Below are 144,179 nucleotides of genomic sequence, written 5' to 3'. Positions count from 1 at the left end.
CAGGTTTTCGTACCCTAACCTGTACCCTAAAGCATACCTGTTCCCTAATCCTAACCTGAACCCTAAACCTTACCCTAACCTGTACCCTAATCCAAACCCGTACACTAACACTAACCCATACCCTAACCCGTACCCTAACCCTAACCCTCTGTATACCCTAAAATGTACCCAAAACCATACCAGTTCCCTAACTCTAACCCTTACTCTAACCCTTACTGTCACCCTTACCCTAACCCATACCCTAATCCTAACCCGTACACTAACACTAACCCTAACCACTTGTACCCTAACCTATACCCTAAACTGTACCTGTTCCCTAACCCTAACCCTTACCCTAAGCCTTACCCTAATCGTAACCCGTACACTACCACTACCCCATACCCTAACACGTACCCTATTCCTAACACATTGTCGTACCATAACCTATACCCTAAACCGAGCCCTTTCCCGAACCCTAAACCTAACCCTAAGCCTTACCCTAAGTCTTGCCCTAAACCTTACCCTAATCCTAACCCTACACTATCACTAACCTGTAAACTAACACATAACCTAACCCTAACCTGTTGCCGTACCCTAACCTGTACCCTAAACCATAATGGTTCCCTAACCCTAAACCTAACACTTACCCTAACCCTTACCCTAACCCATACCCTAATCCTAACCCATATACTGACACTGACCCGTACCCTAACACATACCCTAACCCTAACCGGTTGTCGTTCCCTAACCTGTACCCTAAACCGTACCCGTTCCCTAACCCTAAACCTTATCCTAACCGTAACCCTTACCCTAAGCCTTATCCTAACCCGTACGCTAATCCTAATCAGTACGATAACACTAACCCATATACTAACACGTACCCTAACCCTAACCCGTTGTGGTTCCCTAAACTGTAACCTAAACCGTACCGGATGCCCAACCCCAACCCCAACACTAACCCTTACCCTAACCCATACCCTAATCCTAACTCGTACACTAACACTAACCCGTATCCTAACATGTACCTTAACCCTAAGGCGCTGTCGTACTCTAACCTGTACCCTAAACCGAACACGTTCCTTAACTCTAAACCTAAACCTAAGCGTTACCGGTAACCTTACCCTAACCCTAATCCTAACCCTTACATTAACAATAACCTGTACTGTAACACGTACCCTGACCCTAACATGTTGCTGTACATTAACCTGTACCCTAATCCGAACGCATTCCCTAACCCTAACACTTACCCTAAGCCTTACCCTAACTCGTATGCTAATCCTAACACGTACAGTAACCCTAACCCATACCCTAACACGTACCATAACCCTACCCCATTGTCGTACCCTACCATGTACCCTACACAATACTCGTTCCCTAACACTAACCCTAACCCTAACCCTAGCCATACACTAAAACTAACCCATACCCTAACACATACCCTAACCCTAACCCGTTGACATACCCTAACCAGTACCCTAAAAAATACTAGTTCCCTAACCCTAACACTTACCCTAAGCCTTACCCTAACCAGTACTGTAATCCTAACCTATACACTAACACAAACCCGTACCATAACATGTACCCTAACCCGTTGCTGTAACCTAACCTGTACCCTAAACCGTACCCGTTCCCTAACCCTAATCCTTACCCGAAGCCTTACCCTAACCCGTACCCTAATCCTAACCCGTACACTAATGCTAACCCCTACCCTAACACATACCCGAACCCTAACCCGTTGTCCAACCCTAAACTGTACCATAAACCGTACTAGTTCCCTAACCCTAACCTGTACCCTAACCGTACCTGTTTCCTAACCCTAACCCTAACCCTAACCCTAAACCATATCCTAAGCCTTACCCTAACCCATACCCTAACCCTAACCCGTACACTAACACTAACCTGTACCCTAACATGTACGCTAACCCTAAACCGTTGTCGTACCCTAACCTTTACACTAAACCGTACCCGTTCCCTAACCGTAATCCTTACCCGAAGACTTACCCTAACCCGTCCCTTAATCCTAACCCGTACACTAGCACCAACCTGTGCCCTAACACATACCCAAACCCTAACGCATTGTCATACACTAACCTGTACCCTAAACCCTACCCTTTCCCTAAACCTAAACCTAACCCATACACTAACCCTTTCCCTAACCTGTACCCTAAACTGTGCCCTAATCTGTACACTAAACCATAACCGTTACCTAACCCTAACCTTTACCCTAACTCTTACACTAACCTGTACCCTAATCCTAACTGGTACACTAACACTAACCCATACCCTAACATGTAACCTAACCCTAACCCATTTTCATACCCTAACCTGTACCCTAATCCATACCCCTTCCCTAACCTTAACCCTAACCCTAAATCTAACACTTACCCTAAGCCTTACCCTAACCCGTACCCTCATCCTAACCCGTACACTAACACTACCCCATACCCTAACACGTACCCTAACCCTAACCCATTGTCGTACCCTAACCTGTACCCTAAGCCATACCTGTTCCCTAATCCTAACCCTAACCCTAACTGTAACCCTAATCCTTACCCTAACCCGTACCCTAATCCTAACCCATACGCTAACACTAACACGTACCCTAACCCGTTGTCATACCCTAACCTGTACCCTAAAGCATACCCATTTCCTAACCCTAACCCTTACCCTAACTGTACCCTAATCCTAACCCATACACTAACACTAACCAGTACCGTAACACGTACCCTAATCTTAACGTGTTTTTGTACCCTAAACTGTACCCGTTCGCTAACCGTAACCCTAAGCCTAAACCTTAAGCTAATCCGTACCCTAATGCTAACCCGTACACTAACACTAACCCATACCCTAACACGTACACTAACCCTAACCCGTTTTCATACCCTAGCCTGTAGCCTAAACCGTACCCTTTCCCCAACCCTAACCCTAACCCTAACTCTTACCCTAACCCTTACTCTAAACCTAACCCGTACACTAACACTGACCCTAACCCTAAACCTTAAGCTAATCCTTACCCTAATACTAACCCATACACTAACACTAACCCATACCCTAACATGTACCCTAACACTAACCCGTTGTTGTACCCTAACCTGTACTCTAAACCGTACCCGTTCTCTAACCGTAACCCTAACCCTTACCCTAAGCCTTACCCTAACCCGTACCCTAATCCTAACCTGTACACTAACACTAACGTGTACCCTAGCCCATACCCTAACCTGTAACCTAACCCGTATCCTAAACCCTAATCCTTACCCCTAACTTAATTTCTTTTTTTTTGTATTTAAAAAATATTTTTATGTGGTTAAAAAAAATTAGCAGAACAACAAAATAAAACAGAAAATATCCTGAGTGTCCCTCAAAAAGCTAAGTCTGAAATACTTGCTACTTCTCTTCTATGGACTGTTATGTAGCCTACAAAAAGTGTGAGAGCTAAATCTGTTTTTCTACAGTGAGAAACATGATGTTCCAGATGTATAGAACACCTGGATAAAAATTTACACATTATGCTGGTCGTTTCAGTAAATGGGAAAGGATGGCAAGTGGTAAAATATTATCTTTTCCTTTAATCTTTTTAAATTTCACTTGTTAGTAAGAACTTGAATTATAATTGTACTTTAAAAGAGTAACAATGGAAATTTAAAAGAAAAAAATATATATTGTGTGTTCAATGACATTTCATAGAATTATGAAATGCTGCCGCGCTCTGGCCGTTACCTGAAAAAGCAGCTTTAAAACCTATGCTAATGGTCACTTCATATGAACAAGTACTGCAGGGCTGTAAAGGAAACCTGCCCTCATCATGTCTTGAGGGAGGTAAAGGCCAAAATACTTCAAAATGTGGCACATATTTCAAGAAAACCATTTGAAGAATTAATCTGTAATAACAGTTTGAAAAATAAAAGGACATGCCTGAAAGCTCAATTTCAAGGGATTATGAGACACATGCAAATCCAACCACACAGAGGTATCAGCTCACACTGTTCAGAATAACCATCAGGAAAGAAATTACAAACGATCAATGCTGAAGAGGTTGTGGAGAAATGCATCCCCTTAATTTGAAGTGGGACGTAACCTGGTAAGAGCCACTATATGATCCAGCATGCCCACTCCTGGGCCTATAACCTAAGAAGACAGAATTGGAAAGGCACAGGCAGGCAAATCCGCACTGCAGCAGTATTACAATAGCCAAGACATGGAAGCAACCAAAACGTCCATCAACAGATGGGTGGATAAAGAAGAACTGCTACATGTAGAGATGGAATATTAGCCAAGGAAAAAATGAAACAATGCCATTTGCAGCACCATATATGAGTCTAGAGGTAATCATGCAACTTGTAGTAAGTGAGAAAGCGAAAGACACCTATTGTATGATATCACTTATAGGTGTTACCTAAAAATTGATACCAATGAAGGTATTTCCACAGAGAAAGGCAATCACAGATTCATTAAACAAACTTATGGTTCCCCAAATGGAAATGTGTGAGGATTGGATACATTACGATATTGGGGTTAACAGAGATATACAAACACGTAGGAAATATATAATCACCAAAGACCTATGGAATACCAAGAGAAGACTACTCAACATTGTGTCATAACCTACATGGGAAAAGGATCCGAAGAAGAATAGATATATGTATATATGTGAAAGAACCACATCTTGCACACCTAGAACAAACAAAACATTGTAATCAAATTTGCTGTGACAAAACATAAAAATGAAATTAAAAAAACAAACAAGAAGTAGTGAGACATAATCTTAAGGGGTTTTTTCCTGGCACATTCCATTCTAATTTTCATCCTAGAACAGGACTTCCATTAAGGCTCTGTTGCCCTGGTAACCAGATTTGGTAAAGGAGAAATGCTGCCACCTTGTGGCTGTTTCACACAACAGCAGCTTTAAACCAAGTGCTAATGATCACTTAATACTCAAATTATGTGCAGGACTGTAAAGGACACCGGGCCTCAAAAAATTCCTGGGGTCGTAAATCGACTAGAAAATTCAAAAGACGTCAACATTTCAAAAAGACAATGTCAAGAGGCATATTTTGCACAGATTTTGTCTTTTCTTTCTTTTTCTTTTTGTTTAAAAAATGTATGAAATAATACTCAATATCAGAAGCTAATAAAGCCATGCAAACACAGTCTACAAAAACGTTCACCTTACCACCGTCAGAATGATTATCAGCAAAATAGTCTACAAAACATGAACGCTGAAAGGGTTTTAGAGAACTGTGTACCCTCAAGCAGCTGCTGGGACGTAAACTGTTAACAGCCAGTAGTGAGATGAGAATGGCGGTGCGTTTAAAGTTAAAAATTGAGCTCATCACTCTGTAATAACCTACACGGGAAAGGAACCAAAGATGAATAGATAGATACATAGATATAATGAACCAGATTCTGTACACCTAGAACAAACACATTTTTATCAAACTTGCTCAGATAATAAATAAAACTTAAATTTATAAAACAAACAAGAGGTAAGGAGATATAAGCTCTTGGGGGTGTGCCCTGGCACATTCCACTCTAATTTGCAGCCTACTAACACGATTTCCAGGAAGGTTCTGTTGCCCCAAACCCGAGTTGGAAATGTAGAAATGCTGCCACCTTGTGCCGGTTTCCCACAAGAGCGGCTTAAAACTAACAACTAATGGTCACTTAACATTCACAAGAACTCAGGGCTGTAAAGGACACCTGGCATCAAAAAATGTCCTGAGGTGAGGAATGGCCAAAAAATTTCAAAAAAGGCAAAATTTTCAAGAAGGTAGTATGAAGCGGTAAGTTTGACTTACTCTCTTGTTAAAAAAAGTAAAATGGATAGAAGCTCAACCTCAGGAATTATTAGACACATGCAAATCTAATCTACAAAAAGGTTTCAACTCACACAAGTCAACTACCATCAGCAAAAAGGCTACAAACAATAAATGCTGAAGTGGTTTGAGAGAACTGTGTACCCTCTAGCTGCTGGGGGGATGTAAACTGGTAACTGTCAGTAGTGAGAACATAATGGAGGTGCATTTAACGGTAAAAATTGAGGTACCATGTGATCTGGTAGGTCCTTTGATGCGCCTATCACCTGAGCAGACCAGAATGAAAAAGACACAGGCTGGCAATCCTGCAGTGCAGGATCATTTAACATAGCCAAGACTTGGAATAAACCAAAATGTCCATGAACAGAAAAATGCACAAATAGGAAGTGGTCCATGTACACAATGGAATATTAGCCATGGAAAACAATGAAACAGTGCTGTTTGCACCACCATATAAAGACCTAGAGATAATCACCCAACTTTAAGTAAGAAAGAAACTGAAAGACAGATATCCTATGACATCACTTCTAGGTGTTACCTAGAAATTGATACCCATGAAATTATTTCCAAGAGAAGGAAAAGCATGGACTAAGAAAATAAAATTATGTTTAACCAAATGGAAAGGTGTAAGGAATAAATGAATTACGATATGGGGGTTAACAGACATGTACTAACACATATGAAATATATAATCACAAAATACGTATGGAATACCAAGAGATGTCTACTCAACACTCTGTAATAACCTACACGGGAAAGGATCCAAAGATGAATAGACAGATACATTGATATGATGAACCAGATTCTGTACACCTAGGAGAAACAACATTTTTATCAAATTTGCTCTGATACCGAATAAAAATTAAATTTAAAAAACAAACAACAAGTAAGGAGATATAAGCTCTTGGGGGTTTGTGCTGGCACATTCCACTCTAATTTGAAGCCTACTAACACGATTTCCAGGAACGCTCTGTTGCCCAAAAACCCAGAGTTGGAAATGTAGAAATGCTGCCGCCTTGTGGCCGTTTCCTGCGAGAGCGGCCTTAAACCCACAGCTAATGGACACTTAACATTCACAAGGACTCAGGTCTGTAAAGGACACCTGCCCTAAAAAATTGTGCTGAGGTAGGGAATGGTCAACAAAATTCAAAACAGGCACATTTTTCAAGAAGATAGTACGAAGACGTAAGTTTTACTCACTGTCTTCAAAAAAAAAGGAAAATGGATAAAAGCTCAAACTCAGGAATTATTACACTTATGCAAATCTAATCTACAAAAAGGTTTCAACTCACACAGGTCGACTGACCATCAACAAAAAGTCTACAAATAATAAATGTTGAAGTGGTTTTTGAGAACTGTGTACCCTCTAGCTGCTGGTGAGATGTAAAGTGGTAACAGCCAATGATGAGAACAGAAAGGAGCTGTATTTAAAAGTAAAAATTGAGCTACCATTTGATGCAGCAGGCACACTGCTGTGCCTCTCACCTGAGAAGACCAGAATCCAGAAGACAGAGGCTGCAAAAAGCGGCACTGCAGCCTTATTCACAATAGCCAAGACATGGAAGCAACCTAAATGTCCATCAACAGATGAATGGATAAAGAAGAAGTGGTCCATGTACACAATGGAATATTAGCCATGGAAAACAATGAAACACTGCTCTTTGAGGTACCATAGATGAGCCTAGAGATAATCACAGAACATGAGGTAAGTTGGAAAGCAAAAGACTTATATCCTATGATATCACTTATAGGTGTTACATAACAACTGACAAAAATGGACATATTTCCACAGAGAAAGACACACACAGACTTAGAAAAAAAACTATGCTTATCTAAAAGGAAAGGTGGTGGCAATGGATAAATTAAGATTAGGTTTACCATACCTATACAAATACAGATTAAGTACATATATCAAAAAGCCCGAGCACATAGCAAGGGAGGTGGAACACTCTGTAATCCTTTACATGGGAAAAGGATCTGTACATGAATAGATATATATGATGTACGAATGAACCAGATTGTGTACACCCAGGACAAACTGTATTCTAATAATTACCCCGATTAAAACAATTAAAACAACGAACAAGAAGTAATGAGACATAAACTTCAGGGGCTTTTTCCTGGCACATTCCATTCTAATTTACAACCTAGTAACAGGACTTCCAGAAAGGCTCTGCTGCCCTAGTAACCAGATTTGCGAATGGAGAAATGCTGCCGTCTTGTGGCCGTTTCCCACAACACCAGCTTTAAACCCAGTGCTAATGGTCACTAAATATTCACAATCATTGCAGGCATGTAAATGACACCTGCTCTCAAAAAAAATCCTGGGGTCGAAAATCGACCACAAAATTCAAAAGAGGGCAACCTTCCAAGAAGACAATTTCAAGAGGTATATTGTACTCACACATTTTTTTCTAAATAAAAGAGAAAGGTGTGGGAAAATGCTGAATATTAGGAATTATTAAAGACATGCAAATCCAAATTACAAAAACCTATCAGCTCACACCAGTCAGAATGGCCATGAGCAAACATTCTGCAAACAATAAATGCTGAAGGGGTTGTGGAAAAATGCGTACCCTCGGTGTTAATTGGGACGTGGTGAGAGCCACTAATGAAAACACAGTGCAGGTTCCTTGAAAAGGTAAACATTGAGCTACCAGTCAATGAATCATACCCACTGTTGGGCCTAACACCTGAGAAAATGAGAATCAAAAGTCACAGGCTGGCAATACTGCACTCCAGCAATATTTACCATAGGCAACACTTGGAAGCAACAAAAATGTCCATCAACAGAGGAATGCACAAAGAAGAAGTGGTCCATGTACAGAATAGAATATTACTCCACTAAAAAATATAAATTAACTTTTAAAATCAAACATAAGTAAGGATACGTAAGCTTTTGGGGGTATATCAGGGCACATTGCACTCTAATTTATAACTGAGGAACACCACTGGCAGGAAAGTCTGTTTCTCTAGGTACCAGAGTGGAGAACGTAGAAATGCTGTCGTCCTCTGGCCGATACCTGCAACAGCAGCTTTGAAATCTGTGCTAATGGGCACTTCATATGCACAAGTACTTCAGGGCTGCAAATGAAACCTGCCCTTAAAATGTCTTGATGTAGGTAAAGGCCAAAAAATTTCAAAATGTGGCACATACTTCAAGAAAACAATTTGAAGAAGTCACCTGTAATAACAGTATGAGAAATAAAAGGACATGCCTGAAAGGTCAATTTCAAGGGAGTATGAGACACATGCAAATCCAACCACAAAGAGGTATCAGATCACACCACTCAGAATAACCATCAGCAAAAAAAAACTACAAACGATCAATGCTCAAGAGGTTTTGGAGAAATGCGTACCCTCCATTTGAAGTGGGACATAACCTGCTAAGAGCCACCAATGGGAACAGAATGGAGGTGCCTTTAAAAGGTAAACCTTGAGCTACTATATATTCCAGCAGGCCCACTTCTAGGGTTATATCCTAAGAAAACAGAATTGGAAGGACACAGGCAGGCAAATCTGCACTGTAGAAGTATTACAATAGCCAAGACATGGAAGCAACCAAAACGTCCATCAAGAGATGTGTGGACAAAGAAGAACTGGTACATGTACAGATGGAATATTAGCCAAGGAAAAAAATGAAACAATGCCATTTGCAGGACCACAGAGGAGTCTAGAGGTCATCATGCAACTAGTAGTGAGTGAGAAAGCGAAAGACACATATCCTATCATATCACTTATGGTGTTACCTAAAAATTGATACCTATGAAGATATTTCCAGAGAGAAAGGCAACGACAGATTCATTAAACAAACTTATGGTTCACCAAATGGAAAGGTGTGAGGATTGGATATATTACGATACTGGGGTTAACAGAGATATACAAACACATGTGAAATATATAATCACCAAAAACCTATGGCATACCAAGAAAAGACTACTCAACATTGTGTCATAACCTACATGGGAAAAGGATCTGAAGAAGAATAGATATATGTGTACATGTAAAAGAACCACATCTTGCACACCTAGAACAAACAAAACATTGTAATCTAATTTGCTGTGATAAAGAATAAAAATTAAAATAATGAACAAGAAGTAATGAGACATAATCTTAAGGGGCTTTTCCTGGCACATTCCATTCTAATTTACAACCTACACCACAACTTCCATTATGGCTCTGTTGCCCTATTAAGCAGATTTGGTAAGGAGAAGTGCTGCTGCCTTCTGGTCATTTCACACAACAGCACTAATGGTCACTTAATATTCAAAATAATTGCAGGCCTGTAAATGACACCTGGCATCAAAAAAAATCCTGGGGTCGTAAATCGATCAGAAAATTCAAAAGACGTCAACATTTCAAGAAGACAATTTCAAGAGGCATATTTTACGCATATTTTGTCTTTTCTTTTTCTTTCTTTAAAATAAAAGGGAATTGAAAAATGTGCAACATCAGCAATTAATAAAGCCATGCAAATCCAATTACAGAAATGTTCACCTCACAGCCGTCAGAATGTTCTTCTCAAAAAGTCTACAAAGAATAAATACTGAATGGGGTTTCAGAGAACTGTGTACCCTCTAGCTGCTGGGGAGATGTAAACTGGTAACAGAAAGTAGTGAGAACATAATGGAGGTGCGATTAAGGGTAAAAATTGATCTACCATGTGATCTGGTAGGTCCTTTGATGCTCCTATCACCTGAGCAGAGCAGAATGGAAAAGACACAGGCTGGCAGTCCTACACTGCAGGATCATTTAACATAGCCAAGACTTGGAAGAAGATAAATGTCCATCAACAGAAAAATGCACAAATAGGAAGTGGTCCATGTAAAAAATGGAATATTAGCTATGGAAAACAATGAAACAGTGCCGTTTGCACCACCATATAAAGACCTAGAGATAATCACCCAACTTGAAGTAAGAAAGTGAAAGACAGATATCCTATGACGTGACTTATAGGTGTTACCTAAAAATTGATACTCATGAACTTAAAGAGAAGGAAAAGCATGGATTAAGAAAAAAAATATGTTTAACCAAATGGAAAATTGTAAGGAATGTATGAATTAGGATATGGAGGTTAACAGACATGTACCAATACATATGAAATATATAATCACAAAATACCTATGGAATATCAAGAGAGGTCTACTCAACACTCTGTAATAACCTACACGGGAAAGGATCCAAAGATGAATAGACAGATACATTGATATGATGAACCAGATTCTGTACACCTAGGAGAATCTACATTTTTATCAGATTTGCTCTGATAATTAATAAAAATGAAATTAAAAAGCAAACAAGAAGTAAGGAGATATAATCTCTTGGGGATGTGCCCTGGCACATTCCACTCTAATTTGAAGCCTACTAACACGATTTCCAGAAAGGCTCTGCTGCCCAAAAACCCAGAGTTAGAAATGTAGAAATTCTGCCACCTTGTGGCCACTTCCCGCAAGAGTGGGGTTAAGCCCACAGCTAATGGTCTGTTAACATTCACAAGGACTCAGGGCTATAAAGCACACCTACCCTAAACAATTGTGCAGAGGTAAGAAATGGACAATAAAATTCAAAACTGGCAAATTTTTCAAGAAGTTAGTATGAAGAGGTAAGTTTGACTCACTCTTTTTTTAAAAAAAAAGAAAATGGGAAAATGCTCAGCCTCAGGAATTATTAGACTCATGCAAATCTAATCTACAAAAAGATTTCAACTCACACCAATCGACTGACCATCAGCAAAAAGTCTACAAACAATAAATTCTGAAGGGGTTTAGAGAACTGTGTACCCTCTAGCTCCTGGTGAAATGTAAAGTGGTAACAGCCAATAATGAAAACAGAAAGGAGCTGCGATTAAAAGTAAAATTTGAGGTGCCATTCAATCCAGCAGTCACACCACTGGGCCTCTCACCTGAGAAGACCAGAATCGAGAAGACCCGGACTGCAAAAGCTGCACTGCAGCCTTATTCACAATAGCCAAGACAGTGAAGCAACCAAAATGTCCATCAACAGATGAATGGATAAAGAAGAAGTGGTCAATGTACACAATAGAATATTAGCCATGGAAAACAATGAAACACTGCTATTTGAGGCACCATAGATGAGCTTGGAGATAATCACAGAACATGACGTAAGTCAGAAAGCAAAAGATCTATATCCTATGATATCACTTATAGGTGTTATCTAATAACTAACACAAATGTACATATTTCCACAGAGAAAGACACTCACAGCCTTAGAAATTAAGTATGCTTATCTAAAAGGAAAGGTGGGCGGAATGGATAAATTAAGATTAGCGTTACCATACGTATACAAATACATATTATAAACATAGCGTTACCATACGTATACAAATACATATTATAAACATATATCAAAAAGACCGACGATATAGCAAGGGAGGTCTATGGAATCCTCTTACATGGGAAGAGGATCTGAACATGAATAGACATATATATTGTACAAATGAACCAGATTCTGTACACCTGGACAAACAATATCTAATCATTATCCCAATTAAATACATTTTAAAAACTAAGAAGTACTGAGACATAAACTTATGGGCGTTTCTCCTGGCACATTCCATTCTAACTTACAACCCAGGAACACGACTTCCAGAAAGGCTCTGCTGCCCTAGTACCCAGATTTGAAAATGGAGAAATGCTGCCTCCTTGTGACCATTTCCCACAACAGCAGCTTTAAACCCAGTGCTAATGGTCACTAAATATTCACCAAACTTGCAGTTCTGTAATGACACCTGCCCTCCAAAAAGATCCTGGGGTCGAATATCGACCAAAAATTCAAAAGAGGGCAACCTTCCAAGAAGAAAATTTCAAGTGATATATTGTACTCACACTTTTTTTTTTTTACAGAAAAAGAAAGGCATGGGAAAATCATGAATTTTAGGAATTTTTAAAGACATGCAAACCCAAATTACAAAAACCTATCAGGTCACAGAAGTCAGAACTGGCATTAGTAAAAATGCTGCAAACAATAAATGCTGAAGGGATTGTGGAGAAATTCGTACCCTTGGTTCTAAGGGGGAGGTGGTAAGAGCCACTAATGAAAACATAATGGAGGTGCTTTGAAAATGTAAACATTGAGTTACTAGTCAGTCAGTCACACCCACTGCTGGGCCTGTCACCTGAGAAAATGAGAATCAAAAAGTCACAGGCTGGCAATCTTGCACTCCAGCAATATTTAGTATAGCCAACACGTGGAAGCAACAAAAATGTCCATCAACAGAGGAATGCAACAAGAAGTGGTCCATATACACAATGGAATATTACTCCGATAAAAATATAAATTAAATTTAAAAAACAAGCAAAATTAAAGAGACATCAGCTTTTCGGGGTTTATCCAGGCACATTCCACTCTAATATATAACCGAGGAAGACCACTGGCCAGAAGGTCTGTTTCCCTAGTACGAGCATGGGGAATGAAGAAAGACTGCCACACTCTGGCTGTTACCTGCAAAAGAAGCTTTAAAGCCTGTGCTAATGGTCACTTCATGTGAACAAGTACTGCAGGGCTGTAAGTGAAACCTTCCCTCAAAATGTCTTGAGGGACGTAATGGCCAATAAATTTCAAAATGTGACACATACTTTAAGAAAACACTTTGAAGAACTAAGCTGTAATCACAACTTGAAAAATAAAAAGGACATGCCTTCAAGCTCAATTTCAACGGATTATGAGTCACATGCAAATTCAACCACAAAGATGTATCAGCTCACACCAGTCAGAATATCCATCAGCAAGAAAACTACAAATAATAAATGCTGAAGGTGTTGTGGAGAAATGCATACCCTCAACTTTAAGTGGGATGTAACCTGGAAAGAGCCACTAATGAGAATAAAATCGTGGTGCTTTTAAAAGGTAAACCCCGAGATACGATATGATACAGGAGGCCCACTCCTGGGCCTATAATATAAGAAGACAGAACTGGAAAGACACAGGCAGGCAAATGTGCATTGCAGCAGTATTACAACAGCCAAGACATGGAGGCAACCAAAAAGTCCATCAAGAGGTGAGTGGACAAAGAAGAACTGGTACATGAACAGATGGAATATTAGCTAGGGAAAAAAATGAAACAAGGCCATTTGCAGCACCGTAGATGATTCTAGAGGTAATCAGGCAAATTGTACTAAGTCAGACAGCAAAAGGCACATATCCTATAATACCACATATAGGTGTTAGCTAAAAATTGACACCAATGAAGATATTTCCTCAGAGAAAGGCAATCACAGATTCATTAAACAAAGTTATGGTTCACCAAATGGAAAGGTGTGAGGACTGGATACATTAGGATCTTGGGGTTAACATAGATATACAAACACATGTGAAATATATAATCACCAGAGACCTACGGAATACCAAGATAAGACTACTCAACATTGTGTCATAACCTACATGACAAAACAATCTGAAGAAGTATAGATACGTGTATATGGGTAAAAGAACCACATCTTGCACACCTAGAACAAACAAAACATTTTAATCAAAGTTACTCTGATAAAAAATAAAAATTAAATTTAAAAAAGAAGAAGTAATGAGACATAAACTTAAGGGGCTTTTTGCTGGCACATTGCATTCTAATTTACAACCAGAACATGACTTCCATTAAAGCTGTGTCATCACTAATAAAGCAGCTTTATGAGCAATGTTGAATGTAGCTTAAAAGAAGTCTCACTAATTATTGATAGTAAAAAGAAAACAAACAAAAGTAAAAACCTCACTGCAAAAAGTATACACAGAGTAAGGATAGTAGATCAAACACTTATTAAACTTCTGTAAAGAATAAAAGACAACAGTAGTATGTTTTGTTAAAAAGAGAGGGCCCAAATAAATCAGAAATGAAAGAGATGATGTTACAAAAGCCAGCACAGAAATACAAAGTATCCTAAGATACACACAGGGTAACTCAGGGCTCAGACTGGACAAAGCCCACTCTCCATTCCCCTGTACATGACTTACAGGAGCCTCAGGAACTGAGGAGCGGGTCCCTGAGGAGAGGCACAAGATAGAATATATTAGGCATTAACATGACTGCATTCATCTTAAACGTGCCTGTGAATGTGAATTACATTCATACGAGATGATTTTGTCCTGTATTTACATCAGCACCTCTCGTCGGAACTGCAAATCTTTGGCTTCACCACCTCTACTGACAGCATTAGCTTCACCTGCTGTAGACCATCTCCTATAGGATTTCTAGAAACACAAAGCATTAAAGTTTCACAGGACCCAGAGTCTGTGTGACTCCACTATGAGTCTCAGAGTCTCAACTGCATTCAGAGACTCAGAGTCTCAACAGAGACTCCACTCTTGGAGGGCACACACAAAGTAGTGTCAACATCAGGACCCAGGGGAAGGAGAAGTCACCCCATAGGCGAATGACCATACCTAACTACTAGTGTTAGAGGGTCTCCTGCAGAGGTGGGGAGTGGTTGTGGATCACCATGGGGACAACGACACTGGCAGCAGAAGTTCTGGGAAATACTCCTTGGTGTGAGCCCTCCCAGAGTCCACCATTAGCCCCACCAAGAGCAAGGTAGGCTCCATTGCTGGGTCGCCTCAGGCCAAACAACCAACAGGGAGGGAACCAAGCCCCATGCATCAGCAGACAAGCAGATTAAACTTTTTATTAAACTTTTATTTAATCCACAGACAAGCAGATTAAAGCTCTGCCCACCAGAGCAACACCCAGCTCTACCCACCACCAGTCCCTCCCATAAGGAATCTTGCATAAGCCTCTAAGATAGACTCAATCACCGGAGAGCAGACAGCAGAAGAAGAACTACAATTCTGCAGCCTGTGGAAGGAAAACCACATTCACAGAAAGATAGAGAAAATGAAAAGGCAGAGGACTTTATACCAGATCAAGGAACAACATAAATCCCCAGAAAAACAATGAAATGAGGTGGGGATAGTCAACCTTCCAGTAAAAGAATTCGGAATAATGATAGTGAAGATGATCCAAGACCTTTGGAAAAGAATGGAGGCAAAGGTCGAGAACATGCAAGAAACTCTTAACAAAAACCTAGAAGAATTAAGGAACAAACACCTAGAAGAATTAAAGAACAAACAGAGATGAACAATACAATAATTGAAATGAAAAATACACTAAAAGGAATCAGTAGCAGAATAACTGTGGCAGAAGAACAGATAAGTGACCTGGAAGACAGAAAGGTGGAAATCACTCCCGTGGAACAGAATAAAGAAAAAGAATGAAAGTAAATGAAGACACCCTAAGAGACCTCTGGGACAACATTAAACGCAACAACATTCACATTATAGGGGTCCCAGATAGAGAAGAGAGAGAGAAAGGACCCGAGCAAATATTTGAAGAGATTATAGCCGAAAACTTCCCTAGCATGGGAAAAGAAATAGCCACCGAAGTCCACGAAGCACAGAGAGTCCCAGGCAGGATAAACCAAAGGAGAAAAATGCCGAGACACACAGTAATCAAATGGAAAAAATTAAAGACAAAGAAAAATTATTGAAAGCAACAAGGAAAAAATGACAAATAACATACAACGGAACTCCCATAAGGCTAACAGCTGATTTCTCAGCAGAAAATCTACCAGCCAGAAGGGAGTGGCATGATAAAGTTAAAGTGATGAAAGGGAAGAACCTACCACCAAGAGTACTCCACCCAGCAAGTATCTCACTCAGATTTGTTGGAGAAATCAAAAGCTTTACAGACAAGCAAAAGCTAAGAGAATTCAGCACCACAAAACCAGCTCTACAACAAATGCTAAAGGAACTTCTCTAAGTGGGAAACACCAGAGAAGAAAAGGACCCACCAAGACAAACCCATAACAATTAAGAAAATAGTAATAGGAACAGACATATCGATAATTACCTTAAACGTGAATGGATCAAATGCTCCAACCAAATGACACAGGCTCACTGAATGGATACAAAAACAAGACCCATATATATGCTGTCTACAAGAGACCCATTTCAGACCTAGGGACACATACAGACTGAAAGTGAGGGAATGGAAAAATATATTCCATGCAAATGAAAATCAAAAGAAAGCTGGAGTAGCACTACTCATATCAGATAAAATAGATTTTAAAATAAAGAATGTTACAAGAGACAAGGAAGGACACTACATAATTATGAAGGGATCAATCCAAGAAGATATAACAATCATAACTATATATGTACACAACATAGGAGCACCTCAATATATAAGGCAACTGCTAACAGCTATAAGAGAGGAAATCGACAGTAACACAATAATAGCAGGGCACTTTAACACCACACTTACACCAATGCAGATCATCCAGACAGAAAATTAATAAGGAAACACAAGCTTTAAATGACACAAGAGACCAGATAGATTTAATGGATATTTACAGGACATTCCATCCCAAAACAACAGATTACACGTTTCTTCTCAATGGCACACAGAACATTCTGTGGGATAGATCACATCCTGGGTCACAAATAAAGCCTCAGTAAATTTAAGAAAACTGAAATCATATCAAGCAGCTTTTCCGACCACAATGCTATGAGATTAGAAATCAATTACAGGGAAAAAAACCATAAAAAATACAAACACATGGAGGTTAAACAATACGTTACTAAATAACCAAAAGATCACTGAAGAAATAAAAGAGGAAATCAAAAACTACCTAAAGACAAATGACAACAAAAACATGATGATCCAAACCCTATGGGATGCAGCAAAAGCAGTTCTAAGAGGGAACTTTATAGCAATACAAGCCTACCTCAAGAAACAAGAAAAATCTCAAATAAACAATCTAACATTACACCTAAAAGAACTAGAGAAAGAAGAACAAAACCCAAAGTAAGTAGAAGGAAAGAAATCATAAAGATCAGAGCAGAAATAAATGAAATAAAAGCAATAGCAAAGATCAATAAAACTAAAAGCTGGTTCTTTGAGAAGATAAACAAAAATGATAAACCTTTAGCCAGACTCAAGAAAAAAGAGGGAGAGGACTCAAATCAATAAAATTAGAAATGAAAAAGGAGAAGTTGTAACAGAAACCAAAAAAATACGAAGCATCCTAAGAGACTACTACAAGCAACTCTATGCCTATAAAATGGACAACCTGGAAGAAATGGACAAATTCTTAGAAAGGTATAACCTTCCAAGACTGAACCAGAAAGAAACAGAAACTATGAACAGACCAATCACAGGTAATGAAATTGAAACTGTGATTAAAAATCTTCCAACAAAAGTCCAGAACCAGATGGCATCAGAAGTGAATTCTATCAAACATTTAGACAAGAGCTAACACCCAACCTTCTCAAACTCTTCAGAAATTTTCAGGGGAAGGAACACCCCCAAACTCATTCTGAGGCCACCATCACCCTGATACCAAAACCGGACAAAGATATTATGGAAAAATAAAATTAGAGACCAATATCACTGATGAATATAGATGTAAAAATCCTCAACAAAATACTAGAAAACAGGATTGAACAACACATTAAAAGGATCATACACCATGATCAGGTGGGGTTTATCTCAGGGATGCAAGGATTCTTCAATATACACAAATGAATCAATGTGATACACCGTATTAACAAATTGTAGAATAAAAATATGATCATCCCAATAGACGCAGGAAAAGCTTTTGACAAAATTCAACACCCATTTATGATAAAAAGTCTCCAAAAAGTGGGCATAGAGGGAATCTACCTCAACATAATAAAGGCCGTATAGGACAAACCCACAGCAAACATCATTCTCAATGGTGAAAAACTAAAAGCATTTCCTCTAAGATCAGGAACAAGACAAGGATGTCCACTCTCACCACTATTATTCAACATAATTTTGGAAGTCCTAGACACATCAATCAGAGAAGAAAAAGAAATAAAAGGAATACAAACTGGAAAAGAAGAAGTAAAGTTGTCACTGTTTGCAAATGACACGATACTACACATAGTGAATCCTAAAGATGCCACCAGAAAACTACTAGAGCTAATCAATGAATTTGGTAAAGTTACAGGATACAAAATTAATGCAGAGAAATCTCTTGCAATCCCCTACACTAACAATGAAAAATCAGAAAGAGAAATTAAGTAAACAATCCCATTCACCATTGCAACAAAATGAATACGTAGGAATGAACCTACCTAAGGAGGTAAAAGACCTGCACTCAGAAAACTATAAGACACTGCTGAAAGAAATCAAAGATGACATAAACAGATGGAGGTATAAACCATGCTCTCGGATTAGAAGAATCAATATTGTTAAAATGATTATACTACCCAAAGCAATCTACAGATTCAATGCAATCCCTATCAAATTCCCAGTGGCATTTTCTACATAACTAGAACAAAAAAAAATCTTAAAATTTGTATACAAACACAAAAGACCCCGAATAGCCAAAGCAGTCTTGAGGGAAATTAAAAGAGATGGAGGAATCAGACTTCCTGACTTCAGACTATATTACAAAGTTACAGTAATCAAGACTATATGGTACTGGCACAAAAACAGAAATATAGATCAATGGAAGAGGATAGAAAGTGCAGAGATAAACCTAAGTACCTATGGCTAACCCATCTATGACAAAGGAGGCAAGGATATACAATAGAGAAAAGATAGTCTCTTCAGTAAGTGGTGCTGGGAAATCTGGACAGCTACACATAAAAGAATGAAATTAGAACACTCCATAACACCATACACAAAAATAAACTCAAAAGGGATTAGGGATCTAAATGTAAGACCAGACACTATAAAACTCTTAGAGGAAAACATAGGCAGATCATTCTATGATACAAATCACAGCAAGATCCTTTTTGACCCACCTCCTAGATAAATGGAAATAAAAAGAAAAATAAACAAATGGGACCTAATGAAACTTCAAAGCTTTTGCACAGCAAAGGAAAACATAAACAAGAGGAAAAGACAACCCTCAGAATGGGAGAAAATATTTTCAAATGAAGCAAATGACAAAGGATTAATCTCCAAAATTCACAAGCAGCTCATTTAGCTCAATATCACAAAAACAAACAACCCCATCCAAAAATGGGCAGAAGACCTAAAAAGACATTTCTCCAAAGAAGATATACAGATTGCCAACAAACACAAGAAAGGATGCTGAACATCACTAATCATTAGAGAAATGCAAATCAAAACTACAGTGAGATATCATCTCAAACCAGTCAAAATGGCCATCATCAAAAAATCTAGAAACAATAAATGCTGGAGAGGGTGTGGAGAAAGGAGAACACTCCTGCACTGCTGGTGGGAATGTGAATTGGTACAGCCACTATGGAGAACAGTATGGAGGTTCCTTAAAAAACTACAAATAGAACTACCATATGACCCAGCAATCCCACTACTGGGCATATACCCTGAGGAAACCAAAATTCAAAAAGAGTCATGTACCAAAATGTTCATTGCAGCTCTATTTACAATAGCCTGGAGATGGAAACAACCTAAGTGCCCATCATCAGATGAATGGATAAAGAAGATGTGGCACATGTATACAATGGAATATTACTCAGCCATAAAAAGAAACGAAATTGAGCTATTTGTAATGAGGTGGATAGACCTAGAGTCTGTCATACAGAGTGAAGTAAGTCAGAAAGAAAAAGACAAATACCGTATGCTAACACATATATATGGAATTTAAAAAAAATGTCATGAAGAACCTAGGGGTAAGACAGGAATAAAGACGCAGACCTACTGGAGAACAGACTTGAGGATATGGGGAGGGGGAAGGGTGAGCTGTGACAGGGCGAGAGAGTCATGGACATATACACACTAACAAACGTAGTAAGGTACATAGCTAGTGGGAAGCAACCGCATGGCACAGGGATATTGGCTTGGTGCTTTGTGACAGCCTGGAGGGGTGGGATAGGGAGAGTGGGAGGGAGGGATATGCAAGACGGAAGACATATGGGAACATATGTATATGTATAACTGATTCACTTTGTTATAAAACAGAAACTAACACACCACTGTAAAGCAATTATACTCCAATAAAGATTTTTTTTTTTTAAAAAAAGAAACATTCACCACAATGTTCATTGCATCACTATTTACAACAGCCAGGTAATGGAAGCAACCTAAATGCCCACAGACAGACGAATGCATAAAGATGTGGTACATATATAAAATGGAATATTACTAAGCCATATAAAGGAATGAAATTGGGTCATTTGTAGAGACGTCGATGGATGTAGAGACTGTCATACAGAGTGAAGTATGTCAGAAAGAGAAAAACAAATATTGTATATTAATGCATATATGTGGAACCTAGAAAAATGGTACAGATGAACTGGATTGCAGGGCAGAAACGGAGACACAGATGTAGAGAACAAACGTATGGACACCAAGGGGAGAAACCCGTGTGGGGGTGGTGGTGGGATGAATTGGGAGATTGGGATTACCTGTATACATTTATATGTATAAAATAGATAACCAATAAGAACCTGCTGTATAAAAAATTAAATAAAATTTAAAAATTAAAAAAATAAATAAAATTTGAAAAAACAGGAAAAAAGTTCTTCCCTTCCGATAGATGTATTTATATGAATGAATTATTTCCATGTTTATATCTATAAATACACAAAAGAGGAATAAAATCTACCATGAACCAAAAAAGAAAGAAACAAACAAACCCAGAACCCACCAGTTATACAGAGCAAAACCGTATCAGGGCACTTGATAAATACACAAAAGAGGAATAAAATCTACCATGAACCAAAAAAGAAAGAAACAAACAAACCCAGAACCCACCAGTTATACAGAGCAAAACCGTATCAGGGCACTTGATAAATACACAAAAGAGGAATAAAATCTACCATGAACCAAAAAAGAAAAAAACAAACAAACCCAGAACCCACCAGTCACACAGAGAAAAACCCTATCAGGGCACTACAGTGGTAAACAATTCTGAAGTTGGTCAGAGGTGGGGAATCCTCTCCCATGCAGCCAGCAGCCCACCCGCAAGGAGCGTCCTCATTACAAAGCTGGCGGACCACGCCGAGGCGTCTGTGAGTAAACGTGAGCTGAACCCAGGCCAGCTGCTGCTGAACTGTTCCCACCCTTCCCAGGTAAAACACCTGAATATGAACAAGGACTTGAAAGCCTAGAGGAAGGGCCATGGAGCCACACGAGTGACAGCATGCCGGCCGACTTGGTGCCTGCAGGCCAGCCAGGATGGTCCTGGCCCTGGGTGCTCTTCTGGAAGATTTCCATTTCCCTGCCTGAGATACCCCTCCTGTCCCGGCCCCCACTGCTTTTTTCTTTCCTCACCTCTGCCTGGGGAGAAATTCCAGCGGCAGGTATGGGTGACACATCCTCTTCTTTAGCAGGTAGCAACTTGGCAACTCCTGCAGAAAGTCCAGCAGAGCCCCACTCACACCGGGCCACCCAAAAAGCCGTGGCCCTTCACTCCCTCCCACCAGCCCAGCCCTGAGACTGCTGACAGGGCAGAGAAAATGGCGTCAGGCACAGCTGCAGGGGCTCTTGCTTCCTGGAGTGGTATTTATATTGATCTCAACCCAGGCACACCTGGGGAGGGCTGGCCAGCACGGTAAGGCTGCCCAGGTCAGCCAATTCTCACCCCTCAGGGGCTCACATTGCATAAATTGGACCTTGAACAGGCCAGGTCCAAGGAACAGGTGTGGGCTCCTGAGAGTCAGGATAGACAAGGGACTGCAGCTCTGGCTTGTTTTCTAATCATTTTATCTGGCCCATGAGTGGGAGACAACTTCAAGAAGACCCTCTCCTAATGAGAGAAACCCAGGAATCAGGGGAGAGGAGGGGTGATGGGTGGAGAGAGACCTGGTGCCCTGGCTGCAGTGGAAGTCTCTGGAAGACCAGGCAGAGGAGGGCCGCACAGAGTGATGCCCAGAGTCACAGACCTGCTGGAGCTGCTGTTTGTTAGCTCAAGTCCTGCTCTGAGGTGCTCTGTGTCAGCTCTGAGCTACAGGTGAGCTGGGGATGCTCTTCAATGAGGGATATGTGCACGGTTCCTGTGTGCCCAGCCTGGCCAGGGTACCTGCCCAGGTGAGCTCCATAACCTGGGAGGGGCCTGACCATGAAAGCCCCGTGGGCTGCTGGGGACCTGCCCAGGTGAGCTCCATATCCTGGGAGGGGCATGACCTTGAGAGCCCCGGTGGCTGCTGGGTACCTGGTAATGGATGTCAGGACAGTCAGTGAAGCCACCGAGGATATACATTCAGTAGTTCCTAATTCCTACACACAGCTGGTCATTCTACCATCCACCAGGACATGGTATTCTGTATTAGACTTCAATGATGCCTTCTTCTGTATTCCATCGGTCCCATAGTCACAAGAAATTTTGGCTTGTGAGTGGCAGGACTCAACATACAAGAGAAACAATACTTCCGGGCCGTCTTGCCCCAAGGGTTCAAAAATTCCCACACCATCTTTGGGGAAACGTTAGCTAAAGACTTAAAAGTTCTACCTCTGGAAAAGGAAACCCTCCTTCAATATGCAGATGACATTCTGATCGCCAGCCCTACTAAGGAGGCCTCTGAACTACCAAGCCAATAAAGGATAGAAGTTGTCCAAGAAAAAGGCTCAAATATCACAGACTGCGGTGACCTGCCTGGGCTTCATTCTCACACAAGGTCGGAGAAGCCCATCCCAGGAAAGGGAAGAAACCATTTGCAGCCTTACCCCTTTCTAAAACTAGAAGACAGCTTAGGGGTTCCTAGGGAGGCCGGGGTTTGCTGCATCTGGATCCCTAACTACAGTCTACTAGCTGGGCCTCTATATGAAACACTGAAAGGAAAAGATGATGGTCCTTTTGAATAGAATCCAGAAGCGGCTTTTCAAGAATGGAAAGAGCAGTCAATTAAGACCCTTGCCCTGGAACTCCCTAACTTAGCTAAACCCTTTGACCTTTACATTCCCGGTCAAAGGTGAATCGCCCTTGGAGTATTAGTGCAAAAACTGGGACCACCTGAAATGGAACAACGCAAGAATGTCCTCCAGGTAGGATAAACTACGGTCACCAAGGGCTTGGCTCGCCGCCCCATCCGGCCAGGATACTGGGAGTATCTAAAAACCTGGAAATCAGCAGCCCAAAAGGCCACCTCCTTCCTAAGGGAAAAGGACCCCACGTGGTGATCCTAACAACACACCATGCCCTGAAGTTGCAGGGTTCGCTCCGTGGGCACACCGACCTCAAGTGAGGAGGCCCTCCAACTCCAAAATCCAGAGAGGTAACCGGGGGCAACAGGGCACCATGACGACTCGTGTGAACATCACTTGACCTGGAGCTTCTGTCAGAAAACAACAAGAGTGTGTCCCGAAGGAGTAGACTACTGCTTGCAGGACTTACTGCACCCAGAGGGGAGCTAATAAGCTTGTCGGGGGAACCGTATATCACGGTGTCTCCATAGAAAAGCCTACAGACACCGTGATGATGGTGACCAATAAGACCAGCTGGACTCCTGGCTATTTCAAAAGGCCGTTGACTCAGTGGCCGTCATGGTCCTGGATCACCACCGACCCTGGACTGTCTGGGAGTTGAGCGGGCAGGGCTCTGACACCTGGTGCTGTTTTTACGTTAATTCAGGGGCCTAATTGAAGAAAGAGCAGACTACTGGTCAGAGCATCTAGGCTGGCAGAAACGGTCAGCCTAAGGTGGCCGAACAAATGTTGGGCCGGGTAAAACAGGCCCCCCCAGCGTCTCTGCGCATCTCTTTCCTGGACCCTTAAAGGTCATTAGAATCTATAACGGTTCCAATGCTGGTGCTCAGGCGGACGAGCACTGAGGCAGGAGGCCTAGGGACAATCAACCTCACCTGGAGGCTGCTGGGGAGAAGTTCTGCCCCTCCCCACCCAGTATGAGGACTCCCAACTCAGCACGAAGCAGTTACAGAAGAGGGGTCTGCACCCTCAGCGCCCCAAGAATGAGGAACGGGACAAAAGGCAGAGGAGGGGTTTGTCACCGGCAAAGCCCATTAAAAATCCCTGGGAGATAAAAATAGAATCTGGGCAATAAAGTCAAGTCTGACCTTTTTTATCCTTTGTGCTTTGTCTAATTTCACGTGCTCCTAGGGTCCCGCATGCCAAGGTCCCACACCCTGCACTTCAGACCCGATTTCCTAGTGCAGAATGGCTGGGTCGGCACCTCAGCTCAAGGGGCCCCATGCAGACTCCGCGACATAGAGCCTGAGCTGCAGCCAACCCGGCCCTCAAGAGCTCCACCCCTTTCCTCCCACTGACGCTGCTGGGATCCCTACACAGCAGCTCCACCCACAGCCTGTGGGGAAGCGCTCGCTCTCACCACTCCATTCTCTCATCAAAATATAAAGTTTCCTTTGCTTCTGAACAGTCTCGATCTGTTGGCTCCAATGACACTGGGCAGGGAGACCCTTGTTGGGGCCCACTCTGGAGGATCAGTAACAGAAATTGAGAACATTGTAACTTCAATGAACAGATGTGTGAGCCAAACTGTAGTTAACATAGAACAGTGTATAAGGCTCGGGTAAAATAAGATGTTTCTAACACTTCCCTTGGATATTTCCATCACTTTATTATAAGCAAGTTCAGTGAAGAAGTTTGTCTTATTTGTCAGGTCAACATTAGAGAAATGAAGTGATTTCTTTCCAAGGATGTACCTCTAATAATCATGGCTGAAGCTTCAATCTTGTTTCAAATGCTTTTTCATTGAAAATGATACCTCTCTTTCAGCTCCCCCATTTCTGAGAAGTATAAAATCTTATAACTTATTATTACCAAAGGGGAAAGGTGGGAGGAGGGATAAATTAACAGTTTGGGATTAACACATACACACTGCTATGTATAAAATAGATCACCAACAAGGAACTACTGTATAGCACAGGGAACTACACTCAACATTTTGCAATAACCTATAAGGGGAAATAATCTGAAAAAGAATAGATATTTTTATCGACATCATCTATCAACGACAGATAAAATGTAACCTAAGGAAAGCCGATGGTGAGCGCTTCTGACCCTGAAGACTTCAATCATCTAAAGTTCGCACTCTGCCTACTTCCCAAGGCCCTTAATGAACATATGTGTAGCCGTATCTTAAAAATTCCCCAGTTTGGATTTCAGGGAGACACTGATTTGAAAAAATCCCTGGTGTTCTTCTTACATGCACGGGACCCTTCCTACTGCTAAAACATACCTGTCACACCCAGATGATAGTACACCATCTGATCGGGAAGAGTTTGGAAAAGGCATCTCATCTCCTCATCTCTTGGTGCTCGGGTTCACCCCTCCAGTGTCTTTCCTAACAATCTCCCAACTTGGAGATGTCAGCACCGTCAACATCCTGTTGCACACAGTTTGGAATTTGTCCAGAGGATGAAGCGGAAGGATGAGAAACAATGAGAGACAAGTCCTAGGTGTTCGGAAAGGCACATGTCACTCTAATTTCCAATCAGGAAGACGTATTGACCAAAGGCTAAGATTACCCACGGAAACAGAATAGGGCTTGAGGAAATCCCGCTGTTTTGTGGCCAGTTCCCAAAAACACAAGTTGAAAAATGGAACTCAGGGGCACTAAAGTTCACGAAACTGAAGAGCTGAAAATACCTATCGTCGAAAAATGTCTTGAGGTAAGTCACCGAAAAGGACTTGTAAGCAAGGGAGAATGGCAGGAAAGGGATTTGAAGAGGTAGAAAGGACTCGCCATTAAAGCACAAGAAAAGGAGCTGAACATTGCCAACGATGCAGTTGGCCAAAAAGGGCATATGCGTTTTTTCTGAATATATTCAAGAAAAGGGCATATGCCCTTTTTAGCCAACCAAACAGGTGGGCACTGGAAATCAATACTACAAGAGGTATCACTTCACATCAGTCAGAAGAGCCATCCTCATAAAGTGTAAACACCACAGAAGCAGGACAGGGCGAGGAGAAAAGGGAGCCCTGTGAGGCTGATAGTGGAAATGTAAATTGCCAACGGCCACTCTGCAGAAGTGTATTGTGTTTACTAAAACATCTAAAAAATGAGCTACAGAGCATAGGGCACTTGCACTCATGGGTGTATATCTTGGGAAAAACAAAAATCGAGAGGACACAGGCACCCCAACGTTTACCACCTCTCTGTTTAAAAGATCCTCGACTAGGATATAACTTAAATGTCTCTGGAGGGAAAAACTGGTTAGATATGTGGTACTTATGTAGAGTGGAATATTACTCAGCCTGGAAATCAATGAAATATGGCCAGTTGTAACAACTCCGGAGAAGTTACGTATGATTATTCTAAGTGACATAATTCAAAAACAAAAAGACACATATCATAAGATATCACTTAAAGGTGGAATCCAGAATGGCTACACATGAAATAAATTACAAAACAAAAACACAGTCAAATATGTAGAAAACACGTATAAGGCTGCTAAAGGGGAAAGGTAGGGAGGGGTGAGGCATCATCCAGGAGGTTGAAATTAGCAAAGATACCATTCCAAATACCAAATTGATAATCGAAAAGACCTACACGGTACCTCAAAGAGCTGCACTCAGCACACTCAAGTCACCGGAAAAGAATATATACGACTGGTAAGAATCCGAAGAAAAATTTATTGATGTCTCTCTATACGTGAATCAAGTGGATGTACAGCAGCAAGAAACAAGACCATTGAAAATCAGCTGTAACCAATATAATAAATTTAAAAAAAAGACAGTGAGACAGAAAAATTCTTACAACTTTTGCTCAGGGGCTGTTAATCAACATGGATTGAACATATACAGACCCACAGCAGGATGAGACATAAGGCTGGAAACTGTTCGTGGTAAGAGAATTAGTGAGGTTGGGTGAGGAAATGCAGACAATTGAAAGTAATACTGCCTGGTACCCATTCCATGGGTCCCAAATCTGCAGGTTCAAGGGGACTGCCTACAGGTAAAACATGCATGGGAAACCCAGAGGACTGTACACGGTGTGAACGGGAAAGGTGGCTAAAATGCACCTCATTTTTCACCTCCTGGTGTTCGGGTTCGCCATTCCAGCCACTTTACTAAAAATCTCCCCACTTGGAGAATCAGAGCCTTTAACCTGTTTCGCACAGCTGTAAATTTGTGCATAGGATGAACGGGAAGAAGGGGAACCAATGAGACACTAGCTGTGGGTGTTTCGACAGGCACATGTCAGACTCATTTCCCATCGGGAAGAAGAATTAACCAAAGGCTCAGCCTACTGGCCTAAAACCAGAATAGGGCCTGAACCAATCCTGCGGTTTTGCGACCAGCACACAAAAAAGCGAGTTGAAAAATGGAGCTCAAGGGCAGTGAAATTCAAAAAGCTGCAGAGTTATATATGACACCTAACGTCCAATAATATATTGAGGTAAGGCAACGAAGAGCCTCTGAATGCAAGGCAGAATTGCAGGAAACAGATTTCAATAGGTGGATTAGTCTAGCCTTTAAAGCACATGAAAAGTGTCAGAACTTCGACAATGATGCAGTTGGCCAAAAAGGGCGTATGCGTTTTTTCCTGAATATATTCAGGAAAAACCACATACGCCCTTTTTTGGCCAACCAAAGCAAGTGGGCAATGCAAATCGGCACAAGAAAGAAGTCTCACTTCCCACCACTCAAAAGGGCCATCCGAAAAATATGTAAAAACCAGAAATGCAGGACAGGCCATGGAGAAGAGGGAGCCTTATTACGAGGATGTGCGCGGTATAAATTGCCGAGAGCCACTCTGGAGAAGTGGATGGTGTTTCCAAAAACATTTAAAAAACAGAGTGAAAGAGCATAGGGCACTTCCAGTCACGGGCGAATATCTTGGGAAGACTAAAAATAAACAAGACACAGACACCCCAATGTATAGGGCTGCTCTGTTTACAAGAACCTAGATTTCGGTTCACCTTAAATATCCCAGGAAAGAGAACAATGGATAAAGCAGTTGTGGTACTTATGTACAATGGAATTTCACTCAGTCATGAAATCAGTGTCATAAGGCCAGCAGCAGCATAATGAGTGGATTTAGGTCCGATGACTCTAAGTGAAATAAGTCACACAGAAAAAGAAACTTATCATAAGATATCACTTTTAGAAGGAATGTAACCATTGCTACACATGAACTAAATTACAAAACAGAACAGAGTCACACATTTAGAAAACACGCTTATGCCTGCTTAAGGGGAAAGTTGAGGTGGGGTGATGCATAAAAAAAGAGATGGAAATTAGCACAAATACCGTTATATACATCAAATATGTAACAGACAAGACCTACTCCTCAATGAACTAGACTCAACACTCCCTCTTCACCAAAGAAGAATATATCTGACTAGTAAGAATCTTAAAACCTATGTATTGATATGTCACCGAAGGGAAATCAAGTGTGTGTAGAGCAGCATAAACACAGCAGTGAAACTCAGCTAAACCCCATTATAAAAATGAATTTCAAACACAAACACAAAGACCGTGAAAGAGAGAAATTCTTACAAAATTCCTTCATGGGCTGTGATGCAACACGGACTGAGCACATCTACAACCACAGCTGGATGAGACATAAGCCTGGACATTCTTGTGGCTGAGAGGATTGGTAGGGTTGGGTGAGAAAAGGCATACCATTTAAAGTAATTCTGCCTGCTACCCATTCCATGGGTCCCAACTCTCCAGGTTCACCGAATCTGCGTACGGTGAAAAGATGAGTGGGAAAACCAGAGGATGGTACACGGGGTGATCCAGAAAGATTTCTAAAACGCACCTCGTTTTTTAATCTCCTGGTGCTCGGGTTCACCATTCCAGCTGCTTTACTAACAATCTCTTCACCTGAATAATCAGCGCCTTTAACTTCCTATTTCCCACAATTTGCAATTTGTCCGGAGGATGAATGGGAAGAGGGGGAATCAATGAGAGACTAGCTATAGCTGTTTAGATGGGCACATGTCACTATAATTTCCCATCAGGAAGAATAATTAACGAAAGGCTCAGCCTGCCGCTTCAGAACCAGAATAGGGCCTGATGCAATCCTGCGGTTTTAAGGCCAGCTCACAAAAAAGCGAAATGAAAAATGGAGCTCAGGGGCACTGCAATTCACAAAACCTGCAGACTTACAAAGCACAACTATCGTCCAAAAATATATTGAGGTAATGCTACGAAGAGGACTTGAAAGCAAGGCACAATTGCAGGAAACAGATTTCAGGAGGTAGATTGGAATTGCATTTAAAGCATATGAAAAGTGGCAGAACTTCGACAATGATGCACTTGGCCAAAAAGGGCGTATGCGTTTTTTCCTGAATATATTGAGGAAAAAACGCATACGCACTTTTTGGCCAACCAAGCAAGCGGGCAATGCAAATCCGCACTACAAAGAAGTCTCACTTCCACAGATAAAAAGGGCCATCCGAAAAAAGTGTTAAAACCAGAAAGGCAGGACAGGCCATGTTGAAAAGGGAGCCTTGTTACGCTGACGGACGGGATGTAAATTGTGAGCAGCCACTCAGGAGAAGTGTATGGTGTTTCTTAAAACATCTAAAAAACAGCTACAGATCATAGGGGACTTCCACTCATGGGCATGTATCTTGGGAAAAACTAAAAATCAACAAGACACAGCCACCGCAAAGTTTAGGGCTGCTCTGCACACAAGATCATCGACTTCAGTACACCTTAAATATCATAGGAAAGAGAAAGATGGATAAAGAAATTGTGGTACTTATGTACAATGGAATATCACTCAGCCATGAAATCAATGTCATAAGGCCAGCAGCAGCAAAATGAGTGGATTTAGGTACGATGATTCTAGGTGAAAGAAGTCACACAGAAAAAGAAACATCATAAGATATCACTAATACACGGAATGTAAACATGGCTACAAATGAGCTGAATTACAAAACAGAACAGTCATACATTTAGAAAACGCACTTATGCCTGCTTAAAGGGAAAGGTAGGTGGGGTGATGGATAAAACCGGAGTTTGAAATTAGCACAGATACCATTCCATAAACCAAATATGTAATAGACAAGACCTACTCTTGCTCAATGAACTGGACTCAGCACCCACTACGCACCGCAGAGGAATATATGTGACTAGTAAGAATCTTAAAACCTATGTATTGATATGTCTCTGTAAGGGAATCAAGTGTGTGTAGAGCGGCAGAAACACTGCAGTGAAAACAGCTAAACCCCATTATAAAAATAAATTTCAAAAAACAAAAAAACACAAAGAGAGTGATGGAGAGAGAAATTCTTACAAAATTCATTCAGGGACTGTGATGCACCCTGAATTGACCTTATATACACCCACAGCTGGATGAGACATAAGGCTGGACACTTGGGGCTGAGCGGATTGGTGAGGCTGGGTGAACAAATGCAGACCCTTTAAAGCAATACTACACGCTTCCCATTCCATGGGTCCCAACTCTGCAGGTTTAAGGGAATCTTCCTACAGCTAAAACATGCAAAGGAAACCCAGAGGACAGTACACTGTGTGACCGGGAAAGGTTTCTAAAACGCACCTGAGTGTTCCTCTCCTGGTGCTAGGGTTCGCCATTCCAGCCGCTTTACTAACAATCTCCCCATTTGGAGAGTCAGCGCCTTAAACCTCCTATTTCGCACAGTCTGCAATTACTGCAGAGGATGATCGGGATGAGGGGGAACTAATGAGAGAATAGCTGTAGGTGTTTGGACGGGCACATGTTACTCTAATTTCCCATCAGGAGGAAGAATTAACCAATGGCTTAGCCTGCCGGCCCGGAACCAGAATAGGGTCTGAAGCAATCCTGTGGTGTTGCGGCCAGCTCACAAAAAAGAGAGTTGAAAAATGGAGCTCAGGGGCACTGCAATTCACAAAGCTGTAGAGTTAAAAAGGACAACTTTCGTCGAAAAATATATTGAGGTAAGGCAACGAAGAGGATTCGAAACCAAGGCAGAATTGCAGGAAACAGGTTTCAACACGTAGATTGGAGTCTCCTTTAAAGCACATGAAAAGCGGCAGAACTTCGACAATCATGCACTTGGCCAAAAAGGGCGTATGCGTTTTTTCCTGAATATATTCAGGAAAAAACGCATACCCGCATTCTGCCCAACCAAGCAAGCGGCAATGCAAATCGGCACAACAAAGAAGTCTCTCTTCCCACTGGTCCAAAGGGCCATCTGAAAAAAGTGTAAAAACCAGAGAGGCAGGACACCATGGAGAACAAGGAGCCTTGTTGCCCTGATGGGTGGGATGTAAATTGCCAACAGTCACTCTGGAGAAGTGTATGCTGTGTTGTAGTTTTTCTTATGACAGGGCCGAAAGTAAGCTCATCACAGGAGATGAATTGTGCCAAAGCTCAGCAGTAGAGGGCTGCCACCCACTCAGGCAAAACAGCGCCGTCTGTCCTGCTGTGGTAGCTTTTATTTAAGCATTATCTATGTTTACATTTTAAGACTTGTTTTCTTAACATTCCAGAAATGCCAAAGCAGCAACATACACTTTTATTGATTATACAAGCAATAATGGGCTTTCATGAAAACATGCCGTGCTTCGTCCTTGAGCGCAAAAGCTGCACAAGGACATTGCCTTGTGTTCCCACCATTCTGATTATACTGAGGACATCTCATGGATCAGTGCCCAAAGCACTCAATGCTTATTCGCAGGCTTCCGGTTTGCTGTGTGTGTGTGTGTGGGGTGTCTCAAAACACTCAGGACTGTTTACAGTTCTGGCTTATTCACATGCCCCCGGTTTTCTGGGGGGGTGGCTCATGGGTCACGTCTCCTTTCTATGTCCACAGTTATTCCACTACATTTCCCCCTTTTTGTTTTGCAGCTTGTGCACCATCAAGGAGAACACGGCAGCTTGTTGAGATGTTGTATGGCGGGTAGCTTTCACTCGTCGTCGGACTACAGTTAAACATATGATTATTATTATAATGAGCATTAGCAATCCTGTAGTAGAACCAAATAAAGCATGTAATTTAGACATGGGATTTAAATTATTAAATCCTTGAATAATTTTAGACCATATTTCTTGTGAATTAAGTCGTTGTAATTTCTTTTGAAAAGTTTGTTGAATTTTCCCTTGTAAATTCACAATTTCTTCTGTCAAATTTTTGTGATGTAATAAATACTTTTTTATTTTTGCCCAGCGGAATGTAGACTGATTATATGGAACCGAAGTGCCACAAAAGGCACTTTGATTCCAGTCACAACGTAGCTTCATTTGTCTTTGTAAATTTATAAGTTTGTCCCCCAACATAACCACAGCTTGTTATAAGTCTGCTATTTCCGAATGTACTTCCGAATCAATTTGTCGTTGAGAGGACCAAAGCATTTCAGAATTTTTATGTCGATCAGTTATATAATCAACGGTCTGAATAGATTGTTCTAAAGCAACTCCAGCTACTGCAGCAGTAGCTGTTATGGCTATAATACCCATGACAGCTGCAATCAACATTCCTACAAATCTTTTACTTTTTTTTTAATGCATCAGCTAAATATTGCGAAACAGCCATAGGAAGAGATTCTTGCCATCCCCTTCCAAGATTGACAGGAAGCCAAAGACCTGTCCGAGCTTGTAAGATATACAAACTTTCAGTAGATATGTTAAAAGATATACTAGAGTTAATGCAGGTATACAGAGAGCAACTTTTACACATTATAATACCTAGAGTCTTATTCCATTTATCTGGTCCCTTTAACAATATATAAGGTAATTTCACACAACTATGAGTATACCAAGTAACATTTTTATGAAAAGTCAAACTATGATTTCCAGATTTGTTAACCATATGTCCTACCCAAGCATTAATCTTTTTCAAAGCTGCCATAAGCTTCCACAAGTCCTTTTGGATAGGATATCCATTTAAATGAGGATCTGGAGGAGAAAACCCTCCAGCATGTCATACTATGGTATCATTAATAGTATTGCTATAGTGTTATCCTCTCTATGCCAGTGTAAATTCTTCAGACCCCTTTTTTCTCGGGTGGAGCCAAAAGGGCTCCAATCAATGATGCTTCCCCAAGAAGTATTAACAAGAACCCGAGCCACTTCTCCTCGGCATCGAGTCCAATGGACCCAGTCCGATATCGATCCACAAGAGGCACCTGGCATGGAGGCAAGTAAGGTGTGGAAACATTCTCATTAAGAGTGGAATTAGAACTTTTAAAACTATAAGCACTCAAAAGATATAACCCATGATATCTGCTTTCATTTTTGACAACACTTAACCATGCCTGATAATTCATTTTAAGGCAATGATCTCCCTTTCCCATACAAATAGGAGGTCCCCTAACACCCACAGTGTAATTTTCTATTATCCTTCCTTCTTCTTCTGGCTTCAAAGGGCCTCTATCATCAAAAGGACCAGGCAACCATCTACACTCATTTATATATACAAGAATCGGGGCATCCCACCAGGTAACCCCCATATTAAGAGGAGGGTTATGAATATAAGTCCAATACGTATGGTTAGTACAATTTATCTCATTGGCTGATATGCTTATTACCTGTGCAGACAACACTGCCATCATGGCCACAAAAAGACTGGTGCTATTGAGGGATTTACCCTGGGAAATAACAAGATTTTCAACAGTGCCTGTAAACTTTTTCATTTGTCCCCAGGTCAATGGAGGCGCCTTCTTTTTTCCACCAAGTCTTAAACTGTATATATTGTCCAGGTTCAAGAACAGTCTTGGCAAGCGCCTCCCAATCCTGAGGAAGTAATATGTTTTCGGAAGCATACCTAGACAAAACACCTTGAACATAATTAGAATGCATCCCATATACATTAATGGCTTTTTTTTTAGCATTTTTTAAATTTTTACATCATGAGGGTTATACTCAACGTTCATATATCCATTCAGAAATTGATCATTAGCAGGCATAGCTTGTCTAACAATAGGGAAAGCAAAAAATGATTCAGAATATTGCTCTTCTTCCTTATTCATCTCTTCTTCCAACAATAGTCTATTAGATTCAGGTTTTAGAGGAAAGTGAAACTGACGAGAGGCTCCAACAGGATAAGCTGCTAATTCTAAAGGAGGAGCCGAAGGAATAGTAGGACATGGCTCCTGATATAAAGGAGTGGTAGCATTGTTTCTATTTTCTTCCAATTAAACCCTCAAATTTTTCAACTTTGAAAGTATATCAGAAATCTCATTTTGTTGAGAAAGTGGCATCTCATTTTGTTTGCTAGCCTGCTCCCGATCTTTATCATCATCAGAAAAACCCCCTTCATCACTGGAACCTGAAAAATCCTCTCCCGTCTCAGGCACAAGGGGAGGAGGTGGCGGAGGAAGGTCCTCTATAGGAGACTCACGAAACAGAGTATGAAAAGCAGCAGAATGATAGGGATCAGAATTCGGACGCTGAGGGCGTGCCCCATTTTCACATTCAGTTTCAGATTGTAATGGTTTCAGGGCAAGGGAAATTAATTTACAAAGAGACCAAACACGGACAGATATAGGGTCTCCATGTTGATGTGCTCTTCTTAAGGCTCGCATAACCTGTTTCCAAACTTTTAAATTCAACTGGTTATGACCAGTAGGTTGAAACCAGTAACAATGTTTACGAACCAACGCAAACAATTCATCAAAAGATTCTGGTTTCACTTTCACTCCTGAACTCCGTAATAACTGTTTCAGGAGTCTAATGTACTGAAATTCTACTGAATGGGAATTCCCCATTACAGTTACTCTACTGCTCCCGAAGGTTTGGCTTACTCTTCAACGTACCAAATTCCCCTTAGGTTCCGCGATCACGCGATTACTTACCTTCAGATCCCTGTTCGGGCGCCAAATGTTGTAGTTTTTCTTAGGACAGGGCCGAAAGTAAGCTCATCACACGAGATGAATTGTGTCGAAGCACAGCAGTAGAGGGCTGCTGCTCGCTCAGGCAAAACAGCGCCGTCTGTCCTGCTGTGGTAGCTTTTATTTAAGCATTATCTATGTTTACATTTTAAGACTTGTTTTCTTAACATTCCAGAAATGCCAAAGCAGCAACATATGCTTTTATTGATTATACAAGCAATAATGGGCTTTCATGAAAACATGCCGTGCTTCGTCCTTGAGCGCAAGAACAGCACAAAGTTCCCACCATTATTTTGATTATACTGAAGTAGCACAAGGACATTTCCTTGTGTTCCCACCATTCTGATTATACTGAGGACATCTCATGGATCAGTGCCCAAAGCACTCAATGCTTATTCGCAGGCCCCCGGTTTGCCGGGGCGGGGGAGCGGGGCTCAAAGCAATCGGGACTGTTTGCAGTTCTGGCTTATTTGCAAACCACCAGTTAGCTGGGGGGTGGGGGCTCATGGGTCACGTCTCCTTTCCATGTCCTCAGTTATTCCACTACAATGGTGTTTCCTGAAACATGTAAAAAAAAGAGCTACAGAACATAGGGCACTTCCACTCATAGCCATATATCTTGGGAAAACTAAAAATCAACAAGACACAGCCACCCCAAAGTTTAGGGCTCTTCTGTTTACAAAATCCTCGACTTCGGTACACCTTAAATATCCCGGGAAAGAGAAAAATGGATAAAGGAGTTCTGGTACTTATGTGCAATGGAATATCACTCAGCCATGAAATCAATGTCAGAAGGCCAGCAGCAGCAAAATGAGTGGATTTAGGTACGATGATTCTAAGTGAAAGAACTCACAAAGGAAAAGAAACATCATAAGATATCACTTATAGACGGAACGTAAACATGGCTACACATGAGCTGAATACAAAACAGAACAGAATCACACATTTAGAAAACGCACTTATGCCGACTTAAGGGGAAAGGTGAGGTGGGGTGATGCATAAAACCAGAGTTTGAAATTACCACAGATACCGTTCCATAAACCAAATATGTATTAGACAAGACCTACTCTTTGCTCAGTGAACTGGACTCAACACCCCCTATGCACCGCAGAGGAATATAGGTGACTAGAAAGAAGCTTAAAACCTATGTATTGATATGTCTCCGTAAGGGAATCAAGTGTGTGTAGACGGGCATAAACACTGCACTGAAAATCAGCTAAACCCCATTATAAAAAGAAATTTCAAAAAGCAAAAAAACACAGAGTGATGGAGAGAGAAATTCTTACAAAATTCGTCCAGGCGCTGTAATGCACCGTGAATTGAACTTATCTACACACACTGCTGGATGAGACCTAAGGCTGAACACTTGGAGCTGAGCAGATTGGTGAGGTTGTGTGAGGAAATGCAGACCCATTAAAGAAATACTGCACGCCACCCATTCCATGGGTCCCAACTCTCCAGGTTTAAGGGAATCTTCCTACGCCTCAAACATGCATGGGAAACAAAGAGGATGGTACAGCGTGTGATCGGGAAAGGTTTCTTAAAACCCACCTCATTTTTCCTCTCCTGGTGCTCGGGTTCGCCATTCCAGCCGCTTTACTAACAATCTCCCCATTTGGAGAGTCAGCGCATTTAACTTCCTGTTTCGCACAGTCTGCAATTAGTGCGGAGGATGAACGGTATGAGGGGGAACCAATGAGAGAATTGCTGTAGGGGTTTGGACGGGCACATGCCACTCTAATTTCCCATCCGGAGGAAGAATTATCCAAAGGCTCAGCCTGCCGCTCCGGAACCAGAATAGGGTCTGAAGCAATCCTGTGGTTTTGCGGCCAGCTCACAAAAAAGCGAGTTGAAAATGGAGCTCAGGGGCACTGTAATTCACAAACCTGCAGAGTTAAGAAGGGCAACTTTCGTCGAAAAATATATTGAGGTAAGGCAACGAAGAGGATTCGAAACCAAGGCAGAATTGCAGGAAACAGGTTTCAACAGGTAGATTGGAGTCTCCTTTAAATTAAGCACATGAAAAGCGGCAGAACTTCGACAATCATGCAGTTGGCCAAAAAGAGCGTATGCGTTTTTTCCAGAATATATTCAGGAAAAAACGCATACGCCCATTCTGGCCAACCAAGCAAGCGGGAAATGCAAATCCCCACAACAAAGAAGACTCTCTTCCCACCGGTCCAAAGGGCCATCTGAAAAAAGTGTAAAACCAGAGAGGCAGGACAGGCCATGGAAAAGAGGGAGCCTTGTTACCCTGATGGGTGGGATGTAAATTGCCAACAGCCACTCTGGAGAAGGGTACGGTGTTTCCTGAAACATGTAAAAAACAGAGCTACAGAGCATAGGGCACTTCCACTCATGGGCATGTATCTTGGGAAAACGAAAAATCAACAAGACACAGACACCCCAAAGTTTAGGGCTCTTCTGTTTACAAAATCTTCGACTTCGGTACACCTTAAATATCCCGGGAAAGAGAAAAATGGATAAAGGAGTTCTGGTACTTATGTGCAATGGAATATCACTCAGCCATGAAATCAATGTCAGAAGGCCAGCAGCAGCAAAATGAGTGGATTTAGGTACGATGATTCTAAGTGAAAGAACTCACAAAGGAAAAGAAACTTATCATAAGATATCACTTATAGACGGAACGTAAACATGGCTACACATGAGCTGAATACAAAACAGAACAGAATCACACATTTAGAAAACGCACTTATGCCGACTTAAGGGGAAAGGTGAGGTGGGGTGATGCATAAAACCAGAGTTTGAAATTACCACAGATACCGTTCCATAAACCAAATATGTATTAGACAAGACCTACTCTTTGCTCAGTGAACTGGACTCAACACCCCCTATGCACCGCAGAGGAATATAGGTGACTAGTAAGAAGCTTAAAACCTATGTACTGATATATCTCCGTAAGGGAATCAAGTGTGTGTAGATGGGCATAAACACTGCACTGAAAGATCAGCTAAACCCCATTATAAAAAGAAATTTCAAAAAGCAAAAAAACACAGAGTGATGGAGAGAGAAATTCTTACAAAATTCGTCCAGGCGCTGTAATGCACCGTGAATTGAACTTATCTACACACACTGCTGGATGAGACCTAAGGCTGAACACTTGGAGCTGAGCAGATTGGTGAGGTTGTGTGAGGAAATGCAGACCCATTAAAGAAATACTGCGCGCCACCCATGCCATGGGTCCCAACTCTCCAGGTTTAAGGGAATCTTCCTACGCCTCAAACATGCATGGGAAACAAAGAGGATGGTACAACGTGTGATCGGGAAAGGTTTCTTAAAACCCACCTCATTTTTCCTCTCCTGGTGCTCGGGTTCGCCATTCCAGCCGCTTCACTAACAATCTCCACATTTGGAGAGTCAGCGCATTTAACCTCCTATTTCGCACAGTCGGCAATTAGTGCGGAGGATGACCGGTATGAGGGGGAACCAATGAGAGAATAGCTGTAGGTGTTTGGACAGGCACATGCCACTCTAATTTCCCATCAGGAGGAAGAATTAACCAAAAGCTCAGCCTGCCGCCCCTGAAGCAGAATAGGGCCTAAAGCAATCCTGTGGTTTTGCGGCCAGTTCACAAAAAAGCGAGTTGAAAAATGGAGCTCACGGGCACTGTAATTTACAAACCTGCAGAGTTAAAAAGGGCAACTTTCGTCGAAAAATATATTGAGGTAAGGCAACGACGAGGATTTGAAACCAAGGCAGAATTGCAGGAAACAGGTTTCAACAGGTAGATTGGAGTCTCTTTAAAGCACATGAAAAGCGGCAGAACTTCGACAATCATGCGGTTGGCCAAAAAGGGCGTATGCGTTTTTTTCTCAATATATTCAGGAGAAAACGCATACACTCTTTTTGACCAACCAAGCAAGCGGGCAATGCAAATCCGAACAAGGAAGTCTCTCTTCCAACCGGTCCAAAGGGCCATCGGAAAAAAGTGTAAAAACCAGAGAGGCAGGACAGGCCATGGAGAACAGGAAGCCTTGTTACCCTGATGGGTGGGATGTAAATTGTCAACAGCCACTCTGGAGAAGTGTATGGTGTCTCCTGAAATATGTAAAAAACAAAGCTACAGAGCATAGGGCACTCCCACTCATGGGCATGTATCTTGGTAAAATGAAAAATCAACACGACAGAGACACCGCAAAGTTTAGGGCTCTTCTGTTTACAAAATCCTCGACTTCGGAACACCTTAAATATCCTGGGAAAGAGAAAAATGGATAAAGGAGTTCTGGTACTTATGTGCAATGTTATATCACTCAGCCATGAAATCAATGTCAGAAGGCCAGCAGCAGCAAAATGAGTGGATTTAGGTACGATGATTCTAAGTGAAAGAAGTCACACAGAAAAAGAAACTTATCATAAGATATCACTTATAGACGGAATGTAAACATGGCTGCACATGAGCTGAATTACAAAACAGAACAGAGTCACACATTTAGAAAATGCTAAACATGCATAGGAAACAGCTAAAACAGCTAAAACATGCATAGGAAACCCAGAGGATGGTACAGCGTGTGATCAGGAAAGGTTTCTAAAAGGCACCTCATTTTTCCTCTCCTGGTGGTAGGGTTCGCCATTCCAGCCACTTTACTAACAATCTCCCCATTTGGAGAATCAGCGCATTTAACCTCCTGTTTCGTACAGTCTGCAGATAGTGCGAAGCATGAAAGGTATGAGGGGGAACCAATGAGAGAATAGCTGTAGGTGTTTGGACAGGCTCATGCCACTCTAATTTCCCATCAGGAGGAAGAATTAACCAAAGGCTCAGCCTGCTGCCCCGGAAAAAGAAGAGGGCCTGAAGCAGTCCTGTGGTTTTGCGGCCAGCTCACAAAAAAGCGAGTTGAAAATGGAGCTCAGGGGCACTGAAATTCACAAACCTGCAGAGTTAAGAAGAGCAACTTTCCTCTAAAAATATATTGAGGTAAGGCAACGAAGAGGATTCGAAATCAAGGCAGAATTGCAAGAAACAGGTTTCAACAGGTACATTGGAGTCTCCTTTAAAGCACAGGACAAGCTACAGAACTTCAAAAGATTGAAAGATTGAAAAAAGATCCAACCTCCTCAGGGCTTTGTGGATGCTAAGCTGGGGGCTCCTGCTGGGGTAAAGTTTCAACCTCCTCAATGAACTCTGGATGAGGCGCTTGGGCCTCCTGCTGGGATGGAGAATTTTCAGCTTCCTCTGCAGGCTCCATAGTTTTATCTGGGCTCCTAAAAAAATCCCTAGGTCGCCTCTCCTCAGGTTAAATGGCATACATACTGGTATCCAAACAACCCTGCAACTGTCGTTCTAGACCGAGTGTTTTTTACGAAATTGGCCTGTAGTTCCAACAACAACTTTGGCAAGCCGTTGATGCTGAACTAGATCTTTCTTCAGGTTTGGGGGTGAAACAATAAACTTCATTGGTTTTGAGCTCTTACTACCTAGAGGTGGAACAAGTATTTCAAATGACTGGTGACCTTCAGCGTGATCTAGACCTATGTTTTTAGTCTTACTTTTGTGTCGAGAAGGGAGAACCAAGGGTAATTCTGATCCCAGTCTAGCACTGGAACTGCCTCTGGGAGGTTTTGCACTGGAACTGCCTCTGGGAGCTTGTGATGTTGGGTTTGCTTGTTATTCAGATCCTGATGTGGAACAGCAAACTGATCTGGCCCTATAGGCAGCTCTCCAACCGAATCCATGTCCAGGTATGGAACCTCAGACTCAGTCAAATCCTGATGAGGTGGGGCCAACATCTGCACTGGAGACTAGGACGTCAAGTAGTTAAAGCCTCCGGCTTCTGCCAGGGATGTAAGGGCATGGGGCAGTTTGGGAAGGGTTCTTAGGCATGTGAAGACAAAGCCTCGGTCAGCCGTGCGGGGTTGGGGATCACCTGGACGGGGCCCATGGCCCACTCCGGAGGCTGAACTGCCTGGACTAGAAGCGACCGTTGTTGCCATGTGAGGAAGAGCCGTGGGGTGCAGCCACGACATAGAGGCGCAGCCGCGACATAACATGCGGCGGCTCCCAGGCACAGTGATCGAGGCCAGTGAGGAGCCGGAGCCACATCTTCCTCCAGAGCCAAACCGAACTGCTATGCCAGTGCCGCGACTTGAGGGCTCACGTTAGCAACCTCGCGGCACGGCCCCGCAAAACGTCCCACCCGTTATTTATGACGTCTTTAGTTACGCCACCCTTATTAGGCTCGTGCGGAGATCCAGTCCGCGCCACCAGAGTGGGACTTTCTCCCAGAGTCCACAGGGCGCAAGCCATCCTTCCCCTTGCAAAGGTGACAATTACCTCCTGCTGGGCCCTCTTCCCAAATCCGCCCTGCGCACCCGGGCCGCAAACAATGAGGCGGGATTTGGGCTGCAGACCCGAGTGGCCCCAAACTCTGACAGCCCTGGGGTTGAGGGGGGTTGGGAACGATGCAGAGCTTCCCGTGGAAACCAAAGGACCTGGCATTCTGGGAAATTCAAAAGTGCTAGTCCAGTTCTGGCAATCTGAACTCTTCCTCCTCAAAGCTGAAGTCTGAGAGACATTCTTGCTCCCTTTGGCCAAACGGCTGACATGAAAAGTAGCTGACCTGCAAAATGAGCACCAGTTAGGGTGGCGGGATGGGAACACTCCTTACAATTATGCTAAAATGTTGCCATTTCCTCCAAACTCTCAGTATTCACGTCTCATGATTCATTCACCACTCTATTATTAGGGGGTCACCACTGAATCAGTGATGACTCCAGAATTTCTGTAGGAGGGGTCTGGGGCAGGTGAGCAATTCATTCTGGGAAAGAGTTTAAAACCAAGTGAATGGCCCTTTACATTAGCATGGGAAAATGTCCCAAATCCCACCTTGTCTCAACAGAGCCATTAATCTAGAAAAAACTACAGTGCCACTTTTCAGAGGTCTACCCTGTGTGCACACATGGAGAAGACACTTAGAATGTTAAAGTCAGCATGTTAAGTAATTTTCTTGAAATACTGTAACTAGCATCCAGTTTACTTTCTTCACAGGCCTTTTCATAATCTATTTAATTTTAGTCCTTTTTAATTGCCTGTTACACCTTTAACACCTAAATTCCAAGAGAGAAGGAGCTTCATCTTATCTCCACTGCCTAGCACATAATGGTTTCTAAATGGAACTGATTCCAAGATTGGCCTCATTTAGGAGTGGATCTGTTGTTATAATCAGGTTTCCAAAATCTTTAGTATCAATACGGAATCCTTTCCTCTCACATTTCATAGGAAGCTAGACTTCTTAAAGCACAAACATGGATACGTTTCAAGTTTCCTTGACTGATTTAAATTGAATTGAAATAATTATTTTGTACGGGAAAAACTTTAAAAAATTTTTCATTTTTCACAACATAACCACCTTTTCTTTCTCTACTTTCTTCCCTTCAAAACAAACTTTGCGACATTGGGGTGAGTTAAATAATCAGAAATCTAGGCAAAAATTAAGCTCTCAATGGCATGAAATACATTTTTTGCTCATTTTAAATAAAAATCCTATATGCAGTACATTAATGTTTTCTTTTAGAAATTACGTTGACAACTTAATCCCTCATTCGAGGCATCCATATAACTTCTTTACAGAAAGGTTCTTTGGCAAATTATTTAACACAAGATATATATGAGATCTGGGTAATACACCTTACTTGAAAGGCATGAATTGTTTTTAAACAGTGTAGCATAATCACACTTAAGACCATAGTTACTTTGTTCCCAAATCCCTGCAATTCTAATTGAGGGGAGTTCTAAAGGTCCTGTGTCCGCAACTGTAGACGTACACTGGTGGCCCTCAATCCTGCTCTCCAAACTTCAAATAAGGGGCCAGAGACAAGGCTCAGAACTTGGAAAAGGCCAGAAATTTCCTGCCTCAAAAGCAGTTTCAGAGTTTCACCTTTTCCTAAGGAACACAGAGCTGAGTAGACATGCTGAAGTCTTCCATATCCTGCTGGTTGTTTTGAATTATGGCTACACTGGCTGTGTACCCCTTGAGCTTTTATCTCCACATACTTGAATTAAATCCTGTAGTTCCTCTTCGGTTCTAGCATCTGTGACCTCTTCACAGGGTCTATATGCCACAGCTGTTTTACCACTTTCTGTAATAAAATTAACAAGGATCAATTCAGAAGTTTTCTTGTTCTTAAACTTCCTATATACAATGGTAGCACCGAATAATTAGACATTCTTTTGACTTCTAAAAGCAGAAAATAAGAGCATTTTCCTAGAAGTTGCCTCATCTGACACTTCAGTTTTTATCATAATTATTTGTGAAAACATATATAAGAAGTATCAACTTTGGTTCAAAAATTTATGATCTTAGAAATAAGGAATAAGGACATAGAAATTAAAAGCTGTGGAAAAAACATGTTCAATCACAATACAATTAAATAGGAAGGCATTAGGTGGGAGTCAAAGTGAGTTCAAACCTGGGAGAGATACCACTAGACTATAATAGATACTTCCTATTAGAAGCAAGGCAAGTGCCTGTTCCTTGGGACCAAAATTCTACCAGATACAATGAACATAGCTTTAGAGACAGAGAGAGAGAGTGAGCATTTGAACACTCTACTGGCAGAAACTGGCCCATGTACATTTTGCACAATACAGCTTTCCTCAAGGCAAGTTAGGGCCACCAGGCTTTTTGGTCTAAGTTTTGGGTACATATAAGGAGTACCTTGGCATATTAGGCACAAACAACCCAGGCATTTAGTTTGGTTCTTAAAGGTTGTTACCCAGAGTTGACAGCTGATGGAGATTCTGCCTGATGACCAGGAAAATCAAACTTCACTGGAAAGATTGCCCAGGGTGGAAAGCCAAGACCAATCCAGGGTCAACTCTCACAAGCAAATAAGGTCTCTGACAACTTAGCTAGGATTTCTCAGTCTCTAAGCCTGCAGGGCTGTGAAGCAGGGGAGCAGTTCTGTTCCGGGGATCTACTAATCATAAAGTTTCCTTTGGGCACAGCTTGTGCCATTCTCACCGCTGCATAACTCGATAGGGAACAAAACCAACGCTATTCATTCGCATGACCACTTTCAAGGTTTACAAAAATGTAGCCGATTATTATATAAGAATCATATTCACCCACTACATCAGAATTGAAAACTGAAATTAAACTGATTCCAAAAACATAATCTAATAAACTCTTCAACAAGAAAACAGCAGTAATAATAATAGTCAATATATTTTGTCTGCTTACTATGTTTCAGGCATAGCTCTAAGATTGTTAGGTTCATCATCCCGTTTACTCTTACAATATCCCCCATTTGGTGGTAAGCTTAATTACTAACCCTATTTGCAGATAAAGAAATTGCAGCTTAGATATATTAAATACCTACAAATGTCTCTGGCTACAAAAATCTAAAATTGCAAGAACAAGAAAATCTAAGAGACAAAATTAGGACTCAAACACCGGTGTCCAAGGCTTATAATCACTACACTATTCTGTATGAGAAGCAAGCAATTGAGGAAGAAGTGGATCAAACACTTTCTGTATGAACTGAGGCAAGTCATTCTACATCTAAACACTGGGGACAATAATATTTGCTGTCGTTTTTCTCATAAACGCCACAAAGCACAAATGTAAGACTGCTGCTGTGAAAGCATCTGGCGAATGAAAGAATATGTAATGTTTTAGATAACCATTATTTTCATCCAATTAACTTTTCAAATAAGTTTATTTGCTCACTGAAACTGAAGTACTTCAACGACAATCAAAAAGGTCCTACCTAAAACCACATTCAGCAATTTCTGGAATGCATCTGTCATAGCTTTCTGAATAGCAAGCTTCTGGGTTACCTTCCTTCTCATAAGGAATGATAATGACCCAAAATCCAACCAAAACAGATGAATTTAAAATGCCTATATGAATAACTGATTTCTAGATTATATGTTTAAAACTAAAAATGCATCTGTGATTCTTAGATCATTACCTTAGTGATTAAGGGCAGGCACAACACTGGGCTACGGGTGAATGTCTCCGTTGCAGGTATACCCTGGCATGGCACATGCTTACTGCTCGGATCTATTCTGGAAGTTCCTAAAATACTAGATGGGAAATGCAAACCAAGAGCGTGGCACAAATCTCATATTACTCACAGATTTCAAATGGAGAAGCTGAGGCTGCACTGCTACAGACACTGCTCTCCTCTGCGTAAAGGGCTGGACTCATACAGTGAGATAGATTTGGTTGTAGTGCAGATGATCTGGCCTCTCCTCAACCATCACCCACTCAGGTGGATGGTGGAGCCTCCTCCACCCCATTCGATAACAGCCCTGCCTCTGACTTAAAACCCTAAGCCCAAGTGCCATGGATTCTACGAAAAAACTCAGTACCAATCGGAATCCCCTTTCTAGGGATCTACATTTACTTATTCTGCTCAGGCCCTTTTATAGCAGGCAAAGGCCTGAACATTTACACAAGAGTTTATTTCAATCTTTAGACAATGATTTTGTTGGGATAACTGAAGCCCAGAAGACATATGCATTTGAAGGACTATTTTAGCCCAAAAATAATTATTAACCAAAAAAAAAAAAAAATCCTAATTTTCCCTCCTCCTAAGGTTCTTGGCAGGCAGGAGTTCCAAATTTCTGAAGATTAAGGTGCTGTCAGGTATTCCCTAAGATAAAAACCTATAGTGTCGGGCAGAAAAATTCTGCCCAGGGCTTTAGTTGCTTAGAGAAGGTGATGATGTATCTGAAAAGTTGAGTTTCAGAAAGAAAGGAAAAAAGAGAAATCCCACTGCCTCACCTCCCCCTACACACACATACTGGAAAACAGACCTTCCTCCAACTTATCCAAAGGTTCCTCAGCCATGCGAACTCCAGGACTCCAGCACTCGTGGGAGGGCAACACCACCTCTAAAGCACAGAAGACCTTCAGGCTTTGCTTCTGAAGTGGTGTCACAATATCTTCATTTTCCCTTTCTTCAAGGTTAGAAAGATCCTGAAGCTGTTAGGATTTTGAATTAAAGGCTAGACTTCAACATATTCTGTTGTTAGAAATAAATACCAAACTCCAGCAATCCCAGGTAATAGTTTAGGTATGCTATCCCTTCAAAATCAACTGAGACTTGCAAAGGAATGACTAGATATGGACAACTATTTTTTTTATGATATACCATACAAATACTGGAGAAAGTTATGGACACCACCATCCAAGTCATTGAGATTATCACTAATTCTAGGTGGCAGGCCAATGCTCAGATACTTCCTTGTGGAACCCTCCCACATCTCCTCCCCACACCCCTGTTCTATTCTGCTCTCTAAAGTCTAGGAGTTCAATGTTGAAAGGAGTCTGGTTAGTCAAAGAAAATCTACAGAGTTTACCTTGATGATCCTTTTTGACCACCCACGGAAACCAAAGTAGTAATTTGCCAATTCTTGGCATCTGGAGCTCTTTAGGGCAAGCGTATTATGTTGAACCGCCTTATGTCTGGTGCCGAGATGAACCTAAAGACATAAAAGACCTAAAAATATCACGACCCTACATAGCGACTCATTTTCGATATACCTGAGATTTATCAATACCAATTTTATAGAGTGGTTGTGAAGATTAAGTAGGACATTTTAAGCAATGGGTTCACAGTGATCCCTAAATAAAGGTTATTTATTATTTTTCAGTCAGTATTTTTCTGCACCATTTCCAGGACCCCTGATTAACCGGAAGGTTCCCTGACCTCTGGTGGTGAAACTGATGATGAAAGAACCAAGGAAGCCCAGGAGAAGCCTATTATGGGGCTGGGGGTAAGCAAAGGAAGTGAACTGTTTTACTCACCTCATCCTGTATCTCCTGCTTGAGAATATGACCTGAAGAGGAGATAAGACGGACCTGCCACTGAATTAGGACCTGAATCTGTAGCACCCCCTCCCCAAGTTACTAACCCCTGTTAGAAGAGGGAATATGTATACCTCTATAAATGTAAATAAAGCAACGAAAAGAATTAGAGGTTCATCTGCATTAACAGGCTTATTTGACAGTGCAAATATTTCCAGTCTTAACTCTCTAAAGAACTTACATATTACTGTGGAGTTTTTATATCACTAGTTCTTTCTTAGATGTCCATTACCATTTTGAACAGAGTGTAGTATATAAATATAGTCATAAAAATTCAAATAATACAAATAAAATCACAGCATTGTTAATTCTTTATGGATTTGTTTGTGCATCTTCCTCTGTCACTAGTTTATGAGCTCCTTCAGTGCTTGAAGGAACCATATATTATTCTTTCCTTGTTACCAGAAAGAAGAATACATATTGGCATATAATAGAGGAGTGATGGTCTGTTGACTGAGTGAATGAATGAGTACATAAGAAAATGAAGTTACTTTCTCCAACTGAAGTTGCCTGCTGGGAAGGAGAAATGAAGATTAATTTTTAAATATTGAGTGTCGCATGGGATGCTAGGCCCTGTACGGTGAGTCAAAATGGAACTGTCCTGGACAATTAGGAAGCTTCAGAAGGGCTTGAGCTCCTGGGTAGTAGAGACAGCTGACATCTGGGATAACCTTGCCACAGTTCTTGCTGGCAAACCTTTCCCTTCGTGCTACTAAGAAAAGCTCAGATACATTAGGCCTTTCCTTGGTTTTAATTTAAGATGTTATTCACTTTTCTGTATTTATAAAAAACACAGGGGAAGTAAGATAAGAAGTATGTATACCTGAATAAAAGAACACATAATTGGAACTTCCGTGCTGGTGCAGTGGTTAAGACTCCATGCTCCCAATGCAGGGGGCCTGGGTTCGATCCCAGGTCAGTGAACCAGGTCTCACACGTATGCTGCAATGAAGAGTTTGCACGCCAAATTTCAGGAGCCTGCAAGCCACAAAAAAAGGAGCCTGCCTACTGCAAATGGGGAGCCCACATGCCACAACTGGGGAGCCCTTGAGCCACAACTAAGGAGCTATCTGCTGCAACTGAGATCCAGTGCAAGCAAATAAATAAATAAAATTGAAAAAGAACGCATAAGTAAAGTAGGGAAAAATTTCGGGATTGTGGGTAGTAAACTAAGGCTCTGCATTAAATATACAAATCTAATACGAATGCCCTTTCCTCTCAACTCTATAGTGACTTGGAGAACATTTTCTTCATTATGCTATCAGTGACGGGCTTTATGCTTGAAAATCTCACAACCTATGCTTATGGAATGGTCTTAATGTCCAATATAAGAAAAGAACTCATTACTCACAACTGATACCAAGTAACTGTTTCATAATCTTTCCAGGACCATCTGTAATATCTGAGTGGTTATGTGAAATGGTCACAGGGTGTGCAAATTAAAGAATGTCTGACACAAAATCATTTCAATCCCAGGGAGTACTGCCAGGATTGAAGAGGGTGTTAAACAGGGTAAAGAAGTGGGAGGTAGTGTACCTGGAGTCACATCTGAGGAGAGTTCTCAGATTCAATAAAGGTGAAATCAGTGAGTACAGAAATATGGGTGAGAAGAGGCAGCAAGGTCAGTAGGAAGTAGCCAGAGCAAGAAGCCAATCAGAGAAGACACACAATTATAAAGGGAAAGGTCTGGGAAATCTAAGCCTCACTCACTTATTCAGAGGAATTGAAAAGGTCCTTGAAAAAGGAATGGTGGCTGAATGGAAGTACATAATGAAATGTTAATTCTGCGGAAGTAAAATTGGATGGCATTTTGATATGGAATAAGGTTTCTACAATGCATTAAAGAATATTTTAACCATTTTCTGGAATCTGAAGGGAGTTCTGAATAGGCAGTTTGACAGTAATGATGATGATGAAGCCTCCTTTATGTTACATCTGACAAAAGTTTGTCAAGCTCGGGACTTCCCTGGTGGCACAGTTGTTAAGAGTCCGCCTGCCAGTGCAGGGGGCACGGGTTCAATCTCTGGTCCAGGAAGATCCCACATGCCGCAGAGCAACTAAGCCCGTGTGCCACATCTACTGAGCCTGTGCTCTAGAGCCTGTAAGCCAAAACTACTGAAGCCTGCGTGCCTAGAAACCGTGCTCCGCACCAAGAGAAGCCATTGTGATGAGAAGCCCACACACCGCAACGATGAGCAACCCCTGCTCATGCATCTAGAGAAAGCCGGCGTGCAGCAACAAGACCCAACGCAGCCAAAAATAAATTAATTAATTAATTAAAATAAATTGTCAACCTCACACATTTAAAATCCACATAAAAGTAAATATAAGGAAGACTCTTGTGAAGATTTCTTAAATTAAGGGGCAGCAGAAAATGACATGGGGTTTAACATCAGTTAAGTTTGGGTTTGGCCTCTAGTTTCCACATTTACTGCCATGAACCTTAAGTAAGCCACTTAACCATCCTGAGTTCGTGTTTCTTCATCTAAAAAAAAGGAAGAAACCACTAGGGAACTGGGGGATCAGTGGAGCAGTGCATCTGAGAGCATTCTGTACACCACAGTGCTGTACAAACGCTGGCCGTTTTTTTTTTTTTTTTACCCCTGGGATCTTAGTTCCCAGACTAGGGATTCAACCCGGGCCCTCAGCAGTGAAAGTGCACAGTCTGCACATTTGGACCCACCTTCACTGGAGATGTGTGAAAAAGCTGCTTCTGGTCACATGCCTTTTGGGCTCTATGGGCATCCCTTGCTGAATAAAACTTGATGATGGCATAGAACCCAGGACCACCCACTGCTGCGTTTGGGAAGACTCAGACAGAATACAGAAGGCCAAATCAGGAGAAGACTGTGAACAGAGAATGCTCTAGGGTGGTCTCACACTAAGAAAGTGCAGTAAATTTCAGGCCCAGGAAACCAAACCGCCCATTCCCTTATATTCCCCCAGCCCTTCGCCACAGGTAACTGTGGTGAGTCTGCTACTCCAAACACTTCTCATTTCATGAACAAGTTCCCTCTGAAATCCTAAGCTTCGAGAAGCATTAGGAGGCAATGCCTTCTGTTGGGAACTATGCCTCAAAAATCTATGGGGGCGAGGTGACTGCTCAGGTCGTCTCTAGAACTAAGATTCCTCTCAGCAGAGACCACAGGCAGATGAGGTGCTGAAGCAGTACCCCGGGGCGCCCAGTTATTGGGGTGCGGGGCGGCTTCCTCAACCTCTCCCTCCACTCCGGCTCCTCTCACTTGCAAGGCCTCGGCCGTGGATCCAGAGCTCAGCTCCCACACAAGCAAGGTTTTGTCACCCCCGATGGGAACTGCAAAAGGTACCAAATGCAGCATCCTAACATCACCGCGCATGCGCTGCTCGGGGCGCAAGAGGACTGCACCAGCGAACGGCCACCCGCGCTTTTTAAAAAGTTAGTGCCAATAAATCTAATATATAGAAAAATAGTTGAAAGCCCCTGAGTGTTTTGTGGATAGAAAAGCATGAGATTCAGAGCAAGTTCAGAGCTTGAGAGTCTAAGAATAAACTAGCTCTCCATTCCATTAGAAGGACTAGGTAGCAGCTTCTGGTTATGGAACCAGAAACTCTCAGGCTCCATATAGGACATAAAACGGCATCACTTGTACTCTTATAAAATTGCAGAAACAAACAAAATAAACTAAAACATATTTACACCTGTCCTATAAGACAAAGGGTAACTGAGACCTAACGTATATAAAATCAGTTAACAAACTGTGATGCGCTATATCAATAAGTTCTCATTTGCAGAGAGCACAGCATAGGATATGGGGCCATTAATGTTAATTCCCTTCCCCCTTGGATTCCTTTCTCTTGTTCCTTTAACTATGCGGATCCGTTACATTATTAAGCTAACAATGTAACTGAGCTATTATTAGCTTAATAATGTAACCTAGAATCTGATTTTTAGCAAAGGGGTAGTTCTTAGAAACTTAGGGAGCTGGAACTCTGAATGAATGAATTAAAAAAACTCAGTTACATCATTAATTTTAAAATTTATCATCATCGATTAAAAATTAAAATTAAAATATTAAATTAAAAATTAAAAATTTATTATCCTGCAATTGAGACTCACCACAATGTGTTACGTCTGTCAGGCATTCCCTGTCACAACGTAGCTTGAATGTCTTACAGACAACCTCAATGGTATTTTTAACTTGGCAGAGGCAGCAGGCCATACGGCTAGGTAAGATCCTATAAATGGAAACACAGGTAATTAAATTCGTGGTAAAAGAGTTACTTGAGAAGGTAGAAGAGGTAGGCCAAGGCCACCACAGACCAGTGCAAAAAGGAGTTCTTGGGGCATATGGACTGCAGAACTGGATAGGGGCCGGTTGGCCAATTGCTGCTCTTGACTGTTGTAAATAAATATAGAGGAGGAGAGAGGTGCCCAACAGAAGGATTAGGATGGCAGTAGGTACGGTATGCCTAGAAAAAAGGGAATAGGGATTAGAATTGGGTGACATTGATCTGTACTTTAATTCAGAAGTATCTCCTTCCAACCCAAAAGCCTCACTTTGGGTTGAGAGTACACAGGAAGAAGGCAGACATGTAATAATAGTCTGAATAATATTGTACCTTCTGGAGTCCCTTTCTCAGGTCCTATTTATGAGTAGTAATATATTAGAAATTATTCTAGTAATAAAAAAGCATCCTGCGGTTAAACAATAACAGAGATTGCATTGGCCAAATCTGGACAAAAGGAACATCCCAAACAATAAAATTATCATTATAATAAGGTATAACATAGTTAACTTAAAAAAAAGCACATGAGTTCATAATGATACTCAAAATGAAAAGTGGGGGAGCTCTTCTTTATAAAATAATGTCAACTAATAAATGCAAAAGGAATGATAGAATTAGGAAAGTGTCATTTTGCATCTATCAATGTAATAATCGATTCAGACAAGGATTATCATTGATGCACAGCTGGGTGAAGAGCTGTTTGAAAGTAGGATCTTTACTGATCCCAAAGTACCACCCCACATATGATTTATCAATTACCAAGGGGAAAAATAATTTTACAATGGAGAGATATGGAAGATACCACCTTAATCAAGTGATCAAACTTAGCACTGGGCCAGCTGAACTGATGAAGTATGAAGAATACATCACCTACATAGTATTCTTCCCCAAAATATTTATTTTGAATCTAATGAGGAAATAGACAAATCCAGATTGTCAGGCAATTTACAAGCTAACTGGCTTAGAGTCTTCAAAAATACCAATGTCATAAAAGACCAAAAAAAAACATAGTAGGGAAATATTGTAGATTAAAGGAAACAAAGTCATGACACGCAATGCCTAATCTTTAATTGGACCCTGTATCAAAATAAAACAGACTTGAATGTTATTGGCTTCTGACCAAGATGAAGTAACAAGGACCAATTTAACCTCCCACCTGAAACAATGAAATCATCAGACAGAACATATGAAACAACAGTTTTCAAGAACTGGACCTCAGGCAATAAAGTTCAGTGATCCCCAGGAGATGGGAAATAAATGAAGTGATCCCTATAATTGCCCTAACTTACTTCTCTGAGAGAGTTTCCAGGTCATGGTACAGGGAAGAGAAGTGCAGGCAGAGACTGGTGGATTCCCTGACTGAGGAAATGGAGCTGAGAGTCTGGGAAAATCAAGGTAACTAGAGTTCACAAAGCAGACTATCAGAGAGAAAAGAAGTGCACAGACAAAGAACTCTGGAGATATGCAGAGGGATCTCTTGAGAATTCAACAAAGTATTTGTCAGTACATTTGTGTGAGGAATTACTTGATGCCAGGAAAAGAACCACATGAAAGGATTAACAATAAGAATATCTGGATATCACACAGGGTTGTAGGAATAGTACCTGTTCCTACAAGTCAAACTGGAAAACCTCATGATACTCAGAAAGGACTTGTCTCAGTAGTTGCAAATAATGAGCTCCAGACTAAAGGCTACTTGGACTCCTACCCAACGAATCTTAAAAGCTAGACCTAAAAGAATAAAATTGTTTTGAGTAACTTAATTCCACCCAAAACAAAGCCCAAGCATTTTACAAGAATTTAAATATATATAGTACACAAGAAACAAAAACGCACAGTTATCGGGGATCATATGAAATATTGGCAAGCATGCAAAGAAGTAGGAAAATATGCCCCATAGTGAGGAGAAAAGGCAACCGATCAAAACTAACCCATAATCTATACAGATGTTAGAATTGGCAAAAAAGGACATTTTAAAAGTTTTTATACATGAAGAAAAGTTATTATAACTGTATTTCATATGTTCAAAAACCCAGACAAAACACTGAAAATGTTAAGTACAGGCACGGAAAATGTAAAGCAGTCCCAAATTAAGCTTCTAGCAATTAAAAACAATGGTTAAATGAAAAAGACATTGAATGAGGTTAATTGCAGATTAGACACTGCAGAAGAAAGGGTCACTGAACATTAAGGCATAGTAATAGAAACTATCCAAAATGAAACAAAAAGAGTAACAAAACAAAACAACAACAAAAAAGAATACAGCATCAGTGAGCTGGGCAACAACTTCAAGTGGCCTAATACATGTGAACTTAGAGTCCATGAAGGAGAAGAGAAATACAAACATTTGAAGAAATGATAGCCAAAATTTTTCCAAACTGGTAAACACTATAAAGCCACAAAGTCAAGAAGATCAATGAACTTTAAGCATAAGAAACATGGACAAAACTACACCAATGCAAAAAAATTATCAAATTGCCCAGAACCAGGAATAAAGAGAAAAATTTAAAAGCAGCCAGAGGAAGAACCTATACACTACATACAGAGGAACAAAGATATCAATGACAGCAGAATTTTTGCTGGAAACAATGTAAATGAGAACTCAGTGGAATAACATCTTTAAAGTAGTGAATTGAATTCTATCAAGCTAGAATTCTATACCCAGATGTATCAAAACAAAAGCAAAATAAAGACTGTCTCAGACATACAAAGGCTGCAAGAATTCTTTACAAGTAGCATTTCACTATAAGAAATGTTAAAAGAAGTATTTTTAAGCAAAAGGAAAATGACACCAGATTGGAATATGGATCTACACAAAGATTAAGAATACAGGAATAGGGACTTCCCTGGTGGTTCAGTGGTTAACAACCTGCCTGCCAATGCAGGGGATATGGGTTCAATCCCTGGTCCGAGAAGATCCCACATGTCGCCGAGCAACTAAGCCCGTACGGCACAACTACTGAGCCTCTACTCTAGAGCCTGTGTGCCACGACTACTGAAGGCCACGCACCTAGAGCCTGTGCTCTGCAAAAAGAGAAGTCATCCAATGAGAAGCCAATGCACTGCAACGAAGAGCAGCCCCTGCTTGCCGCAACTAGAGAAAGCCCAGGTGAAGGAATAAAGACCCAACGCAGAAAAAATTAATTAAAAAAAAATACTTAAAAAAATTTTTGAAAGGATTTTACTCATTCAATATATGTCTCTGACCACAGTGGAATTAAATTAGAAATTAACAAATCCGAAAAAGTTCCAAATATTTGGAAACTAAACAACACTCTTCTGAGTAACTTTGTGGTCAAAGAAGAAATCAAAAGGGAAATCAGAAACTATTTTGAACTCACTGAAACTGAAAACATAATATGTCAACATGTGGGTTATTGCTAATGCGGTACTCAGCTTCCTCAACTTCCACCTTAAACTGGAAAAACAAGAGCAAATTAATCACAGAGTAAGAGAAGAAAGAACACAATAAAGATCAAAGTAGAAATAAATAAAATGGAAAACAGAAAAATACTATTGATATTAAAAGGATAATAAGAGAATATATAGAATACTTTATACCAATAAATTCAAGATGAAATGGACAAATTCCTTGAAACACATGCACTACCAAAGTTTATTCAAGAATACAGATATTAAGGAAATTGGGTGTGCAGTTTAAAACCTTCCAACAAAGAAAGCTTCAAGTCCAGGTGGCTTAGCTGATAAATTCTACTGAACATTTAAGGAATAAAATAATGCCAAGTCTACACAAACTCTACCAGAAAGTTGAAGAGAAGGGAATATTTCCCAACTTATTTATAAGGCCAACTTTCACCGTATCAAGATTAGACAATGACATTACAAGAAAACTATAGACCAATATCTCTCATGAACACAGAGGCAAAAAATCTTAACAAAATTTTAGCATATCAAATCCAATAATATATAAAAAGATGATACATCATGATCAAGTGGGGTTTATCTCAGGAATGAAAGGTTGGGTTAATATTTGAAAATCAATTTACCAACTTACTACACTAAAAAAGAAAAATCAGGACATCTCTGGTGGGGCAGTGGTTAAGAATCCACCTGCCACTGCAGGGGACATGACTTTGACCCCTGGTCAGTGAAGATCCCACATGCCATGGAGCAACTAAGCCCGTGCACCAGAACTACTGAGCCTGAGCTCTAGAGCCCGTGAGTCACAACTACTGAGCCGATGTGCCACAACTAGTGAAGCGCGTGCTCCTAGAGCCCATTCTCTGCAACAAGAGAAGCCACCGCAATGAGAAGCCTGCATACTGCAATGAGAGTAGTCCCTGCTCGCCACAACTAGAGAAAGCCTGCGTGCAGGAATGGAGGCCCAATACAGCCCAAAAATAAATAAACAAATTAAGAAAAGAAGGGAAAAATCACATAATCATTGCAATAGATGCAGGAAAAGAATGAAAAAATCTATATCCATTCCTGATTAAAGAAAAAAAACAGCCCTCAGCAGACGAGGAATGGAAGGACACTTCCTCAACTTGATAAATGACTTCTACAAAAAACTTACCATCATATTTAATGGTGAAGGACAAAGAACTTGCTCGCCAGTATCAGGACAAAGGCAAGGATGTCTGCTCTCATTATTTCTATTTTACATTGCACTGAAGGTTCTAGCCACTGCAATAGGGCAACAAAAATAAGAGATATTCAGAAAGGAGAGGAAGAACTAAACCTATGTTTATTTCCACATAACATGATGATAGAGAAAACCTGATAGAATCTACAAAATTGCTACTGGAACTCATCAATGAGTTTCTCAAGTTTGCAGGGTACAAGATGAACATACAAAAAGATTAATTTATCTCAACAAACAATCAGAGATCAAAGTTTTAAAATACTACTTATAATAGAATCAAACATATAAAATACTTAGAATAAATCTGACAAAACATGTAAAAGACTTGCAAAGTGAAAACTGTAAAATATTGCTGGGGGAAATTAAGGAAGACCTAAATAAATGAAGAGATAAAATGTATTCATGGATCAGAAGATTCAATATTGTTAAGACATCATTTCTCCCCAAACTGATTTATAGATCAAAATACCAGTAGGCTTTTCTATAGAAATTGAAAACCTAATTCTAAAATTCATGTGGAAATAAAATTTAGGATAACTAAAACAACATTGAAAAAGAACAAAGTTGAAGAACTAACAGTAACTGATTTCAAGGCTTATGAAGTAACACTTTCAAGACACTGTGATAGTAGTGTAAAGATACACAAAAGGATCAAAGGAAGAGAATAGAATGTTCAGAAGTAGAGAGATGTGGACAACTGACTTTCAGGTTCAAAGGCATTTAAGTGGAGAGATGATAGTCTTTTCACCAAATGATGCTGGAACAATTGAATATACAGGTGCAAAAACCAAACAAAAAAAAAGAACTTCCATCCAAACCATATACGGAAATGAACTCAAATTGGTTCAAAGATCTAAATGTAAAACATAAAAGTATAAAACTTCTAGAATAAAACAGGTGAAAATTTTATGACCTTGAGTTAGGCAAGATTTCTTAGATACAACACCAAAAGCATAATCCATGAAAGAAAAAAATAGATAAATTAGACACTATCTAAATTAAGAATTTGTGCCCTGCAAAAGACACTACTGAGAGAACAGAAAGATGAGTCACAGAATGGGAGAAAATACTTAGCAACTTAAGTATTAAGTAGTAGTCTACACAAAGATTAAGAATACAGGAATAGGGACTTCCCTGGTGGTTCAGTGGTTAACAACCTGCCTGCCAATGCAGGGGATATGGGTTCAATCCCTGGTCCGAGAAGGGATTGAACCCATCCCTTCTGGGTTATATATTCTGGAAATATATAAAGAATATATAAAGAATATATAAAGAACTCTCAAATATATAAAGAACTCTCAAAACTCCAGAAAAATATAGATAAAAGAGAAAAATATATATATAAAGAATATATATTCTTGATATATATATAAAATATATATAGAATATATAAAGAACTCTCAAAACTCCAGAAAAATATAGATAAAAGATAAAAAGATATACAGATGGAAAATAAGCATATGAAAAGACGTTTGACATGATTAATCATTAGGAATGCTACAGTGAGATAAAACTACACACCTATTAAACTATCTGAAATTAAAAATACCGAGCATAGCAAGTGCTGGCCGCAACGTGAAGAAAATGCAATTCTCATACACTGCTGGTAGAGATGTAAAATGATCAAACCACTGTAGAAAATAGGTATTTTTTAAAAACTTAAACATACACTTACCAATGATCCAGCCATTCTACTTGCAGGTATTTGCCCAAGGGAAATGGAAGTATACATCCATACAAAGACTTCTATACAAATATTCATAGCGACTTTATCTGTAATAGACAAAGTCTGAAACAACTCAAATGTTCATCAATGGTGAATAGATAAATACTGGTTCATCAGTATAATGCAATACTATTCGGCAATAAACAGAAATGAATTACTGATATATACAACAATATGGATGAAAATTAAAATGATCATGCCGAGTTAGAAACCAGTTAGAAGAAAGTATACACTGTATGATTCCCTCTACATACAATTCTAGAAAATGCAAACAGAAAAGCAGAGCAATGGTTGCATGGTGATTGGGAAGGGCAGGAACAATGGGAAGGAAGAATTACAAAGAGATGTTAAGAAACTTTCTGAGGAGATGGACATTTTGATTTTGGTGGTGTCTTCATGGTGTTTATATATGCGTGTGTGTGAACACAGATTATTGTATGTCAATTATACCTCAAAAAGCTGTTAAAAGAAACGATGTTATATGAGAGAGACAATTGGGGAAATTTGAATAGCAACTTTTTATAAGGTAATATCATTGTGTAGGAATTTAATTTCTTCAATACTGTGTGTTAACAGTATTGTAGTTACATAGGGAAATAATTTTTAATCTCCAGAGAGGAAGGCATCTAGCTGACAAGAGAGGGATCGCAATTGTGGCAGATGCTGTTGGAGGCTGAGGAAGATGAGGCTAGAGCAGTGAACAATGTGTGATGGCGTGGTGAAGACACTCATTTGCCAAATGACCTGACAAAGACGGTTGGAACAGACTGCTAAACGCAGGGCCCTTTCTGCATACTAATCTCATGCAATCCCCTCACCTAGCCTTGGCATAACAGAAAGTTTCTATTAGCTTGCCATATTGGAGGGGGGATGGTACAGTTTAAGGTGCAGTAAGTTGTGTAATAAACTGTCACAATAGGGTCCTACAGAAATAGTTTTTTTTAAATGACAAAGAAAAGAAACTTGACCCTTCCCTCACAACATATATGAAAATTAACTCAAAATGAATCATAGCCCTAAATGGAACTATACAACTTCTGGAAGAAAACATAGGAGAAAATCTTTGTGATTTTGGGTTAGACAATGGGGTCTCAGACAAAGATTTCTTAGATAAGACACAGAAAAGCACAAACCATCTAAGAAAAATTGCTAAGGGACTTCCCTGGTGGTTAAGACTCTGAGTTCCCAATGCAGGGACCCGGGTTCGATCCCTGGTCAGGGAACTAGTTCCCACATGCATGCCGCAACTAAGAGTTCGCATGCCACAACTAAGAAGCCCATGAGCCGCAACTAAGGAGTCCATCTGCCGCAACTAAGACCCAGAACAGCCAAATAAACAAATATGAAAAACAAGAAAAATTGCTAAATTAGAGATCATCAAAAATTTAAAACTTCTAGTCTTCAGAGACACTGTAATACAATGAAGATAAGTCACAATCTGGGAGAAGATATTTACTAAACACATATCTGAGAGAAAGGACTTTTTCCATTGCTTTTTATATAAAGCACTCTTAAAACTCAATATAAATATACAATTTAAAAATGGATTTGAACAGACACTTCATTTAAAAAGATGTTTCACATCAATAGACACTCAACATCATCAGCTATTACAGAAATGCAAAATGTGGCAAAAACCACGAGATGCAACTACACACCTACGAGAAAGGCTAAATTTTTTTAAAAAACAAATATAAGGATCAGGTGACGATGTGGAGCAACTGAAGCTCGCATAAACTGCTAGTGGGAAAGCAAAAAGGCACAGGCACTTTAGAAAACAGTTTAGCAGTTTCTTAAAAAGTTAAATATGCGCTTGGCATATGATGAAGCAATCTCACCCTTAAGTATTTTACCCCAAAGAAATGAAAACATATGCTCGCACAAAACACACGTTCACACACACGTGTGTTTTCAGAGGCTTTGTTCAAAACTACCAAAAATCTAGAAAAAACTCAAATGTTCATCAGTCACTGAATGCGTAAACAAACTGTGTATCCACCCAACTAGAATACTGCTCAGCAATAAAAAGGAATGAAATACTGACAGGTGCAACAAAACAGATAAATCTCCAAAGAGACTGGTAAGTGAAAGAAGCCAAAAACAAATGGCTACATTCCACATGATTTGTTATAAGACTTTCTGGAAAAGGCAACACTACATGGACAAAAATCAGACTGGTTTTTGCCAGGGGCTTGTAGTGGGAGGAGGGTGGATTGACTACAAAGGGACATGAGGGGTCTTTTGGGAGTTCAGAAATGTTCTTTACCTCAAATGTGGTGGTAGCTACAGAACTAACTATACGTTTGTCAAAACACATCACACTGTATATTTAAAAACAGTGAATTTTGTGAAATGAAAATTGTACATGAGTAAACCTGACTTAAGAAAATAATAAAACAAACATAAAAAAAACAAATGAGTGAAAATAAATGTAAGAAAAATCAACTTACAGTTTTTCCAATTCAAGGGTCATCATGAGGATGCTTTCAATTGCTGTGACACTTGTGTTGTTCCCATGTCTCTGAAGGAGAAGCCCAAACATGCATGATATAAAACCCAAAGACAAAAATTCTACACTTAAAAAGATACTTAACATGTGATTACTTCAATTCTGGCTTCTGACTTGCCATAGATGATAATTCCAAAGAGCTCTTATTGAAGAAATTTAAATTTGCATCATCAAATGAATGACCTTGGTGCTGAACAGCACAATCATTTTTTATTATCCTAGCTTCTCATTTTCAATTGCATCTACCTCTTTGATCACTCTTTTTTAAAAAAATAATGTACCCCTTATTCCTTTTTGCTTTCTGGGATAAATAATATTCCTACATGCATCTATATCTTCCATAACTATATGTGTTCTTCAACACTGTTCTCATTCTCTGCTGGCTGTCTTACCCATATATATTCTTTCTTAATCCTTTTCTTTGCCAATAACTCTTATTTTCAATAACCCAGTTAAAATCTAAATTATGACTTTTTAGCCAAAGTACTCAATCTTTGACGAAAGAAAGAAGGAGCAGAAATTATCTCATGAGCCATGAAACTGTTGCAATACTTACAAATATTTTAATGCTGGCAATGTAAAAAGATAAGAATCTTCAACTGCTGTCAAAGGATTACAATTGAGAATTCTGAAAAATGGAATGGAATTAAAATTATCTGCATTTTCAATTACTTCCATGAAAGCTTATATTCAATTTTTTTGGTATGGAACTTGAAGGTCAAAAAAACCCCATTTTCTCACTTTACCTATAAATCACCATTAGAATTTGTAAAACACCCTTTCATTGGGAACTAGGCAGGTCTCTAGATGATAAAGTGGAGAAGAGAAACAAACAAAAAAATAGAAAAAAAGTGGCTAGCATAGAAAAAATATGCCAAAGAGCTTTTCAGGTTCAAAACCCTCGAAGTGACTATGCTGGCAGGAAGCCCTTGCTCTGTAAAACAGTACTATTCCTAGTGTCCTCCATAATTCAAGGAGTTTTTCTTTCATCTCTACAAATTTTTTGAAAATTTCATGATTTAAACTACCTAATTAAAGACAAAAATAGGTCTAATTCCTTGGTTCTGGAGCCAAAGAAGAGATAAATCCAAGAGGAACTGGTGAAAGCCATATTACCATCACACAGTCCCATGTCTATTCTAGTATCATAGCCTTTGTTACTGTGTATGTAATCACTGGTTTACTTGTCAGTGTCCTAGATTGTCAGCAACTTCAGAGCAAGGACCACACTTTAGTGTCAATATTATTACTGTGCCTGACATAGTGGCTATATATTTACTAGGTATTTAATAAATCTTTGCTGAATAAATAAATAACATTTTGTTTATATATCATAAAATAAACAAATTAATTTTCGGGAACAAAATTTTATTCCAAAATGCTGGAATAGATTTTCTTCTTAGTTCTTTCTTTTTTTTTTTTCTTCCTTTGCTCTGTAAAACAAATAAGGGAAAAAAACCCCAAAAGAAACAGGAAGAAAGAAGAGAATATATGACTTTAGGTTAACTCTACTCAAGAATTATTAGTGTACTTTTGCAGAATATGATAAAGATAATCATCAAAACTAATATCTTTTGGGTTGCCAGGCTTCTGTGATCAGCATTTAACATTTAATCCTCACAGTAACCTTATGTGATAGATATATTACCCCATTGTACAAATGAGGAAACTGAGGCACAGAGAAGTTACATAACTTGTCCTAAGTCATCAAGCTAGTAAGAAGCAGAGCTGGAATTTGAACTCAGTTCTGACTCTAAAGCCTGTGTTTAACATGAATGAAAAAAATAAAGGTTTTTTTTAAAAATATCTGTCATTTTAACCTTAATTTGGAGAGCACTAAATATAGAAATACCTTTTCAACCTTCATCTACCCATCTGGGAAAGCCTCTATGAGAATTCTATTTTCTCTTTTTATTTATTTATTTATTTTTCTTTTTATTTTTTCCTTAATCATCTCCCATAATAAATATTTAATTCGCCTATGGTCATTGAGACTTTAGAGATTTTAAAAAACATTGCAGGAAAATCAGTAATAAAATGATGGAGGAAGGACATCTAAAAATTCATCCCTCCATAGAAGCAACAATAACAATAACAACAACAACAAAACTGGCAAAAATGGTCAGAATCAACTTCTTCTGAACTCTGGAAATTTAACCAACAGGCTCGCAACACAGTGGGGAGCAATTTATTCAAGGAAAACAAATTAATTTCTGTAAGAACAATGAGATCTGTGTTGCTTGAACTTGTCCTTGACCTTTGCTCTCCATGCCAGTGGTAGCCTTGAAAAACAGCCCACATCCCTGGTATCAGAAGGAGCAGCATAGTCTGGGAGGTCCTTCAAAGCCTCATTCCCAAAGAACTGTCATTGTTTTACATGTCTGGTGGTCCCCTGGAAGACCTCACGTGAAAGGCTTGTCTTTGACCTGACCATCAGCAGTCTAGTGAGAAAAGCCGCTCCTCAGGTGGCATTTCGGAAAACATTTTCAAGCAAATATTTTAACATGGCACTTGCATGAGACAATGGATAACAGTTTGGGGCAAAAAACAGCCCACCGAAAAGCTTAAAAACAAAAGCTGAGGAATGAGATGTCCACAGAGACTGAAATGTTCCAATGTATTCCTGGGAAACTGGAAGACCACAAGACATATTCCTGGGAATGTAGGAAAATAACTGTTAGCATTAATAAATGAATTCAGCGAGGTTTCAGGATATAAGATCAATATTATTTCGAGGGCTTCCCTGGTGGCGCAGTGGTTGAGAGTCCGCCTGCCGATGCAGCGGACACAGGTTCGTGCCCCGGTCCGGGAAGATCCCACGTGCCGTGGAGCGGCTGGGCCCGTTAGCCATGGCCGCTGACCCTGAACGTCTGGAGCCTGTGCTCCGCAACGGGTGAGGCCACAACAGTGAGAGGCAGCATACCACAAAAAAAAAAAAAAAAAAAAAAAAGATTTCTACACACCAGCAATGAGTAATCCAAAAGTGAAATTAAGAAAACAATTCCATGTGTAACAGCATCAAAACAAATAAAATACTTAGGGAAAAATTTAACCAAGTAAGTACAAGATTCACACTGAAAAGTACAAAACTGCTGAAAGAAATTGAAGAAGATCTAAATAAATAAAAAGACATGCTGGATTCATGGACTGGAAGATAGTCATATTAAAATGTCACTACTTCCCAAATCGACCCATGGTTACATTGCAAATCCTATCAAAATCCCACCTGGCCTCTTTCCAGAAATTGCCAAGCTAATTCTAAAATTCATATGGCAATTCAAGGAAACAGAATAACCAAAACAATGTTCGTAAAGAACAAAGTGGGGGACTCACACATCCTGGTTTCAAAACTCAGTTCAAAGCTACTGCAATCACAGTGTGATACTGGAATAAGACAGGACATGTAAATCAATGGAACAGAAATGACAGTATAGAAATGAACCCTCATATTTATGGTCTATTGATTTTCAACAAGCATGCCAAAACAATTCTATGTGGAAAGAACAGTCTTTTCAAATGATGCTGGGACAACTGTACATCCACACACAAAATAATGAAGCTGCACTCCTACACTTCACACCATATATGAAAATTAACTCCAAATGGATCAAATATCCAAATGTAAGAGCAAAGGCTATAAAACTCTTAAAAGAAAACACAGGAGTAGTCCTTGCATTAGACAACAGTTTCTTAGATGTAATGCCCGAAGCACAAACAACCAAAGGAAAAATAGATGAATGGGATTTTATAAAAATTAAAAAGTTTGTGCTTCAAAGGACACTATCAAAAAAGTGAAAAAAACATATAGAATGGGAGAAAATACTACAGGTGGGAAGAATAAGATGCAGTTGGGAGAAGAAAATATAGTAGTTGCTAGGTGTGACAGTCTCAAAATTTTGAACTATTACAAATAAAACAGCCACCCTAAATCATGGCAAAGGGCAGACCGAAGTTATTTTTGTTTTACGCCTTTCTAAATCTGAGAAGCTGCCAGGATTCTAGTACATAGCAAAAAGTGATGACAACACCCTGACGTGTGTAAGCTTTTGCGTGTACATAGCTATCTAAAGGAAACCAATGCTAGTTGACTGGGGGAGCATTAGGGCAGCTCTGTGACCACAGCTCAGTTTGCCTTCATAGTGTGGCCCCCCTCCCTCACTGATATTCTCCAAAATGGGGTAAATAATTTAAAAGGGATAAGGCTTTGATTTTCCTCTTATTCTCTCTTGTTCTTGGTTCAATATTGGTGTACCAGACAAGACAGCATGTGAATGCACTCTGTCTGGTTAAGTTATATAGCCTGTATATATTGTAGAGTCCTTCAGTTTCTAAAATCATGGAGCTTGTATTGTTAGAACCAATGAAGTGACTAAAAGAATTTTTAAAAATAAGCCATCAGTCTGGACCTGCCTAGGTGAATAAAGGAGAAACACTATAAAATCAGAAAGAAAAAGTATACTTAACATTTAGGATTATCAACCACTGCTCCTTTTCCATAATATATTTCATTCCTGATTTTATCTGAAAGAGATATGATTACTACCACCAGTCAAAAAGTGGTACTTTAGTAATTAATAAACTCTTGGTTCATCTTTGAGGTAGATTTCGGATTTAAAATAGACTACCACACTGCTAACTACTTCACCTGATGTTTGTCAATAACATAGACGCTTCATTCAAGAAACCTACTGACTTATAACTACCTGAAACCCGGTGATGAATCAAGGTTTTGTGGGGCCTGAAGCTCATCTACTTTGGGAAATCCTATCTAATAAAAACATGCAAAGTTGTGAATACAAAAATCGCTAGGACCCCTCTCAATACTTTGGAAGGGACCTCTGCAAGTGAGGAGCCCTGAAGCCTAAGCTTCATTGAATTCATGATAAATCCACCTCAGCTGAGGCCCTTTTCCAAACTTATTTAATGCAGGCAACTTATAAACACCCCAATAATACGTCATTATAGGTAGTAAAATGACTTAACTCGAGGGTGGCATCTTCCCTTGGTGGCTTGCCTTTGGAAAGAGATGCAATAAAGTTTTTATCTCACCATGGCAAATGTTTCCTGAATCAAATTAGCTTTGTCTATTAGAAAGACTTAGCCCAAGACAAAGACTTACTATAGTGTGACAATCTTTTGAAAGTAACTGTGAATGAGTTTTAGGAGTACAGTACTAATTTATTTACAACTCCAGATAGTTCTGATTCTTTCACTAACTTTTTCGGTCATTAGAGAGGAAAACAAATTCAAAAGGAACAAGTTGGTGCCTCTTCCATTACAAATCTTTTCTAACCTACCACCCATTTTCTACTTCATCACCCCCCTCCCTCATCTTGTCACCCTGCTGCATAGGTGCTAAAATGGCTCTCATCTATGTTTTCCCATCAACTTTCATCTTTCTCCTCCCAGTATGAAAGCTTCTTGGGGACAATGTCCTTGCCCTATGTGTCTTTGTATCCCCAGCACGTAGTACACTGCTGACACACAGTGGGCATGGCACTCAGTGAACGTTTTTGAATGAATTCATTAATTTTTAAACTGTGATTGATTTATTTATTACCACAATGTATTTTCCCGTGTTGCCTACATAACTACAGTGAAACTCTGATTCTTATAAGGAACTCTTGCTGTTATAGGATGTTTAGGAAAGGTGGTGAGTTTAAGACGTTGTACTGTCGCTACTAAAACCTCCTGGTGAAGGGACCTCATGAGCCTGCTCTCCAGTGCGCTGGAAAAGAAAAACTGACCCTTGGTGCTATCTCCCCAAGGTAGGCATCAGCAGACTAACAAGGGAAAGGAAGGAGGGCGCTAAAGATAGGCATCTGCAGGAATTGCTAATCCAGCTCCAGACACGCCTCAACACCTTCATTAACCCAAAATGTGTGAACTGTGTGAAACTGGATTTCTGAACCACAAGACAGGTAAGAGAGTCGTTTCCAAAGTCAGGTGTAGAAGAGCTCTTTTTTGCCTTGAGTCTAAAATCGCCTTCGGTCCATTGAACGTACCCACTATCATTTCCTTGTGTCATGAGAAATCACAGAATTTTTGAGCTGAAGGGGTGTAAAACTCACACTTCTTATTGAAGAGTAGTCAGCAAAGAACGTATATTGTATTAGGCTACAGCAATGTATTTTCTTTATATTTTTCACACTGCAGCTGAACACAAACAACGTCTTTTTCCATATCTCAAAGGTTCCTATTGGCCACAAACATTACACTTCAGAGATATATGCTTTTTGAAAAATAATGTTCTGGGTGACTGGGGAATGCCCTGTGGTGTGCCTTCAGGAATTCTTTCTGCTTTACCATTTAAAAGAGCTAATAATGGTTGGGGAAGCACCCACACCATTTGCTCCCTGAAGAATTCGCTGCTAAACTTAGTTCTTTGCAGCTCTGTGTTGCATACATTTTAAGCAGTTAGGAACTTTGCACATGAGCAGGAATCAAAGTTAAATTCAAAAGTGGAACTTCATGGGCCATTCGCATGTTGGAGAGGCATCAGTGGGATTCCATGACAATGCTAATTTGAGTGTTTTGGCTTGGTGCCTTTTATTGCCCGAGCCAAAGTTCAGTACTATAGAAAGCAGAGGGTTTCATATATGAGTTAAACAAGTCTCTTGGCCTCTTTGTACCTAAGTTTCCTCATTTGAAAAAAATAAAAAATAAATGGCTCTCAAGACATCCTTACTAGAATTCATACTGGGCTTACACCCAGCTAACCAATAACGGCATGATGTTTTTATACACAGTTTCTTACATGTATTCATCTTCTATTTCACTTACTACTTGTGTAAAAACTTCATTCCATGCCAGGCCTGAAACGTTCCAAAGCTCAGTTCTGTGAGTAAACTGCAACCAAGATTTCTACAAAGAAAGACACAAGCAAAATAAAAAGAAAAATATATATACTTTCAGAATATTTATCCTTTGGCAATAATTCTAATTTATATACGATGAAACATAACATCACTACTCCCTCCATGCACTAAAGAAATCTCACTGTGGAAGATATTATGATTTATACTTTCATGAATATATATGTGGTGCATTAGATAGAAAATAGTAAATGTTCATTAAATACTTGTGTTAAGTGATCTTTATTTCTCTAGAAAGGCAGCACTCTTGGCATTTTTGGCTGGATAATTCTTTGCTGTGGGAGGCTTCCCTGAACAGTTGGGTGTTTAGTAGCATCTCTGACCTCTGTTCACTAGATGCCAGTAGCATATACAGTTCTGACAAGGAAAAATATCTCCAGACACTACCAAATGTCACCTGCGAGCAAAAATCACCCTGGTTGAGAACCATTGCTCCATAAAGATTCCTCTGATCTGTGTAATAATTCTCACACTAATCTTTGCTAGAGACAAAAAGGATTTGCTACATAATTTTAGTAGTAATTTATTCTTACTTCAAATTGAGTAAAAACTCATCTTATAAAAAATTAAGCTTTATAAAAATTCCAAATATAATGAAGTTATATTTGTAACTTACATAAACTGCAAAAAAGGTAGTGTTTCAAATGTAATGCTTTCGATACATGGTATTTTATTGCAGGAAAAATCTCTAGGAACATTGAAAGGAATATATTGCTTAAATTTGCTTTTAGATATCTAATTAGTAGGAATAACTAGTAGAAGTTAGAATGATAATAATAAATAAGACACTTTGGTCTAAACTCCAAACCTTAGGAATTACTATTTGAACCTTCCAGAGCCCCTAACCCTGCCTTCACGTCTCACCTTCAGGATCTTCATAACTTAAATATACAACTATAGATCTTGATAGATTTTGGAGGTAATCTTTCCTGAGAGAAGAAGCATTGATTAGATTCCACCTTTTGTGGTCTAATCAAATTCTAGATTATGAACCCAAAGTTTTTATCTCTATATATCATTATAATTTCTTCTATTAAAAGGAATATTCTTACATTTACGCACTTCCCAGTATAGTTCTGCTTTTCTACGCCAATTCATTACCAGAAGAAATAAAAGATAACCTTTCACACAACTTGAAAGGAAGTTATTCCTATCATTAATATGTAATGTTAATTCAGGATGACACTTTCTATCATTTTGACTTTTATTTGAAAATACCTACTCTTGACTATAGCTGACCATCTTATTTCCATTGATTCCAGCTTAGTCTCTCATTTCACCTGGATGGGTATAACTGTCTTCTGACTGGTGTTTCCATCTCTACCCTCTCCCTTTCTAAGTCATCCTCCACGCGATCCCCAGATTAACTCTCCGGAAGTGGTTCTGAAATACCAGCATCACTTGTGAATTAATGAAGATACAAATACTCAGCCCTACTCTGGACCTCTTGAATCAGTAACTGTGGGGGTGGAACTTGTGTTTTCACAAGCCCTCCAAGTGGTTGGTTCTGTTGCAGGCTAATGCTTGTCCTAAAGCACTGCTGTGGTAACATGCTAGCTTGGCATGTTATCCTTGGCTTGGCCTCCAAAGCCCTAGATGATCTGGCTCTAATCCCCTACTCTTCCCACTTGTACTCTTCAGGTACTCAGAGTATTTTTCCTGTGTTTTGCCTTTCTCCTACTTTCCTTTTGCAACCTTATTCTTCCCAAGATGTCTGTCATTGATACCCAATGGCCCTTCGAGGTCCCGTTTAAACAGCATTGCTCTAGTAACATCTTCCCTGATCCAATTTGAAGTCTTTTTTCCTTCTCTTGTGCTCCAGTACCAACTTGTAGCTCTCATTGCCCGTATTCATTTCTTTCTTTAAATATAGCTCTTTTTGCAACCCATTTCCTCTGAGTATAAACTCCTTCAAACTATGGACTAGGTCCTGCTTATGTGCATCGTCTATCATATTTAAAGCCAACGCGTGGACATAAAGCAAACTCAAATATTTATAAAATCAACAAATAGCTGGGGAATGGATAGAAGGAGGAAATGACTGTTTTAAAACAAATGTAGTTTTATTACTTCATGGTGCCTCCACAGCACTTTGTCATCATGGTTTGAGCTTATATGCTTATTTTGCCTATGAGATCATGAGTTGCTAAAAGGAATCCTGTCTTACCCATCTTCGTGTTTAAAATAAACCTCTTGTTTTCATCATTTGTCTCTCTTGCTTGAAACCTTGCACGGGCTCCCCATATCTTACAGCGGAACTTTCAAACCTGCATTGCCGATAGCCAAGGTTTTTCATAATCCTATCTTCCATTGTTACCTAACCCAATTATTTACAGCCAGACTAATCTATTAAATTCTGATCATCCCTGCAGTCACACCTTTGCCTAGACTGTACTGCCTATTATTTTTCTGACAAATCACAGCCAGTCTTTAAGTCCCAGCTAAACATTGAGCTTATCCATGAAGGCTTCCATGACCTCCACACCCCTGTGATTGCAGGTTCTGGTGAATTACAGCACCTATCTGTATTTCTCTTCATACTTAATTATATATTACCTCCCTTTTAAGGCATATCCCCTTTCTTCCAACTTGTCATTGTCATTTCTGGAGACAATGCCATATACTTCTGTGGCTCCCTAAGTACTTAGCCCTGGGTTGGGCACAGAATGGGTGCTACATATAGAAAGCCAGGGGACAAACTTGAGTTCTAGATATAACTGAGGGATGGAATAATAATAATAGCTACACTAAAATATATGCTAGGCACTGACAGAAGAGCTTTACCTATATTAACTCATCTAAATCTCCCAATGAGATTGGAGTCATTGGGAGATTGAGGACTCATAGGAGTCATCCTATGAGATGATGACTACCATAATCCCCATTTTACAGATGAGGAAATTGAGTCATAAAGCTAATAAATGACAGATCTGGGCTCAAACCCAGGTAGTCTGGCTCCAGAATCTCTACTTAGGAATCATTGACAAACAAAAGGTGGAAACACAAACTCAGTCAATGTGGATTGGGGAGAAAAGGAGGACCCAGGAAGGCCTGAAGAAAGGCTGCCATGTCAGGCACAATGCACAGAACAATTGAGGAGAGGCGATCCTTACCTGATGGTGAAGGTGCCGTTGTAGGCGTTAGGCTCTGGCTCAGGCACTCTGTGGAGCTTCTGCTTTGGGCTGAGACCATTACATGACAGCGCCTCATTTTTGCAGGTACAGAGCTCACATATGCTAAAGTTTATGGTGGCATTCTGTTCCGGCTGCTTCTTTTCTGGGGTTTATTTTACACCAGGAACACCTGTGGATACTGAATACTGAGTCGAAGGAAAAAGAACTGTCTCAGATGGCATTGGTTGCTGAGATATGTTAACTCCCAGGCCCACAGGTAGAACTGTGACTTGAGTCAGGTTTGGTTGTGCAAGTGTCACCTCAGGGTGTTTCGGAGGGGAAGCTGTAGTCTGCTGTAGGGATGTAGAATGACAAGCCTCCATAGTGGGTTCTGGAATTGTGGTTTGCTCTAGGTCCACATGATGAACTGTGACACTGGATGATGTTGAATACTGACCTTGATCCTTACTTCAAGTTGGAACTGTCACCTCCTGCTGGAATGGAGATTGAAATACAGCGTCCTGAGGTGCCTCTGGAGGCTGTGTTGGTGTGTCCTGCATGATTGGATAAGGTACAGTCTCCATATTGCGTCCTGCAGTAATGGTAGTTTCCACATCCATAGGTTGACTTGTGAGTTGAGTGTGGTTTGGCTGTGCAAGTGTCATCTCAGGGTGTTTTGGAGGGGGAGCTGTAGTCTGCTGCCGGGCTGTAGAATATTCAGACTCTGTAGTAGATTGTGGAGTTCTGCTAAGCTCCAGGTCCAAAGGTTTAACTGTGATACTGGGTGATACTGGATGCTCAGCATGATCCTGATCTGGGGCTGGAACTGGCACCTCGGGATACAATGGAAACTGAGCTACAACTTCCTTAATGAGCTCTGGAGGCTGAGTTTGGGTCTGCTGCACGGTTGGAGAAGGTTCAACCTCTAAACTGGATTCCAGAGTTAACGTAAGTTCCAGGTCCAAAGGTTGAACTGTGACCTCAGTTAAGGTTGGATGCTGAGCCTGAACTTGCTCTCGTTTGGAAGTGTCACCTCGTGGTATGTTGGAAGAACTATAGTCTCCTGCAGGGGTGTGGAATGTTCACCTCCATAGTAGGTTCTGGAGTTGTGGTAAGCCCCTGGTCTAAAGGTTGAACTGTGACACTGGGTGATGCTGGACGCTCAGTGTGATCCCGATCTGGTGTTGGAACGATTGGGTTCTGATATACTGGAAGCTGAGCTACAAAAACCTCCTTAGGTGGTTCTGGAGGCTGTGTTAAGTTATCCTACATGGATGGAGAAGGTTCATCCTCCTTACTGGGTTGTTGCCTTATGGTCAGTTCAAGGTCCAAAGGTTGAATTGTGACCTCTGTCAAGGTGGGATGCTGAGCCTGAACTTGCTCTGCATTTGGAAATGTCACCTCGGGCTATGTTGGAGGAAATGCAGTCTGCTGCAGGGCTGCAGAATATCCAGCCTCCGTTGTAGGTTCTGGAGCTGTGGGAAGACCCTGGTCCAAAGGTTTAAATGTGACTCTGGGCAAGTTTGAATGCTGAGCTTGATCCTGTCCTAGTGTTGGAATTGTCATCTCATAATGCACTGGAGTTTGTGCTACAACCTCCTTAGGTGGCGCCGGAGGCTGAGATGGGGCCTCCTGCTTGGCTGGAGCAGGTTCTGTCGCTTTAAGGGGTTCCAGAGGTAGGCCTGGGAACGCCTGTTGGACTGGAGAAGATTCCATGTTCTCAGGGGGCTGTAGAAGGTGAGGAAGGGTCCCTTGAGGGACTGGAAATGGTTCCACCTTTGCAGGGAGTTCTGGTGACTGAGCCTGAAGCTCCTGCTCTGTGGGAGAAGGTACCACCTCCTTAGGGGGCTACGGACATAGAGCTGAGCTCCCCTGGGGAACCGGAGACTGAGCTGGGGCCTCCTCCTGGATTAAAGAAAGCTCTATCCCTCCAGGGGGTTCTGGAGTCTGAGTAGGGTCCTCCTGCTGCACTGGAGGATGTTCAACCTCTTACTGGGCTCTAGAGTTAAGACAACCTCCAGATCCATGGGTTTAACTGTGATATTAGGCAACACTGGATGTTCAACTTCACCTGGACCTAGAGGTGAGAATGTCACTTCATTATGTACTGAAGGTTGAGCTGCACCATCTGTAGAGGCCCCTGGAGGCTGAGTTGGGTGCTGATGCTGGACTGGAGAAGGTCCAACCCACTCAGTGGGCTTTGGATGCTGAGCTGAGCTCTCCTGCTGGATTGGAGAAGGGTCAGTTTCCTGAGGAAGCTCTTCAGGTTGAGTTGGGGCTCCCTGCTGAACTGCAGAAGGTTCATCATTTTCAGAGGGGGTTGGATGCTGATCTGAAAATTCTTGCTGGACTGACAATGGTTCCAACTGCTGAGGGAAGACTGTAGACTGAGCCGACGTTTCTTGTTGGGGTGGAGAAGTTTCAACCTCATTAGTGAACGCTGGAGTTACGATAAGTGCAAGATCCACAGGTTTAACAGTGACATCAGGCCGCTGCAGAAGCTGAGCTTGATCCTGACCTAGAGGAGAAACTGTTGTCACAGGATGCTCTGCAGAGAAAACTACAGTCACATTAGAGAGCTCTGGAGACTGAGTTGGAGAGGATTCCACCTCACCATGGGACTCTGGATGCTGAGCTGTGGCTTCCTGCTGAGGTGGAGCAGGTACAACGTCAGGAGCCTGTGAAAGCTGATCTGGAGTCTATTGCTGGCTTGTGGCAGGTATAACCTCTTCTCCACGATGCTCCGGATACTGAGCTGGGGTCTCCGCTTGTACTGAAGGTTTATTATGTGTACTGTCTTCTAGAGTGCGGCTGGAGCCTCCTGCTGAACTGGCAAAAGTTCAACCTCCTCAGGTGGCTGTGAAGGCAGTGTGGGGGCCTCATGTTGCACCGTAGAAAATTCTGCATTAGTAAGGGGCACTGAGGCTGAGCTGAAGGCTTGCGCTGATTTGGAGAAGGTCCCACCTCTGGAGTGGGTTCTTTTGTTATGGTAAGCTCCACATCTGCATGTTTGACAATGACACTGGATAAGTCTGAATGCTGAGCATGAGGGTGACTTGGAGGTGAAACTGTCATTTCATGATGCTCTGGAGGTTGAGCTGGCTGTTCCTGTTGAGTCGGAGAAGGTTCCACCTCCCCTGAAGGAGGCTCTGAAGGCTGAGCTGGTTGCTCCTGCAGGGTTGCAGAAGTTTCTAGCTCCGCTGGAGACAGAGCTGGGATCTCCTGCTGGGTTGCAGAAGATTCTGCCTCATTAGGGGTCTCTGGATACTGAGCTGAGGCTTCCTCCTTGGTTGCAGAGGTTTCAGGTTCTCCAAAAGACTCTGAAAGCTGAGCTGGAATGTCCTGCTGGGTTGCTGGTTTCACCTCCTCGGGAGGCTGTGTAGGCTCAGAAGGCTGAGTCGGTTGCTTCTGTGCACTAGGAGAAGGCTCAGCTTCCCCAAGAGGCCCTGGGGGCTGACCTGTGGGCTCCTGCTGGGTTGGAGAAGGTTCAACTTCCCCAGGAGGCTCAGAAGGCTGAGCTGGTTGCTCCTGCTCCCTTGAAGGCTCAACCTCTCCAGGAGGCTCTGGAGGCATAGCTGAGGTCTCTTGTTGGGTTGGAGAAGATTCTGTCCCCTCAGGATGCTCAAGCGGTGGAGTCAGGTCCTCCTGCTGAGCTGCAGGAAATTCAGCTTCCATAGTGGGCTCTGGAGTGATGGTTAAGTTCCAAATTCAGAGGTTGAGGTGTAACACTGGGCAAGTTGGAATGAGCGTGACGCTGAATGCCAGGTAGAGGTGCTACCTCTTCACTCACTGGAATTTCATGTACATACTCAGTAGGGAGACCTGGAGCCTGAGTTGGGGCATCTTGATGGAGTAGAGAAGGTTCACCTCCTCAGGGCTCTCTGGAAGCTGAGATGGGGTCTCCTGCTAGACTGGAGAAGGATCAACCTATTTAGTGACCTGTGGAGTTATGGTAAGTGCCAGATCCAGAGTTTTATCAGTGACATTGTACAAGTTTGACTGCTGAGCTTCATTTACCCCATGATGTGCTACTGGTCGAACTACAAGCTCCTTAAGTGTCTCCAAAGGCTGGGCGAGGGCCTCCTGAGAACTTGAAGTTTCTAGTTCCTCAGGGGCCTCTGAAGGCTGAGATGGAGCCTCCTGCTGAAGTGGAGGTGGTTCTACCTCTTCAGTGGGCTCTGGATGCTGAGTCTGGGCCTCTGCCTGGGGTGAAAAAGATTCAACCTCCTCAGGGGTCTGCGGATGCTGAGCAGGGCCCTCCTGGGGAAAAGATTCAGCCTCCTCAGTGAGCTCAGGATTACGAGTTTCGGCCTTCTGCTGGGATGGAGAAATATCTCATCCTCATCAGAAGACTCCCTGTCGTGTAGCTTTTGTGCCATATTTTCCTTGAGTGTGGCGTTGAGAGGCCTATACGTATCCCTATGTCAAAGTGGCCGCCTTCTCCCGAAAGGGTCCTCCTAGGAACAGAAAGGGATATTAATTCTGCATCTCCCCTGCTTTCTCTGGCCACAGTACTTTCTCCTCCTCAAATTTACCTGACTCTCACTTTGCCCTGAGCTTCTCTTACGCAGCAGAAATCGAAAAAAGCCCCTTGGAGGCACACCACACAGTTAGTGTTACATGTCCTTTTTGCATCTGTCTCACAATGTGTTACCTCTGGTCTTATTAGGACTAAATGGGTACCTCAGTCCATAATCACAATGAGCAAAATCACCACAGATCCGGGATCCTGAAAATCATTGCATGCATGCTGACCTTCCAGAAGTTCTCTGTGTCTGTCCAAAATGGCCCTCTAGTGTCTCTGGGGAGACCTTTACATGTAGCTTAGCATGGAATATAGGCAGGATTTTCAGCCCCACTCACCTTTCTTGGTCCTTGGCCAAGTGCCATCGTGCAGAGAAAACACTGCACAACGGCGCAGGGCAGAAACACGTTACTCTCTAGATGCGCTTCACACCAGTCCCTTTCGGACTTAGTCACACATGCAACATTTGCTGGGGTTGGGGTGTGGGCAGAAAGCGCTTTTATTTTCCTGGCTGCTCTATCCTATAAGTTGAATCACACCAAGTAAACACCTGAAACCAACGAGCAAAGTTATCTATACCTCTCTGACTTTCATACTGCAGGCTGTCACTGTGGTGTCAGTGAATTGTGGGATCAGTTTAAAGGCCATGACCAGCAGGGAAACACAAAATACTCTTTCTGAATACAAATAGAAGAGAAAAAAATCAGAGTGCAAAATAAGGTTGTTTCAGAAACTACTTATGTCCATATAGTATGTGTATACTGAATCGTGACATAAAACGTAGCTCACAGCCCAAGCACAGTGCGATCAGTAGAGAAGTCCTCAGTGGAAAGGGACCCCCTTCTTTTTGATAATCACTAGCAGTATGACCATGGGGCAATATATTTTCCCTTTCTCCTTCTCCATTTCCTTATTATAAAAGGAAGAGACAAACTACTGTCTAACCTTTCTCCCGGTTAAAATTCTATGAGGTTTGGATAAAGGGAATAGAGTAGGGGCATAAAAAACAGTAGGATGAGAAGCGAAGTTTCCTTGCCAAATTACAAAAGGGACTCATATGTTCTACCTTTTGTCAGCTTTGAGTGAGGCCAGCCCCTACATCCCCAACCATGTGGCCTTCCCTACCCCGGAGCCTCCTAGAAGGCCTCTGGCCTGGCCTGATGCCTAGGAACCAGGCATCAGGCCAGCAGGAACAGGTACAACCAAAACCTCTCCCCGTCCACCCTCTTTCCTTAAAGGACTAGTGAAAGGAGATGAATCGGTGCCAGTCCTGTTCTAAGTCAGCTTGGGCTGGGGAGCTAATTCTGCTAATAAATAAATTAGGGTAAACCATTAGGGTAATTAAACATTCTTCCTGCCTTTGGTCAGGAAATTGAAATAGATGAGTTCTAAGTTCTCCTCTAGTTGTAAAATTCTGCTTTCAAAACCAATATTTACCTTCTGCTTCTCTTTTTCACTTCCTCTTTTGCAATTCTATGAGAATAAATCTGTTTTGAAAGAAAACGTGATCATGATTAGCCATTACAAGTATTTCCAAATCCTTATTCATTCCTTTTTACTTTAAATCTTATCTACCCAGTGAGATGATAACGTTTTTAAGGAAAGGAAATCTACCCTGTTTAATAATCCTTTGACTCTTCCACAGTACCTAACATAGGGACTTGCATGCAGCAGGCGATATATTTTATTGACTGTTTTAGATAACGTTCAACAGATAATTCCTAGTAAATCTCTTAGAAGTAGGAAAAGAAAATAAAAGTATCTAGCAGAAACCTAAGCATTGTTTTAAAGTCAAGACCAAGAGTAGGATGCCCATGATTACTGCTACTATTGATCATTGTGGAGGAGGTCTTAATCAGTACGATAAGAAAAAGGAAGTATTGGAAAGGAAGAGACAAAAATATTTCCACATGAAATGAGGGACCTAAAAAGACCAAAAGAATCAACCGAAATTTTATTGGAAACAACATGAGTAAGATGGCTCCATACAAAATCAAGAGATCCACATATAAGCCTCGATAGCTTTCCCATATAACACAAATAACTAACGAAGAAACAGAAGAAACATCCCATTTACTATATCAATTGAAATGCATAAAGTACCTAGGGATAAACTTAACCAAAAATTTGTAAGACCTATGTGATGAAAATATTAAAACTTTTCTGAAGGACATTAAGAAGATGTACTTACATGGCATGAGATACCATCCTCCTAGAAGGTTGAAAAGACATCAATTCTCCTCACATTAACCTCCGAATTCAATGCAATCCATTTATAGCCAAAATAATTTTTAAATGAAACCTGGCCAGCAGACATTTGGTAGAGAATATATGTAAGAATAGTTATGAAATGTATGAAAAAGAAGGTCAAAGAGTAGGACCTTGCCCTACCAGATATAACATATGTTATAGAGCAACTGGAATTAAGCACTGTGATATTGGTACTGGTACAGGACAAGATAACTGGATCACAGAATAGAGTCCAGATAAAGATAGGATATTAGACCAGGGAAGAAAGACTAAACCATTCAGTGAAATGTTTGAAAACAATGAGATGTTCATATAGGGGGAAAATGTTAGATCCCCTACCTCAACCACACGAAAAAAACAAATACAACAAATTCTAGACAGATTATTAAAGTACTTGAAGAAAATATTATGGATTATTTTTATGTCATGAGGTGACAAAGGCCTGGCTAACAAAACCCACCGCACATGAGCCATGAGGAGAGGTCGGGCAGATATGGTGGCTGACTGTCAACACACATCCTACTCTTCACAGCCCTTGCCCCCTTTTTCCCTGGACTGTTTGTCTTCTTCTTGTTGACTTATGAAACTCTTGGGAGTTCCCTGGTGGTCCAGTGGTTAGGCCTTGGCTCTTTCACTGCTGTGGCCCGAGGTTCAATCCCTGGTCAGGGAACTAAGATCCCGCAAGCTGCACAGCATGGCCAAACCCCCCACGCCCAAACAACCAAACAAACAAACAACAAACTCCTTAGAGTAAAGAAATACTGGCTTTCATTGAATTTCAGTGTTTCGAATCTTTCCAGTTTTTTTGTCTCTGAGGAGACAAGACAAAAGAGTGGAGTAGGGAGCACAAGCTTTGCAGTCGGGTGAAACTGGCTTCTGCTTTTGGTTTGGCCACTGGGGCCTTACATTGATCTCCTTCATCTATGAAGGAGGGATAGTAATATCAACCTTACAGGACTGTGGGCATTAAATCAGACAATATATGGAAAACTCTTCCTCCTACGCTTGGCATGAATCAGTGCTAAGCTGGTGTCACAGACAAGATGGTGGAATATATCAAAGGCTCTGCTTGTGGCATCAGGCTCTGAAGGCTCTTTCCCACCATAAGATTATAAAAATATTGCTTTTATTTTCTTCTAATACCTTTATGTGGTCTTTCTTCACATTTATGGAAATATGTTTCTTTAAGATGAAAAATGGGGATCTGCTATTATTTACCCCCCAAAGAGTTAGGCAGCTATTCTATCACCATTAGTTCATTTTTTTTCACTGATTCGAATATTAAAACATGACATCTCAAAAGTCTTAAGAAAACATGGGTCTATTGCTTGACTCTATGCTACTTCAGATAAATATTCGGCTGCATTTTTCCTCACTGTGGAATTGACATAACGCCTCATCTCCCTTCCGCTGAACACCATTATTGGCTACCATAGGAAGAGCACTGCATGGTCCCTGTCCTCAAAAGGCTTATCATATAAGTGGGGAGAGGAAATAATGGTTACGACTCCTCGGTTTCACTGCAGAGGCTACAGGTTTAATCCCTACTTGGGGAACTAAGATCTCGCAGGCGAAATCAAAACAAAAGAAAACAAATGCAAGGTTAAACTACATAGAAGTTAAAAACAATAAAAAGGGGACTTTACAGAAATTGTCAAAAAGCAAAAAGCCATATGCCACCTGGAGATGTAGAGGGTACAGTCTGGGCAATGGCAAATGACTAGCAAGCTGACCCCATACTAGTCCCCAGCCTCCTAGGCTCAGAAATCATACTCTTCCTCACCAAGAGAGAACTCATGTCTTCCTGTTGTAGCAGTCTCACTTTATCAATATCACAGGATTGATCAAAAATCAGAATGCCAAATTATTACTTAACAATGAGAAATAAATCTGTTCTACACACAGGGCATCCGTGTCAGCACAATCAGTGAATTACCTTTTGTAGATACAGGCCTCAGTGGCACACTCAAGCACAGTCACAAAATCGAAGGCTACTTGGTGAGAACAGAATTAGAAAAGGAATCAGCTGAATCGAGAATTTAATGGGAAGGCCTGAGGTAGCTGGATCGGCCCATCTCCTCAACAGGCACAGCCTGGCTAGTGGGCCTGACTCTTCAGTTATGCTGCCTAAGGTGCCATCTCTACTCTCGGGCAATGTGAGGATGGGCACTGCTCTCCTCCTTTATGAATAAAGACTCTGCATTGAACGACTTTCCCACCAGCTTCCTGGGCCTCTGCACCATGAGAAGCTGTTTCAGCTTTCTTGGGGATGGACTCCTGAGCCTTCTTTCTTCAGCAGTGTTTGCCACAGATTGCTGGGCATTCCGTTTCCTCCTGACGCTCTCATCTCCTCACCTTGGTCTCTCCTCACCTTTTCTATGCTTTCACTACTGACCAACCCTCCTGCAGATAGACACATTTCTATTGAGAAGTTAGTACATCATGTCAGGTTTTATTCAAGTCTGATAGGCCAGGAAGCCATTGGTCCTTACACATCTCTGCTCAGCTCCGTGATGTGCTAACATTGGTGTTTCTCTCTTGGGGGGCTGCCTTTTAAAAACTGTTTACCACTGTTGTCAGTTCTGAGGGGAGGGGACTGCTTTGCTATGGCCCCTAAGAAATGGTGACAAACATCACAGGACAAGGATCAGGAGGGCTGGAGTATTCAGGGAACACTTTATGAAGAAAGATAACTGAACTTGAGTTGGTTTGTGAGAGATTCATAGGACTTCCACAGGCAAAGCAAAATAAAGGAATTTTAGATGGTCAAAGGCACAGACAAAAGTAGGAATGGGTTTGGTGTAACTAGCGTATAGTGAGGAGCTGCTTTGGCTGGAATGCGGGGCTGCCATTACAAGAGAAAAGGTCAATAAAGTAGGTTGGATTGGTAGGGTAGAATCAAGACTGTCAGCTTATTAAAGTCACTCTTTTAATGTTAGCAACTGCCTGTTGGGAAAAGTAATAAACCATTATGTAACTGAACATAAAGGTAAACAGGCTAGCTCCAGGAATAGGCTACTATAAATATGACAAACTTCAGGGTAGCCTGCTGCAGGATTTTATTTGCAGTGTTTTAATGGAAGCTATCTACACAATTCCTAATACACCGGAGAAGAAAGCTGCTAAGTAAACCTGAGGAATTGAAGAGATCACACTTTTATCTTTTAGGCACATCCTTTTAGCCCTCCCAGGGTGACTGATCGCTCCATGAGTATGGAGATCCTATATCTCTCATCATTTCAGCCAACAAGTAAAGAAATCAACAGTAGAATGAGAGTGACTGGTGAGTACAACAAATCAGCATAGTTTTTTGTGTTGAAGAAATTTTACTATCATGTCAACTCTGGCCTTCTTATAAACTTCCCTTGTCAAAATAGTCCAATGGCTTGTCACCATGGATCCAATTCCATAGAGATCTCCTGGGAGTGGAGTTCCTTTAAAAATTCTGTGGAGACTTCCCTGGTGGCACAGTGGTTAGAATTCGCCTGCCAGTGAAGGGGACGCGGGTTTGATCCCTGGTCTGGGAAGGTCCCACATGCTGCGTAGCAACTAAGTCCATGAGCCACAATTCCTAAGCCCGCGTGCCTAGAGCCCGTACTCCACAACAAGAGTAGCCACCACAATGAGAAGCCCGCACACCGCCATGAAGACCCAACGCAGAGAAAAAACAAACAAAAACACAAACAAACAAACAAAAATCCTGGGAATATACTTTTCAGTAAAAGAACAAAGTGTATTCAGTCCTCCTGATTAAAGAGAAGAATCAGGTAGTAGGAGGAGGAAAGGTGGCTTTGATTCTCAGTTTGTGGGTTCTGAATCTGAATTAATTATTGTCCTTACCTCAATGAGACAGAGAATTGTAACCAAAATCGTCATTACTACAGTTACAGATATTGCCAAGATGAGTTTGTTGTTATAGCCATATCCTGAAACTTCTTCTGTGTGCTAAAAAAAATAAATAACAATTTTTTAAACACAAGGAGATGGAAGGGATGAAAGCTACTTTTAATCCTATTCTAAATGATAGTTAACTATTCTTAAAATACTATAAAACCCAATCCTTTCAGTTGAGTAGCTTCTATAAGAACAAGCCAAAATGAATGTTATTAATCTTACCATTAGCATTTTCTTCTAAAATTTATTTATCTACACATTATTTATCTTGTGTTATGCCTTTTCTCGTCTACCCTAGGAATAGTGGCACACACTCTAAACGAGCAAAGTGGGAGATCACTGTCGTAGGCAGTTTCATGGCTGAAGAAAAGATACAGACTAGGAGCCCGTGGTATTCCTGCCTGGGCATGTTAATGGCATGTCCTAAACTGAGTGAAAGTCCAGCTCCCGTGTGTCAGGTGTTATCCTCACCTCACTTGACTGCTGCTCTTTCTGCTCACTCTGGGCTTCTGTGCTCTCACTGATATAGTTGTCAGTTTTCCACTGGTCCGTATGCCATTCCTCTTTGGAAACATTTACTTCTTGCTGCTTGCTGAGAAGTTTCATCAGGAGGCCTGTTTTAGAGATGAGGCTGGCACAGGCCAGCTGCACGTGGGCCTCTGAGCAGTCCATTTTCAAAGTCTGGATAACATGAGAAATGAGCCTTCGCATGTCATTGCTGGGGATGAGGGACTGTAGCTGCTGGTTTAGCTGAGTTTCAACTTCATCACCTGGGGATGTGAGCCCTGGGAAAGTGAAGCCTGTGGGCTCGGAGGATAATTCAGTGCCCGTGTTGTGGTACTCCCATTGTGTTTGTTGGTGTGTTGAACAGTTGGCATACTGTTATCTGCAGCAACAGTAGAATGTGCAGTGGAGACGTTCCTATGGGTAGTGTTTCCAGGGCCGTTTCCTTCTGGCAGAGTAGAGTTTCCTCTAGAAATAATTTCATCAGAAACATTTTGTGCAGTATTGTTTTCTGAACTAGTGTTTTCTGCAGAAGTGTCTGTAAAACAAAATAATGCTGGAAAAGGATTTTCCTGAGAAGTCACTTCTCTTGAAGGTGAAACAGCCTCTCGTGGAGGGGAATTTATGAGACTCCTTGCTACAGAGAACGGAGAGCTTGCAAGCATCATTCTACTGAGTGAACTTTTCTTTCTGAACTTTCGACTCCTTTTGACTTTCGGTTTTCTGTGGACCCGATGAGACTGAGTTTTATGCAAGATATATTTTTCACCAGAAGGTGAGATTAGTTCAGGAGCCTCAATATTTCTAACTCTAGACTTTACAGCTTCTAAAACAAAAATAGTGTGGGATAAGTCTTTTGATTTGCTTTTAACCTCAGATGGGGATTTTGGACGGATGGAGGCAGAAGGCCTGCCCTTGAAGTACTGTTTCAGGGAAGAGGAGCCTGCTGCCTTGTGTTCCTTTATGAATGAAGACTCTGCATTGGACGACTTTCCCACCAGCTTCCTGGGCCTCTGCACCATGAGAAGCTGTTTCAGCTTTCTTGGGGATGGCCTCCTGAGCCTTCTTTCTTCCGCAGTGTTCGCCACAGATTTCTGGGCATTCCGTTTCCTCCTGACGCTCTCATCTCCCACTGCTTTGAGGTGCATTTTCTGTATGCCCCTTGGGCCCCTGAGGACCCTGTTCACTCTCAGCAGCTTTTTCTCTGTACTCTCAATCTTTGCTAGGCTGTCTTTCTCTGGTTGGGCAGCTTCCAATTTCTTTTGAAAGATGTAGAGTTTAAACATGGCACCTAAATGGTTGGAACGCATATGCGTGGCAGGTTTATCTTCCTTTTTAACCTCAGCAAATTTTTCTTCGGTTTCTGCATCTAACAAATTTTCCAGAAAGTGAAGTTTCTTCAATTTATTTTTATTAGTTGAATTGTTGGGTACAGCTTTAACAGAAGGGCTCCTTGTACTGATTTTCAGAATGCCCAGTGGCATATCTCCATCTTGTGTATTTGAAAAAAGAAGTTGAATGAATGGTAATAATGTTGATTCCACATCTCCTAGATTTCCCTCTGAGATAAAAGGCAGTATGTAATTCAGTGCACTGATAATATCACTTTTATTATTAAAGTCCAGCTGCTCATTCATGAAGCCTGACAAGCTGACAGCACTTTATCTGAGGATGCCCTCTCTGACTCAATACTCAGCTCGCTGCTGTTCTTCTTCCAGGCTTGCAACATCTTCATCAACGATCCTTTTGCATTCCCTATAGATGTTTCTTCATCTGTCAAAAATAACTGTTTTTGATCATTGAAGACTGATGGGACAGCTTTTAGTCAGTCCACAGCCAAATAAATTAGGAATCTGTCAACGTTTGAGTGCCACTTAGGAGAAAAAGAAACACACACTTAAGTCTATGACTGGCAACAGCAAAATGATATCTCTTGAAAAAGTGGCTATCTACTCAGAAAATTCTGTAGTGTGAAATACACTAACTATATTCAGGATTACTCCACTGGTTCCCAGGGGCCAGTACTGAAGAAAATCCAAGGCTGGAAGACAAATATTCCCCTACTCAGCGGGACTCTCTGCAGATGTACTGTGACTCCTCAAATTTATATACCCGATCCTGTCCTTCCTCAGAGGCAGAGGAGTGTGAGGCTTCCTCTATCCACCTCTTTAGTGTGCTTGTGTCCTTGTTACTATCACAGATGACCACGACAACGACCCCTGTTAACAGGTCGTCATCTGGACATTTTCTTCTCCACCCACCCACCGAGTCCTTTGCTCACTCCCTGCTTCCATATGTCCCAGCCCTCATAACAGAAGGCTCTATACAGGAAAAAAACACTATGTCCGCCTGGGCTCATTGCTAAAATTTGGGCAGGGATCTGGGGTATAAGAGATTTGCCCAATTTTAGGCCAACGTGGAATGTTCAACAAATCAATGGAATAATACTTGAGGTCCAAAATGCAGAAAGGAAAAAGCAACTTCTGTCAGATGGCTACTTTGCTTTCATTTCATTTTACTTCTAAGATTTCCAGCTTTACTTGGGGAACCATCCAAAGCTTCTGACTGTGGGAAGGTAATGTGTACCATTGTGTAGCTGGGATTCTCTTCCAAAAAGATTAAAAGTATTTTTCCTAAGGGTCAAAGGAGGAGGGAAGGGTCATGAGAAAGGAGGAGCATGGGCTTGCAGAGAGCCCCAAACTGGGGAGAGGAGACCGGGGCACTAGGATCATAGCACTTAACACCTCTCACCTTGTTTCTCCTCACCTGTAAAAGGAGATTAAAAATGCCTTTTCTGCCCACTTCTGGGGGACAAGGGAGTAATACAACTAGTAAAAAAATTGTTTGGGGGAGTTCCCTGGTGGTCAAGTGGTTAGGACCCGGCACTTTCCCTGCTGTGGCCTGGGTTCAATCCCTGATTGTGGAGCTAAGATCCCACAAGCTGTGTGTCACAGACGAAAAAAACAAATTGTGTTGAAAAATCAGCGATATTGTCTTTATATAACTAGCAAAGTGTTATTATTTATGATGTGCTCTAGATCAGCGATAGAGACCTGTATTCAAGCTACGTGGGCATGAAAGCACATTTTGGAAGTCACCAAGTTAGTGCCAATAAATCTAATATATAGAAAAATAGTTGAAAGCCCCTAAGTGTTTTGTGGATAGAAAAGCTTGAGATTCAGAGCAAGTTCAGAGCTGGACAGTCTAAGAATGAACTAGCTCTCCATTCCATTAGAAGGGCTAGGTAGCAGCTTCTCGTTATGGAACCAGAAATCTCAGCCTCCAAATAGGACATAAAACAGCATCACTTGTACTCTTTATACAATTGCAGAAACAAACAAAATAAACAAAAATATATTTACACCTGTCCTATAACACAAATGGTACTTGAGACCTAATGTATATAAAATCAGTTTACAAACTGTGATGCACTCTATGAATAAGTTCTCATTTGCAGAGAGCACAGCATAAGATATGTGGCCATTAATGTTAATTCCCTTCCCGCTTCCATTCCTTTCTCTTGTCCCTTTATGTATGTGGATCAGTAACATTATTAAGCTAACAATGTAACTGAGCAACTATTAGCTTAATAATGTAATCAACACTCTGATTCTTACCAAGGGGGTAGTTCTTAGAAACTTAGGGAGCTGGAACTCTGAATGAATGAATTGAAATAATGAAATTATATCATTAATTTTAATTTTAAATTAATTTTAAAAATTATCATCATTGATTACAAATAAAATTAAATTAAACATTTATTATCCCACAATTGAGACTCACCACAATGTGTGACTTCTGTCAGGCATTCACTGTCACAATGCATCTTGACTGTCTTACAGACAACCTCAATGGTATTTTTAAATTGGCAGAGGCAGCAGGCCATACGGCTAGGTAAGATCCTATAAACGGAAACACAGATAATTAAATTCGTGGTAAAAGAGTTACTTGAGGGCTTCCCTGGTGGCGCAGTGGTTGAGAGTCCGCCTGCCAATGCAGGGGATGCGGGTTCGTGCCCCGGTCCGGGAAGATCCCACATGCCGCGGAGCTGCTGGGGCCGTGAGCCATGGCCGCTGAGCCTGCACGTCTGGAGCCTGTGCTCCGCGACGGGAGAGGCCACAACAGTGAGTGGCCCGTGTACCAAAAAAAAAAAAAAAAAAAAAAAGAGTTACTTGAGTAGGTAGAAGAGGTAGGCCAAGACCACCATAGACCAGTTAAAAAAGGAGTTCTTGGGGCATATGGACTGGAGAACTGAATAGGGGCCGGTTGGCCAATTGCTGCTCTTGACTGTTGTAAATAAATATAGAGGAGGAGAGAGGTGCCCAACAGAAGGATTAGGATGGCAGTAGGTATGGTATGCCTAGAAAAAAGGGAATAGGGATTACAATTGGGTGACACTGATCCGTAGTTTAATTCAGAATTATCTCCTTCCAACCCAAAAGCCTCACTTTGGGTTGAGAGTACACAGGAAGTAGGCAAACTTCTAAGAAGAGTCTGAATAAGACCGCACCTTCTGGAATCCCTTTCTCAGTTCCCATTTGTGAGTAGTAATATATTAGAAGTTATTCTAGTAATAAAAAAAGCATCGTGTGGTTAAACAATAACAGAGATCGCATTGGCCAAATCCAGACAAAAGGAACATTCCAAAGAATAACATTATCATTATAATAAGGTATAACATAGTTAATTTTAAAAAAGCACATGAGTTCATAGTGATACTCAAAATGAAGTGGGGGAGCTCTTCTGTATAGAATAATGTCAGCTAATAAATGCAAAATGGATGATAGAATAGGAAACTGTCATCTTGCAACTATCAATGTAATAATGGATTCAGACAGAGATTATCATTGATGCACAGTTGGGTGAAGAGTTGTTTGAAAGTAGGATCTTCACTGATCCCAAAGTATCACTCCACAGATTATTTATCAATTACCAAGGGGAACAATAACTTTACCATGGAGAGATATGGAAGAAACCACCTTAATCAAGTGATCAAACTTAGCACTGGGCCATCCTGCTGGGATGGACAAATTTCAGCTTCCTCAGGGGGTTCCGTAGGTTCATCTGGGCACCCCAAAAAATCCCTAGGTAGGCTGTCCTCAGGATAAATGGCATCCATACTGGGATCTAAATAATCACCCTGCAACTGTCGTTCTAGACCCTGAGTGTTTTTTTGAAATTGGCCTATAGTTCCAACAATAATTTTGTCAAGCCGTTGATGCTGAACTAGATCTTTCTTCAGGTTTTGGGGTGAAACAATAAACTTCATTGGTGTTGAGCTGTTACTACCTAGAGGTGGAACAAGTATTTCAAATCATTGGTGACCTTCAGCCTCCTCTAGACCTATGTGTTTAGTCTTACTTTTGTGTCGAGAAGGGAGAACCAAGGGCTGATTCTGATCCCAGTCTAGCACTGGAACTGCCTCTGGGAGCTTTTGATGTTGGGTTTGCTTGTTATTCAGATCCTGATGTGGAACAGGAAACTGATCTGGCCCTGTAGACAGCTCTCCAACCGAATCCGTGTCCGGGTATGGAACCCCAGTCGCAGTCAACTTCTGATGAGGCAGGGCCAACATCTGGACTGGAGACAAGGACGTTAAGTAATTAAAGCCCCCGGCTTCTGCCAGGGGTGTAAGGGCATGGGGCAATTTGGGAGGAGGGTCTGAGGCCTGTGAAGACCAAGCCTCTGTCAGCCGCGGGAGGTTGGGGGTCACCTGGACGGGCCAAAGGTCCCACTCCGGAGGCTGAACTGCCTGGACTAGAAGCCACCGTCCTTGCCATGTGAGGAAGAGCCGTGACAACCAATGGCACAGCCGGGACATAACATGCAGCGGCTCCAGGGGCAGTGACCCAGGCCAGTGAGGAGCCGGAGCCAAATCCTGCGTCCGAGCTGAACCGCTATGCCAGCGCCAAAGCGACGGCTCACGTTAGCAACCGCGCGCCCCACCCCCGCCTAACGTCCCACCCATTATTTATGACGTCTTTAGTTACGCCACCGTTATTAGGCTCATGCGGAGATCCAATCCGTGCCGACATAGTGGGACTTTCTCCAAGAGTCCCCAGGACGCAAGCCATCTTTCCCCCTGCAAAGGTGACAATTACCTTCCGCAGGGCCCTCTTCCCAACCCCGCCCTGCCCTCCCTGGCCCCAAACAATGAGGCGGGATGTGGGCTGCAGACCCGAGTGGCCCCAAACTCCAGCAGCCCAGGGGTTGAGGGGGGAGGGAAGGATGCAGAGCTTCCCGAGGAAACCAAAGGACCTGGCATTCTGGGAAATTCAAAAGTGCTAGTCCAGTTCTGGCAATCTGAACTCTTCCTCCTCAAAGCTGAAGTCTGAGAGACATTCCTGCTCCCTTTGGCCACACGGCTGACAAGAAAAGTAGCTGACCTGCAAAATGAGCACCAGTTAGGGTGGCGGGAAGGGAACACTCCTTACAATTATGCTAAAATGTTGCCATTTCCTCCAAACTCTCAGTATTCACGTCTCATGATTCATACACCACTCTATTATTAGGGGGTCACCACTGAATCAGTGATGACTCCAGAACTTCTGTAGGAGGGATTTGGGGCAGGTGAGCAATTCATTCTGGGAAAGAGTTTAAAACCAAGTGAATGGCCCTTTACATTAGCATGGGAAAACTTCGCCCATCCCAACTTGTCCCAACAGAGCCATTAATCTAGAAAAAACTACAGTGTCACTTTTCAAAGGTCTACCTTGTGTCACATATGGAGAAGATACTTAGAATGTTAAAGTCAGCATGTTAAGTAATTTTCTTGAAATACTGTAACTAGCACTCAGTTTAATTTCTTCACAGTCCTTTTCATAATCTATTTAATTTAATTTTAATTGCCTGTTACACCTTTAACACCTAAACTCCAAGAGAGAAGGAGCTTCACCTTATTTCCACTGCCTAGCACATAATGGTTTCTAAATGGAACTGATTCCAAGATTGGCCTCATTTAGGAGTGGATCTGTTGTTATAATCAGGTTTGCAGAATCTTTAGTATCAATACGGAACCCTTTCCTCTCACATTTCATAGGAAGCTAGACTTCTTAAAGCACAAACATGGATACGTTTCAAGTTTCCTTGACTGATTTAAATTGAATTTAAATAATTATTTTGTACGGGAAAAACTTTCAAAAATTTTTCATTTTTCAGAACAAAACCACCTTTTCTTTCTCTACTTTCTTCCCTTCAAAACAAGCTTTGCAACATTGGGGTGAGTTAAATAATCAGAAATCTAGCCAAAAATTAAGCTCTCAGTGACATGAAACACATTTTTTGTTCCTTTTAAATGAAAATCCTATATGCAGTACATTAATGTTTTCTTTCAGAAATTAGGTTGACAACTTAATCCCTAATTCGAGGCATCCATATAACTGGTTTACAGAAAGGTTCTTTGGCAAAATATTTAACACAAGATACATATGAGATGCTGAGATCTGAGTAATATACCTTACTTGAAAGGCATGAATAGTTTTTAAACAGTGTAGCATAATCACACTTAAGACCATAGTTACTTTGTTCCCAAATCCTTGCAATTCTATTTGAGGGCAGTTCTAAAAGGCCTGTGTCTTCTCCTGTGTCCACAACCATAGACGTTCACTGGTGGTCCTCAATGCTGCTCTCCAAACTTCAAATAAGGGGCCAGAGACAAGGCCCGGGACTTGGAAAAGTCCTAGAAATTCCCTGCCTCAAAAGCACTTTCAGATTTTCACCATTTCCTAAGGAAGATAGAACTTAGTAGATATGCTGAAGTCTTCGAAATCCTGCTGGTTGTTTTGAATTATGGCTACACTGGCTGTGTACCCCTTGAGCTTTTATCTCCACATACTTGAATTAAATCCTGTAGTTCCTCTTCGATTCTAGCATCTGTGACCTCTTCACAAGAACTATGTGCCACAGCTGTTTTACCACTTTCTGTAATAAAGTTAACAAGGATCAATTCAGAAGTTTTCTTGTTCTAAAACTTCCTATATACAATGGTAGCACAGAATAATTAGACATACTTTTGATTTCTAAAAGCAGAAAATAATAGCATTTTCCTAGAAGTTCCTTCATCTGACACTTCAGTTTTTATCATAATTATTTGTGAAAACATATATAAGAAGTATCAACTTTGGTTCAAAAATTTATGATCTTAGAAATGAGAACTAAGGAATAAGGACATTGAAATTAAAAGCTGTGGAAACAAAAATGTTCAATCACAATACAATTAAACAGGAAGGCATTAGGTGGGAGTCAAAGTGAGTTCAAACCTGGGAGAGATACCACTGGACTATAACAGATACTTCCTATTAGAAGCAAGGCAAGTGCCTACTCCCTGGAACAAAAATTCTACCAGATAAAATGAACAAAGCTTTGGAGACAGAGACAGAGAGAGAGAGCATTTGAACACTCTACTGTCAGAAACTGGCTCATGTACCCTTTGGACAATACAGCTTTCCTCAAGGCAAGCTAGAGCCACCAGGCTTTTTGGTCTAAGGAGTTTTGGGTACATATAAGGAGTACCTTGGCATATTAGGCACAAACAACTCAGGCATTTAGTTTGGTTCTTAAAGGTTGTTACCCAGAGTTTATAGCTGATGGAGATTCTGCCTGATGACCAGGGAAGTCAAACTTCACTGGAACGACTGCCCAGGCTGGAAGGCCAAGACCAATCCAGGGTCAACTCTTACAAGCAAATAAGCTCTCTGACAACTTAGCTAGGATTTCTCAGGCTCTAAGCCTGCAGGGCTGTGAAGCAGGGGAGCAGTTCTGTTCCGGGAATCTACTAATCATAAAGTTTCCTTTGGGCACAGCCTGTGACAATCTCACCGCTGTATAACTCGATAGGGAACACAATCAACGCTATTCAATAGCATGACCAGTTTCAAGGCTCACAAAAACATAGCCGATTATTACATAAGAATCATATTCACCCAATATATCAGAAATAAACACTTCAACAAGAAAACAACGGTAATAATAATAGTCAATATATTTTGTCTGCCTACAATATCCCTCATTTGGTGGTAAGCTGAATTACTAACCCTATATGCAGATAAAGGAATTGCAGCTTAGAGATGTTAAATACCTGAAAATATCTCTGGCTAGAAAAACCTAAAATTGCAACAACAAGAACAACAAAATTTAAGAGACAATGTTAGGACTCAAACACAGGTGTCCAAGGCTTATAATCACTACACTATTCTGTATGATAAGCAAGCAATTGAGGAAGAATTGGATCAAATACTTTCTGTATGAACTGAGGCAAGTCATTCTACATCTAAACACTGGGGACAATAATATTTGCTGTCGTTCTTCTCATAAATGCCACGAAGAACAAATTTAAGACTGTTGCTGTGAAAGCATAGGGTGAATGAAAGAATATGTAATATTTTAGATAACCATTATTTTCATCCAATTAACTTTTCAAATAAGTTTATTTGCTCACTGAAACTGAAGCACTTCAACGACAATCAAAAAGGTCTTACCTAAAACCACAATCAGCAATTTCTGAAATGCATCTGTCATAGCTTTCTGAATAGCAAGCTTCTGGGTTATCTTCCTTTTCATAAAGAACAATAATGACCCTAAATCCAACCAAAACAGATGAATTTAAAATGCCTATATGAATAACTGATTTCTAGGTTATACGTTTAAAACTAAAAATGCATCTGTGATCCTTAGATCATTACCTTAGTGATTAAGAGCAGGCACAACACTGGGCTACGGGTGAATGTCTCCGTTGCAGGTATACCCTGGCATGGCATATTTTTACTGCTCAGATCTATTCTGGAAGTTCCTAAAATACTAGATGAGAAATGCAAACCAAAAACGTGGCAGAAATCTCGTATTACTCACAGATTTCAAATGGACAAGCTGAGGCTGCACTGCTACAGACACTGCTCTCCTCTGCGTAAAGGGCTGGAATCATACAGTGAGATAGATTTGGTTGTAGTGCAGATGATCTGGCCTCTCCTCAACCATCACCCACTCAGGTGGATGGTGGAGCCTCCTCCACCTCATTCGCTAACAGCCCTGCCTCTGACTTAAAACCCTAAGCCCAACTGCCATGGATTCTAGGAAAAAACTCAGTACTAATCGGAATCCCCTGTCTAGGGATCTCCATTTACTTATTCTGCTCAGGCCCTTTTATAGGAGGCAAAGGACTGAACATTTACACAAGAGTTTATTTCAACCTTTAGACAATGATTTTGTTGGGATAACTGAAGGCCAGAAGATATGTGTATTTGAATGACTATTTTAGCACAAAAATAATGATTAACCAAAAAAAAAAAAAAAATTCGTAACTAATTTTCCCTCCTCCTAAGCTTCTTGGCAGCAAGCTCCTAAGCTTTCTATCAGGTATTGCCTAAGATAAAAACCTATAGTGTCGGGCAGAATAATTCTGCCCAGGGCTTTAGTTGCTTAGAAAGGTGATTGTGTATCTGAAAAGTTGCGTTTCGGAAAGAAAGGGAAAAAGAGAAATCCCACTCACTCACCTCCCCCCACACAACACACATACTGGAAAACAGACCTTCTACCAACTTATCCAAAGGTTCCTCAGCCATGCGAACTCCAGGACTCCAGCACTCGTGGGAGGGCAACACCACCTCTAAAGCACAGAAGACCTTCAGGCTTTGCTTCTGAAGTGGTGTCACAGTATCTTCATTTTCCCTTTCTTCAAGGTTAGAAAGATCCCGAAGCTGTTAGGATTTTGAATTAAAGGCTAGACTTCAACATATTCTGTTGTTAGAAATAAATACCAAACTCCAGCAATCCCAGGTAATAGTTTAGGTATGCTATCCCTTCAAAATCAACTGAGACTTGCAAAGGAATGACTAGATATGGACAACTATTTTTTATGATATACCATAGAAATACTGGAGAAAGTTATGGACACCACCATCCAAGTCATTGAGTTTGTCACTAATTCTAGATGGCAGGCCAATGCTCAGATACTTCCATGTGGAAGCCTCCCACATCTCCTCCCCATAGCCCTGTTCTATTCTTCTCTGTAAAGTCTAGGAGTTCAATGTTGAAAGGAGTCTGCTTAGTCAAAGAAAGTCTACAGAGTTTACCTTGATGATCCTTTTTCACCACCCATGGAAACCAAAGAATTAATTTGCCAATTCTTGGCATCTGGAGCTGTTTAGGGCAAGTGTATTATGATGAACCTCCTTATGTCTGGTGCCGAGATGAACCTAAAGACATAAAAGACCTAAAAATATCACAACCCTACACAGAGATTTAGTTTGGATATACCTGAGATTTATCAATACCAATTTCATAGAGTGTTTGTGAAGATTAAGTAGGACATTTTAAGCAATGAGTTCACAGTGAGCCCTAAATAAATGTTGTTATTTTTAAGTCAGTACTTTTCTGCATCATTTCCAGGGCCCCTGATTAACCAGAAGGTTCCCTGACATCCGGTGGTGAAAGTGATGATGAAAGCATCCAACGAAGCCCAACTGAAGCCTATTATGGGCCTGGGGGTAAGCAAAGGAATGGACTGTTTTACTCGTCTCATCCTGTAGCTCCTGCTTGAGAATATGACCTGAAGAGGAGACAAGATGGACCTGCCACTGAATTAGGACCTGAATCTGTAGCACCCCCTCCCCAAGTTACTAAGCCCTGTTAGAAGAGGGAATATGTATACCTCTATAAATGTAAATAAAGCAACGAAAAGAATTAGAGGTTCATCTGCATTAACAAGCTTCTTTGAGAGTGCAAATATTTCCAGTCTTAACTCTCTAAATTCTAAGGAACTTCCATATTACTGTGGATTTTATACATCACTACTTCTTTCTGAAACGTCTATTTCCATTTGAACAGGGTGTAGTATATAAATTTAATCATAAAAATTCAAATAATACAAATAAAGTCAAAGCAATGTTAATTATTTTTTGATTTGTTTGTGCATCTTCTTCTGTCACTAGTTTATGAGCTCCTTAAGTGCTTGAAGGAACCATATATTATTCTTTCCTTGTTACCAGAAAGAAGAATACATATTGGCATATAATAGAGGAGTGATGGTCTGTTGACTGAGTGAATGACTGAGTACATAAGAAAATGAAATTACTTTCTCCAACTGAAGCTGCCTGCAGAAGGAGAAATGAAGAGTAATTTTTAAATGTTGAGTGTCACATGGGAGGATAGGTCCTGTGCGGTGAGTTATAATGGAGCTGTCCGGGACAAGTAGGAAGCTTCAGAAGGGCTCTGAGCCACTGGGTAGTAGAGACAGTTGACATCTGGGATAACCTTGCCACAGTTCTTGCTGGCAAAACTTTCCCTTCGTGCTACTGAGAAAAACTCAGATACATTAGGCCTTTCCTTGGTTTTATTTTAAGATGCTATTCTCTTTTCTGTATTTATAAAAAACACAGGGGAAAAATGATAGGAAGATACCTGCCAATGAATAAAATAACACACAATTGGAACATCCGTGCTGGTGCAGTGGTTAAGATTCCGATAACCCAATGCAGGGGGCCCAGGTTCAATCCCTGTTCAGGGAACTAGGTCTCACATGCATGCTGCAACTAAGAGTTCGCACGCCACATTTAAGGAGCCTGCAAGCCACAAAAAAAAGGAGCCTGCCTGCTGCAAATGGGGAGCCCACATTCCACAACTGGGGAGCCCTTGAGCTGCAACTAAGGAGCACGCCTGCTGCAACTGAGACCCGGTGTAAGCAAATAAATAAATAAAATTGAAAAAGAACGCATAAGTAAAGTAGGGAAAAATTTCGGGATTGTGGGTAGTAAACTAAGGCTCTGCATTAAATAAACAAATCTAATACGAATGCCCTTTCCTCTCAACTCTATAGTGACTTGGAGAACATTTTCTTCATTATGCCATCAGTGACCAGGCTTTATGCTGTGAAAATCTCACAACCTACGCTTATGGAATGGTCTTAATGTCCAATATAAGAAAAGAACTCATTACTCACAACTGATACCAAGTAACTGTTTCATAATCTTTCCAGGACCATCTGTAATATCTGAGTGATAAGTGAAATGGTCACAGGGTCCGCAAAGTAAAGAATGTCTGACACAAAATCATTTCAATCCCAGGGAGTACTGCCAGGATTGAAGAGGGTGTTAAACAGGGTAAAGAAGTGGGAGGTAGTGTACCTAGAGTCACATCTGAGGAGAGTTCTCAGATTCAATAAAGGTGAAATCAGTGAGTACAGAAATATGGGTGAGAAGAGGCAGCAAGGTCAGTAGGAAGTAGCCAGAGCAAGAAGCCAATCAGAGAAGACACACAATTATAAAGGGAAAGGTCTGGGAAGTCTAAGCCTCACTCCCTTATTCAGAGGAATTGTAAAGGTCCTTAACATAATGAAATGTTAATTCTGCGGAAGTAAATTTGGATGGCAAGTTAATATGAAATAAGGTTTCTACAATGCACTAAAGAATATTTACCCATTTTCTGGAATCTGAAGTGAGTTCTTAATAGGCAGTTTGAGAGTGATGATGATGAAGCCTCCTTTATCTTACATCTGACAAAAGTTTGTCAGCTCGGGACTTCCTTGTTGGCACACTGGTTAAGAGTCTGGGTGCCAACGCAGGGGACATGGGTTCGATCCTTCTCCGCGAAGATCCCACGTGCCGCAGAGCAACTAAGCCCTTGTGCCACAACTACTGGGCCTGTGCTCTAGAGCCCGTGAGGCACAACTCCAGGATCAGGACAAAAGCAAGGATGTCTACTCACATTACTTCTATTTGACATTGCACTGAAGGTTCTAGCCAGTGCAATAGGGAAACAAAAAAAAAGAGATATTCAGAATGGAAAGGAAGAAGTAGAACTACTTTATTTGCAGATAACATGATTATGTAGAAAACCTGACAATCTACAAAATTGCTACTGGAACTAATAAATGAGTTTATCAAGTTTGCAGGGTACAAGATCAACATACAAAAAGATTAATTTATCTCAACCAACAATCAGAGATCAAAAGTTTTAAATACTACTTATAATAGAATCAAACATATAAAATACTTAAATAAATCTGAAAAAAGATGTAAAAGACTTGCACACTGAAAACTGAAAACTATTGCTGGGGGAATTAAGGAAGACCTAAATAAATGGAGAGATAAAATGTATTCATGGATCAGAAGATTCAATATTGTTAAGACATCAATTCTCCCCAAACTGATTTATAGATCAAAATCCAAGTAGGCTTTTCTATAGAAATTGACAAGCTAATTCTAAAATTCATATGGAAATAAAATTTAAAATAACTAAAACAATGTTGAAAATGAACAAAGTTGAAGAACTAACAGCAACTGATTTCAAGGCTCATGAAGCTACACTTCCAAGACAAGGTGATAGTAGTGTAAAGATACACAAAAAATCAAAGGAACAGAATAGAAAGTTCAGAATTACAGAGATGTGGACAACTGACTTTCACGTTCAAAGGCATTTGAGAGGAGAAACGATAGTCTTTTCACCAAATGATGCTGGAACAATTGAATATCCAGGTGCAAAAAAAAAAAACTTCCATCGATACCATATACAGAAATAAACTCAAATTGGTTCAAAGATCTAAATGTGTAACACAAAACTATAAAACTTCTAGAGCAAAAGAAGTGCAAAATTTTATGACCTTGAGTTAGGCAAGATTTCTTAGATACAACACCAAAAGCATAATCCATAAAAGAAAAAAAATAGATAAATTAGCCACCATCAAAATTAAGAATTTCTGCCCTGCAAAAGACACTACGGAGAGAATGAAAAGATGAGTCCCAGAATGGGAGAAAATACTTAGCAACTTACACATTGGATAAAGGACTAATTTTAAGAATATATAAAGAACTCACAAAACTCCAGAAAAATATAGATAAAAGATTCAAAGATATACATATGGAAAATAAGCATATGAAAAGATGCTTGACAAGATTAATCGTTAGGGATGCTAGAGTGAGAAAAAATTACACACCTATTAAACTATCTAAAATTAAAAATACTGAGCATAGCAAGTGTTGGCTGCAACATGAAGAAGATGCAACTCTCATACACTGCTGGTAGAGATGTAAAATGATCAAACCACTATGGAAAATAGGTATTTTTTAAAAACTTAAACATACACTTACCAGTGATCCAGCCATTCTACTTGCAGGTATTTACCCAAGAGAAATGGAAGTATACATCCATACAAAGACTTGTACACAAATATTCATAGCAACTTTATCTGTAATAAACAAAGACTGAAACAACTCACATGTCCATCAATGGTGAATAGATTAATTGGGGTACATCCATATAATGGAATACTATTCAACAATAAACAGAAATGAATTACTGATATATACAACAATATGGATGAAGATTAAAATAATCACGCTGATCTTAGAAGCCAGTTAGAAAAAAGTATACACTGCATGATTTCATTTACATAAAATTCTAGAAAATGCAAACAGAAAGCAGATCAATGGTTGCATGGCGATTGGAAAGGGCAAGGAACGATAGGAAGCAATAATTACAAAGAAACGTTAAGAAACTTTCTGAGGTGATAGACATTTTGATTTTGGTGATGTCTTCATGGTGTGTATGTATGTGTGTGTGTGAATTACTGTATGTCAATTATACCTCAAAAAGATGTTAAAAGACATGATATTATATGAGAGACACAATTGGGGAAAATTGAATAGCAACTATTTATTAGGTAATATTATTGTGCAGGAATTTAATTTCTTCAATACTGTGTGTTAACAGTATTGTAGTTACATAGGGAATTTTTTTTTTTTTTTTTTTGTGCGGTACGCGGGCCTCTCACTGTTGTGGCCTCTCCCGTTGGGGACCACAGGCTCTGGAGGCGCAGGCCCAGCGCCCATGGCTCACGGGTCCAGCCGCTCAACGGCATGTGGGATCTTGCCGGACCGCGGCACGAACCTGCGTCCCCTGCATCGGCAGGCAGACTCTCAACCACTGCGCCACCAGGGAAGCCCTGGGAAATAATTTTTAATATCCAGAGAGGAAGGTATCTTACTGACAAGAGAGGGATCACAATTGTGGCAGATGCTGTTGGAGGCTGAGGAAGATGAGGCTAGAGCAGTGACCGATGTGTGATGGCGTGGTGAAGACAATCATTTGTCAGCTGACCTGATAAAGACGGTTGGAACAGACTGCTAAGTGCAGGGTTCTTTTCACATACTAATCTCATGCAATACCCTCAACTAGCCTTGGCATAACAGAAAGTTTCTATTAGTTTGCCATACTGGAGGGGGGATGGCACAATTTAAGGTGCAGTAAGTTGTGTAATAAAATGTCACAATAGGGTCCTACAGAAATAGTTTTTTTTTAATGGCAAAAAAAGAAACTTGACCCTTCCCTCAAAACATACATGAAAATTAACTCAAAATAAATCATAGACCTAAATGGAACTATACAACTTCCAGAAGAAAACACAGGAGAAAATCTCTGTGATTTTGGGTCACACAATGGGGTCTCAGAAAAAGATTTCTTAGATAAGACACAAAAAAGCACAAACCATCTAAGAAAAATTGCTAAGGGAATCCCTGGTGGTTAAGACTCCAAGTTCCCAATGCAGGGGGCCCAGGTTCGATCCCTGGTCAGGGAACTAGTTCCCACAGGCATGCCGCAACTAAGAGTTCACATGCCACAACTAAGAACCCAATTAGCCGCAACTAAGGAGTCCATCTGCTGCAACTAAGACCCAGCACAACCAAATAAATAAATTAAATAAATACGAAAAAAAATTGCTAAATTAGAGTTCATCAAACATTTAAAACTTCTGGTCTTCAGAGACACTTTAATACAATGAAGATAAGTCACAATCTGGGAGAAGATATTTACTAAACACATATCTGAGAGAAAGGACTTTTTCCATTGCTTTTTATATAAAGCACTCTTAAAACTCTATACAAATATCCAATTAAAAATGGACTTTAACAGACACTTTATTTTAAAAGATATTTGCACATGAATAGATACTCAACATCATCAGCTATTACAGAAATGCAAAATGTGGCAAACACCACGAGATGCAACTACACACCTACTAGAAAGGCTAAATTTTTTTTAAAAACAAATATAATGATCAGGTGACGATGTGGATCAACTGCAACTCTCATAGACTGCTAGTGGGAAAGCAAAATGGCACAGGCACTTTAGAAGACAGTTCAGCAGTTTCTTAAAAAGTTAAATATGCACTTAGCATATGATGAAGCAATCCCACACTTAGGTATTTTACCCCAAAGAAATGAAAACATATGCTCGCACAAAACATATGTTCCCACACACGTGAATGTTTTCAGAGGCTTTATTCATAATAGCCAGAAAACTAGGAAAAACTCAAATGTTCATCAAACGATGAATGTGTAAACAAACTGTGTATCCACACAACTAGAATACTACTCATCAATAAAAAGGAATGAAATACTGACAGGTGCAACAAAACACATGAATCTCCAAAGAGACTGGTAAGTGAAAGAAGCCAAAAACAAATGGCTACATACCACATGATTTCAGTTATAAGATATTCTGGAAAAGACAACATTATACGGACAAAAATCAGATTGTTGGTTACCAGGGTCTGGTAGTGGGAGGAGGATGGATTGACTACAAAGGGACATGAGGGGTCTTTTGGGAGTTCAGAAGGTTTCTTTACCTCAAATATGGTGGTGGCTACAGAATTATACGTTTGTCAAAACACATCACAATGTATATTTACAAATAGTGAATTTTGTTAAATGAAAATTATACATAAATAAATCTGACTTAAGAAAATAATAAAAGAAAACTAAAAGAGAAACAACTGAGTGAAAATAAATGTAAGAAAAATCAATTTACAGTTTTTCCAATTCAAGGGTCATCATGAGGATGCCTTCAATTGTTGTAAGTGACACTTGTGTTGTTCCCATGTCTCCGAAGGAGAAGCCCAAACATGCTTGATATAAAACCCAAAGACAAAAATTCTAAACTTAAAAAGATACTTAACATGTGATTACTTCAATTTTGGCTTCTGACTTGACATAGATGATAATTCCAAAGAGCTCGTATTCAAGAAATTTAAATTTGCATCATCAAATTAATGACCTTGGTGCTGAACAGCAGAATAATTTTTTTTATCCGAACTTCTCATTTTCAATTGCATCTACCTCTTTGATCACTCTTTTTAAAAAATAATGTACCCCTTATTCCTTTTTGCTTTCTGGGATAAATAATATTCCTACATGCACCTACATCTTCCATAACTATATGTGTTCTTCAACACTGTTCTCATTCTCTGCTGGCTGTCTTATTCATATATAGTCTTTCTTAATCCTTTTCTTTGCCAATAACTCTTATTTTCAATAACCCAGTTAAAATCTAAATTATGACATTTCAGCCAAAGTACTCAGTCTTTGATGAAAGCAAAAAAGAGCAGAAATTATTTCATGAGCCATGAAACTGTTGCAATACTTACAAATATTTTAATGCTGGCAATTTAACAAGATAAGAATCTTTAACTGTTGTCAAAGGATTACGATTGAGAATTCTGAAAAATGGAATGGAATTAAAATCTGCATTTTCAATTACTTCCATGAAAGATTATATTCATTTTTTTTGGTATGAAACTTGAAGGTTAAAAAAAATCATTTTCTTTCTTTACCTATAAATCACTCTAAGAATCTGTAAAACACTCTTTCATTGGGAACCACCCAGGTCTCTAGATGATAAAGTGGAGAAGAGAAACAAACAACAAAATAGAAAAAAAGTAGCTAGCAAGGAAAAAATATGCCAAAGAACTTTTCAGTTTAAAAACCCTCAAAGTAACTATGCTGGTAGGAAGCCCTTGCTCTGTAAAACAGTACTATTTCTAGTGTCCTCCATAATTCAAGGTCTTTTTCTTTCATCTCTACAAATTTTTTAAAATTTCATGATTTAAACTACCCAGTTAAAGGCAAAAATAAGGCTAATTCCTTGGTTCTGGAGCAAAAGAAGGAAAGATAAATCCAACAGGAACTGGTGAAACCCATACTTCCATCACATAGTACCATGTGTATTCTTCTATCATAGCCTTTGTTACTGTGTATGTAATAACCTGTTTACTTGTCAGTCCCCTAGATTGTGAGCAACTTGAGAGCAGGGACCACACTTTATTGTCATTATTATTCCTGTGCCTGACACAGTGCCTAATATTTACTAGGTGTTTAATAAATGTTTGCTGAATAAATAAATAACATTTTCTTTATATATCAATAAAATAAACGAATTAATTTGGGGAAACAAAATTTTATTCCAAAATGCTCGAATAGATTTTCTTCTTAGTTCTTTTTTTTTTTTTTCTTCTTAGTTCTTTAAAACAAATAGGGGAAAAAAGACCAAAATAAACAGGAAGAAAGAAAAGAATATCTAACTTTAGGTTAAATCTACTCAAGAATTATTAGTGTATTTTTGGAGAATATTATAAAGATAATTATCAAAACTAATATCTTTTGTGTTGCCAGGCATCTGTGATCAGCATTTAACATTTAATCCTCACAGTAACCTTATGTGATAGATATATTACCCCATTGTACAAATGAGGAAACTGAGGCACAGAGAAGTTACATAACTTGTCCTAAGTCATCAAGCTAGTAAGAAGCAGAGCTGGAATTTGAACTCAGTTCTGACATAAAGCCTGTGTTTAACCTGAAAAAAAAAGTGGGGGTGTGTTGAACATCTGTGAATTTAACCTTAATTTTCAGAGCACTAAATATAGAAATACCTTTTCAACCTTCATCTACCCATCTGGGAAAGCCTCTATGAGAATTCTATTTTCTCTTTTTAGTTAGTATTTATCTTTTATTTTTTCCTTAATCATCTCCCATGACAAATATTTAATTAGCCTATGGTCATTGAGACTTTAGAGACTTTTAAAAAATATTGCAGGAAAATCAGTAAAAATGATGGAGGAAGGGCGTCTGAAAATTCATCCCTCCATAGAAGCAACAATACCAGTAACAACAGCAACAACAACAAAACTGGCAAAAATGGTCAGAATCAACTTCGTCGGAACTCTGGAAATTTAACCAACAGGCTTACTGCACATTGGGGAGCAATTTATTCAAGGAAAACAAAGTAATTTCTGTAAGAACAATGAGATCTGTGTTGCTTGAACTTGGCCTTGACCTTTGCTCTCCATGCCAGTGGTAGCCTTGAAAAACAGCCCACATCCCTGGTACCAGAAGGAGCAGCATGGACTGGGAGTTCCTTCAAAGCCTCATTCCCAAAGAACTGTCATTGTTTAACATGTCTGGTGGTCCCCTGGAAGACATCACTTGAAAGGCTTGCCCTTTGACCTGACTGAAAGCTGTCTAGTGAGAAAAGTCGTTACTCAGGTTGCATTTCTGGAAAACATTTTCAAGAAATATTTTAACATGGCGGTTGCATGAGGCGATGGATAACAGTTTGGGGCCATAAACAGCCCAAACAAAAAGCTTAAAAAGAAAAGCTGAGGAATGAGATGTCCACAGAGACTTTGAAATGTGCCAATGTATTCCTGGGAAACTGGAAGACCACAAGACATATTCCTGGGAATCTAGGAAAATAACTGTTAGCATTAATAAAAGAATTCATCAAGGTTGTAGGATATAAGATCAATATTATTTCTACACACCAGCAATGAGTAATCCAAAAATGAAATTAAGAAAACAATTCCATCTGTAACAGCACCAAAAGAAATAAAATACTTAGGGAAAAATTTAACCAAGTAAGGGCAAGATTCACTGTGAAATGTACAAAGCTGTTGAAAGAAATTGAAGAAGACCTAAATAAATATAAAGACATGCCGGATTCATGGACTGGAAGATAATCTTATTAAAATGTCACTACTTCCCAAATCGACTTCTGGTTCCATTGAAATTCCTATCAAAATCTCAGCTGATATCTTTCCAGATATTGCCAAGCTAATTCTAAAATTCATAAGGCAATTCAAGGAAACAGAATAACCAAAACAATGTTGGTAAAGAACAAAGTGAGGGACTCACACATCCTGGTTTCAATACTCAGTTCAAAGCTACTGCAATCACAGTGTGGTACTGGAATAAGAACAGACATGTAAATCAATGGAACAGAATAGACATTATAGAAATAAACCCTCATATTTATGGTCTATTGATTTTCAACAAGCGTACCAAAACAATTCAATGTGGAAAGAACAGTCTTTTCAAATGATACTGGGACAACCGTACATCCCCACACAATATAATGAAGCTGGACTCCTACATTTCACACCATATATGAAAATAAACTCCCAATGGATCAAATATCCAAATATAAGAGCTAAGGCTATAAAACTCGTAGAAGAAAACACAGGAGTAAATCTTTATGACCTTGCATTAGACAATAGTTTCTTAGCTATGATACCAGAAGTACAAACAACCAAAGAAAAAATAGATGAATTGGATTTTATAAAACTTAAAAAGTTTGTGCTTCAAAGAACACTATCAAACAAGTGAAAAAACATATAGAATGGAAGAAAATACTACAGGTGTAAAGAATAAGAGGCAGTTGCGAGAAGAAAAGCATAGTAGTTGCTAGGTGTGACAATCTCAAAATTTTGAACTACTACAAATAAAACAGCCACCCTGAATCACCCCAAAGGGCAGACCCAAGTTATTTTTGTTTTTAGCGTTAATGCTTTTCCTAATCTGAGAAGGTGCCAGGATTCTAGTACACAGCAAAAAGTGATGACAGCACCCTGAAGTGTGTAAACTTTTGTGTGTACATAGCTATCTAAAGGAAACCAGCGCTAGCTGACTGGGGGAGCATTAGGGCTCAATTTGCCTTCAGAGTGTGGCCACACCTCCCTTACTGATATTCTCAACAATGAGGTAAATAATTCAATAGGGATAAGGCTTTGATTTTCCCCTTATTCTCTCTTAGTGCTTATGTTCCTGGTACCATATTACTTTTACTTTTTTTTTTTCCTTTTTTTTTTTTTTTTGCGGTACACGGGCCTCTCACTGTTGCGGCCTCTCCCGCTGCAGAGCACAGGCTCCGGACATGCAGGCCCAGCGACCATGGCCCACGGGCCCAGCCGCTCCGAGGCATGCGGGATCCTCCCGGACTGGGGCATGAACCCGCGTCCCCCGCATCGGCATGCGGACTCTCAACCACTGCACCACCAGGGAAGCCCTTGGTACCATATTAATGTATCCCAGAGAAGGCAGCATGTAAATGTGCTCTGTCTGGTTAAGTTATATAGCCTTTCTACATTGAACAGTCCCACAGTTTCTAAAATCATGGAGCTTGTATTGTTAGAACCAATGAAGTGACTAAAAGAATTTTTAAAAATAAGCCATCATTCTGGACCTTCATAGGTGAATGAAGGAGAAACAATTTATGGTCAGAAAAAAAAGTATACTTAACATTTAGGATTATCAACCAATGCTGGTTTTCCATAATATATTTCATTCCTGATTTTATCGGAAAGAGATATGATTACTACCAGCTTTCAAAAAGTGGTACTTTATTAATTAATATGCTCTTGCCTCATTTTTGAGGTTGATTTCGGATTTAAAATAGACTACCACACTGCTAACTGCTTCACCTGATGTTTGTCAATAACATAGAGGCTTCATTCAAGAAACCTACTGACTTATATAATTACCTGAAACCTGCAGATGAATCAAGGTTTTGTGGGGCCTGAAGCTCACCTACTTTGGAAAATCCTATCTAATAAAAACATGCAAAATTATGAATACAAAAATCGCTAGCACCCCTCTCAAGACCTTGGAAGGGACCTCTGCAAGTGAGGAGCCCTGAAGCCTAAGCTTCATTGAATTCATGGTGAATTCACCTCAGCTGGGGCCCTTTTCCAAACTTATTTAATACAGGCAAATTATAAACAGCCCAGTAATATGTCATTATAGGTAGTAAAATGACTTAACTCGAGGGTGACATCTTCCCTTGGTGGCTTGCCTTTGGAAAGAGATGCAATAAAGTTTATATCTCACCATGGCAAATGCTTCCTGAAGCAAATTAGCTATGTCTATTAGAAAGACTTATCCCAAAACAAAGACTTACTATACTGTGACAATCTTTTTTTTTTTTCTTTTCTTCTGTTGTACGCGGGCCTCTCACCGTTGTGGCCTCTACCGTTGCGGAGCACAGGCTCCGGACGCAGAGGCTCAGCAGCCATGGCTCACGGGCCTAGCTGCTCCACGGCCTGTAGGATCTTCCCGGACTGGGGCATAAACCCGTGTCCCCTGCGACGGCAGGCGGACTCCCACCCACTGCGCCACCAGGGAAGCCCTGTGACAATCTTTTGAAAGTAACTGTGAACGAGTTTTCGGAGTACAGTACTAATTTATTTACAACATCAGATAGATCTAATTCTTTCACTACCTCTTTCTGTCATTTAAGAGGAACACAAATTCAAAAGGAACAAGTTGGTGCCTCTTCCATTACAAATATTTTCTAACCTACCACGCATTTTCTACTTCATCACCCCCGTCCCACACCTTGTTACTCTGCTGCATAGATGCTCGAATAGCTCTCATATATGTTTTGCCATCAACATCCATCTTTCTGCTTCCAGTATGAAAGTTTCTTGGGGAGAAAGTCCCTGTCCTACGCGTCTTTGTATCCCCAGCACTTAGTACCGTGCTGACACACAGTGGGCATGGCACTCAGTGAACGTTTTTGAATGAATTCATTAATTTTTAAACTGTGATTGATTTATTTATTACCACAATGTATTTTCCCGTGTTGCCTACATAACTACAGTGAAACTCTGATTCTTATAAGGAACTCTTGCTGTTATAGGATGTTTAGGAAAGGTGGTGAGTTTAAGACGTTGTACTGTCGCTACTAAAACCTCCTGGTGAAGGGACCTCATGAGCCTGCTCTCCAGTGCGCTGGAAAAGAAAAACTGACCCTTGGTGCTATCTCCCCAAGGTAGGCATCAGCAAACTAACAAGGGAAAGGAAGGAGGGCGCTAAAGATAGACATCTGCAGGAATTGCTAATCCAGCTCCAGACACAGCCTCAACACCTTCATTCACCCAAAATGTGTGAACTGTGTGAAACTGGATTTCTGAACCACAAGACAGGTAAGAGAGTCGTTTCCAAAGGCAGGTGTAGAAGAGCTCTTTTTTACCTTGAGTCTGAAATCACCTTCGGGCCACTGAACGTACCCACTATCATTTCCTTGTGTCAAGAGAAATCACAGAAGTTTTGAGCTGAAGGGGTGTACAACCCACACTTCCTATTGAAGAGTAGTCAGCAAAGAAAGTATATTGTATTAGGCTACAGCAATGTATTTTCTTTATATTTTTCACACTACAGCTGAACACAAACAACATCTTTTTCCATACCTCAAAGGTTCCTATTGGCCACAGATAATTCACTTCAGAGATATATGCTTTTTGAAAAATAATGTTCTGGTTGGCTGGGGAGAGCCATGTGGTGTGCCTTCAGGAATTCTTTCTGCTTTACCATTTAAAAGAGCTAATAATGGTTGGGGAAGCACGCACAGCTTTTTCTCTCTGAAGAATTCGGTGCTAAACTTAGTTCTTTGCAGCTCTGTGTTGCATACATTTTAAGCAGTTTGGAACACTGCACATGAGGAGGATTCAAAGTTAAATTGAAAAGTGTAACTTCATGGACTATTCGCATATTGGAGAGGCATCAGTGGGATTCCATGACAATGCTAATTTGAGTGTTTTTGCTTGGTGCCTTTTATTGCCCGTGCCAAAGATCAGTACTATGGAAAGCAGAGCGTTTCATATATATGAGTTAAACAAGTCTCTTGGCCTCTTTGTTCCTTAGTTTCCTCATTTGAAAAAATAAAATAAATGGCTCTCAAGACATGTTTTCCAGAATTCATACTGGTCTTAACACCCAGCTAACCAATGACGGCATGATGTTTTTATACACAGTTTCTTACATGTATTCATCTTCTCTTTCACTTACTACTTGTGGAAAAACTGCATTCCATGCCAGGCCTGGATGTTCCAAAGCTCAGTTCTGTAAGTAAATTGCAACCAAGATTTCTACAAAAAAAGACAGAAGCAAAAGAAGAATAAAAATATATATTCTTTCAGAACATTTATCCTTCGGCAATAATTCTAATTTATATATGATGAAACATAACATCACTACTCCCTCCATACAGTAAAGAAATCTCACTGTGGAAGATATTATGATTTATACTTTCATGATTATATGTGTGGTGCATTAGATAGAAAATAGTAAATGTTCATTAAATACTTGTGTTAAGTGATCTTTATTTCTCTAGAAAGGCAGCACTCTTGGCATTTTTGGCTGGATAATTCTTTGCCGTGGGAGGCTTCCCTGAACAGTTGGGTGTTTAGTAGCATCTCTGACCTCTGTTCACTAGATGCCAGTAGCATATACAGTTCTGACAAGGAAAAATATCTCCAGACACTACCAAATGTCACCTGAGTGCAAAAATCACCCTGGTTGAGAACCATTGCTCCATAAAGATTCCTCTGATCTGTGTAATAATTCTCACACTAATCTTTGCTAGAGACAAAAAGGATTTGCTACATAATTTTAGTAGTAATTTATTCTTATTTCAAATTGGGTAACAAACTAATCTTATAAAAAATTAAGCTTTATAAAAATTCCAAATATAATGAAGTTATATTTGTAACTTACATAAACTGCAAAAAAGGTAGTGGTTCACATGTACGTCTTTCGATAGTCTATATTTTATTGTAGGATAAATCTCTAGGAAATGTAAAAGGAAAATATTGCCTCAATTAGCTATTAGATATCTAATTAGTAGGAATAACTAGTAGAAGTTAGAATGATAATAATAAATAAGAAGCTTTGTTCTAAACTCCAAACCTTACGAATTACTATTTGAACCTTCCAGAGCCCCTAACCCTGCCTTCACCTCTCTTAAGAGTCTCACCTTCAGGATCTTCATAAATTAAATATACAACTATAGATCTTTATAGATTTTGGAGGTAATCTTTCCTGAGAGCAGAGGCATTGATTAGATTCCAACTTTTGTGGTCTTATCAAATTCTAGATTATGAGCTCAAAGTTTTTATCTCTATATATCATTATAATTTCTAATATTAGAAGGAATATTCTTATATTTACAAATTTCCCAGTATAGTTCTGTTTTTCTAGGCCAATTCATTACCAGAAGAAATAAAAGATACCCTTTCACACAACTTGAAAGGAAGTTATTCCTATCATTAATATGTAATGTTAATTCAGGATTACACTTTCTATCATATTGACTTTTATTCGAAAATACCTACTTTTGATGATAGCTGACTATCTTTTTTCCATTGATTCCAGCTTAGTCTCTCATTTCATCTGGATGGGTATAACTGTCTTCTGACTGGTGTTTCCATCTCTACCCTCTCCCTTTCTAAAATATGCTCCACAGTATCACCAGGTTAACTGCTCTGGCCTTGGAATCAGCCTCACCGTCAGCAGGTGATTACTGCACAGGGACTGCATGGAGCTTGGACCTACCCAACAGCAAACGTGCTCTAGCAGTGGGATCAGCCTCATACACCAACAGGCACACACCAGCTCCAGGAATACCACATTCCAGCAGCGTGTGTGACCAGAACACTCACTTGCAGGCCAGAAGCAGTCATGGACTCAGCTGGGTCCTGACCCTGCCCATAAGAATGCCAATACAAGATTAGGGATACCCCAGACCCTGCAGATAGCTGTGTCAGGGACAGTGATCCAACACCAACTCTGTGACTCCTGGGCCCTGCAGCCAGAGCTCAGGACCTGTGTCTTCCTCCCAGTAGCCAGCATAGCCCCAGGACCAGTGACTGGGCACTAGCCCTGAAATCACCTGGACTGCAGTTCAACCCATAAGTGATCCAGCACTAGATTTGGTGTCCCCCAGAGTTGTACAGCCAGCTGCCTTATGATTTAGCCTTACCAAGCAGCACAGACAGCTTCCATACTAGGCAGAGTCTGGCAAACATGCACTCTGGGGGCAGCCAAGGCTACCAGACGACCCCCAGTAGTCAGTCCACCACAACAGAAGAGCCCAAGCAGCCCACATAGGGGGTACACCTTGAACATATAGTTCTAGTGACCAGGGGCAGTGGGCTGCTGGGACACATAGGACCTCTCCTACAAAAGGCCACTTCTCCAAGGTCAGGAAATGTAACGAGCCTACTACATACATAGCAATAAAAACAGCAAGGTAAGTAAAATGAGGTGACGCAGAAACACAATCCAAATGAAGGAACGAGATAAGAACTCAGAAGAAGATCCAAGTGAAGTGGAGATAGCCAATCTCCTCAACAACGAGTTCAAGGTAATGACTATAAAGATGATCAAAAAACTCAGGAGAAGAATGGACGACCAGAGCAAGAAGTTAGAATTTTTTTAAAAGAGTTAGACCATTGAAGAAAAACAAAACAGAGATGAGGAATACAATCACTGAAATGAAAAATATACTAAAAGGAAAATACTGTAGACTAAATGATACAGAGGAATGAATCAGAAAACTGAAGGACAGAGTACTGGCAATCACTGAAGATGAACGGTAAAACAATAGATTAAAGTGAAATAAGGAAAGTTGAACAGACTTGGGAAACAACATCAAGTGTACTAATATTTGCATTCTACTGGTCCCAGAACCAAAAAAGGAAAGAGAAAGCAGTGTAGAACATACCTGAAGACGTAAGAGCTGAAAACTTCCATAACCTGGGAAAGAAAACAGACAACAAAGTCCAGTACACACAGTAAGGGCAAAACAGGATCAACCCAAAGAGGACCACACCAAGACTCATTGTAATTAAAATGGCAAAAAAATAAAGATAAAAAGACACTATTAAAAGGAGCAAAGGAAAAGCGACAAGTTACAAACATGGGAACTTGCATAAAGTTATCAGCTGACTTTTCAGGATAACCTCTGCATGCCAGAAAGGAGTGACATGGTATATTTAAAGTCATGAAAAGGAAAAGCCTATAACCAAAAATACTCTACCCAGCAAGGCTCTCCTTCAGATCTGATGGTGAGATCTAAAGTTTTACAGAGAAGCAAAACTAAAAGAGCTCAGCAACGCCAAACCAGGTTTATGAGAAATCTTAAAGGGGCTTTTCTCAGTGAAAAAGGAAAGGCCACGACTGAAACATAAAAATTAGGAAAGGAAACTTAATAAAGGAAAAACCTCATTGGATAAGACAAACATTCAACAAAGGCAGTAAATCAACCATGTACATAGCTAATGGGAAGGATGAAAGAAAACAGTAATAAAGTCATCTATATTCACAATAAGAAGTTCAGGGACACACAAAACAAGCAGATGTAAAATATAAGGTCAAATTCAGTGACTGTGGGGGAGCAGAGTAACAGTGCAGGGTTGTTAGTGTCCATGTGAAATTAAGAGCTCAGCAGCTTAAATAATCACACACACACACAAAACTGAAAGAAATCCAAACATAACATTAAAGATAGTCCTCACATCACAGATGAAGGGAATAAAAGGGGAAGAAGGGAACACTGAAGAAATTAAAGAGGGATTCTAAAAATACCCAAGACAAATGAAAATGAACACACAATGATACAAAATCTATGGGACACAGCCAACGCAGTTCACAGGGGGAAGTTATAGTGATACAAGCTTATTCTTAGGAAACAAGAAAAATATCAAATAGACAACCTAACATTACACCTGAAGGAATTAGAAAAGGAAGAAAAAACAAAACTCAAATCTGCCAGAAAGAAAAAAATTAAGAAAACAATACCATATGTAATCGCACCAAAAAGAATAAGATACTTAGGAACAAACACCCCTAGGCAGGTAAAAGACATGTATTCAGAAATCTATCAGCCACTGGTGAAAGAAGTTGAAGGCAACAGAAAAAGATGGGAAAATATAGCAGGTGCATGGACTGGAAGAATTAATACTATTAAAATAACCATACGACCAAAGACAACCTACAGATTTAATGCAATCCCTACCAGAATACCAAAGCATTTTCACAGAACTTAAAAAAGTAATTTTAAAATTTGTATAGAAACACAAAGACCCCAAATAGCCAAACAATGTGGAGAAAGAACACAGCTGGAAGCATCACGCACCTTGACTTCAGATTATACTGCAAAGCGACAGTAATCAAAGAGAACTGGACCGGAGCAAAAACAGACACAAAGATCACTGGAATAGAATAGAGATCCCAGAAAGAAGCCCACACACGTATATTTAACTGATTTATGACAAAGCAGGCAATATGGAGAAAAAACTGTCTCTTCAATAAGTGGTACTCAGAAAACTGGTCAGCTACATGGAAAAGAATAAAATTAGAGTATTTTAGCACACCATATATAAAATCAATGCAAAACTGAATAAATACTTAAATATAGGACCATAAAACCCATAGAGGAAAATACAGAACATTCTTCAACATAAATGATAGCAACAGTTTTGGGTTCAGTCTACTAAGGCAAATGAAACAAAAGCAAAAATAAACAAATGGGACTTCACTAAACTTAAAAGATTTTGCACAGCAAAGGAAACCAAAGACAAAATGAAAAGACCACCTGCTGAAGGAGAGACAATATTTGCACATGATAAGAGGTTAACACCAAAATGATGACCAAGCAAGGATTCATATCTAAACTACAGAAACAGCACATAAAACTCAATATCAGAACAACACCCAAAATCATTTTTAAAAATATGAGAAGACCTAAATAGTCATTTTTCCAAGGAAAAAATACAGCCAGCCAGCCAGAACTCACAAAGATGCTAAACATAGCTAATCCGGCAATAAAATGCAAATCAAAACAATGAGATGTATCACCTCAGGCTTGTCAGAATGGCTGTCATCAAAAAGGTCACAAATAACAAAGGTTAGTGAGGATGTGGAGAAAGAGAAACTCTTGTACACTCTTGATGTGAATGTGAAGTAGTGCAGCTACTGTGGAAAGCAGAATGGAGGTTCCACAAAAAACTAAAAATAGAACTACCATAACATCCAGCAATTTCACTCTTGGGTATATCAGAAGAAAACAAAACCACTATTTCAAAAAAATAACTGCACACCAATGTTCATAACAGTGTTATTTGCCATAGCCAAGATACAGAGTCAAACTAAGTGTTCATCAATAGGTTAGGGGATAAAAAAGATTTTCTATGATGACTTCAGCAAAAGATGAAATTTTGCCATTTGCAAGAACATGGATGGACTGGGAGGGTATTATGCTTAGTAAAATAAGCCGCAGAGAAAACAAGTCTGGTAGGTCATCACTTACACGTGGCATCTAAAAAATTGAATACAACAACAACAACAACAAAACAGACTCCCAGCTTAAAGAACAGACTAGTGGTTACCAGCAGGGAGAGACAGGGTGGAGGAGCAAAATAGTGGTAGGAGATTCTGAGGAAGAATCCACTATGTATAAAATCAATAATCTACAGTGACGTACTGTATAGCATGGGGGATAGAGCCACTCTTTTATAATAAATATAAATGGAGAACAAGCTAAACATTTATGAAGCACTATGTTGTACCTCGGAAACTAATATAACAATGTAAATTAACTATAGATCAATAAAATATAAAGTAAGAAACAATAAAGAGGAGATTATTAGATAGAAATCAATTAAATAAACACAAATTTTGGAAATCAAGGAATTAAAAAACAACATGTAAGACACAACATTGGCATTTAAAGTGTACGATCTATTCATTTAAAAGAAATCATTTAAGTGGTGAAAAATGGAACCCATTCTCACAAATTTGTATATCTAGCATAAATTATTAGCTACAAAAATATGTTAAATATTCACTCAAAAAGAAAGACAAAATTTGGATTAACCCATTTTAGTATACAAATTTAATATCAAAGTCTCTATGTAACATTGATTTGAATAAGTTCTGTTAGCCACTTCTAGTTTCTTTGTGATGTAAAATCTTTTAAAGCATAAAAATCAGCCTTTCTGCATTATTCCATTAGACATATACAGAAGTTAAAAGAAATGAGAAGACAGAACAATCAACCAAGAAGGTGAATTTACTGAGAAACAGTCGTTCGTTCTCCCTCCTCCTTTTCCAGGTCTCTTTCGATTCCAATCAAGAGAAGTCTTGAGAATTCTGAGAATATTTCTTTCAGGGCTTCAAATCACCATACCTACATCCTCCGCCACAACTACACACACGGGAACAAAAATAAACCTCTGCTATCTACTCATGTAGGAGGGATTCACGCAAAATAAACTCCTACATGGAGACCAACAGGTGAGTTTTCTACCTGTTCTTTGTAACATCCTTCCATTATAGTAAATCCCAGACATTATGAGGCAGAAGGGGTTATGTGAGCTCTTCCTTGAAGTAAAAAAAACTTGCATTCATTTCAAGTACCTGGTGATCATAGGGTACAGCCAGGAAAGGTGCCATCCCCCTTGGGGGGAGGGTCGGTGAATGGGCTCCCACAGCCATGCACCTCCTGATGTACAGATTCTGGAGAAACAAAGGGCAGTCACACCGCAGTCAGCCTGTCAGGCTGTCGGGCCACTGGGCAACCACACCAGCCTGGAAGTGCCCCCATCAGTTGCTAAAAGCAAAACTCTGTCCCCGCTGTGAAGCTAGGTAATGTGGGCCAGAGAGTCAGAGGAGACCGGTAATCAACTCCTCCTCTCTGCTCACCTCCTTGGGGTTACAACAACCCCATCTCCAAACCCAACTCTGATCCTGGAGTGCCAAAGTGGGAATGCAAGTGGGCTCTGCCGGTGCTTCAGCGCCCTCTGGAGGTTGTCTGCTCTAATGGCAACTCTCAGCCCTTCCTCCTCCTCCTTCCCTAGTCCTGGGGGCTGCCTTGCCCTCTGCAGCTGCTGGCCTGACTTCATTCTGATTTTTTCTCCAATTACACTGAAGTTTCCTACAGAGGTCTGGAACCTCTTGAAGGAAGGTCTTTTAGTCAATACACCTTTACCGTGAGAAGTTGGTTTCAAGAATGAACCTGAAATACTGTATTTTTCTCCTAATGATTCCAAGGAGAGACAGCTCAAGTTTTCTAAATCATAAGAAAAACCAAGGTAAATATGATATTCTGAGCCAGAGATGAAAAAGCAGTTTTTAGCACCCCCTCCTCATGTCATATGACCGGGATTTAAATCAATCAACTGCCAATGGTTTTTAAATCACATGACCCAACTTTAAATCAATCACTCCTTCCCTATAACTCATGTGACTTGGCTTTAAATAGTAAGAAATGCAGAGGTATAAAAATGTTCTGAACAATAAATGGAAAAACAACATTTTAGAAAGTTCTTTTCTTTTCAAATGGACCATTCATTGCATACAGAGTAAAGGATTCTCTTCTGGATTTCTTGAGCTGTAAACACATACAATGTCTCCGCTGGCTTGACTGACTTAGTTTTTTGGGATTTTGTTGTTGTTGTTAACATCTTTATTGGAGTATAATTGTTTTACCATGTTGTGTTAGCTTCTGCTGTATAACAAAGTGAATCAGCTATTCATATACATACATCCCCATATCCCCGCCCTCTTGCGTCTCCCTCCCATCCTCCCTATCCACCTCTAGGTGGTCACAAAGCACTGAGCTGATCTCCCTATGCTATATGCAGCTGCTTCCCACTAGCTATCTATTTCACCTTTGGTAGTGTATACATGTCTATGCCACTCTATCACTTCATCCCAGCTTACCCTTCCCCCTCTATGTGTCCTCAAGTCAGTTCTCTACATCTGCTTCTTTATTCCTCAGCAGCGACTCCTGCGAGGGGTGGATACTTACTTTTATGCTCAGGAGAAATCCCCTAGTTTGTATTTCTTTTTTTTTTTTGCAGTACGCGGGCTTCTCACTGTTGTGACCTCTCCCCCTGTGGAGCACAGGCTCCGGACGCGCAGGTTCAGTGGCCATGGCTCACGGGCCCATCCGCCCCGTGGCATGTGGGATCTTCCCGGACCGGGGCACGAACCCGCATCCCCTCCATTGGCAGGCGGATTCCCAACCACTGTGCCACCAGGGAAGCCCCCTAGTTTGAATACGATTTCAGTTTGATCCTGTGAAATCATCAGAAATTCCCACCAGAGATAAATGAGGAGATTCTGGCCTTTATTAGTATGCACGGTGAACACGGTGGTCCTGGCTGTACTTGCCAACCCTCCTATTTTACCCACCTATTTTTATCCACCTTCTTCCCTGTGAGTACCTTTGACCAACCCTGAGCTCAGACTCCTGACCTATTACAGTGACTTTGTCAGCCTTCCTTTAAAAATGGACAGGTAGGGCTTCCCAGGTGGTGCAGTGGTTGAGAGTCCGCCTGCCAATGCAGGGGACACGGGTTCGCGCCCCGGTCCGGGATGATGCCACATGCCGTGGAGCGGTTAGGCCCGTGAGCCATGGCCGCTGAGCCTGTGCGTCCAGAGCCTGTGCTCTGCAACGGGAGAGACCACGACAGTGAGAGGCCCGCGTACTGCAAAAAAAAAAGGACAGGTAATAAAATGAATTTAACCTAGAAGCAGCAGCTCAGTAAGGGAAATAAAATCATCAGAAGTTATCTAATCACAGCCACAGCCATCCAGGGCTCTGTCTTATCCGCTGGGGCATAAGAATGGGACCTTCCTAAACTTGAAGGGCATCCAATCAAATAAGTAAAGGTGTCGCTCACCTCTGGCTCTTGGAGTGATTGCTAGGCAGTCTACCCAGTGTATACTAACTGCAAAACACTGTCATGGTTTTGAAACATCTATGTTCAAGGAAAGCTTTCTGGGGTACATGAGGAAGGTTTCTTTTTGACATCAAGCAGAAAATAAATCACCAAGCTCTTTGAGCACACGGGTGCTTAAGAGGGAAGTAGAAGGAAGGAATGGGCAGAAAAGACGATCTCCTCTGAAGTGAAGGTCGTTTTTCCAAAAGAGTAGAATTTAGTCTCAGTTTAAGGAGAACACTTTTAAATAGCTGGGACAGCTCCAAACTGCAGTTTAGGGAACGAGTGTTTCAAAAGAACAGTGCTTTAAAAGTCCTGGCAAGGCAGCAAGAGGATGAAGAGTTGGTTTTGCGTAGTTTTGAACACAGGAGTAAAGAAGCAGAGGCATCTCTGACTAAAAGGACCTGAGATCCTATGGCATCAATGGGTCAGCTGCAGGGGGCAAGGGGTGTGGGAGGCGATATTTCTCTCTCAACAACTCCCAGGGCAGCCACCCCTCCCTACCCAACCCCCCTACTCCCTTCACCCTTCCTCCCTCCACTGTAGGGTCCCAAGGGGCAGCACTTCTTAAGCGGGAGCCCTCAGGCACCATCTCTGCAGTCTGGATTCTTCCTGGAGCCTGGAAAGTTCTGGGACAGGAAGCCAGGTCTGCAAGGCCGCTGGGATGAATTTAGACCTGGAGGCCTGGAGGGAAACTGGAGCCCTGAAGTCCACCCACGTCCTTGAAGCCGAGGGAGGAACACATGCTCCTAACAGTACTTCTCAGGGATCAGCGTGCTCCCCACCCGACGGTGATTCATACTCACTTGAGGCAGCAAGGACTGCCTCTAACTGGCCCCCTCGATTCCGCCTTAAGGGTCCTCAGACATATGTGAGAGCACAGGCCCCGGATCTCTTTAGTCAGCTGAGGCCAGTGCTGCCGGGGTCCCTCCAGTCCCATCCCCCAGCCCCTCCCTCTGGGACTGTATCTAATAGAAGAAAGAGCACAGAGGAATTGGATGAATCAAGGGACCTGGGAGACTGGGTATGAGTTTGAAGACCGAGAACCTAAGGCGCAATTACATATTATTGGAAACTCTTGTGGGGTGTGTGTGGGTAGGTTAGGAGGCTGAGTCGACCTGGTGAGTCCAGCCCCAGAACAGCACACAGCCCCGCCCCACCTTCCCTGCCATCAGAGAAGGGGTGCCACAACTCCAGCCGGGACTCTGCACTTCCCCCTCCCTGATTCTCCTCCAGAAGAGCAGGTGGCCCCCCTCTGAGGGCAGGGGCAAGACAACTCACCAAGTCCCCCTGCACTAAGGCGCTACTGGAAGCTCTTCCTGAACAGCAGTGCTGGCTTGGAGCGAACCCGTGCACCCCCAAAGTTGTTCTCATCCTGCAGCTGAGGGACGCAGGGTTTAAGTCAGCTGCCCTGCTTTAAATCAATCAGCCCCCCCCTTTAAGTCAGGTGACCTGACTTTAAGTCACTGTGTGCCCCTCATGCCTGCAACTTCAAAAGTTGGGAACTTCACTTTGATCCCAGCAGCTCACCGAGCTGAACGCACACTGTACTCACCCCCAAGCCTGGCCTAGAGGCAGGATATAAGGTAAGGGGATGGGCGTGCACTCATGGTGATGAGAGTGTACTTCATGGACCAGAAGGGTCTAGGCACTCTGGGGTACAGCGAGCAGTGCACGATACAGCAGCTCCCTGGCAAAGCTGGTGATGCACAGGGAGAGCAGGCACACCCATGCATGCAGAGGGTCCAGGACGGGAGCTGGAGCACAGCCAGCTGGGAGGGTGTGAAAGCGGAGGATCTGAGCCTTCTTGAGAAAGGCAGACACAGAGGATGGAAGAGAAACAAAGACCAGATGAAATATGGATTTGAAAAACACACCCTGCTCTTGAAATTGGCGTGGGGGGGCACCCAAGATTTGAGTCTTCTTACTCCCCAGTACCTAGTGCTTTGGCCTTTGCCCAAATACTTATAAAATTTACTGATAAGATCTAGCCCATAGAATACTGCATTTGTACTGGTATCGCGTGTTAATGTTTCTATAGTGGAATAATCTTTTCTACAAGAATCACGTACACTATCTGACATAAATTAAAACCCCTCTTTATAAAGTACTATATCGGACTTCCCTGGTGGCGCAATGGTTAAGAATCTGCCTGCCAACGCACGGGACATGGGTTCGAGCCCTGGTCAGGGAAGTTCCGACATGCCGCGGAGCAGCTATGCCCATGCGCCACAACTACTGAGCCTGCAGGCCACAACTATTGAAGCTCGCGCGCCTAGAGCCGGTGCTCCACAGCAAGCGCAGCAAGACAAGCCACCGAAATGAGAAGCCCGCGCACCGCAACAAAGAGTAGCCCCCGCTTGCCACAACTAGAGATGCCCGCGCATAGCAAACAAGACCCAACACAGCCAAAAATTAATTAATTAATTTTTTTAAAGTACTATATCCGTCTGTACAACTTCTCTGGGAAGAACAGAGAGATGGTGTGGGAGAGTGAGAAAGACCAATATTTAGTGCACATCTCTCATGCAAGTGCTCTGCTGGCTCAGATACATTTATCCCCACTTTACAAAGGAGGAAATAAGCTCAGAGAGGTTTCGTAATTTTCCCAAAGCCAAATAGCTATTGAGTGGCAGAACCAGGATCTGAACCAAGTCTGTTACCTTCAAAGCCTAAGTCCTCATCACAACAAAACTCAATTCATATTTACATTTATCGAATTACATTGAAGACTGGGGAGTTCTTGGCACAGTCCTGAATAAGAGTGAAAAAGAAAGAAATAGCATTGTTCCTACAGTCAACCAAAATTTTTGGAGCAGCTGCTAGATGCCTGGCCCTTTTTGGGGTTCAGCAGTGATCACGACAGGAAGAGTCCTGCTTTCATGGACCATGTAGTGGGGAGGAGAGACGGGTGCAACTTGGGTGAGGGATTTCACCTTGCTGGGCCTCTGTTTTCTCATCTGGAAAATGGGACGGGTGTTCCTCATTTTCTGGGATTGTCCAGCCCTCACATTCTCTGATTCCATAAGAAGCATTTGTTTTCCTGTTTCTTTAAAATTCATTCAGGCCATGAGCCGTGATGAATGTTGTTAGCTGCTCCCCAAATCACTCTATTCCCACCCTTTTCCTGTGACCAGGTCTTTCCTGAAACATGACTCACAATCAGTCAAGTCACAGAACCTAAGGGGCACCCAGCAGAAAAATTCCAACCCTTGCTTCTAAGGAGCTCTGCGGTCTACCTGCCAGGTAAACTTAACTCACCTGGCACAAGGTGGTCATCTCCAGTTTCACATCAACGTGATCTCAGGCACAAACCTCCTTGTTTTTCCATTTTGTCTTTAAGTAACTTGTTGAAACAACTGTACAAATATGACAAAGATATAAAATCAGGCATCTTCTGCCCCCAGTGCCTACTAATAAATGATTTTCTGCCACTTTAATGATAAACATAGAACATTTCAACATTCTGCTGCCCTTATTATTTGTCATTTTTGTTGATATTTCTATTGAATACATCTTTCAATATTTTCACAATGGAACATTTATGTAGGTTGTTCCACACCCAGCCTTTAGTGGAAAAGGTTTTGTTGTTATATTTCTATTATGTTTCCTTTAAAAATCATTATCCTATTTAAATGGATTAAGTCAAATCTATAGGTATTTCTTATGAATATCGATGAAATGAATACATAGAGGGCAGCAGTACAAGTTGATGGGACTTGAGAACCTCTATTAGCACAGTTAAGTATAAATATAATCTATATGTAAACCAAAGTACATGCTGAATGAGATTCTCTGACTCTTTTTCACTGCCTGCCCCTCAAGCCTGTGAGAAATGGAATATTTCTTGCCAGCTCAGTAAACAAAGGATGTCACAGTCATTAGCACCTGCAGCCCTCCAGTGTGAGCCACGGGCGATGAGGAATTCAGGACATGCAAATACAGAATACAGGCCCAGAGAGCTGAGGTGCATATCAAAGGAAGGATTTCAGTGAGCCCAGACTCTGGCATCTTCGTATACAAAGAAAAGCGCTACATTCCTCACCTTGGGAGAGCTGGTTTTCCTTAGTTAACAATCACCTTTTGATGTTCCCCATTACCTGCGCCCGGCCCCTGCCCTGTCCCCTCCACCCGATACTGTAGCTCAGGGAGGAAGGAGCGCCGAGGGACTCAGCTGAATAAGGGGCCTGCGAGCCTCGGGAGGAGTTTTCATTCGCTTTCCCCGCAGTCGGGAGTAGGGGCGCTGACGCTGCAGCCGGACCCTGCTCCTCCCTTGCCCCGTTTCCCCTCCGAACGCTCAGGCCGACCCCCTCCCCACGCCCCACAAGCCCCGCGAACCAGGCCGAGGGCAGCGGGGAGAGGAGGGACCGAAGTTCCCCGGGACCAGACGCTGGGGGCCGCTCTTTCTACACAGCAGCGGCGGGTGGCAGCGAACCCCTACCCCTCAGAAGCTGGTCTTGCGCTGCCGCCCGGGCAGCGGACCAGGCGGAGGGTCGGCGCCCACTTACCCGGCCTGCGGTCCGCACGACTCTCGCGGCTTCGGCCGCCGGGGCCCGTCCAGAACCAGCAGCCTCAATGAGGCCGCCCTCCCCTCGGCCTCCGGGGAGTTCCATGACGGCGGAGGGAAGAGACCCCGAGCTGCGGCAGTTCCAGCTCTGAGGAAACGCGGGCTCCGTTCTGGGCGCAGGGGGTGGGACCGCTCTGACCCGAGGCCTTCCGGGAGGGAGGGGGCGCCGGGGGAGGGTGCCGCCAGGAGCGCAGGGCCCCGTCGGGGGTCCTGAAGGGGCGGCCCGGCCTGGGCCCCCCCCCACCTTGTGACCGCAGCCCAGGCCTTTTTCCTGGAATCCTACACAAAAAAGAAAGTTACACGGTCTATAGTAAATATTCACAAATGATTGTTGCTGCTGTGCTTACTATCCTATTTAAGGTGTGAAATCCATAAAACACTTTAAGTTCAAAATTAAATATGAATTTTTACCTTTCTAATTATATCTCTGCTATTCACAATTGTCGTTAATGGATCAGAGACTGTGGCATCACTGGTTAAAAATGAGCTTGTGAAAAAAATAGAACTCAGGCCCACCGGACCTACTGAATCACAATCTGCACTTCTACAATCTCCCCAGTGTACTTGTGTACCCATGAATAGTTGAAAGGTACATTTCTACCTCGACATGTCTTTTGTGTCTGAGAAATACACACATTTTATCCAATTTGATATAAATAAAACATTCAAAAATGTATATGCCTGTGTTGAAACCATCATTTTATCATTTCTTTTCCAGATAAGTATAGTCTCTATACTGGTTTTGTGAATCACATGCCATACTCTTTTCTTGTAGTTAGAAATAAGGTAGAGAAAGTTACTTTGTAATATATATATATTTGTGATAATTGAAGACACTCTTCTAAATTAAAACCAGTTCTCTTAACCTGCTGTTTTCTTCTTGGGTCACCTTATAAACTCTTCCCGTGACCACATGGCATGTGTACCTTTAATTTCAGGGACTGCTGACATTCCAGGATATGGCCATACATTTCTCTCAAGAGGAGTGAGAGTGCCTGGACCAACATCAGTGGAAATTGTACGGGGATGTGATGTTAGACAAGTATAGGAACCTGCTCTCCTTGGGTGAGGATATCTTCCTTCCAGAATTCCTTATCCAACCACAGCTTTTAGAGTCCTTCATTTGTAGAATGTCTCCTGGAATCTTCTGCTTCCTACAATAGGGTTTCAGATTGCAATGTTTCAGGAAATATTGGGAGTTGGTGGGTATAATTTATCTTATGCTTTTAAAATTGCAGCCTCCCTCAACCACATAGCACAGGGAGAGCAGCTGGGTGTTTTCTGACCACCTACAGGGTTTGGAAAGGGATGGTGGGAGGGACGGAGATGCAAGAGGGAAAAAATATGGGAATATATGCATATGTATAACTGATTCCCTTTGTTATAAAGCAGAAAATAACACATCATTGTAAAGCAATTATACTCCAATAAAGATGTTAAAAAAACAATAAAAAATAAAATAAAATTGCAGCCTCCCTTTTAATATACTTTGTAACTGCTTGGGATGTGTCTATATGAACTGTGTACTATATGCTTCTGTTATAGTCCTTACAATATTTTATTGTCTTATTTTCTGTAACAATTTCCCATGGATTCTTTGGGCTTAAGGTATATTAAAAGGGAGACAGCGATTCTGGGGCTTCCCTGGTGATGCAGTGCTTAAGAATTCGCCTGCCAATGCAGGGGACACGGGTTCGATCCCCGGTCCGGGAAGACCCCACTTGCCACGGAGCATCTAAGCCAGGCGACCACAACTACTGAGCCTGCGTGCCACAACTACTGAAGCCGATGCGCCTTCAGTCTGTGCACCATTTATTTTTTGGAGAATAAAACCACCTCTGAGTGATTAAAATTTAGACCAGCTAGTCTAAATGCTTTATCACCTGTTCTTAAAAACACTGATCAACGGAACGAGTTTTACTAGGGATAGCAGTGTAATTGTATTCTGGAGTTCATATCGGCAATATGGTTTATGACCTTGATGCTGGATGACGACATTTCAATGGTATAACTGCTATTAATTGTCTGTTTGTTCAACGATTAAAGTCTCACATGATCTGAGTTCAGACTGGAGTCATCCTGGTTGCTTTCTGTCTATTGCAGATTTCTTCCAGTATGAAAGGACAAGAGCAATATGGCTTACTTTACAAAATGTCTGCAAACTAAATGATGATATAAACTACATTCAATTAATTTATACATACCCTACTGTAAAACTGGGTTTGTTACGGTGGCAGAGCCCGGTAATTATGTAAAACTGAAACCTTTATCTGCACTGGTTCAAGTTCTCTTCCTAAGAATATGTTTATAATCAACATTCTTTCACAATTGACCCAATTTAATTCACCATAGCATTGCTCATATTAACTAAATGGAAAATTCTAGGCTATATACAAATCCAGAAAGGATTTAGATCTCCTGGAAGTGGAGTTCCTTTAAAAATCCTGCGTGGACTTCCCTGGTGGCACAGTGGTTAAGAATTCGCCTGCCAGTGAAGGGGACTCGGGTTTGATCCCTGGTCTGGGAAGGTCCCACATGCTGCGTAGCAACTAAGTCCATGAGCCACAATTCCTGAGCCCGCGCGCCTAGAGCCCGTACTCCACAACAAGAGTAGCCACCACAATGAGAATCCCGCCCACTGCCATGAAGATCCAATGCAGACAAATAAACAAACAAAAACACAAACAAACAAAAATCCTGGGAATATACTTTTCAGTAAAAGAACAAAGTGTATTCAGTCCTCATGATTAAAGAGAAAAATCAAATAGTAGTAGGAGGAAAGGTGGCTTTGATTCTCAGTTTGTGGGTTCTGAATCTGAATTAATTATTGTCCTTACCTCAATGAGACACAGAATTGTAACCAAAATCGTCACTACTACAGTTACATATATTGCCAAGATGACTTTGTTGTTATAGCCATATCCTGGAACTTCTTCTGTGAGCTAAAAAAAATAAGTAACAATTTTTTAAATACAAGGACATGGAAGGGATGAAAGCTAACTATTTTTAATCCTATTCAAAATGATAGTTAACTGTTCTTAAAATACTATAAAACACAATCCTTTCAGGCGAGTAGCTTCTATAAGAACAAGCCAAATTTAGTGTTATTAATCTTATCATTAGCATTTCTTCTACAATTTATTTATCTACACATTATTTATCTTGTGTTATGCCTTTTCTCGTCTACCCTAGGAATAGTGGCACACTCTCTAAACGAGCAAAATGGGAGATCACTGTCTTAGCCAGTTTCATGGCTGAAGATAAGATACAGACTAGGAGCCCATGGTATTCCTGCTTGGGCACGTTAATGGCATGTCCTAAACTGAGTAAAAGTCCAGCTCCCATGTGTCAGGGGTTATCCTCACCTCACTTGACTGCTGCTCTTTCTGCTCACTCTGGGCTTCTGTGCTCTCACTGATATAGTTGTCAGTTTTCCACTGGTCCGTATGCCATTCCTCTTTGGAAACATTTACTTCTTGCTGCTTGCTGAGAAGTTTCATCAGGAGGCCTGTTTTAAAGATGAGGTTGGCACAGGCCAGCTGCACGTGGGCCTCTGAGCAGTCCATTTTCAAAGTCTGGATAACATGAGAAATGAGCCTTCGCATGTCATTGCTGGGGATGAGGGACTGTAGCTGCTGGTTTAGCTGAGTTTCAACTTCATCACCTGGGGATGTGAGCCCTGGGAAAGTGAAGCCTGTGGGCTAGGGGATAATTCAGTGCCCGTGTTGTGGTACTCCCATTGTGTTTTGTTGGTGTGTTGAACAGTTGGCATACTATTATCTGCAGCAACAGTAGAATGAGCAGTGGAGACGTTCCTATGGGTAGTTTCCAGGGCCGTTTCCTCCTGGCAGAGTAGAGTTTCCTCTAGAAATAATTTCATCAGAAACATTTTGTGCAGTATTGTTTTCTGAACTAGTGTTTTCTGCAGAAGTGTCTGTAAAACAAAATAATGCTGGAAAAGGCTTTTCCTGAGAAGTCACTTCTCTTGAAGGTGAAACAGCCTCTCGTGGAGGGGAATTTATGAGACTCCTTGCTACAGAGAACGGAGAGCTTGCAAGCATCATTCTATTGAGTGAACTTTTCTTTCTGAACTTTCGACTCCTTTTGACTTTGGGTTTTCCGTGGACCCGATGAGACTGAGTTTTATGGAAGATGTATTTTTCACCAGAAGGTGAGATTAGTTCAGGAGCCTCAATATTTCTAACTCTAGCCTTTACAGCTTCTAAAACAAAAATACTGTGGGATAAGTCTTTTGATTTGCTTTTAACCTCAGATGGGGATTTTGGAGGGATGGAGGCAGAAGGCCTGCCCTTGAAGTACTGTTTCAGGGAAGAGGAGCCTGCTGCCTTGTGTTCCTTTATGAATGAAGACTCTGCATTGGACGACTTTCCCACCAGCTTCCTGGGCCTCTGCACCATGAGAAGCTGTTTCAGCTTTCTTGGGGATGGCCTCCTGAGCCTTCTTTCTTCGGCAGTGTTCGCCACAGATTTCTGGGCATTCCGTTTCCTCCTCACGCTCTCATCTCCCACTGCTTTGAGGTGCATTTTCTGTGTGCCCCTTGGGCCCCTGAGGACCCTGTTCACTCTCAGCAGCTTTTTCTCTGTACTCTCAATCTTTGCTAGGCTGTCTTTCTCTGGTTGGGCAGCTTCCAATTTCTTTTGAAAGATGCAGCGTTTAAACATGGCACCTAAATGGTTGGAACGCGTATGCGTGGCAGGTTTATCTTCCTTTTTAACCTCAGCAAATTTTTCTTCGGTTTCTGCATCTAACAAATTTTCCAGAAAGTGAAGTTTCTTCAATTTATTTTTATTAGTTGAATTGTTGGGTACAGCTTTAACAGAAGGGCTCCTTGTACTGATTTTCAAAATGCCCAGTGGCATATCTCCATCTTGTGTATTTGAAAAAAGAAGTTGAATGAATGGTAATAATGTTGATTCCACATCTCCTAGATTTCCCTCTGAGATAAAAGGCAGTATGTAATTCAGTGCACTGATAATATCACTTTTATTATTAAAGTCCAGCTGCTCATTCATGAAGCCTGACAAGCTGACAGCACTTTATCTGAGGATGCCCTCTCTGACTCAATACTCAGCTCGCTGCTGTTCTTCTTCCAGGCTTGCAACACCTTCATCAATGATCCTTTTGCATTCCCTATAGATGTTTCTTCATCTGTCAAAAATAACTGTTTTTGATCATTGAAGACTGATGGGACAGCTTTTAGTCAGTCCACAGCCAAATAAATTAGGAATCTGTCAACGTTTGAGTGCCACTTAGGAGAAAAAGAAACACACACTTAAGTCTATGACTGGCAACAGCAAAATGATATCTCTTGAAAAAGTGGCTATCTACTCAGAAAATTCTGTAGCGTGAAATATACTAACCGTATTCAGGATTACTCCACTGGTTCCCAGGGGCCAGTACTGAAGAAAATCCAAGGCTGGAAGACAAATATTCCCCTACTCAGCGGGACTCTCTGCAGATGTACTGTGACTCCTCAAATTTATATACCCGATCCTGTCCTTCCTCAGAGGCAGAGGAGTGTGAGGCTTCCTCTATCCACCTCTTTAGTGTGCTTGTGTCCTTGCTACTATCACAGATGACCACGACAACGACCCCTGTTAACAGGTCGTCATCTGGACATTTTCTTCTCCACCCACCCACCGAGTCCTTTGCTCACTCCCTGCTTCCATATGTCCCAGCCCTCATAACAGAAGGCTCTATACAGGAAAAAAACACTATGTCCGCCTGGGCTCATTGCTAAAATTTGGGCAGGGATCTGGGGTATAAGAGATTTGCCCAATTTCAGGCCAACGTGGAATGTTCAACAAATCAATGGAATAATACTTGAGGTCCAAAATGCAGAAAGGAAAAAGCAACTTCTGTCAGATGGCTACTTTGCTTTCATTTCATTTTACTTCTAAGATTTCCAACTTTACTTGGAGAACCATCCAAAGCTTCTGACTGTGTGAAGGTAATGTGTACCATTGTGTAGCTGGGCTTCACTTCCAAAAGGATTAAAAGTATTTTTCCTAAGGGTCAAAGGAGGAGGGAAGTGTCATGAGACAGGAGGAGCATGGGCTTGCAGAGAGCCCAAAACTAGAGGGAGGAGATCGGGGCACTAGGGTAATAGCACTTAACACCTCTCATTTTGTTCCTCCTCACCTGTAAAAGGAGACTAAAAATGCCTTTTCTGCCCACTTCTGGGGGAGAAGGGAGTAATACAACTAGTAAAAAAAAATTGTTTGGGGGAGTTCCCTGGTGGTCAAGTGGTTAGGACCCGGCACTTTCCCTGCTGTGGCCTGGGTTCAGTCCCTGATTGTGGAGCTAAGATCCCACAACTGTGTGTCACAGACGAAAAAAACAAATTGTGTTGAAAAATCAGCGATATTGTCTTTATATAACTAGCAAAGTGTTATTATTTATGATGTGCTCTAGATCAGCGATAGAGACCTGTATTCAAGCTACGTGGGCATGAAAGCACATTTTGGAAGTCACCAAGTTAGTGCCAATAAATCTAATATATAGAAAAATAGTTGAAAGCCCCTAAGTGTTTTGTGGATAGAAAAGCTTGATATTCAGAGCAAGTTCAGAGCTGGACAGTCTAAGAATGAACTAGCTCTCCATTCCATTAGAAGGGCTAGGTAGTAGCTTCTGGTTATGGAACCAGAAATCTCAGCCTCCAAATAGGACATAAAACAGCATCACTTGTACTCTTTATACAATTGCAGAAACAAACAAAATAAACAAAAACATATTTACACCTGTCCTATAACACAAATGGCACTTGTGACCTAATGTATATAAAATCAGTTTACAAACTGTGATGCACTCTATCAATAAGTTCTCATTTGCAGAGAGCATAGCATAGGATATGTGGCCATTAATGTTAATTCCCTTCCGGCTTCCATTCCTTTCTCTTGTCCCTTTATGTATGTGGATCAGTAACATTATTAAGCTAACAATGTAACTGAGCAACTATTAGCTTAATAATGTAACCAACACTCTGATTCTTACCAAGGGGGTAGTTCTTACAAACTTAGGGAGCTGGAACTCTGAATGAATGAATTAAAATAATGAAATTACATCATTGATTTTAATTTTAAATTAATTTTAAAAATTATCATCATTGATTAAAAAAAAATTAAATTAAAAATTTATTATCCCGCAGTTGAGACTCACCACAATGTATGAAGTCTGTCAGGCATTCACTGTCACAATGCAGCTTCACTCTCTTACAGACAACCTCAATGGTATTTTTAAATTGGCAGAGGCAGCAGGCCATACGGCTAGGTTAAGATCCTATAAATGGAAACACAGATAATTAAATTCATAGTAAAAGAGTTACTTGAGTAGGTAGAAGAGGTAGGCCAAGACCACCACAGACCAGTTAAAAAAGGAGTTCTTGGGGCATATGGACTGGAGAACTGAATAGGGGCCGGTTGGCCAATTGCTGCTCTTGACTGTTGTAAATAAATATAGAGGAGGAGAGAGGTGCCCAACAGAAGGATTAGAATGGCAGTAGATATGGTATGCCTAGAAAAAACGGAATACGGATTAGAATTGGGTGACACTGATCTGTACTTTAATTCAGAAGTATCTCCTTCCAACCCAAAAGCGTCACTTTGGGTTGAGACTATTCAGGAAGAAGGCACACTTCTAAGAAGAGTCTGAATAAGACCTCACCTTCTGGAATCCTTTTCTCAGTTCCTATTTGTGAGTAGTAATATATTAGAAGTTATTCTAGTAATAAAAAAGCATCATGTGGTTAAACAATAACAAAGATCGCATTGGCCAAATCTAGACAAAAGGAACATTCCAAAGAATAACATTATTATTATAATAAGGTATAACATAGTTAATTTTTGAAAAAGCACATGAGTTCATGGTGATACTCAAAATGAAGTGGGGGAGCTCTTCTGTATAGAATAATGTCAGCTAATAAATGGAAAATGGATGATAGAGTAGGAAAGTGTCATTTTGCAACTATCAATGTAATAATCGATTCAGACAAAGATTATCATTGATGCACAGTTGGGTGAAGAGTTGTTTGAAAGTAGGATCTTCACTGATCCCAAAGTATCACTCCACAGATTATTTATCAATTACTAAGGGGAACAATAACTTTACCATGGAGAGATATGGAAGAAACCACCTTAATCAAGTGATCAAACTTAGCACTGGGCCATCCTGCTGGGATGGACAAATTTCAGCTTCCTCAGGGGGTTCTGTAGGTTCATCTGGGCACCCCAAAAAATCCCTAGGTAGGCTGTCCTCAGGATAAATGGCATCCATACTGGGATCTAAATAATCACCCTGCAACTGTCGTTCTAGACCCTGAGTGTTTTTTTGAAATTGGCCTATAGTTCCAACAATAATTTTGTCAAGCCGTTGATGCTGAACTAGATCTTTCTTCAGGTTTTGGGGTGAAACAATAAACTTCATTGGTGTTGAGCTGTTACTACCTAGAGGTGGAACAAGTATGAACAAATGACTGGTGACCTTCAGCCTCGTCTAGACCTATGTGTTTAGTCTTACTTTTGTGTCGAGAAGGGAGAACCAAGGGCTGATACTGATCCCAGTCTAGCACTGGAACTGCCTCTGGGAGCTTTTGATGTTGGGTTTGCTTGTTATTCAGATCCTGATGTGGAACAGCAAACTGATCTGGCCCTGTAGACAGCTCTCCAACCGAATCCGTGTCCGGGTATGGAACCTCAGTCTCCGTCAACTCCTGATGAGGGGGGGCAAATATCTGGACTGGAGACAAGGACGTTAAGTAATTAAAGCCCACGGCTTCTGCCAGGGGTGTAAGGGCATGGGGCAATTTGGGAAGAGGTTCTGAGGACTGTGAAGACCAAGCCTCTGTCAGCCGCGGGGGGTTGGGGGTCACCTGGACGGGGCCCAGGGCCCACTTTGGAGGCTGAACTGCCTGGACTAGAAGCCACCGTCCTTGCCATGTGAGGAAGAGCCGAGGCAACCAATGGCACAGCCGGGACATAACATGCAGCGGCTCCAGGGGCAGTGACCCAGGCCAGTGAGGAGCCGGAGCCACAACCTGCATCTGAGCTGAACTGCTATGCCAGCGCCGAAGCGACGGCTCACGTTAGCAACCGCGCGCCCCGCCCCCGCCTAACGTCCCTCCCATTATTTATGACGTCTTTAGTTAAGCCACCGTTATTAGGCTCCTGTGGAGATCCAATCCGCGCCACCAGAGGGGGCCTTTCTGCCAGAGTCCCCAGGGCTCAAGTCATCCTTCCCCTTGCAAAGGCGACAATTACCTCCTGCCGGGCCCTCTTCCCAACCCCGCCCTGCCCTCCCTGGCCCCAAACAATGAGGCGGGATTTGGGCTGCAGACCCGAGTGGCCCCAAACTCCAGCAGCCCAGGGGTTGAGGGGGGAGGGAAGGATGCAGAGCTTCCCGAGGAAACCAAAGGACCTGGCATTCTGGGAAATTCAAAAGTGCTAGTCCAGTTCTGGCAATCTGAACTCTTCCTCCTCAAAGCTGAAGTCTGAGAGACATTCCTGCTCCCTTTGGCCACACGGCTGACAAGAAAAGTAGCTGACCTGCAAAATGAGCACCAGTTAGGGTGGCGGGAGGGGAACACACCTTACAATTATTCGAAAATGTTGACATTTCCTGCAAACTCTCAGTATTCACGTCTCATTATTCATACACCACTCTATTATTAGGGGTCACCACTGAATCAGGGATGACTCCAGAACTTCTGAAGGAGGAGTTTGGGCAGGTGAGCAATTCATTCTGGGAAATAGAGTCTAAAACCACGGCCCTTTACATTACTATGGAAAACATCCCCCAACCCAACTTTTCAAAACAGAGCCATTAATCTAGAAAAAAACTACAGTGTCACTTTTCAGAGGTCTACCTTGTGTGCACATATGGAGAAGACACTTAGAATATTAAAGTCAGCATGTTAAGTAATTTTCATGTTAAGTAATTTTCTTGAAATACTGTAACTAGCACTCAGTTTAATTTCTTCACAGTCCTTTTCATAATCTATTTAATTTAATTTTAATTGTCTGGTACACCTTTAACACCTAAACTCCAAGAGAGAAGGAGCTTCACCTTATCTCCACTGCCTAGCACATAATGGTTTCTAAATGGAACTGATTCCAAGATTGGCCTCATTTAGGAGTGGATCTGTTGTTATAATCAGGTTTCCAGAATCTTTAGTATCAATACAGAACCCTTTCCTCTCACATTTCATAGGAAGCTAGACTTCTTAAAGCCCAAACATGGATACGTTTCAAGTTTCCTTGACTGATTTAAATTGAATTTAAATAATTATTTTGTACGGGAAAAACTTTCAAAATTTTTACATTTTTCAGAACATAACCACCTTTTCTTTCTCTACTTTCTTCCCTTCAAAACAAGCTTTGCAACATTGGGGTGAGTTAAATAATCAGAAATCTAGCCAAAAATTAAGCACTCAGTGACATGAAACACATTTTTTGCTCCTTTTAAATAAAAATCCTATATGCAGTACATTAATGTTTTCTTTCAGAGACTACGTTGACCACTTAATCCCTAATTTGACGCATCCATATAACTGGTTTACAGGAAGGTTCTTTGGCAAAATATTTAACACAAGATATATATGAGATGCTGAGATCTGGGTAATATACCTTACTTGAAAGGCATGAATAGTTTTTAAACAGTGTAGCATAATCACACTTAAGACCATAGTTACTTTGTTTCCAAATCCCTGCAATTCTATTTGAGGGGAGTTCTAAAAGGCCTGTGTCTTCTCCTGTGTCCACAACCATAGACGTACACTGGTGGCCCTCAATCCTGCTCTCCAAACTTCAAATAAGGGGCCAGAGACAAGGCCCGGGACTTGGAAAAGTCCTAGAAATTCCCTGCCTCAAAAGCAGTTTCACCTTTTCCTAAGTAAGACAGAACTGAGTAGATATGCTGAAGTCTTCCACATCCTGCTGGTTGTTTTGAATTATGGCTACACTGGCTGTGTACCCCTTGAGATTTTATCTCCACATACTTGAATTAAATCCTGTAGTTCCTCTTCGGTTCTAGCATCTGTGACCTCTTCACAGGGTCTATATGCCACAGCCGTTTTACCACTTTCTGTAATAAAGTTAACAAGGATCAATTCAGAAGTTTTCTTGTTCTAAAACTTCCTATATACAATGGTAGCACCGACTAATTAGACATTCTTTTGACTTCTAAAAACAGAAAATAAGACCATTTTCCTAGAAGTTCCCTCATCTGACACTTCAGTTTTTATTATAATTATTTGTGAAGACATATATAAGAAGTATCAACTTTATGATAAAGTTTTCAAAAACTTTATGATCTTAGAAATAAGAACTAAGGGGATTTCCTGGTGGCACAGTGGTTGGGAATCCGCCTGTCAGTGCAGGGGACATGGGTTCGAGCCCTGGTCTGGGAAGATCCCACAGGCCACGGAGCAACTAGGCCTGTGCGCCACAACTACTGAGCCTGTGCTCTAGGGCTAATGAGACACAACTACTGAAGCCCACGTGCCACAACTACTGAAACCCCAGCACCTAGAGCCCGTGCTCTGCAACGAGAGAGGCCACAGCAATGAGGAGCCCGCACACCACAATGAAGAGTAGCCCCCACTCGCCCCAACTAGAGAAAGCCCGTGTGCAGCAACAAAGACCCAACACAGCCAAAAACAAATAATAAATTTATAAAAAAAAAAAAGAAATAAGGAATAAGGACATAGAAATTAAAAGCTGTGGAAACAAAAATGTTCAATCAAAATACAAATAAATAGGAAGGCATTAGGTGGGAGTCAAAGTGAGTTCAAACCTGGGAGAGATACCACTGGACTATAACAGATACTTCCTATTAGAAGCAAGGCAAGTGCCTACTCCTTGGGACCAAAATTCTACCAGATACAATGAACAAAGCTTTGGAGACAGAGACAGAGAGAGGGAGCATTTGAACACTCTACTGGTAGAAACTGGCCCATGTACCCTTTGGACAATACAGCTTTCCTCAAGGCAAGCTAGAGCCACCAGGCTTTTTGGTCTAAGGAGTTTTGGGTACATATAAGGAGTACCTTGGCATATTAGGCACAAACAACCCAGGAATTTAGTTTGGTTCTTAAAGGTTGTTACCCAGAGTTGACAGCTGATGGAGATTCTGCCTGACGACCAGAGAAGTCAAACTTCACTGGAAGGACTGCCCAGGCTGGAAGGCCAAGACCAATCAAGGGTCAACTCTTACAAGCCAATAAGGTCTCTGACAACTTAGCTAGGATTTCTCAGTCTCTAAGCCTGCAGGGCTGTGAAGCAGGGGAGCAATTCAGTTCCGGGAATCAACTAATCATAAAGTTTCCTTTGGGCACAGCCTGTGACATTCTCACCGCTGTATAACTCGATAGGGAACACAATCAACGCTATTCAATAGCATGACCAGTTTCAAGGCTCGCAAAAACATAGCCGATTATTATATAAGAATCACATTCACCCAATACATTAGAAATGAAAACTGAAATTCAACTGATTCCAAAAAGATAGCCTAATAAACACTTCAACAAGAAAACAACGGTAATAATAATAGTCAACATACTTTGTCTGCTTACTATGTTTCAGGCATAGTTCTAAGCTTTTTACATTCATCATCTCATTTACTCTTACAATATCCCCCATTTGGTGGTAAGCTGAATTACTAACCCTATATGCAGATAAAGAAATTGCAGCTTAGAGATATTAAATACCTTCAAATATCTCTGGCTAGAAAAACCTACAATAGGGACAACAACAACAACAACAAAATCTAAGAGACAATGTTAGGACTCAAACACAGGTGTCCAAGGCTTATAATCACTACACTACTCTGTATGATAAGCAAGCAATTGAGGAAGAAGTGGATCAAACACTTTCTGTATGAACTGAGGCAAGTCATTCTACATCTAAACACTGGGGACAATAATATTTGCTGTCGTTCTTCTCATAAATGCCACGAAGAACAAATTTAAGACTGTTGCTGTGAAAGCATATGGGGAATGAAAGAATATGTAATGTTTTAGATAACCATTATATTCATCGAATTAACTTTTCAGATAAGTTTATTTGCTCACTGAAACTGAAGCACTTCAACGACAATCAAAAAAGTCTTACCTAAAAGCACAATCAGTAATCTCTGAAATGCAACTGTCATAGCTTTCTGAATAGCAAGCTTCTGGGTTATCTTCCTTTTCATAAAGAACAATAATGACCCTAAATCCAACCAAAACAGATGAATTTAAAACGCCTATATGAATAACTGATTTCTAGATTATATGTTTAAAACTAAAAATGCATCTGTGATTCTTAGATCATTACCTTAGTGATTAAGGGCAGGCACAACACTGGGCTACGGGTGAATGTCTCCGTTGCAGGTATACCCTGGCATGGCATATTTTTACAGCTCAGATCTATTCTGGAAGTTCCTAAAATACTAGACGGGAAATGCAAACTAAAATCGTGGCAGAAATCTCATATTACAGATTTCAAATGGACAAGCTTAGGCTGCACTGCTACAGACACTGCTCTCCTCTGCGTAAAGGGCTGGACTCATACAGTGAGATAGATTTGGTTGTAGTGCAGATGATCTGGCCTCTCCTCCACCATCACCCACTCACGTGAATGGTGGAGCCTCCTCCACCCCATTCGATAACAGCCCTGCCTCTGACTTAAAACCGTAAGCCCAAGTGCCATGGATTCTAGGAAAAAACTCAGTAGCAATTGGAATCCCCTTTCTAGGGATCTACATTTACTTTTTCCGCTCAGGCCATTTTATAGGAGGCAAAGGACTGAACATTTACACATGAGTTTATTTCAATCTTCAGACAATGATTTTGTTGAGATAACTGAAGGCCAGATTACATGTGTATTTGAAGAATTATTTTAGCACAAAACAAATTATTAACCAAACAAATAATAATAATAACTAATTTTCCCCCCTCCTAAGCTTCTTGGCAGGCAGTGAGTTCTAAAATTCTAAAGTTTAAGGTGCTGTCAGGTATTGCCTAAGATAAAAACCTATAGGGCAGAAAAGTTCTGCCCAGGGCTTTAGTTGCTTAGAAAAGGTGATGATGTATCTGAAAAGTTGAGTTTCAGAAAGAAAGGAAAAAAGAGAAATCCCACTCCCTCACCTCCCCCCACACACACATACTGGAAAACAGACCTTCCTCCAACTTATCCAAAGGTTCCTCAGCCATTCCAACTCCAGGACTCCAGCACTCGTGGGAGGGCAACACCACCTCTAAAGCACAGAAGACCTTCAGGCTTTGCTTCTGAAGTGGTGTCACAGTATCTTCATTTTCCCTTTCTTCAAGGTTAGAAAGATCCTGAAGCTGTTAGGATTTTGAATTAAAGGCTAGACTTCAACATATTCTGTTGTTAGAAATAAATACCAAACTCCAGCAATCCCAGGTAATAGTTTAGGTATGCTATCCCTTCAAAATCAACTGAGACTTGCAAAGGAATGACTAGATATGGACAACTATTTTTTATGATATACCATACAAATACTGGAGAAAGTTATGGACACCACCATCCAAGTCATTGAGATTATCACTAATTCTAGGTGGAAGGCCAATGCTCAGATACTTCCATGTGGAAGTCTCTCACATCTCCTCCCCATAGCCATGTTCTATTCTTCTCTGTAAAGTCTAGGAGTTCGATGTTGAAAAGAGTCTGCTTAGTCAAAGAAAGTCTACAGAGTTTACCTTAATGATCCTTTTTGACCACTCATGGAAAACAAAAATGTAATTTGCCAATTCTTGGCATCTGGAGCTGTTTACGGCAAGCGTATTATGATGAACCACCTTATGTCTGGTGCCAAGACGAACCTAAAGACATAAAAGACTTAAAACTATCACAACCCTACATAGAGATTTATTTTGGATATACCTGAGATTTATTAATTCCAATTTCATAGAGTGTTTGTGAAGATTAAGTAGGACATTTTAAGCAATGAGTTCACAGTGAGTCCTAAATAAATGTTATTTATTATTTTTAAGTCAGTACTTTTCTGCATCATTTCCAGTGCCCCTGATTAACAGAAGGTTCCCTGACATCCGGTGGTGAAAGTGATGATGAAGGCATCCAAGGAAGCCCAGCAGAAGCCTATTATGGGCCTGGGGGTAAGCAAAGGAATGGACTGTTTTACTCGTCTCATCCTGTAGCTCCTGCTTGAGAATATGACCTGAAGAGGAGACAAGATGGACCTGCCACTGAATTAGGACCTGAATCTGTAGCACCCCCTCCCCAAGTTACTAAGCCCTGTTAGAAGAGGGAATATGTATACCTCTATAAATGTAAATGAAGCAACCAAAAGAATTAGAGGTTCATCTGCATTAACAGGCTTATTTGACAGTGCAAATATTTCCAGTCTTAACTCTCTAAAGAACTTACATATTACTGTGGAGTTTTTATATCACTAGTTCTTTCTTAGATGTCCATTACCATTTTGAACAGAGTGTAGTATATAAATATAGTCATAAAAATTCAAATAATACAAATAAAATCACAGCATTGTTAATTCTTTATGGATTTGTTTGTGCATCTTCCTCTGTCACTAGTTTATGAGCTCCTCAGTGCTTGAAGGAACCACATATTATTCTTTCCTTCTTACCAGAAAGAAGAATACATATTGGCATATAATAGAGGAGTGATGGTCTGTTGACTGAGTGAATGAATGAGTACATAAGAAAATGAAGTTACTTTCTCCAACTGAAGCTGCCTGCTGGGAAGGAGAAATGAAGATTAATTTTTAAATATTGAGTGTCGCATGGGATGCTAGGCCCTGTACGGTGAGTCATAATGGAGCTGTCGTGGACAATTAGGAAGCTTCAGAAGGGCTTGAGCCCCTGGGTAGTAGAGACAGCTGACATCTGGGATAACCTTGCCACAGGTCTTGCTGGCAAACCTTTCCCTTCATGCTACTAAGAAAAGCTCAGATACATTAGGCCTTTCCTTGGTTTTATTTTAAGATGTTATTCACTTTTCTGTATTTATAAAAAACACAGGGGAAGTAAGATAAGAAGTATGTATACCTGCCAATGAATAAAAGAACACATAATTGGAACTTCCGTGCTGGTGCAGTGGTTAAGACTCCATGCTCCCAATGCAGGGGGCCTGGGTTCGATCCCTGGTCCGTGAACCAGGTCTCACATGTATGCTGCAACGAAGAGTTTGCACACCAAATTTCAGGAGCCTGCAAGCCACAAAAAAAGGAGCCTGCCTACTGCAAGTGGGGAGCCCACATGCCACAACTGGGGAGCCCTTGAGCCGCACCTAAGGAGCTATCTGCTGCAACTGAGATCCAGTGCAAGCAAATAAATAAATAAAATTGAAAAAGAACGCATAAGTAAAGTAGGGAAAAATTTCGGGATTGTGGGTAGTAAACTAAGGCTCTGCATTAAATATACAAATCTAATACGAATGCCCTTTCCTCTCAACTCTATAGTGACTTGGAGAACATTTTCTTCATTACGCTATCAGTGACGGGCTATATGCTGTGAAAATCTCACAACCTACGCTTATGGAATGGTCTTTATGTGCAATATAAGAAAAGTACTCATTACTCACAACTGATACTAAGTAACTGTTTCATAATCTTTCCAGGACCATCTGTCATATCTGAGTGGTACGTGAAATGGTCGCAGGGTCCGCAAATAAAAGCATGTCTGACAAAAATCATTTCAATCCCAGGGAGTACAGCCAGGATTGAAGAGGGTGTTAAACAGGGTACAGAACTGAGAGTTAGTGTACCTGGAGTCACATCTGAGGAGAGTTCTCAGATTCAATAAAGGTGAAATCAGTGAGTACAGAAATATGGGTGAGAAGAGGCAGCAAGGTCAGTAGGAAGTAGCCAGAGCAAGAAGCCAATCAGAGAAGACACACAATTATAAAGGGAAAGGTCTGGGAAGTCTAAGCCTCACTCCCTTATTCAGAGGAATTGAAAAGGCCCTGAACATAATGAAATGTTAATTCTGGGGAGGTAAAACTGGACGGCATGTTAATATGGAATAAGGTTTCTACAATGCACTAAAGAATATTTACCCATTTTCTGGAATCTGAAGTGAGTTCTTAATAGGCAGTTTGAGAGTGATGATGATGATGAAGCCTCCTTTATCTTACATCTGACAAAAGTTTGTCAAGCTTGGGACTTCGCTGTTGGCACACTGGTTAAGAGTCTGGGTGCCAATGCAGGGGACACGGGTTCGATCCTTGTCCGGAAAAATCTCACATGCCGCAGAGCAACTAAGCCCGTGTGCCACAACTACTGGGCCTGTGCTCTAGAGGCCGTGAGGCACAACTATTGAAGCCCGTGTGCCTAGAACCCGTGCTCCACAACAAGAGAAGCCGTCGCGATGAGAAGCCCATGCACTGCAACGAAGAACAAACTCCGCTCGCCGCAAATAGAGAAAGCCGGCATGCAGCAACAAGACCCAACACAGACAAAAATAAATAAATAAATTCATTAATTAATTAGAAAAATTTTTGTCAACTTCACATATTTAAAATCCACATAAATGTATATATAAGTAAGATTCTTGTGAAGATTTCTTAAATTAAGGGGCAGCAGAAAATGCCATGGGGTTTAACATCAGTTAAGTTTGGGTTTGGCCTCTAGTTTCCACGTTTACTGTCATGAACCTTAAGTAAGTCACTTAAGCATCCTGAGTTCGAGTTTCTTCATCTAAAAAAAAAGAAAGAAACAACTGGGGAACTGGGGGAACAGTGGAGCAGTGCATGTGAGAGCATTCTGTACACCACAGTGCTGTACAAACGCTGGCCATTATTTTTGTTTGTCAGTTTGTTTGTTTTTTCCCTGGTATCTTAGTTCCCAGACCAGGGGTTGAACCCGGGCCCTCAGCAGTGAAAGTGCAGAGTCCTAACCAGTGGACCACCAGGGAATTCCCGATGGTCTATTAGTTTTAAATTCAGCACTTCATCCCAGTAGAGCGAAGAATTCCACATTTGGACCCACCTTCACTGGAGATGTGTGAAAAAGCTGCTTCTGGTCGCATGGCTTTTGGGCTCTGTGGGCATCCCTTGCTGAGTAAAACTTGATGATGGCAGAGAACCCAGGACCTCCCACTGCTGCGTTTGGGAAGAGTCGGACCGAATACAGAAGGCCAAACTGAGAGAAGACTGTAAACAGAGAATGTTTTAGGGTGGTCTCACACTAAGTAAGTGCAGTAAATTTCAGGCCTAGGAAACCAAACCGCCCATTCCTTTATATTCCCCCAGCCCTTCACCACAGGCAACTGTGGTGAGCCTGTAACTCCAAACACTTCTCATTTCATGAACAAGGTTCCGTCTGAAATCCTAAGCTTCGAGAAGTATTAGGAGGCAATTCCTTCTGTTGGGGACTAACTCTCAAAAATCTATGGGGGTGAGCTGACTGCTCAGGTCGTCTCTAGGACTAAGATTCCTCTCAGCAGAGACCACAGGCAGATGAGGTACTGAAACAGTACCCCGGGGCGCCCAGTTACTGGGGCACGGGGTGTCTTCCTCCACCCTTCCCTCCCCTCCGGCTCGGCTCAATTGCAAAGTCTCGGGGGTGGGTCCAGAGCTCAGCTCCCACACCAGCAAGGTTTTGTCACCCTCGATGGGAACCGCAAAAGGTACCAACTGCACCATCCCACCGTCACCGCACGTGCGCTGCTCGGGGAGCAAGTGGACTACGCTTGCGCACGCGCACCCGTGCTTTTTAAATACTTAGTGGCAATAAATCTAATATATAGAAAAATAGTTCAAAGCCCCTGAGTGCTTTGTGAATAGAAAAGCTTGAGATTCAGAGCAAGTTCAGAGCTTGACTGTCTAAGAATAAATTAGCTCTCCATTCCATTAGAAGGGCTAGGTAGCAGCTTCTGGTTATGGAATCCGAAACTCTCAGGCTCCAAATAGGACATAAAACAGCATCACTTGTACTCTTTATAAAATTGCAGAAACAAACAAAATAAACAAAACTATATTTACACCTGTCCTATAAGACAAAGGGTACTTGAGACCTAATGTATATAAAATCAGTTTACAAACTGTGATGCACTATATCAATAAGTTCTCATTTGCAGAGAGCACATCATAGGATATGAGGCCATTAATGTTAATTCCCTTCTGTAGGACATGGAAAGGAGACGTGACCCATGAGCCCCCCCCCCCCCCCAGCAAACTGAGGGCTGGCGAATAAGCCAGAACTGCAAACAGTCCTGATTGCTTTGAGCGCCCCCCCATCCCCGCCGCAAACCGGGGGCATGCAAATAAGCCAGAGTTGTGAACAGTTCTGAATGCTTCGAGCGCCCCCCCCCCCCCCCCCGGCAAACCGGGTGCCTGCAAAAGAAGCATTGAGTGCTTTGGGCACTGATCCATGAGATGTCCTCAGTATAATCAGTGGTGGGAACGCAAGGAAATGTCCTTGTGCTACTTCAGTATAATCAAAATAATGGTGGAAACTTTGTGCTGTTCTTGTGCTCAAGGACGAAGCATGGCAAGTGCTCACGAAAGCCAATTATTGCTTGTATAATTAATAAAAACATAGGTTGCTGCTTTGGCACTTCTGAAATGTTAAGAAAACAAGTCTTAAAGTGTAAATCTAGATAATGCTTTAATAAAAGTTACCACAGCAAGACAGACGGCGCTGTTTTGCCTGAGCGAGCAGCAGCCCTCTCCTGCTGTTTGGCACAATTCATCTCGTGTGATGAGCTTACTTTCGGCCCTGTCCTAAGAAACTACAATATTTGACGCCCGAACAGGGACCTGAAGGTAAGTAAGTAATCGCGTGATCGCGGGACCGAAGGGGAAATTGGTCTACTCAGAGTAAGCGAAACCTTTGGCAACAGTAGAGTAACTGTAATGGGGAATTCCCATTCAGTAGAATTCCAATATAGTAAACTCCTGAAACAGTTATTATGGAGTTCAGGAGTAAAAGTGAAACAGGAATCTTTTGATGAATTGTTTGCACTGGTACGTAAACATTGTTACTGGTTTCAACCTACTGGTCACAACCAGTTAAATTTAAAAGTTTGGAAACAGGTTATGCGAGCCTTAAGAAGAGCTCATCAACATGGAGACCCTATATCTGTCCGTGTTTGGTCTCTTTGTAAATTAATTTCCCTTGCCCTGAAACCATTACAATCGGAAACGAAAAGTGACAATGGGGCGCGTCCTCAGCGTCCGAATTCTGCTCCCCATCATTCTGCTGCTTTTCGTACTTTGTTTCGTGAGTCTCCTATAGAGGACCTTCCTCCGCCCTCTCCTCCCCTTGTGTCTGAGACGAGAGAGAATTTTTCGGATTCCAGTGATGAAGGGGCTTTTTATGATGGTAATAAAGATCGGGAGCAGGTTAGCAAACAAAATGAAATGCCACTTTCTCAACAGAATGAGATTTCTGACATACCTTCAAATTTAAAAAATTTGATGACTAAACTGGGAGAAAATAAAAGCAATACTACTACTCCTTCATATCACGAGCCATGTCCTATTATTCCTTCGGCTCCTCCTTTAGAATTAGCAGCTTATCCTGTTGGAGTCTCTCGTCAGTTTCGCTTTCCTCTAAAACCTGAATCTAATAGAATATTGTTGGAAGAAGAGATGAATAAACAAGAAAAGCAATATTCTAAATCATTTTTTGCTTTCCCTATTGTTAGACAAGCTATGCCTGCTAATGATCAATTTCCGAATGGATGTGTAAATGTTGATTATAACCATCATGATATAAAAATTTTAAAAATGTTAAAAGAAGCCATTAATGCATATGGGATGCATTCTAATTATGTTCAAGGACTTTTGTCTGGGTATGCTACTGAAAACATGTTAATTCCTCATGATTGGGAAGCGATTGCCAAAACTGTTCTTGAACCTGGACAATATATGCAGTTTAAAACTTGGTGGAGAGAGGAAACTGAAACCATGGCAAGGACTAATGCGGTCCGCAATCCTCCAGGGCCACTTTTAGATGAATTAATAGGAGCAGATGCATTTAGTAATCTACAAGCTCAAACTCAATTTGATGATTTACGAATCATTCAAATACGTATGTGTTCTTTACGAGCATGGTTACGAGTGGAACCCCCTAGAAAAACAGCACAATCTTTTACTAAGTTAATGCAAGGGCCTGGTGAGCCTTACACTGATTTCTTGTCTAGACTGCGTGCAGCCATTCAAAGAGCTGTAGCACAAACAGACATGCAAGATTTATTATTACAATCTTTGGCTTTTGAGAATACAAATTCTGAATTCCAGAAGGCATTGCGGCCTTTACAACTGGGCTGTAAACGCTCCAGTTGAGGAGTATATAAAAGCTTGCCATGATATTGGATCTCCTACTTATCAGGCCAATTTACTTGCAGCTGCCATAAATGAAGGGTTGAAAGATAATCGTATTAAATGTTACAATTGTGGAAAGTATGGACATGTGATGCGAGATTGTCGAAAAGGGCAAGGCCAGATATCAAAACAGGTTAAGAATGAGCAGCTACCTGGTATGTGTCGCCAATGTGGTAAAGGACGACACTGGGCTAATAAGTGCCGTTCAAAAAGGAATAAGTTAGGAAATCTTTTGCCTCCACGAGATAATGTCTCGGGAAACGGGAAGCTAGGCCCAATCCAGGGCCACAACAACAATACGGGAAAAGTGACAGTAAACTCTCAACAGTATCCAGTAAGCAATGCCAGCTTTTATCAGACATTACAGGACAGTCTCAACCTCGGATCTTAGTTACTGATCTCATGCACGCTACCAGCGGCAATGCTGCCGTTGACTTAATTGCTCCTCGAGATTGTATCCTTACGCCAGCAGGAGGAGTACACAAATTAGCTACAGGAATTTATGGCCCTATACCTGCAGGAACGGTGGGACTATTATTAGGACGAAGTAGTTTGACTCTGCAGGGTGTAACAGTTCATACTGGAGTTATTGATGAGGATTATAATGGAGAAATTTCTATTATGATTTCTGTTTCAAAATCTATAGAATTTAATAAGGGACAAAGAATTGCTCAATTGTTATTGTTACCATATGTAAAACAAGCAGCCGCCCCCGTAAAGCGTACAGGGGGGTTCGGCAGCACGGGAAAAAATGTTTTTTGGCAATCCTTTCTCAATGACCAACGTCCTCAATTAACGATTACTTTTAATAATAATGTAAAATTTACGGGTCTTGTTGACACGGTAGCTGATGTGTCTATAATAAAACAGTCTGAATGGCCTTCATATTGGCCTTTAGAAAAGGTGGAAGTTACTTTTACAGGAATAGGAACATTGCATATGATTTGGCGCAGTAAGGAATTCTTGGGATGTAAAGGCCCGGAAGGACAAAAAGCTGTGTTGCAACCATATGTGGCCAATATTGGAATTAATTTATAGAGAAGAGATATACTACAACAATGGGGAACCTCTGTCTCCATACCAACAATTTCCCCTGAAACAATGCAAATGATATCAAATAAGGAATATGATTATTCGCAATTAAATGCTACTGAACCCCAATATGTAACTAAAATGGGAAAAGATTATACTGGGCTTGGATATCCAAATTTAGTGTAGGGGCCACTGCTCAAAAATTTGCATTACCATTAAAATGGTTGAAAGATAACCCTATATGGACGGAGCAGTGGCCCTTAACTCAAGAAAAATTACAAGCATTACACCAATTAATACAAAAACAATTAATAGCAGGACATATTAAAATATCCACTAGCCCTTGGAATTCACCTGTTTTTATAATTAAGAAAAAATTAGGTAAATGGAGAATGTTGACAGATTTACAAAAAATTAATGAGATTATTCAACCTATGAGGGCATTGCAATCTAGAATTCCATCTGCTGCAATGCTCCCTCGCAATTGGGAACTTATAATTATAGATTTAAAAGACTGTTTTTTTACTATACCATTACAATCTCAAGATTGTGAAAGATTTGCATTTACTGTACCAGCCTTAAATCAAGAACATCCAGCTCAAAGAATTCAATGGAAAGTTCTCCCTCAGGGGATGTTAAATAGTCCAACTATATGCCAATTTTTTGTTAATCAGCCTCTGGAGGAATTACGTCACATGTATCCTGAGGCACGTATTCTTCATTATATGGATGACATTTTATTTGCTCATCCTCATCAACAAACATTACAGCAGATGTTACAACAAGCAGAGTTAAAATTTAAAGAATGGGGTTTACAGATAGCTCCTGAAAAAATTCAAAAATGTGCTCCCTGACAATATCTTGGACAAATTGTAACCAATACTCAGATTATTCCTCAAAAAGTACAAATTAGATGAGATTCTCTTGTAACATTAAATAATTTTCAAAAATTATTAGGAGATATTAATTGGTTACGTCCTAGGAATTCCTAGTAGGAATTCCTACTTATAAGTTACAAAATTTATTTCACACCTTAGAGGGTGATCCAACATTAAATAGTTACCGTAAACTTTCTCCCCAGGCTGAACAAGAACTTAAATGGACAGAAAAACATATACATGATGCACAATTGGATCAGATTGAGTCTCTGGATCATTTACGACTTATTGTATTTCATACTCCTCATTCTCCTACTGGTTTACTACAACAACAAGATAATCTCATAAAATGGATATTTTTAGCTCATAAAGCTCAAAAGAAATTGCAATCTTATGTACAAAAATAGCTGATATTATTATTAAAGGTAGGTTACGATTAAGGCAACTATGTGGTCAGGACCCACATAAACTTATAGTCCCTTTTTCAAACAAAAAAATACAAACTCTTTCAACTAGAGGATAACTGACAAATTGCCTGTGCTCATTATATAGGTAAAATACATAATCATTATCCTTCTGATAAACGTTTACAGTTTTTGAAAAAGACTAATTGGATTTTGAAAAACATAGTTCAATTAGATCCTGTTATAGGACCAACTTTTTTTACTGATGCCAATAAAACGGGAAAAACAGGATATGCTAACAGTCATGATCATAAGGTGTTACAATCTCCATATGTTTCAATTCAAAAAACAGAACTATTTGCTATAATACTATTGTTACAAGATTATCCAATTGCTCTTAATATAATTACAGATTCTCAATATATGAAATTTACAGTTAAAAGTATTAAAACAGCTTTTATCCCAGATAATGGATCAGAACTGCATTCTTTATTTTTGCAAATACAACATATAATTAGACTACGTACTACACCACTTTATATTACTCATATTCGTGCTCATACTCATTTACCCGGTCCACTGGTAGATGGAAATGATTTTATTGATACTTTAGTGAGTACTATACAATTAGCTACAGCAGAACATCATAGATAACATACTAATGCCAGAGGATTAAAAAATAAATTTAATCTTACATGGAAACAAACAAAAACTATTCTCCGTACATGCCTGCAATGTGCTGCTATTAATCAACCTTATTTGAATATTGGAGTTAACCCTAAAGGCTTATCTGC

General features: G+C 40.9%; 1 protein-coding gene across 1 annotated transcript; it reads right to left on the bottom strand.

Moving 5' to 3' along the window:
• Positions 1–45,151: 45,151 nt before the first annotated feature.
• LOC309817783 (RAD52 motif-containing protein 1-like) lies at positions 45,152–138,386 on the bottom strand (the record flags this gene model as incomplete). The annotated part of the gene is made up of 6 exons (XM_082682087.1): positions 45,152–45,272; positions 46,228–46,418; positions 46,796–46,918; positions 49,987–50,096; positions 137,835–137,928; positions 138,306–138,386. 6 exons carry the CDS (start codon positions 138,384–138,386, stop codon positions 45,152–45,154), a joined length of 720 nt encoding a protein of 239 aa, XP_082538213.1.
• Between the last annotated feature and the right edge of the window lie 5,793 nt (positions 138,387–144,179).

Source organism: Grampus griseus, assembly GCF_964374135.1.
Source record: "Grampus griseus genome assembly, contig: HAP1_SCAFFOLD_202, whole genome shotgun sequence".
Classification (NCBI taxonomy): domain Eukaryota; kingdom Metazoa; phylum Chordata; class Mammalia; order Artiodactyla; family Delphinidae; genus Grampus; species Grampus griseus.
This window is presented reverse-complemented; position numbering and strand designations above follow the sequence as displayed.